Genomic DNA, 124,688 nt, shown 5'->3' with positions numbered 1-124,688 from the left:
AGAGAACTCAATCATTCTAAAATCACACAGATGGCTTATCTTCGCCTGTTGTTTGCCCTTTGTGGGATCCTTGCACTGACCCAAGCTGTAAGTCAATTGTTCTGATGACACAACTGTTTGTCATAGATTTGTGTTTTAGCTCTCAAAATTGAAACATTGTTCTCTTCTCGTACGTCTTTCTTTTAGAGGCAAAGTGAGAGTGGTACGTATGTAGCTGGGATTAAATTGGAAATATACAGTATCTAACATGTCAACACAAAGAATTGATACTTATCCATTATGTTTCAGAAAAAAACTGCAATTGTCCTAAAGGCTGGACTCTGTTGGACAAGTACTGTTACATCTACCAGCACGATCCCAGGAGTTTTTCAGACGCTGAGGTATGGAAACCTTTCACACAATTACTGTTATGAGAACCCCTGTTAGAGTAGTAGCTATTTTCCTCCAGTCCAACTTATGAGCCTTTTCGATTCAGTTACAGATAACACTTTAAATATTTTTTTTTTCTCCCCACTTTTAGAGCGTTTGCAATGTTATTGGTGGGAATCTGGTCTCCATCAACAGTCGCAAGGAAAACGCAATCGTTGTTGAGCTGATTCGGGAGGGTGCTGGTTCAGTGGTAGACACATGGATTGGACTTCATGATGCAATTGAGGTAAATAAATAAAAAAGAAGATCAGTACAAAGGTTCTGAATTATTCAAGTCACTTTTGATCATGAGAAAAGTTTTTCCTACAGTCTCAATCTTGTCACAGACCTAAAGAAAAAAAAGTATGCCTTATCTCCTATAGTGTACTTTGTATAAAAAATTCTTCATCATGGTAATTGGAACAGGTCAGGTAGGTCTACCGAAAAGTGATGTGTTGATTCATTTTGGATCCATAAAGTAGAAAAAAAAATATACTTATTTTTCTAGTGGAAGTTGGGCCTTTAATTTATATTGGCTTTTTTGTCTTCATTATTTTTATTATATATATCATTATGACATAGGTTAAATGATCACAGCAAAGTCTAAAAAAAAAAGATTCCAAATCACTCAAAAGTCTTCAATCTTGATCAAACTTTTTCCTCAAGTATTTCACATTGCTAATGCAGGCATTCAGTTCACGTAAACACATTTTGGCTTTGTTTTACAGGAGGACGATTTCATATGGACCGATGGTGAAGTTGTTAATTTCAGACACTTTAGCAGTGGCCAACCTGACAACGACGGTGGAAATGAAGATTGTGTTGAGATTGAAGCAGATGGTTCGTAAAAAAACAACAACAAAAATATGATTTAATTAAATGTCTTTTCATATTGTATATGCATTGCATTTTCCGTGACAGTAACATTCCTTTTGTGTTTTTCTTGCAGACGAGATGTGGGACGATGATGAATGCACAGATTTAAATCCATTTGTGTGCATCAGAGCTGTGAACAAGAAAGCATGTCACTAAACGGCCATCCCCCAATCTTATCCCCACTATACTATCATGATGGCATAGTCTTTAACCACATTAGCTTTAAAAATATCTCTGATCCATTTGAATTATGGGGTTAGAGTACTTGATTGCTGTCACTTGCTAAACTAATTTTAATGGGAATCCTTGCAATAAATTGCAAATCTTTCAAGCACAAAACTGTTTCTGTATGACTGATTTTCTTGTATTTATGTTACATTTCACAACGTAAGAACAGTAAAAACAGGTTGCGCAGTTTGTAAATGTGTTGTTATGGTACTTAAGAGCCTTTTTACAGTTTTTTCTAAAATGCTAAACTATATTTCACAAATAAATAGATCTGGGTAGTAACAAAATTGGTAGCGAGGGGACTCTCTAAGCATGAAACAAGCGAAAGCGCTTTGTCGATCTCTGTGACCTTTGAACTCATGATCCCAAAATGTAATCACCTCCGTTAAATTTCAAAAACATCCTGCAAGTTTCATAAGAATCCTTGAAAATTTGAGTTATTTTTTCACCACAAACATGCAGATATACGGGACAGAATACATAATGTCCGCATCTGTAGGACTCACCTACAAGCAGAAGAAGAGAGGACAAGAAAATCCGTTGCTGGAAAGAAGTTGAATGGCAGCACATGAAATGTTAAAAATAAAATGTTAGAAAGAAAAAAATACAATTACAGATTAGTTGTTAAAAAAGGTCACTTATTTAAAACACCAGACAATTCTCAAGGTGCATTCACACCTGTCCTGTTTGGTCCATAGAAAACCTAAAAGGTAAAAAGGGTTCGACATGGATCCAATAAGAGAAGGAATTTCTTCTAGATACTTTTCAATTTTCCAAATGTCCCGAAAATGCTTGTTGTCGCATGAAGAATATCGATATTAGCAAAAATGATGCAAGGTGGAGCTCCATGATTGTTTACTTCCATATTTTACATTGTTACCCCATCCAGAGAGTTATGTCTAACTACTAATCATTAAATGATGTTTGCACATGTGTAGGTTTGTTTTCAAATGTCCAGTCATTTGCAAAAATTGTAAAATGAAAAGGAACCGTACCAAAAAAGTACCAAAATATATTAGAAAGCAAACGAGGTGTGAAGACTCCCTCATTTTTGCTGGCTTTATAATTAACTCACATGTATGCTTTTGTATACAACCCCTTCAAGTGTGGGGTTTAATTTACACATTTCAAAAGGGAATCTCAAATACTTAACAAAACTTTTTGTCCAGATCAAAGTCATTTGGTCCCCAGATCATAGGATATGTTTGCGACAACACACGTGAAACTTCATCTATGCTGACAGACCAATACATACAGTGGTAAATACTACATATAAGGGCATGGGGTGGGCAAACTATTCCACAAAGGGCTGCAGTGGGTGCAGGTTTTCATTCCAACCCATAAGAGCAAACCTTTCCACCAATCTGGTATGTTAGAAGTACAATCAGTGGATTGCAGTCAGGTGCTTCTTGTTTCATCAGAAACCTCTTTGGTTAAACGGTCTGTATTGGATCGGTTGGAACGAAAAATCTTGCACCCACAGCGGCCCTCGAGGACCGGTTTGCCCACCCCTGTATTAGTACATTGACGCATTCACATCTTGTGGCTCAGGTAGGTATGGAGACCTTTGTGAAAGAATGGAACAACCCAGATGATTGTCATTTTTGGATAATTGGATAATTGTCTGGGTGTGAAGTTGGAGACAAGCCATTGTGCACATAATACATTTCCTTCTCAACCCAAAGCAGGACTTTCAGCATTTATCAATCAATGAGTATGATTTGGGTTAATTTGGTCGAATTGACTCTTTGTATGAAGCCCATGCACATTTCACCTCCATTGTGTAAAACAATAGTGTTTAATTCACCAGGAAATACGAGTGGACCGGTACAAACACACATGGGAAAGATGAAAAATGTAAAACCTTACACATGAAGGCCAGAACCTTTGTTCCTATTAATTTTAACTTTAACGTCCAATTGTCATACCTGTCAACCTCTGCCGATAACTGCCCTTATAAATGATTATGATTCCCCTTACAAACCCCCAAAAAACCTTACAAACACCGTACGACTCGTACGGTGTTTGTAAGGTTTTTTGGGGGTTTGTAAGGGGAATCATAATCATTTATAAGGGCAGTTATCGGCAGAGGTTGACAGGTATGAATTGTCCACCGCCACCCCCCAATGACTCAGATAATATTCCTGCCATGAGACCTGGGAACACAATAAAGAATTTAAACAATAAAGCTCCACACCTTAGTTTAACATGCAATGGAAACATCTTCACTTACATATTTTCTACAGGTGCAGTACACTGTCGTCATGAGAAAAGATTGAGAGAAGCAAAATCTAATCATATCATAATCCCAACTCACAGGAGGAAAATTGTTTAGAGTAAACTGAGTGTGCGCATTCACCCGCATTAAGACCACAATGATATGCGATATGTAAAATCCTACCACAAACCTTCTTCATTAGCTGACAAGGCCATAGACTTGTAGCCACATTAAGTCAGGGGTGTCCAAACTATTCCACAAAGGGCCATGGTGGGTGCCGGTTTTTCTTCCAACTGAGCCATCTCAGACAGTTTAACCAATGAGGTTTCTTTTGAAACCAGCAGCACCTGACAGCAATTACCTTAGACTTGAAGAGATGCAAACATGCAAACTCCACACAAGTGGACCGACCTGGATTTGAACCCAGGACCTGAGAGCTGTGAGGCCGATGTGCCAACCACTCAAGCCGCCGGGCTGCTTTTAAGACACCGGTTTGGTGAAAATTGATCCTCTTCTTCGGTTGGAATGGAATTGGACACCCGTGGATGAGGTGGTAACCCTAATCCATCAACAGAAGAAGAAAGAACAATTATATTCTAACACGTATAATATATTATATGAACTAGAGAACAGAGACTCCCATGTAATAAACATGTGTTCCACAAGCTTGTGGAAAATTCCCAGTGCATTACAACGTTCTGCGAGCAATCAGTTACAATGAAAGAACCCAAAAGGGGTGCCAAATGCGGTCTTTTGCTTATCACAAATATTTGAGTGGCAACTTGAGAAGCCTTCAGCCTGTTTAATATGGCTTTAGTATCAAATGGTGGGTTAAGAATCGTGATTCAGACTTTTTTTGACATTCTTCCAGGCCTCCCACTGTCCTTTTAAAAAATATTTTACAATATATTTCCAAATGTCCAATGTGTATTCTAAAATAGCGCTATTTTTTCAAATTAATTAATTAATGGCAGAATCATTGTTGCCTTTTGGTCAGGATCCGGTAGATGGCATGAGTCCTCTTCATCATAGCCTTCAGTCTGTAATTGCATACCAAATGACATTTTACACAATGTAAGGTTTGGCATAGGGCCTGAGAATGGCCTGAAATGCGTGAGACACACACTTAATGCATTGCTGTTTCGAGAAGCCTTCAATATGAAATGATGAAGGGATTATTTTCCAAAAAATATTCATTCAGTTTGCGAACCGCTTATCCTTGTCCAATGTTCCCTCTAAGCTGCGCGCGTGCGCAATTGCGCACTACTCTCGTCTTCTTCGCGCAGCAGCAATCATATAGCGTGCAGTAAATAAAATCCAAACTTTTTTTTGTTTTTGTTTTTAACCCCTTTCCCCATGATGGCGCCGTTTACGCGGCAGCCAGTGGCAGTAGCTCTGTCCACTCTTATGTTTTTCGTGTTTTACAGCCCTTCTATCAAGCGGTGAAATCGGGTGAGAACTGTCTAAATCTACTGTGTGCGTGCATGCGTGCGTGCGTGCGTGTGTCTCTAGTATGTGTGATCGTTTGGCTTCAACCTACACAATGGACTATAAATGTAAATTAGCCCTCGGCTACAATCATACATATGTTCATTAACATGAATATAAATATGTTCATTATTATGTTCTATCCCTTATTAAATAAATCAAAGCAATATCATGGAAAAATATTGCATATAAATAGAAACTTGACTATCTCAAGTGACACATTCAGCAGAAAAGTCATTTGAATGAGAATGAGAAGTGAGAAGGAGAGATGTGTAAAATAAGGTCAAATTGAAGTCGGATTTGTGCATATTCTAATGGCATTTATGAAGATGTTTTATTCATAGATATTTTTTTCATTCATTTTCTGAACCGCTTTATCCACTTAATCACTCGCGGGGGGTGCTGGAGCCTATCCCCGCTGACTTTGGGCCAGGGGCGGGGGACACCCTGTATCGGTGGCCAGCCAATCGCAGGGCACAATGAGACGGACAGTCATGCACACTCAGACCCATACCTAGGGGCAATTTTAGTGTCCAATCAGCCTACAATGCATCTTTTTGGGATGTGGGAGGAAAACGGAGTACTCAGAGAAAACCCACGCAGGCCCAGGGAGAATATGCAAATTCAACACAGGTGGACCGGCCTGGATTTGAACCCAGGACCCCAGAGCTGTGAGGCCGACGCGCGAACCACTCATCCGCCGGGCCGCCCATTCATAGATATTAATCATTACATTTTATTATTACTAAATCATTTATGTGTAGTAGACATGCACCTGCTTATGGCAGGTGTGATACTGGTGCGTGGCCATAGCGAGCAATGATGATGTTGCTCACACTGGTACTCAGTGTGCTCAGGGAGGTTGTCTTTCTGCCCAGACAAACAAAAAAATAGAGGGAACATTGCAGTTGTGGGGGGTGCTGGGGCCTATCTCAGCCAAGCCACAGACACAACCATTCACGCTCACACTCATACCTAGGGGCAATTTGGAGTGTTTAACCAGTCTGTCATGAGATGTGGGAGGAAACCAAAGTACCCGGAGAAAACCCACGCAAGCTCAGGGAGAACATGCAAACTCCACACAGGGAGGACCCACTTGGGATCGATCATAACTGTGAGGCCGATGCGCTAACCACAGGTGTAACAAGCTTAATAAAATAAAATATAAAAAAAAGAAGAAGAAAAAAGACGCTACATAAATCAATTATTCCATGTAAGATGTTTTTTATTAGTTTTGTCTGCTGGTTTTTTTCTTTTTCTTTTTTTTTACTGCTGCCAATTAGTAAATGAGAGATTTGTTAGCATGCTCTATGAATAATATTTTGACATGATGGCGGGAGTGAAGCTCAGTAGCCACATTCAGCATCTCTGGCACAAACAAATCTGTTGACGATACCACAGTGTGCATTGTCCCAGAGAAGATCTGAAAAAGAAACACAAATACAAAATCAATAATGACAACGAAAACCCTCAACAATTCAATGGGCATATATATTTTCCATTACTCATGATCCACCCCACCAAATTAGCAGTAGAAGATTCAGACAGATCAAAGAAGATAAAAGAAATAATAATATAAGTTTCCCCACCCAAAATACAAGAATATTTACCACTGAAATCAATTTCAAAGCAAGTGCCGCGATGAGAGTCATAATTGAAGGCAGTAAAATCGACAATTGAGCCATCAGTCCAGCAGGGGGTTTTGTACTGTAAGTCAAAGATCATATTTTTTATTCATTTAGTTACATTAAAAGGCAAGTGCATTCATGAACAGTCTATATTGGTCTATAGATACAATTACGTATTATACTTTTGGTCCCAAACCACAACACAATGGGTGTGAAATTAAAATGTAAATGTTTTCTTAGCTGAACACTCTGGTTTAATGTTGGCATAATTACATTTAAATCAGAGGAATGACTGGGACAAGATGAAATCATAGCCCACATTTCACATGATCACTTCCAGTTTGTCCCAAGCAATAAAACTTACAGAGCAATTTTGATATTTTTTGTTTAAACATTTCAGACATTTGAATGAAAAATATTCATTTAAAAAAATGTATATCTAAAAGATTGATGTTAAACTTAGCAGAATACAGATTTCATGTGTCGATTCAGATTAATTGTAATACTCCTATGAATTATAAGTGCTTGTTTATGTATGTGATTCTCACATTTTGAATCTTTTTTTTTAAATGTATTGGTTGCAAATCCTTTTTCACTCATTTGCAACCTAAATTCTGAAATAACCAGACTTTGAATTCCGACACCCACATGACCCGAACGTATCATCACTTATTGCTCACTCTTGGCGCAGTTTACCATTAGTTTTGTCTTTACCAAGTCAAATGCGTGCGGAAATGTATTTAGGGTTGGAAATTGACTTGGATTTCTGGTTAAATAAATACATAAAAACTTTCCTTTGCACAGTGCTTCTAATAACCAGCAGCACTGCAAAGTGGGTTCTGAAGCATATGTACTATCTATTGTTTGTTTGAATTGTCAAGTAGTTAGGATGAGATGTTGTTTTAAGAACAACGGTGTGCTTTACCTCTATTGCCTCATTTAGTCCAAGCCAAACGTCATCACGAGAGCCTGAGTTTTCCCGAATTAATGCAATAACTAGCGAATATTCCAATTCACTGTGGACTGAGGCCAGATTCCCACCAAGAATTTGGCAGATGTGCTACAAGAACAAAAGAGAAAGAAAAAAAGGTGGTAAAAATGAGGAAGCATTCATTCATCTTCAGGGGAGTTTAGTTTTTACGATTGGGGGGGGAGCAGGAGACAAATAAATCAAACTCAAATTCTACTGTCGTGGTCACCCCTAATTGAGATTCATCCATCATCATAAAAAAACAGTTATAGTAATCAACAAACTGCTTTCAAAAGCATGTCTAGCACTTAAACACAATAACTGTGTAAATATTTTCCATACTTCTGCATCTGCAAACTGCATTTTCTTGTCTTGGTAGAGGAAACAGCGATCATTCAATTGAGTCCAACCTTTTGGACAGCAATTTTCTGCAACGCAATGAGTGTTTTAGAAGTAAAAGAGAAATAAAACTCACTCTGACCGAACAAAGAATTTTGTTGTTGTTGTTTTGAGTATTGGGATACCAACCATGCGCACACTTTGCTGGTTTAGAATACTGTGAAGAAGGAAAACATGATATGAACAGATTGCAGAAATGTTCCACACACAAAAATAGCAAAGAGAAAACTTTTTTTTTTTAATTCTACAGGTGAGATTCACTTACGGCTCCAGTCAAAAATCCAAGAATTCCACAAAGGATGAAAAACGAGCGGAGAGCGACTGCCATCTGCACAGAAACAGAACATGCGGTCAATATCAGATTTACAGTCATGTTCCAATGTATGCATGGAAAAGGGAAGGAATATAGGTAGTTGAGTTTAAAAAGCAGAATTTCAACTTTACCTTTAATGTTCTCTAGGGCCTGAAGTCAGAGATAAAGCCAAGCAAATGAAGTCTGGTCCTTTTATAGCTAAGATCAGGAACGTAGACTCTGGCAGTCACACAGTCTGGGAAAAAATAATAATACAAAAATAAAGGTATATAATACACATCAATTAATGGGAAGGGCGTTAGAAACATGTTCCTTTTGTTTCTAAAAGGTGAAAGCAATGTCTTAATTTGGAAAGGTCAGGTCACACCTATAATAATTACAAAAAAAATTAGGCATTAGTCCCTAATAAGCATTACTTCAATTATCGTTGTATTTCTTTTATGTTCTAAATGTCAGTTTCTGTGGCTTGTTTCACTGAAATGGGCCACGCATTCATCCATTCATTTTCTGAACCTCATTTATCCTCAGAAGGGTCAGAGGGGGTGCTGAAGCCTATCCCAGCCAACTACAGGTATCAGGCAGGGGACACCCTGAATTGGTGGCCAGCCAATCACAGGGCACGAGGAGATAAACCACCATTCATGCACACACTCAAATGTAGGGGCAATTTAGAGAGTCCAACCATCTTATCATGCAAGTTTTTAGAATGTGGGAGGAAACCGGAGTACCTAGAAAAACCCACGCAGGCCCAGGGAGAGCATGTAAACTCCACAGAGGTGGACCGACCTGGATTTGAACCCAAGACCCCAGAGCTGTGAGGCTGACGCGTGGGCTAATTTCTATTTGCTCCTTAAGCTTGTGCAAAGTTCACGGTGCATTACAGAGTTCAGAGAGCAAATCAGTTACATTCAAAGAACCCAAAAGGGGTGCCCAATGCTTGTCAGAACTACGTACTTAAGTGGCAACTTGACACACCTTCAGCCTGTAATGCGTGTTGTGTATCGAATGGTGGGTTAAAAATCGTGATGCAAATCAAATTCAGATTTTTTTTCATTCCAAATTCCACTGTCGAGTTCACCCCTAATTGAGATGCATCCATCATCATAAAAAATCAATCGTTTTCGTAATCAACAAACACATGAATATCTGCGTTCAAAAGCATGTCCATAGCACTTCATCACAGCCTTCAGCCTGCAATTGCGTACCGACATGGATTTGAACACAGCTCCCTAGTAAGGCCGACACGCTAACCACAGTGACCGGATGTTTTGGTCGCCGGACTTTTGGTCGCCGCACTTTTGGTCGCTGGACGTTTGGTCGCAGTCTTTTGGTCGCCCGGACCGCGACAACGGGCGACCAAAAGACCGGCGACCAAAAGACCGACGACCAAAAGACCGACGACCAAAAGACCCGCGACAAAACAAGGTAAAACAACACGGTCTACGCATCAATAAAAGCCAACAATGGCCATGAGCAGTTTCACTGAGCCGACGTGTGAGTGTATAAGAGTTTGTATGTTTCATGCGTTGTCCCTTTAAGAAGCTACGTCAGTCAGGGTCTTAACAAGTTCTCCAACAAAAAACAATAAAAGTCCGGGAAATTTGGAGCTTTTCTTTAGCCTAATAATTACTAGGGCATTAATTATGACTAAATAATAATTCACAGTTTGTATTTAGGGAATTTGAGCAACAATTTTAAATGGTAATTATCAATAACCTTCCGGGCAACCAAACGTCCGGCGACCAAAAGTCCGGGGGCCAAACGTCTGAGTTCCGCTAACCACACATTGTCAAACATAATTAGAATTTGCAATAATAGAGGTGTCTTTTCATCTCAGATTCTAGAACTGAGAAAATGGCTTTTCTCTCTTTAAGTCACTTCTGATTTCAGGGGTAGCCTAAATCTATCAACATCCTCTGTAGGGCTAAATTCCCAATGTCAAAGAAATAAACAAAATCTCGTTTGGAACAAATTGGTCTCCAAATCTTTGAAATGAAATGAATTGCATGCCATATGCCAGTCAAAAATGCTTTATTGTATTTCTGGTAATTTGTTATAATGCTTTGCTAAATTATCTGAATAAGAGCAATAAGTATCATAATATCTGGAGGAAAATACTACTGGTGACACTCAATATCAAGGTCTTTGTCTGCAGACTGTTCGAGACCACGTTTTAGAGGTGTTGGTCTTCTCATGGCCTCAGCTCATGTTGGTTTTGGTCTTACAGGGTCTGGACTCATTAAGGTCCCAGTATTATTCTCGAAAAGTGTAGTCTTGAGCTACCAATCTGGCATCCCAGGTTAGTCTTTAGCACAATTGTAATTAAAAATATCCTCAGGAATCGATTAATACAGAGGTTTGATCTTTGATGAGAAATGATGAAGCTTTGCAGGTCATTGTTACAGATGATTTGATATTTGAAGTACTGCTCAGTGGCATCACTGTTGAGCATCTCTGGCACAAAAAAATCTGTTTCTCACATTGCAGCCCTCACGGTACCACAAACCATCTGGAAAGAAACACAAACCTGCATCACAACATGGAAAACCTTCTACTCATCGACCTAGTATTTAATTTCCACCATTAATAATGATCCTATCTACCAATTTAGCAGTAACACATTTGTTTCAAACATGGCGATAGATAGTTTTTCTCTTTAAAAGATATATTTACCACTGAAGTTAACCATAATGCAAGCTCCATTGGTGTCGGTTTCTACGAAGGGGTTGAAATCAACGCGTGAGCCATCAGTCCACAAGAAAGTGTAATACTGGAAAATACACAAGAACATGTTTCGTCGAGTCAAACCAAGAAAACAAAATGCATGTTTTTATGTTTCTCATAACATCATATCATATTGTATGTAGCATGACATTCAAATTTTCGCGGTAGGGTAGTACATTCGGAGTGTCACGAAAACGTCTTGTTTGGTGCTGCTCAGATACTAGTTAGGACTTTTATGACATTACAAAATAATTTTCACTTCTCTAAATATACACTCCAGCCTGTCCATGATGTGTGAGAGCTAACCACAGCGAACAATTTCCAAATTGCTTCAAATCATTGTAATGTCTCTATATAATTTTTTTTGTTAACTGCTAAACGTAGGTGATTCATTCAAGAGTTTGGACAGTTTGAAGAATCAGCAAGTGCCTCACCTCTATGGCCTCGTGGAGTCCAAGCCAAATATCCCTAGTAGATTGAGAGGCTGCCTTAGCCAATTCCAGAACTACGGAATACTCCAAAGCACTGTGGACCGAGGCCAGGTTCCCACCAAGAATCCGGCAGACATTCTGTACAAGGAAACAACAAGCACAGTTACAAAACCGAGGAAAGAAGGTAATGCTACCCAATCACAAAAACAATCCTTCAAAACAAATTGCATATGGCTGTTAAAATTATACTTAAGGAACCAACAGATACTGTCAAAATATTGCTTGTAAAAGAAGCAAACTGATTTCACGCTTTTTCATTATGTCTGTGTGAAGGTTTTACATACGTCTGCATCCACAAACGGCAGGCTGGCATCTTGGTAGATGAAACAGCGAGAACCCAACTGAGTCCACCCTTGAGGGCAGCCAGATCCACAATTTTTGTCCTCTAAAGAAAACAAGATATGAAACTTAAATCTGGTGGGACATGCCAACGGAACACAGAATTGAGTTTGTTTCCTAAAAAGATTTCATTTCGACGCAGCTAAAAACCTTTGAAGTGCTGTTTTCTCACGGCAAACTGTCAAGAAGAAATGCGTGTTAAAAAAAATGGACTGCAGAAAGTCAAAATAAATGGAGACAAGAAAATATCAAACACCAGTTAAAAATGCGGCAATATTTCTACTTACCACTCCGGTCAACAGTGCACTGATGCCGCAAAGGAGGAACAACGAGTGAAGAGTAAAGGCCATCTGCCCAATGGATAAAAAAAACAATTTTAAAATAACAGGGAATCTAATTGAAAGGGACGAAAACAGCCTGCATGAAGTGCAGTTTTTCAACCAACATAACCTGGTAAATCAGCTTACCTTGACGGTCACGATGCTTGATGCTAATGATGATGCCAATCAATCAGACAGCAACCCTTATATACTATGCAAGACTGGCCCATCTATGACATTTAGCCTTTAAAAATGTCTTTATTTGAGTATTTTAAGAAATATTCAACAAAAAAGATAGGGGTGATGGCCAAAAGGATGTGTCCTGCTGGTCTTTCAATCATTCCTGTTCCACACCCTGAGATCTTTGTGTTGACCGCGGTGCTCTGTGCCAGAACACACCCATATACGTATTTCCTCGAACCGAATAGAACATACTATTTTTAATTGTCTTCACATCAACCTAAAAATATCTCATCAAAGTGTCTCTCCAAACAACAAACTTCAAAGGACAACAAATAAATAATGGAGTTGTTTTCTTCCAGTTTTGGCAATGCCACTGTGAACCGGCATGGGTGTTTCCCTTTTTGCGACCTCACTATATTGCAGATTTTTAATTCTTGCATAGATAATATCATAATGTCTATTGATTCGATAGCATAGAGAAGCAAAATAAAATGTTTTGCAAAAATTGGAGGTACACGGTCGATTGGTCTTTTGGTCGCCGGTCTTTTGGTCGCCCGGAAGGTTATTGATAATTACCATTTAAATCGTTGCTCAAATTCCCTAAATACAAACTGCGAATTACTATTTAGTCACACTTAATGCCCTAGTAATTATTAGGCTAAAGAAAAGCTCCAAATTTCCCGGACTTTTATTGTTTTTTGTTGGAGAACTTGTTAAGACCCTGACTGACGTAGCTTCTTAAAGGGACAATGCATTTACATACAAACTCTTATACACTCACACGTCGGCTGAGTGAAACTGCTCATGGTCATTGTTGGCTTTTATTGATGCGTAGACCGTGTTGTTTTACCTTGTTTTGTCGCTGGTCTTTTGGTCGTCAGTCTTTTGGTCGCCGGTCTTTTGGTCGCCCGTTGTCGCGGTCCGGGCGACCAAACGACTGCGACCAAAAGACCGGCGACCAAAAGACCGGCGACCAAAAGACCGGCGACCAATCGACCGCAGACGAAATTGGATGGCTTAACAAACTAATTTAGAACATTTTAAAAGGTACAGTATGTTTGCAGGAAGAGCTGTTTTAGCCTTTGAAATAAGGAAACTATTACCCGAAGACCACATTTCGTCCAACACCCGGTTTTACAAAGGAATTATAATCACATACCTGTCAACCTCTGCCAATAACTGCCCTTATAAATGATTATGATTCCCCTTACAAACCCCCAAAAAAACGTATATCTACGCATGCGCATGTCATCCTTTATCGATATTGCCGTACGCACCGCTAAAAAAATACATACGATTGAGGACAATTTTTGCTGGTATACCGTGACAATAGTAACGATCGATGACAGTAGCGTCGTTGGCTACCAGCCTACGAGACTATCTGGATTTTAGCCAAAATGGTCTAGTTGAGATCGGTTTTCATAAATATTGGCATTTTTTTTTTTTTTAAATTTTCCCCGTACAAAAGTCGGTGTACGGCGTACATGATTTGAAATGGTAAAAAAACATATAAAATACGTATAAAACGTACAAGTTGACAGGTATGTAATCATATAATTCTTTTTTATTTAATTTAAAACTATTTTAAAAAACACATAATTTCCTTTTTTTAAATGTGTAGTAGTGAAGATCAAATCGATATTTTCCGGGAGTGTTCGCCCGAAACGGGGAAAGACATTTTATCAATGTCAGTATTGTATTTTAGCCCATCAAATTTTAGTATCCGAAATTGCCTATTATCCCCATGACATTACACGTGTCTGCACATGAGTCACAAAATTTCAATTTCTGGGAATAGCACAAAAAAAGCATGGTTCATTATTCTACGGCACGAGGAGATATTTTAAACTGGGTGTTTATGTAATTTGGTGGACACGAGCAGTTGCTTTGAGCTGCTGTGAATTTTTAACCTAGGAAACAAATGACAATGACCCCTGCCACCTCTTTTGAAAGTTGTTTTCCTTGTCTGATCTGCTTGACAACAGAAAACCCAAGCGAGCGTCAGTGCTAATTGTTGGCAACTAAAATATGGGTGTGAATCTCCTGTACAATATACATCTCATCTCATTTTCTGAACCGCTTTATCCTCATTAGGGTCGTGGGGGGTGCAGGAGCCAATCCCAGCTGTTTCTGGGCCAAGGGGACACCCTGAATCAGTGGCCAGCCTATCGCAGGGCACAAGAAGACGGACACACATCCATAGGTAGGGGCAATTTAGAGTGTCCAATCAGCCGACCATGCATGTTTTTGGAATGTGGGAGGAAACCGGAGTACCCGTAGGAAACACACGCAGGCTAAGGTTATAAGGAGAACATGCAAACTCCACACAGATGGACAGGACCTGGATTTGAACCCAGGACCCCAGAGCTGTGAGGCCGACGCGCTAATCAGTCGCTCCACCGGACCGCCCACAACATACATGCATATTACTATTAATCTTACCGTCTATTCATCTTTTTACAGTTGATCTGAGATTAATATTTTTAATACTAGTATTATATTACTACAGTCGCACTCACTGGATATTATTTGGACCCTGAGTCTGTCAATAAAGATACCATGCTAGCATCAGGGAGACTTGGTGCCACTATGCCCTGGGGTCGTCAACCCAAAATGTTGAAAGAGCCATATTGGACAAAAAAAAAGTCTAGAGCCATAAAAAAAATTAGACGGCTTATAATGAAGACACCGCATTCTGTAGGTATCTATATTCGCCTCTGCATATTCTCTACCTCGGTCACAGTCTGCAGAAGTTCCCCATCTTGCGGAAGACTTCCTGTGTGTGGTTCGTTTTTGTCCAACTTTACAACGTCTTTTTGAGTCTGTATCCGTTTTAGCTACCGCAACCAAGATGGCGCCGTTTAAGTGGCAGCCGGCGGCGGTAGCTCCGTCCACTCTTCCTCGTTTTGTGTTTTTGCTGCTTTTCTATCTTAATGATTTGATTTGGTGATTCTTATTGATCCCATTTACTTTGATTTGCTTTGTACTTTGTGCTTTTGCTTTGTTGTTCTGTCGAATCACCCTCTGCTACTGTCACAATGAAATTTCCCGAATACAGGATGAATAAAGTTATCCAATCCAAGCCAATCCAATAACGTGCCCCTTCGCCATATGTGAACGGTTTTCCACGTTTTATTGTTTCCCGGGTTGCAACAAAAGTTGCAGCAGCAGTGGAGTTTGGAGATGTATTCCACTGCGAAAAACATTTTTCGTGCTCCTCTAATTTATCCACAAGTAATGCAATCACCCATTTTCTCTCTTTCCCAACTAGGTACTCGGCTGCAAATGTAGCACGCCTTACCGGCTTGCCTTGCCTTTCCACATGACTATTTTTGTTATTTAACGACTTCTCGTTACAAAGTGAACATTCAGGCAATCCTTCCACATTGGCAAAGAATGCAAATAATTGGGTCCAAGAAACATTACAACCTCTGTTTTCCTCCATTCTTTTTCTCTTTTCCCCTTGGGATCCATGGCCCAACACACAATCACAATCGTTGCAGGCTATGATGCAAATCGTTGTTGACAGAAATGTTGAAATGTAATATTGGTTCTACACATTCTTACAGCATTGCAAAGCATTAAGAATGTTTGTGTCATGTATGTGTTCCTTCCTACAAAAAACATATTTAAAAAATATATGTATTTCTCTCTCCCATTTTCCATTTTCAAACCTTTTTGAAAAAGCTCCATGGAAATATACGTGTGTATATATATATAAATATATATATATATATATATATATATATATATATATATATATATATATATATATATATATATATATATACTATATATATATTTTATTTTTTTTTAAACATTGAATTTTGACAAATTAAAACGAACTAGCTTTGGCCCACTCAGTTGGACTGTTTGAGGGATACAGTGGTTGGGGAGTGAATAGGTTACAACCTATGAACAAAGCTAATGCTCTTTTCATGTTTAACTTTTATTTGGGGTAATGATGGACACACCTTTACCCTGGGCTCTTTTTTCCTCCAGCCCTTTTGTCCCTTTCTTAAAGAAGCACTGAAAGGTTAAGACATTTTCATATTAAAAGTATTAACTGTCGTATTGGCAGCAACATTAAGACATTCATTAATCAGAAGCTTAGCCGTTGATTGACTGCTATCTGACTCACGGTCAGGATTTCAGACCAGAACATTCATGTTCTGCAATATAATCTACTGCCTGTGTCGATTTCGTTAAGTTGCCCTGTCTGAAATCCCTTCTGATAAGTGTAGAGATCATATGAGAAAGGCAGTCAACGTTCAAACCTTGTTATTAGTTTTAACACTGCAAATGCTCCCTTTAATTGGTGAAAATAGAATCATCTGTGTATTTTTTTCCTCTAGATAGCAGAAGGTACATGACCGAAGAAAATGGTAAATAATTCAGGGTGAGTCACATTATTTCAGTGAACCTTTGACTTTTTTAGCATATTCATTTTATTGTATTGCGTGTTTTAAAAAAAGTTTGATTCATTGCATTGATTAACATTTATTTTATCAACAGGAATCAATAAATAGAAATGAAATTATTTTGGTTAAAGACTGGAGTTGTGTAAAGCAATCAAGATCAAAGTCCTGAGTGATTCTCAAGAAAACATATTTAAGGTCTCATTCTAAAACAGTCTTGGTATTGTTATAATCTTGGTGTTGTCACCATAAGATAAATTGAGGGCTTCTCAGTTGCAGCATTCTCCAATATCTCTGGCACAAACAAATCTGTTTTTGTCTTGGCAGCTGTCATTGTCCCAAAGCCCATCTAGAAGAAAACACAAAGTAATGTGAAAACAATGAAAATCTCTACTAACCTAGTAATTTCCCTCATTGTTATTAATACTACCTTCAAAATCATCAGTAGAACATTTATTCATTCATTCATTTTCTGAACCGGTTTATCCTTAGTAGGGTCGCTGGGGGTGCTGGAGCCTATCCTAGCTGACTTCGGGTCAGAGGCGGGGGGCACCCTGAATAGATGTCCAGGGGGCCACGAGGAGACGGACAACCATTCATGCTCATACTCATACTTAACAGCAAGTTACAGTGTCCAATCAGCCTACCATGCATGTTTTTGGGATGTGGGAAGAAATCAGAGTACCTGGAGAAAGCCCCCACAGGCCCGGGGACAACATGCAAACTCCACACAGGTGGACCGACCTGGATTTGAACCCAGGACCCTAGAGCTGTGAGGCCGACGTGCTAACCACTCAATCCACCGGGCCGCCATCAGTAGAACATTTAGGTCAAATATAGTATTCATGTTTATTTACCGTTGATTTCAATCTCAATGCAATCTCCAGAATTGATATTAGTATTGAAGGCCAGGAAATCAGTAGGTGAGCCGTCAGTCCAGAACGAGGTATATTCCTGGAACACAAAAAAAACTTATAATTGGTCACGAAGCAACACTGTCAAATTTTCATAAAAGTCGGCCGTCTTCTGTATCATAAAATTCTCTTCTGCCTCCCCGCAAAAAAAACACACCTTCGTGAAATTAAAACACACTTTTGTGAAATTAAAACACAATTTCAAACACCCAGATCAAGGTTGTTGTATTTTTTACATTTTCTGTCAGCATTAATATTGTACAAAAATGTATGTGAATATTATTTTTAATGGTTAGAGGGAGGCAGTTCTTTTAAAAAGATTTGTGGTTAGTATTTTTAAGAATTGGTAAGTGGTTCACCTCTATGCTGTCGTGGAGTCCTATCCAAATATCGTCCATGGTGTTGTTAGTTGCTCCCTTAATAATATGGGAAACTACGGAAAATTCCAAAGGACTGTGGATAGAGACCAAATTACCGCCAATAGCCTGGCAGACTTTCTACAAGAGGAAAAGAAAAATCCAGTTATATAACTGAGGAAAACAGTAATGCAACACAAAATACAAAGATAATATATTTTTAGTCTAAAAAAATGCTTTTAGATGTGTGCAAAACATTTAGCCAATAAACAGATACTGTAGTATAACTGGTTGTAAAAGTAGCTATAACTTATTTTGCGTCCCTTCACAATGACGGTGTGAAGGCTTTCCGTACTTCTGCATCTGCAAATTCCCTACGTTCATCTTGGTAGATGAAACAGCGATGGTCCAACCGAATCCAGCCTTTAGGACAGCAGTTGCCTCCTACACGATTGTTGTTTTGGAAAGAAATAGATAGAGACATCACACTTAAATCGGGTCTGAAATTGAAATTAAGATTTCTTTTTGACGAGTCCATTGAGAGCGAGAGCTACCAACCTTTCTCTTGAAGATTTCTCCGAGAGAACTGTGAAGAAAAAAGAATGTTGATATTATAAGGCAGAAAATTATACAAATGAGGCCAGATTAAATCTAATGGAATCGTGAAAATGATTGAAGATGAGATTTATACTTACAACTCCGGTCAACAGTCCATTGATGCTGCAAAGGAGGAATAGCGAGCGAAGAGCAAATGCCATCTTGTGTAACGACACCAAAAAAATACGATTAAAAAGCACCGTTACAGTCACTTAAAAGAAAACTGTTAAAACAATACGCATTGAATTCAGCTTTTGAAGCAATGTGTCCAAATGTGTCATATTACCTCTGCTGTTCTGATGGTTGATGTTGAGGATAATGACGATCAATCAGACGGCAACCCTTATATACTGTAAATCAGCCTCTCGTCTTAGAATTATTCAGCAACAAAAACGATGGTGGTGCGTAAACACATTTGTCCTCTTGGTCACTTCAGTCCCACACCCTGAGGCTGTTTTTAGTTTTTCTTTTCAATAGGCAAAACACACCCACCTGCAAGCCGACTGAAAGGATGAGATAAATAAAGACTAACAGTATTTTTTTAGCAAGTGTCCTCATCCTGTCATGAATGGGTTCAGAGCTCTGGTTTCCGATCAGGGCAAAATGTAAGGCAGTGGCTGCTTAGAAACCGGTAACTGGTCAAATAGTCCCAGGGGCTATTTAGCCGGTAACCTATTATTTAACGTCGAGTGAATAGGGGATTTTCTAAACCATTCAACCAATCTTATTGAAATTTGATGTGTTATTGCCAATTGATAGATTTTAACATTAGATGAATAGGGATTTAATGACTATTATTTAGGCAGTGGCTCCGTAGCCGTAGTTTCTTACTATTTACCCCACACAGAATTCTTACCAGCCAAATAGCCATATGGGGCCATATAGGCTATTTGACCGGTTACCGGCTAAATAGCCCCTGGGACTATTTGACCGGTTACCGGCTAAGGAGCCACTGCCAAAATGTAACAAGCAACGCTGTGCGTAGTGAAACATGTGTTCGAGAGGTAGCGTGCCATGCTTTTGGTTTGTCAGTAGACCCTGAGCAGATAATAAAAAATAAAATAAAATGAAAGTTTACACTGTGTCACGTTTGGGAGGGCATTTTTTTCCGAGCTTGTATTTTTAATAGTATATTGAATTGTATTATATTATGAAATTGCAACTATATATATATATATATATATATATATATATATATATATATATATATATATATATATATATATATATATATATATATATATATATATATATATATATATATATATATATATATATATATATATATATATATATATATATATATGAAAATACATTTCAGAATTTTAACAGAAACAAAGAAAAAATACATTAAAGTAATAATAATAAAAGTGATTGGAGAACAACAGGCTAAACAGATATTTGTTCAGTTTTTTTCAGATAACTATAGTCTAAAAAAACGTGGTCACAGAGTGCGTGTAAAAGTGTGATTTATAGTCTGGAAAATACTTTTGTTATTGACCAAATTCTTTTTTTCTAGCATTTTTTGAAAAGACATTCTTGTACAATTTGATTTTCAGATTTTTCTTCTCGTTTTATCTCTCACAGTTGAGGTACACACAAGATGAAAATTACAGGCCTCTCTCTCATTTTAAGTGGAATAATTTAAACTATGTGGCAGTGGCTTACCAAATACTTATTTACCCTTTTGTAAGTTCATTGACCTAATTACCTTCCTGGTTAAGTATTCGATAGAGTTCTAAAATAAATTTTAAAAATTTCTCTCAGAAAAGCTGAATACACTGAGGATTTGAGCCCAAGATTTAAATCTGTCTTTTGGCCTTTCTACGTCACGTTGCAACACGCATCATGTTGAAACCAGTTTTAGCAGGAAGATGAGAACAGGTGAGGACAAAAATAGTTTGACAACACTTGGTTGATTAGGGTTACTGATGATTGATTAACAATAATGATAAATACCTTCCAACACAGAAGTGAGAAAAGCGCCCAAGTTGAAAAAGTGACAAGAGATTTAATTAAAACTACAATATCAAACAGCGCGGACCGGTCGCGCGAGTGGTTAACGCGTTGGCCTCACAGCTCTGAGGTCCTGGGTTCAAGTCCAGGTCGGTCCACCTGTGTGGAGTTTACATGTTCTCCCCGGGCCTGCGTGGGTTTCCTCTAGGTACTCCGCACGTACAAATAAATTGACTTTCGAAAACTACATACAAGTTGAAAGAATAATGCTATACCACAAAGTTCAACTTAACATTCGAACAAAGCTGAGTAGAATACTTCGAAAGGTCAGTTACGTGTTATATACACACAACACTAAAATCCTGATGTGAATGAATTTGATCAATTTTACTCTACACTGAAAAAATTCACAAAAGCGGGAATGTTCATTTCATGTTTTAATCAAAAAACATTATCATCGTTGAAAAACACAAAACAAAAAAAAGGAATAAAAAGTGCTGACACTACATTGCGGTTTAAAGGAAAACTAACAACACAAATTAATGCGAGATTATTAGAGGAATAGAGCAATATATTTGAACAGTTATTCTTCAGTGTGTATGTATGTGTGTTAGAACATAGTGAAAATAAAATGCGTTTCTTCTGTCTCACACAAATACACACACCTTATACTTCTATTATTTTCATGTTAGCAGAGGCCACGTCACAGATGCCAGGTGTTGCAGTGTCATACGGCAGAGCAGCACCTGTTCTGAAAAAGCTGCTCCACCACAGACGAGTCTGCCAATGTGGATATGTCGCCAAAGTCCCGCTCGCCGCTGGCAATCTTGCGCAATACACGCCGCATGATCTTGCCTAAGGGGAAAAAAAAGTCTATTTTCTTGTGTGTGACTATGACACAAAAATGATCTAGAATGTTGGCTATTCTTGTAAACATAGCCTATTTACAATGTAGCTCTTTTACAAGCAGACATCCATGCAAAAATATCCAGATGTTCTTACCCACATACGAGGACATTAAAGAGCGAGCCTTAAATATACAGATTTCTTTCCCAACTTCATTAACGTAGCAGCATCACTAATGCCTATTTTAAATTAGGACTCGCGTCAAAACAACAAGAAAATCTACTAAGAAAGAGAAACAGAGATCTACTCATTAGTTTAGATCCCACTCCAATTGTATAGTACCCGCCCCATCAGGATTGTGCAAAAAAAAAAATCAAATAATATTCAAGCTCCCTATTATCACTTTTGTAAATTGCAGTTTTTTTTACATTAGATCCTGCTCGATTTGCAGGAAACTTTTATGACTTGGAAAGTTACAGGACTTCGACATATTTCTGACCTGATCTGGTTTTAGGGAGCGCTGGAGCATCCTGTATGAAGTCAGGAGTGGCAATGGCACCGATTTTCTCACGCACTAAGAACAATAACAACAGAAGAAACACCTTCATAATTGAGCAAACCAAGTAATAAAAATTATTTTCATCCCCCAAAAAAGACTTTCCAACCTAGGGATTTTTATTTTAGCTACATATTTCGTCTAGTGAGAAAAAAAAGAATGATATATATCATAAAAATACATGTTTACTAAAAAGTATGTACGTATGTGGCAGCAGGCACGATAGCGCTGATGATAGTTTGACCATAAAGGGGCCCTAAAGACTAAGGAGTTTGGAATGCTCTGTAGAAAAACAGTGTGTAATTCAAGTCATTAGTTAAATTTACATTCAAAGTTTGGTTTGATAATTTTGCACCTCCACCTAATTGCTGCAGGTCCTTTTGAATGGTGTCACCTGGCTTTTGATCCATTGGAGAACAAAAAAGAAGCCTACGCCTACTGTCATTTGACCGTAATTGGATGCCTGAAAGACTCACTCTGCGTTAGTGACTAAACGATGTAGTGGGCAGAAATTTTTAAATTTTCATTCTTCCAATTATGTGCACCTACGTATATAATAATAATAATAGGACATAGGTCGTCGTCATTATCAACAACACAAAAAAGCCTACTTGTCATCACACCCAGAAACTGCGTGTGACGAAATTGGTGGTGCTTCTCCATAAGCTGCGTTTACTCGGCAAAAATGTATATATAGAGTTTAATCCAAATTAACGTCAGAGCACTTCCATTTCAGATCCTATTAAACCATATTGTCCTAAAAAAACGAAACAGCTTCATTCCTACCACATCCAGCTCTGCTTTCTCTGTTGTATTCAGTGCCAGTGTCTCCAATCTAAACTTTAAGGCTAACCTCACTACTGTTTTATAAACTGTGCCCCTAGATTCAAGCAAAGCCCCTTCTTTTACAAGACACATCAGACATCTTCTTACACCCATCTAGCCTGCTTGGATATTAGTGTTCACCTCCTTAATACACAAGTATTTAAAGTATACTCGAACTTAAATTTTCTTCTCCATGTTACCTCATAAGTACTAGAATTTCACTTCATATAACGTCTGCCGGCAACAAAATAGCAGCCTCAAAAATTTTGAGCTAAGAAACTAAAGCAAAAAAAGAAAAATAATCTGCAGTGTTTTACTAAAACCACCTTGTTTTTTGAGTTGAGCTTCCAGTGTGCGATTGAAAGCGACTCCATCTCGCAGCGTTACAAAACAGTAGAGACTTTCTCCTTTGACGGGATGAGGCCGACCCACCACAGCGGCCTCAGCAACAGATTCATGCCCCACCAATGCAGACTCTACCTCAGCTGTGCTCAGCAAGTGACCTACAAAGATTTAAGACAAACCAGAATCATATTGACTACTCTATCAAATAAAAGAGAACTCTTTTTTTAGAATGGGTGTGTTGTGGGGAAAGCATTAGTTGGTAATTTTCCAGTCCTTATTGTAAATCCAGGATGCACATAAAGTTCAGCTTGCAATATTTCAGTAATTAAATGTCATAACAAATGTCATTGAGAAAAAAAATTGGATGATTGTGATTTATTTTGCCCAAGACATCCACATGTTGCTCATACCTGAGACATTGAGCATATCGTCTATCCTCCCAGTAATCCAGTAGTACCCATCCTTGTCTCTTCGGCACCCTGCACACAGGTGATAAAAACATTTACCTCATCAGGATAGGCGCTGACTGTAGAGCTCCTTCGCATGTTCCTTCATCTCACCATCTCCAGTCACATAGTATCCCGGGAACTTCTTGAAGTAGGTGCTTTCAAACCTGGCGTGGTTACTGTACACCGTCCTCATCACACCAGGCCACGGCTGCTTGAACACCTGTTTGGAGTGACCAGCCAGAAATGCCTTCATTCCTTTTTTTCCCTGAGCCTGACAAAGACGCAAATTGCATCCCTTCCTACCAGGTAACCTTCACTCTCGCCCTCCAACTCCTCACCCGACTCATTCAGGATGGCTGGGACGACCCCAAAGAAGGGAAATGTCTGAAAAAGACGAGTTTATTAGTGCACAGCACCACGTAGAACTTTCATTAAACACTTTGGATAAGTGTTAGGGTGTATAGTTGTGTGCTTGTAATTTTTTTTATATATATAATAGCATTTTTAATTTTTGGCTTAGGGCCAAAATTATTGGTTTCTTATTCCCCCCATAAGCAATGTTCCCTCTAATTTTTTGTTTGTCTGGGCAGAAAGACAACCTCCGCACATCGAGTACTGGTGTGAGCAACATCATCATTGCTCGCTATGGGCACACACCAGTATCACACCTGCCATAAGCAGGTGTATGTCTACTACACATAAATGATTTAGTAATAATAAAATGTAATGATTAATATCTATGAATGGGCGGCCCGGCGGATGAGTGGTTCGCGCGTCGACCTCACAGCTAAAAAAAAAATAATAATTAAAAAAAAAGGGATTTTATTTGGTACGCTCCATATGATTTGCTGTGCGCAGAGAAGACGAGAGTAGTGCGCAATTGCGCACACGTGCACCTTAGAGGGAACATTGCCCATAAGTATTGTTTTTAGGGAGAAAAAAAATGCACTAAATCTTCAGAACAAATACTGGTAATTACCCCGCCAGCACGCCTGCTTAGTAGGAGCGTCTACTGTATGGATCTATAAAGCTGCGTACTGCAGTATAATTTCCAATAGTGTTAAGGAACTGTTACATTTATTTTTACTTACAGCTGAGCCTGGTTTCATGGGTGTGGCTGCCGGTAAAGGCGTCATCACATGTCCGCCCTGGAGGACACAAAGAATTGTGATTGAGACATGCGCAGGAGGGGGCACAGCCACGCAGAGCAAACTCACCGTCTCCGTCTGCCAAAAGGTGTCCACAATGGGACATCGGCTGCCTCCCACAACCGTAAAGTACCATTGCCAAGCCTCAGGATTGATGGGCTCTCCGACCGTTCCTAAAACCTTTAAAGAATCTCGCTTGTACCTGTGCGCGCACACAAACACGAGTCAAACTGAAGTTGTAAATGGATGACATGGGGTTTGACCAAAAAAAAAAAAGGTTTGCAGTTGCTCACTTGTGCACTGGCTCACTGCCGTACTTCATAAGCAATCTGATGGCAGTGGGGGCTGTATAGAACTTGCTCACGTGGTACTTGTCTACAATCTCCCACATTCTGCTCACATCTGGGTATGTAGGAAGACCCTCAAACTGAAAATCACACACAAAGGTTGGTTCACACCTAAGTTAATTGTGCATATTTGCCACTTTGCTGTACCAGTGTATAACATTATATATATATATATATATATATATATATATATATATATATATATATATATATATATATATATATATATATATATATAATGCATGCATGTACATGTATGTGTATGTATGTGTATGTATATATATATTTATATGTATTTCAGCAACACGCTTATTTATTTATATATTTATTTATTAAATTACCTATTACCTATCTATTTATGTCTAAAATGCCTTTCCTATTTCTGCATCCTCACCCCCTTGCTACTGTGACAACGAAATTTCCCGAATACGGGATGAATAAAGTTATCCAATCCAATCCAATATAATATAATATCTATATCTATGTCTCTATCTATATCTGGTCTCCAGTAGTAGTTGCCAATGCAACACCAACACTTTTACATTTGGTATAATCAATTTTATTGTGGCAATCCTACATAGAAATGTTATTGCCAATATATTTCATTTTGTGGACATTGCCTCCATTCCGGCAGTAGTACCTCTATCAAAATATGTCAGCTACGTCATTTGACAATTTCGTCCATTGTATGAACGGCAAATGACAAAGTATCTCCTGCCTCCTAGTGGAAGAGCATTTCATTGTTCTGTCGCCTCAACTACCACAAACAGACATATTTATTCTTATTTATAATTCTGTTGTTTTGTTTTTTGTTTTTTTAATCCTTGTACAGTGACCCACTCCTGGTGTCCCAGAAGGCACCTTGGAATAAAATGCATTACTATTTATTAAATAAATACCCCCTGTTGTCAGAATAGCTACCACAAGAAAACAAAAGTGCACCTCAAAACTGTGTACTCACCAAGACACTGGTGGCACCGTTAGCCAGTGGCCCATAAGTAATGTACGAGTGACCAGTGATCCAGCCGATGTCAGCCGTGCACCAGTAGATGTCGTCGGGGCGGTGGTCAAACACCAACTTAAATGTGGCGGCAGTGTAGAGCATATACCCACTGATAGTGTGGAGGACACCCTTAAGAGGACCATGACATGAATGTGAATAATCCACTTTTACAGAACTTTTTTTAACGTTAAGACTCAAATGAGCTACATGGGATGAGGAACGTCAACTAAAACGTGACATATAGACTCACATTCACACACTAGGACTCGTCTTATTTTACCTTGGGCTTGCCTGTTGAGCCACTGGTATAGAGAATGAAGAGCGGATCTTCAGATGTGCACCACTCTGGTTCACATTCATCTGACACTTCACGCATCAGAGTATGCCAACACTTGTCCACTTTTGGGTTCCACGGGACCTTAAGAAGAGTGTAGGAAATACAATGTTAGAAATACCTTACAATAAAACCATCATTAATCTCTCAGAATAACACACAAACTTAAAGTTAGTCAGATGAATAAGCCTCCAAACTGGCAGGAAATGGATCGTCAGCAACAGCTAAAGAAAATGAAAGTTATCATGCTTACTGGTGTCTGTGTAAGGGGGTCTAAAAACGTACATTTTAAAATAGACAATAAGATAGTTAAAGCACCAATATTGTTGGAAATGGCAGTGTTTTATGTTATGATACATTATCAATACCCAAATTTAAATCTAGTTAGTAAAAGAATATTCTGAAGGTTTAAAAAGATCAGTCACCATCCTCTAAAACAATTTGCATTAAAAATGTGTTTTCCCCTCCTCTCTTTCAAACAAACGGTCTTAAATAGGGAAAATGTGAATATTTTCTTGGCCAGTCAATTTCAACAATACATCCCTGATATTTATACTTGAATTACAAGTGGCTATTAGGTTGTAAAAAATATTAGTTTGACGGACTATAAGTACAAAAAGGTAGAATAGTAACAGCAGGTTGTAGTTTAAGAAGTATGCCGAGTGATCGATCGTCAGCACTAAGAATCAAAAAGTTAAGCAGACAAAAGATTTAAAAAAAAACCGCTCGAAAACATCATGCTGACAAGAACAAAAGAAGACATGTGAGTTTATGTGCAATGACTGATGACAAAAAGAGAAAAAAGTGTTAGATTTTTTTTAAAATCAGCAAACATCTGAGATGCAGATTTTCTCTTAGGGCTTGCTAGTTGACTCTGATCAATATAATTTTACTTATTAATAAAACATTGGGGATGGCACTTAGAAATGTTAAATGCAAACAATATTTTGATTTTTTTTTTTAGGTGAGCAAGCAGAAATTCTCATGTTATCAGATGTTTGCACTTATCTATCACACATTTAACATACTGCTTTTTGGGTTAGAAACAACACAAAGCTTTGTAATCCATTGCTTATGCTTGTATATTATGTTTGTATTTTAAGTCAAAAAAGGTTGGAATTCATTCAAACCGAAGTATTTTTGACCTAAAATTTCACAACTTATAACCCTTATGATGGGTCATATTGGAGAACCCTTAAACATCATCAGGAGTCATACCACTTGCAATAATTTCAGTTTTGGGGCATGTCAATGTTTTTAGACATGATTGTTTTTACCCATTAGCAGTATTTTATGTAGCTTGGTTGTGATGGGGAGGGGCAACAAAGACAAAGTGGCAGGGTTTTGAGCGAAGCAAAGACGTGTACCTGCGGAACAGGACGAGTTTTTCTTACTCTGCCTGTTTCTGTCTCCTGCTGGAAGGAAGGGACACAGCAAGCAGGGGATGATCATGAAGCGGATGAATTATTTTTAAAACGAACAGGGAAACAGTAACACAATATCACCACACAAAACTTGTCCAAAGAAGTCCAAAGGCTGTCAGGTGTTAAAAGCCTGATTGATAAAATATTTGAAGAGTCACGATCACAGTGTCCAGCACATTTACTTATTAACAAAGGTAGCACTTTCTAAACATATGACTATTGAACCAAAACAAATGGAAATAAATGATGCCAACTGAAAAACATTAGAAGCATTGTTAAGTGAGTTGGCTAAGCATTCAGAACAATAACCCTCCCAAGCCTAACTTGAGCTTTCCAAGTTTGTGTAATTGCCTAGAAGACAAATAAATCTCTAACATAACATAAAAAAAATGGATTCTCCAGTATAACTATTGAAGGAATAGATATTTGAAATAGGTCATCACCTGGAGGTCAGGACATGGTCTTTTGGCGGGAGGAGACTTGAGGGAAGTCTCATGTGCTTCTTTGGATAAGTGTTTCAATACGATGCAGCACTCAAGTGCGAATCCTCTGGATGTAGAAAAGACTGCATTATTTCCTTTTATTTTATTATCTGTAATGGTTGTTGTTAAATGAATAAGACAGGCCTTCAATGAATGGAAGTTTTTGCTGTGCAACAAAGTCTGTGTTTTTCTTATCAGAACTTAAAACAGCAAAAAAATATTGGTGTTTAAAACAACAGATTGTCATGATTTATTATGGGTGTGTGTAGGTGTGTGCGCGTGTGCGTGTGCACTGTGTGCGTGTGCGTGTGCACTGTGTGCGTGTGCACTGTGTGCGTGTGCACTGTGTGCGTGTGCACTGTGTGCGTGTGCACTGTGTGCGTGTGCACTGTGTGCGTGTGCACTGTGTGCGTGTGCACTGTGTGGGTGTGCACTGTGTGCGTGTGCACTGTGTGCGTGTGCACTGTGTGCGTGTGCGCGCGCGTGTGTGGGTAGTACTTGTCTCTGCATTTCTGTAAAGCTTCATCCGCTAAAAGTTTCAGGTTGATGAGCTTATCCCCTCGGTAGAAGCCATCTAAAGGAGTACACAAAATAAGACCGATTTAAGTATTTCTTTCCAAAGGCCATCGACAAGGCATGCAAACTCACCGGCAGTTATAAGAAGTGAACACTGAGAGTCCACAATCCTGTCACACAGCGACTCCGCAGAGAAACCTGCAAACTATAAGAGGCCGTTTGAAAAATATTGCCTTTTCAGGCCCCGCCACCCGTGCTTGCCCCTCCCTCTTAACGTACCACAATAGAGTGAATGGCCCCGATGCGAGCGCAGGCCAACATAGCCACCACCAGTTCCACCACCATGGGCATGTAAATGGCTACGCGATCACCCTTCTTCACACCTTTCAAACACAGATGCAAAAAATAAACTATGAAAGTAACTTAATAGAGATGGGTTTCATAAAAAGTTGCAGCTTTGATCATACCCTGTGACTTCAGAACATTCGCAAAGCGGCAGACACTGATCAGCAGCTCTCTGTACGTCACTGTCAACTCATCGCCTGGCTCGTTGCCTTCCCTGAGAGGAAATTCATGGCAAAAGGGGGTGCATTAGGTGTTAATTTCACCGATAGTGAGATTTCATATCACATACGTAAGAACAAAACAGGTTTTGAAAAATGTAGGGCAGTCACATATTTTTGCATGCAAGTCGAGTCTGAGTAACCTGATTTCGACGGTCTGCCAATACCGAGGCCCGATTCAATATCTTGTAAATGTGTTAAAGGTGTTAAAGGGGGAAAAATAAGCACATCCAAATGTGTTTTTCCACAATTTTAATAAAGCTATTCAACAATAATGCCATACAAGATGGTTATGAGTGGGAAAAAAATTGTAAATCACTTATGCAACCCAAAATAAGGTTGAAATACTTGATTCCCATTAATAAAGATGGAGGGTTCAATGCCCAGCAAGGTGCCCATCTTGATGTGTGGAGCTTGCATGGATTTTCTCCGGGTACGTAATGGCCAATCATCTGCAGAGAATGTGTTGATGGCTAGATTGAGAGTGTCATACTGACCAGTAAAAGGCCACTTTGTCGCCCAGTTTCCTGTCGTGTACGTTGCGATCAAGCACATTATAGCAGATGTTCGTGGATGCACCCTCCATGCACTTGATGAAGATATCTCCTTTGGTCACATCAAAGTTGTAGTCCAGGAAGCGGCCCGTGTGTTTACTCTTCCAGAAGAACTCCTTGGCCATGTCCCCCCAGAACTCTGCAGGCCAACAAGACAAAACGTTACATGTGAACAGAATGAATGTCCCCCGGGCCAATTGCCAGTGTTTTCCATGGCACAATTATTAGCCCATAATATTCTTGCATGAATGTATGATTCTATTTCTCTCTCCGTTTCTAGTTCCCCCTCCATGACCGTCTTCGGTGTCTAAAACTGCTGTCTAATTACCATAAAGCAGGGGTCAGGAACCTTTTTGACTAAAGAGCCATAAACAATTCATATTTTAAAATATTATTCTGTGAGAGCCATACTCAGAATTCAAAAGTATAAATATATGAAAATGTGTGATTTTTTAGTCATTTCAACACTTTTAAAGTAAGAAAAAGTATCTGAATTCTTTTGACAACATTTTTACGCTGTTGCTAATCAATGAGAGTATGTATGCAGAAGAGTCTAAACGCTTGTGGTAATGTCAACACCACTTCCCTATTTTACCTCACAGGTTAGCGGAGAGCCAGAACCACCAATTAAAAGAGCCACATATGGCTCCCGAGCCATAGGTTCCCTACCCCTGCCATAAAGGAATGGCAAGATTATGAGGTCCAGACTGACCTGAAGTCGTTTTTCTCCCCATTTTTTTCTTTTGCTTCAATGGTCAACTTCTTTTCTTGCATGTCATTTTATTTTTTTGTGGCTTTTGCAATGTATTTTTTTTGTCAAGGCAAAAACACAAATAAATTTTCCCATTGCAGGCATTTTGTAATTGACTAGCAGCCAATCCAGGGTGTCCCGCACCTGGTGCCCGTAGTTAGGTGGGATGGGCTCCAGCACCCCCAGGACCCTTTTGAGGACAAGCGGTTTAGAAAGTGAATGAATGTTTGAAGAAAAGGACAATTTCGGATAAACCATCTAAATAAGGGAGGGCACCACTCGGTTTAATTTTTCACATAACATTCAAAGAACGTGCATTTTTATTGCAAAGTTAAACTTTGCAATGGAATTCATGTTCGCCTTTTCTATTAATGTATTATTAATTTTTGTAGGCGATTATAAGATTGTGATAAATAGCAATCTTAGTCGCAGTCTTATCCCAAAGGGCTTCAAGACATGATTAATCAATTACACACAATCGATCGTTAGCGAGCCATTGGTGGGCAAATGCACCAGGCTTACTTACTGTCAGGATTCTGGATGGACTGCATGTACATTTCTTTATATTTCTCAAATGTGGGGACATGCGCCCCGCTCCGCATCTCCTCAGCTCCGTGAAAGACGTCGTCCTCGGGCGCTTTGTCGGGAATCATCTTCAAATTATGGATGCTATCCAAAAAAAATATCCACAGGAGTCGCTAAGCTAATGATAGCGCTGATAAAAGCAAACGACTGATAGGAAGCTGAGGTCCCGTATTTTGATCACCAAGTTGAATAAGTCTGTTTTTAAATTCACAGAGAAATTGCAAGAAAGCTACGGGTTCCTGGAGGAAGGAGTAGTGACCGAGTCCTTGAGGGTACCTTGCTCGTTGCAAAGTCCACGTCCCCCCCGCCTCCTCTTTGACAAGCACAATGAGCGCCAGCGACCTCCGTTTACCCACTGCCAGCAGCCAATCAGAGACGTGGTGCGTTCGCGAAAACACAGAAATCACAATATCTACTAGCTCATATAAACAGCTGGATGAGCAATGGGCGCTTTGTGTCAGTGCAATTCGATAAACATAGCATTATATGTAGTCAATGGATCGTGCACTTTGAAATAGCTCCTAGTATATTGCTCAACCTTTTCAAACGACTGGGTTTTTTCGTAAACGCCAGAAATACAGTAAACTAACTATATAGCTAAAAATAATCTTTTCAACGTGATTCGGAGCTACGTTAAAATGTACTTAAAAAGTATTTAAGGGGGGCGGGGATCCTCTTAAATTCGCTACAAAAGAACCCGCCGGAGTCAATTGCTTTAAGATGGACGCTGGTTGAGAACGTCGATGACTCCGACGTTTTGCATCTAGTTCTGTATATCTTATATCTATGGTGCGAGCCTTAAACCAATCTGTCACATGGGATGTTTACTGACTAGAATCTGAGAGCAGTCAATGCATCTACTTTACATTTCCTGCTCTTGTTCCATCACGGTGCTGATACAATTTTTAAAGTCTAGGAGACCCCTGACAACTTTAGATGTCAAAAGTTGTTCTGTCTTCAAATGCTACATGTCTCCACCCTTTTGTTGTCATGGAAACAGTCACTGTACATTTAAGCAAAATCCAAATAAGTTAAGAGTCCACTAGGCAAGCTTGCTGTAGCACTATACATACAAGAAAACCAAAACACAGAATTAGACAATGATTTGAAAACAATCTATTTATTCATGAGAAGGCAAAAAAGGAATGCAGGCACAGTTTGATTGTGTGCAACATTCACTTTGTTAAAAGGCCATAAAAACAGGAGACTGCTGCAAGGTCAAGGATTTGGCAGGACCATCAAATCTTGAAATTTCCAGCGACCAAACACCAGAGTCATTGGGAAGGCGTCCAAAGGATCATTTTAAATGACACAAATGTCTTCACACACAAAAGTACACACATTACAAAGACCAAACAACATTGAACCTGGTTGAACTCATAACAACCAATAATTTCGCACCATCCGTTTATGACTATTGATTACAAGTGAAGACCAAATTGATACTCACCTGAATGGACCAGTGCTTCCCACAGAATTTAATTTGAGTAAATACTACCCCTAGCGGAACATATGGCATCACCGATCTTGGGCGATCACTCGCTCAGACATTTCATTCTGTACAACAAATTTCGATCACAAACATGAAACAATAATGCAGTTTTTCAAAAGTGCAATGCCGTGAAGAACAAATAACAGAAATTAATGAAAAACATAGTGGTGGTCAGTAAATGTTACTTTTATAGTCAAAGCATAGCGGAAAAAAATATGGAATCATAACATTGAGGGGGAAAAAAAAAATGGAAAAACAAATTGTCTGAGTGAGTGCTCGCCAAAATCTGGTGATTCCAAATTTTTTGCCAGGGGGAAAAAATTAAAATGAAAAAAATGGCAACTTCTCGTTTAATGAGTGGCTTCTTTTGGAATAATTGTGACAAGTTGGAAATGTCAAAATGAGAGAGATAGAGGCACAATGTCTGCAGTTGTGTGACTTAACAAACAAATCTGGGACCTGTTTTTTTGCCATCAATTGAAAGTCTGGACTTCAGAAGACGTTACTGAGAATGGATTGTAAAACATGTACAGTACATGCAAGTACATGTACCGTATAATTTTCTTACACATAAGAAACCTCCCATCGTACAAAAATGATTTATTGATAGAGGAGTCGGGAGTCCGGCGGCTGCGGCGAAAACTCACTCATCTGACTCGAGTGAGGATGTCGAAGAGCAGTAATAACGGTGGTCCATCGATGCTAAAACTCCTCAGGCTCTTCCACATCAGGGATCTCAAAGCCCTCCTGGAGAAACCCAAAGAGATCATTATATGTAAAGTTTTGACCAATGAACTAATAGAGATGCACTGTTTAAGCTGACAAGTCATTAGATATAGGATGAAGTCAAACTTCTTGTGCTGGCCTTAATGATATTTTCATAATTTGCTTCAGGCCAATAGAAATGGCCTATTTGTTGACACACCTGCTTTAGGAGGTTGTCATTTGTGTATTTTTTTTTTACTTCTTACATATAAATACTTACATCAACTGCATAGAGGATTTTAACAATCTTCTGCAGGGCAGGATCGCCCTGGCCTTCATTCTCCAAGCAAATTAGCTCAATGTTCCGCAACTTTCCAAAGTAAAAGTCTCTCTCTTTCTCTATGTCCTGAACGGCACACCTCAGATCATCCATCTGTGGACAGACACAAAACCACAATTATTCACACAATAACCACACAACTGTGCCAAAGATCCATTTTTTCCCCATTACTTCTGAAAGGACCTCTGCCCCGTCCTTGTTTCCGGTGGCACTCGCCAACTTCCTGTTCGCAATTGGCACCACCTTGGGGGCGACTGTTGCAACCGGTGGCTTCCCAGGAGCTGATGCGAAAGCAGATAATATATAAAGTGTAGGTCATAATCAAGTACACCTTTGGAAAGTAAAATTGTACTCATGTCAATTACAAGAATATTTTTTGCAATTTTATAACCTACTTCTATACGATTGTTTGACTTACACAGTTAAGTCATTGATAAAACAGACATAAAATTAGGTTTTATTTAAAAAAAAATAAAAGGGTTGGTGCAAAAGTCAATCTACCACTAACATAAGGTGATATGTCTAGTATTTTTTAATGACCTCTGACTTTTAATGATGTTTGCAAGTCTTTGAGCGACCCAATGAAATATTTGTGGGATATTGCAACATCTTTTTCCATTCTTCACGTATAACCTGTTTTAATGTGTTGATGTTGGAAGGAATGTAACGCTCCACTATTCAAAATTCCCCAAAGATGCTCTGCCGGGTTCAGATCAGGAAACATATTTGGCCACTAAATGACTAACCCTGTTCTTAAGAAACGCTACTGTGGCCTTGGCTGTGTGCCTTGGGTTATTGTCATGCAGACAACTGAATGACAAACAAGGGGAGAGTGATACAAGCATCTTTTTTGAATTACAACACTTTTACGGGGATGTATTCATTTCTGCCTGGTGATCTTGACAGATTTCTTCAAACTATTTCTTTTTTGAAAATGCAAGTGAGCTAATCTGTCTCCAAATCACTGTCCGTGTTTGCAGAATTATTTTGCGATGTTTGCGGTTCGTAATATTTTTTCTGAAAGGAAATCAAAAAGTTTTCTGACAATCACAATTATGATGCCCACTGTAGATGGACGGCCGGTGCTGACCTCGACTGAAGGCCTTCTTTGGAGGCTTATTTAATACAGACGTGCCGGCGTTCGGTGCCGTCTCCTGGCCCTGTCTGGCCTCCACCGGGTCGTACTCCCGCTCGTTGTAGTTGGCATCAAAAAACTTCTTGAACCATTGCACAAACTCAAAGTTGTCTTGAAACTTCCCCTTTACCAACTTGTCCACTGGAATGATCTGAAAGAGGAACCTGGTTAATATACAAGGTTTTTGCAGGCATTTAGCAAATGCTTCACAGAATAAGAAACCAAAGAAAAGTTTTTATGTATTATTCAAAGGGATTTCTTGAAATCGATATGGCGGTTTGGCCTATTGGAAAGCGTCACCCACTTTGTCGATGCACATCTTTTTAAAGGCAGACTGGAGTAGCTTGAAGTTGTGAATGTGCTCGTGCTCCAGCTTGGCGCCAAATTTCACTCTTTTCAAAATCAAACAGCCCGGGAACAACAGATCCATGAATTGACAGTAGGCAGCCCCTACACACAAAAATACAAGAAGAAAAAATTGTCAGCTGGCTCAAATTCAAATGGGTTCAGAACATCTTCAGCGTATGGTTGGAAATTATAAGAGAACTTTGTATCAATGCGAGTTGGTGCCTTATGGGTCGTCTGGAGTATATTTATTGAATTTATTTGAGATATTTCACTGAACAACTTAAATTCTGTTTTATTGGACCGGCAAGTCAGCACTTCGACTTTTTTTGTAGACCTACAATCTGCCCTGCACAAAACAGCCTGAGTGCTCGCCAGATAGTGCAAAGGGGAGTTCGCTTGTCCAGAATGCACACTTGCTGGCAAATACTGTTTGTGGGGCCTGGAGACCTTTGCATGAGTTCTTTTTGTTTTTGTTTTGTTTTTTAAGGAGGTAAGTGGTCAGAGAGAGATTGCACTTTTCCTGAGATCATCATAATATTTTGTATCGGCTGTGTATTTTAGGGGAAAGGTTTCTTCAGACCAAACAACGAAAATACAAATTTTGAGGTCCAGATTTTTGGCCTGCATTTAAGTCTTAAACCTCAACAAATTGTCCAGGAAAAACAGCTCAGTGCTGAAGATATTCATCTTATCTTAACTCAGGTGGCATGAGACTATATTCTTCAACCTAAAAAAGTTGCTTGCTTCAATGTATTTCTCTTGAAACCCAAAACTGTTTTTAGGTGGGCTAACTCAGTTTCAACTGGCTCATTAAACTAAATTATGGCGGAAACATTCATGCCATCCAATCACAACATAAGGGATCTTCAACTCGTACTACAAACATCTTAGAAAAGGCTTACCCGAACACAACAGCTCGATCTTCGTAAGGTTCATTTTTAAGGAGTCATTGATCCACACGAGCATGTCATGCCGACTCAAGTTGTCACTCGTCACCGAGGTAGAGTGGACATTCACAGCCATCGTCTGTCCAAAAAGATGCTCCCTGCAAGGCACGGAGAAAAGGAGCACCGTTCACTAAATATAGATCAAGAAATACAGCTCATAATAAAACTATTGGTGCTTGGACATCCATTACACAGCGCACAAACACGCAACACATTTTAGAAGAAAGCTAGTTGTAGAGACATAAAAATACACTGGTAGGGTGGCTTTGATGGTTACTTAGGTAAAGTAAGTGACCAATGACCTGACAGGAGACTTGAATATAAGTGTAACAATACAATTCATTGGTCGAGCTACTGTTGGTTGTCATGAAGATAAAGGACAACACTTTTTAGTTTATCTGTTTTTGTCTTCACATTTCTTATTGCACTAAATGTTCCATATTATATATAAAATAGTTAAAGAAAAAAGTAGTTTAATGATGTTGCTGATGAATACTGTTTTCCATGTGCCAAAATCACTCAAATATGCACCCGACAAATTCAGGTTTGAGTTAAGTATTTCCAAAAAAGGAAGTGGAAAAAAAAGTTAAAAAAATACAAAATGGTGACAGTTATCGAGCCCGCCTACTTTCCTAATGAGGTGTCCCATTATTCCCAGGGAGTTAGTTGGCCACCCTAACATACACTGACAGAAAATTTGACGACCGCGTGAGTCATAGTCTCGGAATAAAGCTTCACAGACGTACAGACACTTCCAAATTATGGTGTGAGGGCTGTCAAAGTGCTACTACCTAGTTACCTAAATTTCAACTACCTAGTGGGAAGCAAATTGACATGGGGTCCAGCGTGTTTTCTTAACGAATAAATCAGTTAATACCTATTGAGGGATGATTTTATGATAAGTGGAATCCTGTTTTAAATGCGGAAAATGACATCAGTTCAGAAACAAAAGACATGCATTACGTCATTCCCAGACCCAGCGCATTCATAAATTACAGACATAACAGACCAAGAGCCGCGCCTTGACCCAACAGGGCCGCGGTTGCTAACCGGTTAGCCGGACAATGCAAGACGAGACAGACCCCCCTCGTCCCAAGACGCCGTTTCCCACCGCCTAAAATGCAGCAGCGACTAAACCATTCTTTCGACGAACACACAATATTACAATTTATCTAAATTTGACTCAAGTATTACTCATTGAGTAAGCGTGTAGATAGGGGGACACTTCGTTTCTAATTTTTAAACAGGGATGAAAATAGAAGCCATTTTTTCCTTTTTTTACTGACACACACGGCAGGCAGCGGATTAATCAACGACGATGAAGAACACACCTCAACGTCCAAAGATTTTAGTCGTTTTGTTGTGCTAGTGTGCGGTCTAAAAAGTCCACCGGTAGCGGAAGGAAAAATTGTTGCGTGATTCTTCTTCTTCTTTTTCTTCTTCTTCTTTTAAGTCTTCTTCATCTTCTTCTTCGATTTCCGGGAGACCAAAATCCGGTGTGGCATATCACTGCCTGATCCTGGTGACACTTGGTATTACACTGTGTTTATTGAACGTTTGGAGAAAGTATATACGTATACGCGCGTACAGATAAAATTGCACCCCGGGTAAAATAAAAGTAAAATAATAAAATTTAAAATAATAATAATTTTAACTTTAAAAATAAAGAGGCAGAAAGAGTAGGAAAAACTCAAAAGGCTTCAAAGATGAGATATTGTTAGAATATCATTCCTTTCAGGCACTAGGTCACTAGAGTGGGCAGCCTAGTAGGTTGCCACTCTTAAACCTTTTAAAAGCAAGTGACTATTTTTTTGATAATTATGATTTTATTTTTTTACACTTAAGCCCTTCAAACCTTTATAGAGCAACTGACTATTTTTGGTCATCAATGCCTAATATAATGTAATATATACCCCATAGACTTTACAGCTGTTTAAATTCATTCTTTCATTCATTTTTGGTTGCGGGGGGTGCTGGAGCTTGTCCGAGCTAACTATGGGCAGCAGGCGGGGGAGACCCTCAATCAGTGGCCAGCCAATCGCAGACTGTTTTTAAATTTAGGTACTAAGTGGCAAATACTGCAGGCCTTCAATTCTGTACTGAGAAAGAAGGTACGAAAGTAGGGGTGATATATGCCAACGCCTGTGTTCAAACCTCAATATTTCCAGCAGATTTACTGCTCCATACGAAATGTATAAAGAGATGCCTAAAACGAAACGCAACGAATATGTATTATTTCAAAGGTTCCACTTTCTCCCCTGCATTCTAGTATTTGCAAAACAAGCAGTGTTCAATAAATGAATACAGAATTGTGTTGATGGTATTTCCCATTGTTGAGACTTGGATGAAGATGTTTTAAAAACATTGATGCGGTAACCCAGTTTTTTTACAAAGAATTTTATGTACTGGTCCTCATGTGTATATAAATATACTGTATATTTCTGTATAAAAAACATTTTTCCCTGAGTTAAAAGATTAAAAATCACACAAAAAGCTGTTATGCTGTTCTGATAGGCCTACTGTATATTCAAGTTACTATTGAGAAATAAAAAGTATTTAAAAAGACTTTACAGACTAAAAACAGTGTTGTTCCTTTAGAAAAAAATTAAATTTATGAATCTAGCAGCTAAATCTTTTTTAGCAGTGATGGTGCACCTACAAGAGGCGTGACCGGACGTTTGGTCGCCGGAATTTTGGTCGCCGGACTTTTGGTCGCCAGACTTTTGGTCGCCGGACTTTTGGTCACCGGACGTTTGGTCGCGGACGTTTGGTCGCCCGGACCCAAACAACGGGCGACCAAAAGTCTGGCGACCAAAAGTCCGGCGACAAAACAAGGTAAAACAACACGGTCTACGCATCAATAAAAGCCAACAATGGCCCTGAGCAGTTTCACTGAGCGGATGTGTGAGTGTATAAGAGTTTGTATGTACATGAGTTGTCCCCTTAGGAAGGGACGTCAGTCAGGGTCTTAACAAGTTCTCCAACAAAACACAATAAAAGTACGGGAAATTTGGAGCTTTTCTTTAGCCTAATAATTAATAGGGCATTAAGTATGACTAAATAATAATTCCCAGTTTGTATTTAGGGAATTTGAGCAACAATTTTAAATGGTAATTATCAATAACCTTCCGGGCGACCAAACGTCCGGCGACCAAACGGCCGAGTACCCTACAGAGGAACGTTTCCGGCGGCAGCCGGGCTTTGCGTGGTTAGCTCCTCGCAGGCAAAATAGTCCTTGAGAGGGGCAAAGAGGTGACGGATGACGGGAACGCTCCACGACTTGCCCAAAACCTTCTGCCTCTGCTGTCGGTTCATGTTCCTCACGTCCGTGTAATGTTTGGGAAAGCCAAATATCCTGATGAGGTAAAGTGAGAGAAAACTTTACTGAAAATATACATGATCTCATGAGAATAAAGCTCAATAAAACTTGACTTACAAGTGTTTTTTAATTCAATAAATTGTTAAAATTGTTGGGACTAAAATTGATAGAAGGAAGTGATAAATTCCCATGTCACGGCTATTTTGAGAGAAAGTTATATTTTTACTGGAAAGATGGCCATTAATGAATTTATTTACATTATACCATAGATTTTTTTAAAACCTGAGGACAGACTAGTATACCTTTTTATTATCCGTTGGAGCTGTGCAGTTATTTTGTTTGTACTATCCATTTTTGTATTTTGTGCTTCTTGATCAATAACAATAAAGGAATTGTGATTCATAATTTTCTAGCAAAAAAAGTCAAATTCATTCTGATAGGTTAAGAAAACACATCTGATCTTTTTTTTTTACTTTTCAAGTTCCGTGATCCAAAGGATGTCGTCTTTTCCGTGATGGAGGACTGGAAGTAGCGAGACATCTTTTCCCTGCTTCAGTGAGTTTGGGTTTGTGGTTATGGTTCTCACTTTGGTGACCTAGAAGGGAACACAAAAACAACACCTATGTTAAATGTAAAGCTCAGCTTACCAGTGACTTGTCAAACATTAGTTAAATTGCCTGATGGTTTTATTACATGTATTTTTTTAGACATGCATGTGTGACCTGGAAATATATCAGTTCTTTAAATCATCAAAAGTAAAGTGGAAAATTGACTAGACGGCTTCATTTTTGCAAAAGTTGCTTGGATTTGAAGCTTATAATTTAAGACTGTCAAGGTTGTATTTTTTGCACATACAGAATTGACACTTCCTTTGTACCGCCACCTCTGCCATGTGCCACCCCCTACACAATGGGTTGGACAGACTATTTTTTTACTCTTTTAACATGATGCACAAGACATTGAAAAGCCAAAAGGTTTGCATAGCAAACACCACAGCTTGTGAAGGTACTAACCCTGGCTTCTCTGCCGAGCTCCAAACAGTCCTGTAGACACAACTTGTCATTGTTGGAAGCTGCGATGGGCCTAGGGTACAAAGCTTCATTAAAATGCAATCAAATTTTTTGAAAATGAAATGTCATATTTAAAATGTAATGGCACCCTTCCCAGGCTAACAGACTTTCACATCCCTTCTTATTTCACGTTTCAAGATGAAAGGTGTTTTTCTTTCCAAGAAAAGAGTTTAAGAATATGTTGCCCCTGCCCTATCACGAGTGTCATGCAAGTCACCTGCTCATTCCAGGGATGTTCCCCCAGAAGTAACGCGCTCGGTGGGCGGGGCTCACTTTGACGGCGTCCACCAGCACTGGGTTGCACTGGCAATTAAAAGAATACAAGTAAGGCAACATAGGAGCAAAAGAATGGATGAGTGGTAAGAAGAGGCACCTCGAGGAAGCGACATATGTTCACTCTGTCGTGGATGTTCATGAACACAACATTTTCAAACAGCCAGAAGAATGGGCGGTGGTCTTCCTCTTTGGGTTTTAGCAGCTGCAGAATACGGTAGTAGTCGAAGAAGAGCCTCCCTGAACCCTCTGAGGAAGGAAGGGCTACAGTTAAGACCTCAATGACCTTATTCCTCTGGAGAACAAACAATGGGTCACAATGGCCAATAAATCACAGACCGTAGAGTCCTTTTCTAATGGGATTAACAATGGACAGGTCGTTGCAGGGGCTTCCACCAATAAGCAGGTCAAAAGGACCCCACGCCTCCACCTAGAAAGCACAAATATATATAATTTAGATATAATTGATTTTACTATATTATTCATGTGTACGATCGTTGATTGGCAGTATAAGTAGTAATTGCCAAAACCGTGGACTATTCTTTTTATTCACATTCACTTCTGGATAAAGTATATGGTAGATTTTATGCGGTTTATGTAGCATGGTGGATTAGTCTGTCATGTCTATAGGTTGGCATATGATAAACAATTTCCATAAAGAGGCATGTAAGCATGCAAGCTCGAGTGTATGGCTGTGTGTGCATACACGTGTGTGCTCGTACAAGTTCCTTGGTGATGCAGCGGGTGTCACCAACATGGATTATCTTCCCATCGTGATTGATGACCCCTACCGAGATGGAATCCTCACAAATCTCAGAAGCGATGTACCTTTGAATCTTAAAGCCAAGTTCCTTCAATACATGGTATCCTGCGACAGAGCGACCCGTTGTTAGGCAAGTCACGAAGCTAAACACAGTGGATGTTGCCACACGTTCGTTCACTGACCTGTTGCAATGCCGTCAAAAAGTGAGAGAACTCGGATAGGTTTTCGTAAATTAGTGGGGATGGATGGGTAAACACGATGAGGTTCCTAAAGGGGAAGACCAGAAATGAAGACAACCCATGAGGGGATAAGCAGTATGGAAAATAAGACTCTATAATAGGCGACAAAAAGAGCTACAAATGATGTTCGGTGATGACTCACAAACTCCATGTCACGGTTGTTGGCAAAAAACTGCTGTACGCGAATGCTCCAGTCCTCTCTGGGAATGAGGGCGTGGTGGGCTTGGTGGTCTTGACAAAGGTAGCAGATCCACGGGTCCTGATGCTTGAGCAAGTTGAAAGTCCCGTGTCCTGCCAGGATGTTGAGACAGTCGTTGCAGTAGGATCTTGGAAGAGGAGATAAAAGTGGTTAGGTGAATAATCTGGAATAGCATTGAAGGAGGATCTTGACACGGACCTGCAGCAGCCGCCATTTCCGCATAGGATGACCTCTAGGCCGTAACAGCAGATGGTGCAGTAGGACTGGTAGCCGTCCTCATCATAGCGATACAAAGTCTCCGCGAAGTTGTTCTGCAGCAAAGCCAGGTGGACTTTGATCATTTCATTTATGATACGACACAGATTCAGGTTCTGAGTTTTAGGGATCAAATCTATGTTCAAGCGATCCTGTTCCGAGCGTAAGGTAAATAAAGTGTCGAAATTGTAGGTGCGGTAGGTGTGAAATCCAAGTCATAGTAATCTAAGTGTACTCTGACATTGGGTCATGACCAATCCTATTTGTCTACAATATACATATTGTATGTGCCCTGTAATTAGTGGTCTTTAGAAAATTGATGGGAGAATTGACTTAAGTATTTTTTAACCGCCCGTTCCCTCTTGTTTTTTCCGTCCACGATTTGGCAATTAGTCTAGTAATTATTTCTTACTTTGCATTTCAAGCAGAGCCCTCCTTTGAAGAGAGGGTGAAAAATCTCCACGTTGTCACTCCCGCAACACAAACAGAAATCTGCAGAGTAATGACAAACATCTTACTACCAGCGCAAATGTTCACATCTGATATCACCTTCTTCACTGCTGAAATTACAACGTGTGCGTGTAAAATGCAAAGAGGATTTCATTAAAGATTTTTCTTGATGGGACACAAACCTTCAATGTCCAGGTTGCACTTCATAATCCTCTCAATGGTCTTTTCTGCACATAACATAGAGCATATTTAGGATTTAACACACTAGCACAGACAGCCAATTAATTAGTAATGTACTATTATTTTTGGACACCAAGGATTACCTAACAATAAACCCCACCCACCAAATTATACAACTCCCCAGTCATACGCACTCTTATGTTTATATATAAGTTGCTATAGACTGTAAACTGCAGGTTTTCAAATTTTCTGATTTATGTGATTGACAATAGGTTTCAAACGCGGGAAATAAGTGGAGGCATTTTGTCTGAAAATTATGGGGACAGATTTATAGGATAAAAATCAATGTGAAAGCTATTTTTAATACTGTACTGTGACACCTTTCTAAAAAAAATAGCACTTGTTTTAGCACGGCTGTATGTACAAATAACAATATTTGGGTATAATCAGTACTGTGAATGAAAAATAACTTGCCTCGGTATGCCTGGTCAGGCTGTGTGTAGGTGACACTGCACGAGGTGGCTTTATAGTACACCCGGGATATAGACTTTCTCTTTTGCACCTCAGGTGTTTGGTTGCCATCTGATACAAGGCCGCATGAAGCACTCTCTCTTTTGCACCTCCTCCGCCAACCTTTGCTTTTCTCATAGTTGTATTTCTCCTCTTTTTCCAAATATGCCTCTTCAGTTTTGATTTTTTTCTTAGGGCATTGTGTCTTGCGTTTCCGTTTGGGGGTGGTTTGCGGGGTCTGGGACCGTTCGCCCGAAGAGACGCGAATCGCTTTCTTGATAAGTTTCTTCTTTTTCGTTCTGATGTCTGATGAGGCCCCACCTTCATGAGAAGCAACATGATATCACTGCTTAAAACTAACTAGCCCATTGACAATGTAAAAGTAGATTGTCGTTTCCGTGCAGAACAGTGGACGAGCCCTACGAGCACGTATGACTCACAGTTTTGAGGTCTGCGGCTCGAATCTTGGCTTGAGCCTCCTTGTTTATAGTTTGTGTCCTTGGCAGTCCGGTTTCCTGCCACATTCCAAAAGATGTAATACATTCATACATTGAAGATTCAACAGTGTATCTTAGTTGGGTTTTAGGGCATTACAGTGACCAGTTAGTATCGTCTACTTCACAATTTGTACAAAAATGTGAACCATTGCTGGTCTACTGTAATGTATATGTGCCTTTTTAAGCTTGGTATAGTATATGAAGGCATCTTTATGTCCATAGTAAATTGTTCTACAGTATAACTGTCGTACCATTTCTACAAGACACGGCACTTGAGCTTTTGACATCATTTGCATCATCATCACTGTCCAGGATATAAATGATTTCGTCCACAGATTCTTTTTGTGATATTACCTCTGCAACAAAGACAAAAAAGTTAAGTAACAAACATGACATTGAAGTGATAAGTTGATATAGTATTTTAGGTTAATTTTAAACACATTGTTAGATTTAATAGTGTGTACACCTTTAATAATCTTTGCAGTGTTCATTTTGGGGTTGCGTTTGCAGTTATCGGACAAAAAATGTTTAGTTATTTTTAGTTATTAGTTTATTCTTGAAAGAAAAAAGCAGACTCTGTAACCAAGTATATATTGTGTATGTCCAATTTATCTTATAACTAAAACTACAATAAATATGGATATACGAGGTCTTACCTTTTAATTGGAGACCATTCCCAATACGAAACTGTTTTACCTCTTCTGTGATATCAATTATATCTGCGCATAAAAATACAAACAGACAAAACATCCATAGTTAGTCATTTGATTCTTACCACAATGCAACCGTGTCACAACTGAACATAAACAAAGACATTATGAAAATGTTAGAATATAAAAAAAAAGAACATACATTTGTAATATGTCATTTCATCTTGAAAAATGTTTACTATGACCAGACTAAAATCATAATTCAGATTCTAAAAAAAAAAATCTTGTTGGCCTATATGATTTTCCCAGAGAAAAAATAATATTGCGATATTGGGTGCAGGTGATTTGTTTCCGTGTGCCTCAGTTTTGACAGAAATATTCTTATAGATTAACAAATGTCCATTCTAACATATACGATAAACACATAATTCAAAATGTCGAGTAACAAAAACAGAATATTGACCTTTGCCCAAGTGTTTTCTTTTATTTATTTATGTATCTTTTCCTGGTACTGTAGTTATTTGTTCACGCACAAGTGTATCTTTGACACATCTATGAATGGTATGAAGATTAATTAATAAGTCCCACCAGATGAATGGTCAGTGTCAGCAGAGGAGTCGGAATCACACATGGGCCATGTAGACCCTAGAGGTTCTTTTTGTTGATTCTTGTGCAGCAGTTTGTGTGCTGGAGACACCGTTCTAGATGTTTCTTCATCTTGACTGTTTGATAGACCCCAGGCATCGATGAAAACCTTCGAAATGGAGTGAGAAGGGGGAAAAAATCAAATACATTTCCAAAATGAGTTCATCCTGTCAATCCTCATTCTTTTTTTTCTTTTTCTTTTTTTACAGTTTATCCTGTTAGAGGTCACCACACTCTGGTGAAACCAAACTCACCAGTTCTCTGGTTTATTGACTACAAAGTATTTCACAATTTCCTTTATCTTTGCCTCATTGGCCTTAATACCACTACAGGAAGGCAGATGATTTTTTTTTTAAAAAGCGTATAAAAGTGGTGTTTATGACAGCATGCAATAGAGAAATATAGGGGCAGCATTATTTTTTTTACTGGAAGTGCCAACTGTGACATTTGGCCTATGCCTTGGTTAAGATGTGACAGAAAGAAACAGAACAAAATGCCCATAAAGACTAAAAAGGACAAGAGACTTTTCCACTAGGACAAATAAATTAGATAACTTATTGGCACCATCGTGATTTTTCAGCTACTGGAAGCCTGCTTATTTTTCGGGGATCTTGTGAGGTTATTAAACGAATGAGATAAAACCTATGATTTGAATCCAGCAGCTCATTTTATCTTATTTTTTCCAACATTCACACACCTATCTACATATGACATGAATTTAATAAACAATCTAAATGTGTTAATGCATGGCCGTTCAAACAATCAGGAAAACATGAAAAATATTAAAATTGTATTGCTTTAGCCACCATCTTGCAACTCATTATTACAAGACTGGTTGGGTCCACTAAAGTGATGGGGAACACAGGACATTTTTATAATGTAATCTTATAATTTTAGAATGTGAACCATTGTTGTATATACTACGGGTGACTCCATTTACGCATTAATACATCAGTATATTGTAGAATCAGTAACAGTAGCTTGTCAGCACGACCGAAGCTACGCCATTGACACAATTCGCAATGCATCGTAGGACAATTTGGAAGCGACGAAATCTCTATTCGGGTTTTAAAACCATGTTTACAAAACAAGGACTTAAAATGAATTATAGATTCATATATGAAGTAAAGGAACGAAAAAAACGTTGTCCTTGTTTATCGAGTACAACATAAGAAAGCGCTGGTAAACAGGTAAAACACGTTCTGCTCGGAAGTGGGTAAAGGTGACGACCGGAAGTGGTGATCTTCCGACCAATCACATTTGCGCGGGTAGCACTGCAACCACTTGAATCAATAGCATTGACGCTTCTTCAGTAAACCGATCCACGGTCAGATTTAATTCTCATTTGCACCAATTGAGAAGTACTTCACCGGAACCAGGATCAGATGACGACGTATATTGACCACGCCGTAAGGCAACACGGCGAAAAGCATGATTTCCAGAAAACCGAGTAAACCCTTGTAACAACAAGCTTATAAACACGCAATTCCCACGGCAAACGATGATAACAAACCAATCAGACGCATAGGAAAGGCACGCATCACGTATACAACTGAAATGAAATGTAAATAATCGCTTGAGACAATGTGATTTTCAACGAGTGTCTTTTGCAGATCAAGTAAAAACTGTAAAGTAATGAAAATAATCGCTTACAGTTTATTAAATGCAAGCGCGCTCATCAATGTTAACACTCATCTTCGAAATAAAGACCAGCGGTTGCACAGCAAAAAACAAACGAAAAACCCCAACTAGAAACGAGGTATTATTGTGATCAATTGACTTAAACATTTTAAATTTACATGTTTTGTAGTGTGCAACATACAACGAAGCTGGTGACAACATCGAGTTATAAGACTGGATAGAAATTGACACTTGATGGAGAAAATCCGTTTGGACGTGCTTACCATGGCTGCTTCCCTCGGCGTGACCTGGACATTTAAACCAGCACAAAGCTGAGGGGCTGGGGGGCCTCGGGGCCCCCAACCCCCGCCCCCTCCGTTCCCCAAACAATAAACCCATCCTCGACCCCAGTATGGTCGTAAAAACTTCAGATTGCGCCACTCACGCCGTATCCCCAAAAATTCCTACGGGGATTTGAGCAATTTTAATAAATTGCACAACCATTTGGACCAGAATTTTGTCCAAAAGTCGATATAGTTAAGAAAAACCTCGCGAAAATAATACTTACTAGCAGCGGATAGCTTCTACGTGGCAAGATCCATGTTTACGTACTACAAAATTGCAAGAAAATAACATTTTGGAATTAGTTTTTAATTGAATTGGGCACAAGAAGATTTTTATCGGAAGCGATTTTCCTATGGAAATGAACAAACAGTTTTTTCCAAAACGAAAATCACACAAACACGTTTCCGTTGTCTCAACTCATCTCATTTTCTGAACCGCTTTATCCTCATTAGGGTCTCCGGGGGAGTTGGAGCCAATCCCACCTGTCTTCGGGGCAGAGACACCCTGAATCGGTGGCCAGCCGATCGCAGGGCACAAGAAGACAGACAACCATGCACCCTCACACACATAGCTAGGGTCAATTTAGAGCGTCCAATCAGCCTACCATGCATGTTTTTGGAATGTGGAAGGAAACTGGAGTGCCTGGAGAAAACCCACACAGGCCCGGGGACAACATGCAAACTCCACACAGGTGGACCGACCAAGACTTGAACCCAGGACCCCACAGCTGTGAGACCGACGCACTAACCATTCGCGTCAGCGGGTCCCCCTGTTTCCTTTGTTTTGGACCGAATTTAACTGTATTATTTAAAAGCCCACAGATCAGGGTGGAACTGGGAAAGATGTTTCACTCAAGCATGTTTGAATTAAACTCATCTAATTTTGCTCTGTAAAAATGAATAAAAACTTGTGCGTTTAGGGTTCATTATGATTAGTCAAAATTGAGATAGAAAAGACAGGTTTAGAACAAAGTATGAAGCATTTTGTGCATGGCATTATTGTCAAATATGTGTTAATATAGTAACATTGTGCAACCCCAAAAGGCTGTGCAGAAAGCAGTACAGGGTGGAATATTAAAATCAACTCATCTATTCATGCAAAAAACTAGCTTTTATTAAGTACAAACACACACAAAATATCAAAACTTGTTTAACATCTTACAATGAAGTTCTAGAAATGCACAAATCTTTTCAGTTCTGATTCTTTTACATGAAACAATCCAAAAATCTAAATGCTATGATACCTCTATGGATTAAAATGCTCTAAAATTGGTGTCAGTTTTTAAGAAACCCACAAAGAAAGAGCAGATTAGAACACACAAGAGGTACATCAATGAAAGAAACATGTAAACACTTCTCTTATGGTCCCCTGATGGCATGAGAAAACAGAGCACAAGACCGCTAAACGTGTTTTCATTGCAAAAATAGTTCTACAGTTCCCGTGATTAAACACAATAGAAAACCAGTATTTCTTTGAGGTAATGCACATTAAGTTTTGGTGACAGCAACAAATAAAACAAACTTTCAGTGATGACACTTGGAAATAAGACAGCAGTAATAAAAGTAACAAAAGTTTAAGCACACATTTAGATGATTAGTGCTTGTTGGTGCAAAATAGGTAAACAGTCGTTGGCTTCAAAATACTTAGAAGTTTAGGACTTCCAGAAAAGTATAGGGAGAAAACAAAATGAGACCCTTGGAGATTGCTATTTTGTTTGCGTTGGCTTATTTCAAGTATTTTTTTAATCACACCTGGAGCTTTTGGGGATATGCATTAACTGTTAAACGTGATAATCATGCCCCCCTCCCCCAAACATTCAACCATTAACTCTTCCACGGTCGTAAAAACTGTCAACTTAACTAAGAAACTACAACAAAAGAATAGCAAAAAGAGCACCCATAAATGATAATGAAATGATAACTAGCCTCAAATTCGCTACCTTCCGAATGAAATCAGTGTCTCCTACAAAGCTGTCGCAATTTCTTCCTTCCATATTTTTACCATCTATAAAACATGAAACAACAACAAACGTCAAACCATAAGGGACGACACCAAGTAGTATCGCCATAAAAAACAATTTCCTTGAGTAGGGTGAAACCTATTTCCTGATAATTGTCAGCAGCTGCTTTATGAGGATACATTGAGTAAATAAATCTAGGGTGACGTGTTTCATGTATATTTGGGTGTGTGATTCTTTTTCTGACGTCAGAATAATTGTTCAGGGGCTGGTTACAAGTGTTGTCTGTCCTAGTAATTGACGCTTTCTAATGGCTGATTGTGACAATGATACAGTATTTGGTGATAGTGTATTCACGGATAACAGTTTGCGTCATTACAGTGCAATTTCTTTTTCTTTTTCTTGATACGAGGTTGCTTGTTTAATGGTTGCGGCCTTGATTTGATGGCAAGGTATAAGTGAAGGTGGTGCCCATTTTCTGGTCATACATGTGGCCTTAAAGAGGGTGAGATCTGGCAACTAATCGCAGGCAAAGAAATCTTTGAGGGGTGCAAAAAGATGCCTTATGACAGGAACGCTCCAGGACCGGCCTAGAAGTCTCTGCCGAGCACCTCTTCCCATGTTGGACACATCTGTGTAGTGGACTGGGAAGCCAAAGATCCTGAAAAAGTTTTTGTTACAGTTAGAAATGTAAATGGTGGTTCCCAGCATTTATCACAAAACTAGAATTAAGATGCAATCATCAGACAGCAGATTGGCAGGACTGGTTGATACACGACCATTTAACAGTATGTTTACCTCTCAAGTTCAGTGCACCACAAGATGTCTTCTTTTCCGTTCATCAAGACTGGAAAATGTTGGTCTTTCCCCTGTTTAATGGAGTTGGAACGAGTTGTGATAGTGCGCACCTTTCCAAACTAAAAAATCATATTTTTTTGTTAGCAAATTATGTTTTTAAAGTGTCACAATATTTCTAAATTCCAACATTCATTCAATTCAGTCACCTTTGCAACTCTTCCGTGTTCCAGACAGTCTTGAAGTTCAAGCCTGTCCATTCCAGAGGCACATAGAGGTCTAGAATGATAAAAGGTCCTGAAGACACTTGTACCGTAATTATAGGGCTATAAACCGCACCCCAAAAAATTGACACAACTAAATAGTAATCCTCACTGGACTAAAAGCTGCAGACATCCCCACTGTATTATTGGAAATTTAAAAGACAGGGTGGTAGCAGCCTACAGTCCAAAATTGTTTAAATATGTACTGTATATTGTTAAAAAATATCATTGCAACCATTGTACCATAGGGGAATGTTTGGAACCTTGTTCCTACCTGTTCATACCGGGGAGATTTCCCCAAAAGTACCGCGCTCGGTGGGCTGCAGAGACTTCGATGGCATCAATCATCACAGGGTTACACTGGAATAAATGCAAACATTCCATTTTTAATAACAAGCACCTTCAGATGCCCTGACTGAAAAACATTGATAAATGTTACCTTGTTTTAAGGACAGTGTTATCAGTGGTGACTGGTAGTTTTACGACGATTTACAACGGGTAATTATCAGGTACACTCCACTACTAGGTTTATTACGGGTAGTTATTAGGTAATTATTAGGTGAGATCTGTTTACTATGAAGGAATGGTGTTCATTTGCTGGTGATAAGTGGCGTGTATATATGCAGGCAATCAAGTATTGGCCTTTATTTGTTGGGTCCTCGATGTAGCCAAAGGAAAAGCTTGTTAATTTGTGTGAAAAGATTGGTGTGTTAAGGTTGATAAGAAAATTGAATTTAAAAAAAACTGGAGTGGGAGTCATTTTGACTGGAAGCGGAAATCATTTTAATGTCATTTACTTTTTCTACTCAAGCCTGGCATTGGGATGGAGGAGAAATTATTCTGTTCAGATTCATGCTCTAGTACTCAGCAGATGGTCACCAAGACTCTCACCTCCAGATATCGTGAAATGTCCCTCTTGTCGTTTACCCCCATGGCCACAACGTTCTCGAACATCCAGAAAAATGGACGATTCTCTCCTTCTTTGGGTTTTGCCTCGCTGAGTAGACGGTAAAATTCGAAGAACAGCCTCCCTGTGCCTTCTGAAGCAAAAAAGAGAGAGCGAGAACCTCGATAACTCTCGATATCATATTGACATTACATTTCAGTTGTATGTAAACCATTGGTCAAAACATGAGTCCCACTCATCTGAATGGTGAAGTGCAAAACTTGATTATGGGGGTAGATGTACATGCACATGTACTATGTTTAATTGTGTTGATGTGTTATGTTTAATAACTTGTCATGACTTACCAAAGAGGCCTTTCCTGGCTGGGTTGACAATAGACAGGTCATTACAAGGACTTCCTCCTATAACTAGATCAAATGGGCCCCACTCCTGAATCTAAGAGTGTAGGAATAGTTTAAAGTATAACACACACTCTGGTATATTAGAAAAACTATTGTTCACATTTCGGCCCTTACATTTTTCCTTGTGATGTTACGCACATCGTGGACATATTGAATCTTTCCTTCATGTCGGACCACACCAACAGAGATAGAATCCTCGCACACCTCGGATGCCACATACTGGTCCACCTTAAATCCCAGCTCTCTTAGGACCAGGTAGCCTACAAGCACAACCGCATAACTGATGACCCGTAAAGATAATCCTGTTACATCAGAAAAGTTCAGTATCACATTGAATGCGTAAAAATTGACCATTTTTCAATTTCAACTTAAAATGTGATCAGGGTAACTATTCAAGAGGATGCAGTACATTTAACATTTTAATGTGATAAGTCGGACTTTTTAATGTCGTGTTCAAAATATTAAAGGATTTACATCCGGCAAACAATTGCAGCCTTTTTAAAAACTGTCCAAATTGTTCAATGCAAATGTTTAATTTTGGTCCACAATTGTGCATGAGCACACATTTTTTTTAAAGTCCTCCTGTCTCTCACTAACCTGTGGCGATGCCATCAAACAATGAGAGCACTCGGACTGGTCGCCTTTGCTCTGCTGGGATTGCCGGGTAAATCTTTGGGGTTTCCTGGAGGGACAGTCGGCAAATACATGATTAATTCTGCTCTGCTTCTTGTTTCATCTTAAATACTACTGAAATGTATAACAATAATGGGTGCATTGTCAATTATATGTCTAAATAACAATGTTCATGTCATTTCTATTTGTTTCACAGAATTTTTACATATTGAACCACTCTCCAAACAGAGAGTCTCGGGGAATGGAAATAGTATGATATAAGCAAAACTATAAGGAAATTTAACTTACAAACTCCTGTCCATTGTCATTGGCAAAGAACTCCTGCAGTTTGACACTCCAGTCATGACGGCGCTTGAGAACGCCGTTTGTAAGCAGAGGCTGGCACATGTAGCAGCGCCAAGGATCCAGAAAGCGTGCGTTGTTCGATGCTCCATGGCACACAAGGATGTCCAGACAGTCCACACAGAAACACCTGTTGGGTACACACATTATTTTAACATGTATAGATAGTTGTATTTTACGCACAATTGCAATGTGGTTGAGATGTAGCATTAATAATAATAATAATCGGACATAGGCTTTGTCATCATCATTGACTCGACAAAAGCTTAATTGTCATCATACCCAGAAACTGCGTATGACGAAATTGGTAAACAAATAAAAACTGAATACAATGATTCGCAAATCATGCTTAATCTATATCTAATTGTATACATGACCAAGACAAAATATTTAATGTTCAAATGGATTTACTTTAGTTTTCATCAAATAATCGTGACTTAAGAAATCTTCCAATTGATTACTTATTGCTTAGCCTGTTTCCTTTATCTTGAAATGTCAAAGTGCTGGGCAAATAACCTATGTGGTTGTTAAAAGATACACGATTCTCCCACAGAATTGGTGTGCGTTGCAGTGTGGATAATTCCGTGATTTCGAGAATAGTCAGAACTCTGCCTCTATATTCCGACACTTAATTCATCTAAATCAGTCAGGATGTTAGAGTGGTGCGGGTAGAGTGCCTTAATGTCTGTGGCATACCTGCAGCAGTTGGCGTTTCCGCACAGCAGAACCTCACGGCCACCGCAGCAGACAGTGCAGTAGGACTGGTAGCCGTCATCGTCATACATGTAGGAAGTCTCCAAGTATACATCCTGTGTGGAAGTTGACTGTTATGTAAGGTCCGTCAGTTAGGTAGCTTGCAGTTGTTGATGACCAACTTTTTATTGGTATCTTTTGCCATTGTGTGTGAAACACTGCGCAATATGTACATTACATTACTTTGCTACATTAACTTTGCAAGTTAGCATTTGTTTTTTACCAACTTTTTTGGGCCTGACTTTAGGAATTTGGAAAAAGTAGGTGTTACATACAAGTCCCACTATGCTGTTAATCTGGCACTCTGACTAATTCATGTTTTGATTTGGTCACTGTTACATTGTTACCTTGCATGTCTGGCATAGGCCTCCTTCAAAAAGTGGGTGGAAAGTCGCTGCCCCCATCTTGCCACATGAGAGACAGAACTCTGACACACAAAGACACAATCCCTATATGAGAGCACCTGACAATATAGTGCAGAAAGTGTGCGTAGTTAAGAAAAGTGTTTACCTTCTATACTTCTGTTATTAATCAGGACTTCATTGACCATTTGTTCTGGAAGAACGCACAAACATGATAATGAGACCGTTAAGTGTGCTGATGCGCAATCAAAAACTCTGGGGATGTTATCAACGAATAGGAGTCCATTTGACCTAGGCTTAACATTTGGTGATAAGGTAGCTGAACTCATGTAAAAGCTCCCATTTGCGATGGAGCAAAAAATGGATTCAAATCCCATTGACACAATTGGATATCTTTTGGGTACCCATGAGTACCTATGATGTTAAAAAAGTCTTATCAAGCGATTGTTTTGCTGTAGCGACCCCTGAGAGGTTAAGCTGTAAGGGATAGGTGAACAGGTAGAAAACCTACCTCTACTATATGATTCCTCAGGGCCAACCTTGTTCTTGCTTAAACTCAATCTGGGCTGCTTGGCACTTGGTGTATACTCTGGCAGCGACACTTCCAGGGCTTGTAGTTCAAGCAATGCACTTTCTACACATGTGCACACACATACACAACAGCAGACAGAGTCAAGCCACCAGCATACATGGAGTGGCGGTGCAAAATTGGCATCTGCTCACCGGTACCACCTTTGGGTTTGAGGCCCTCTTGGCCTTTGGGTAGGAAGCCTCCTTGTGCCCAGTCCAGCATGGGCTTGACTTGCTCATCGGGGTTGTCTGACTCACAGGGAGGGAACTCCTTTTCTGCCCGGATGCTGGCCATCTGGACCATGAGGATAAAAGATAGCACAAATGATTATGAAATCTCAAAACTTGCTGCTCAGCTTTATGAATAGAATGTATGCTGATTTAGCTGCCCAGCATCCATTTGATCTTATATTGCAAAATATTATACAATGGAAGCTTGAGATAATTTCTAACTCTTATTAAAATATCAGTGGTGATACAGTGAACGTTTTTAGAATGTGGGTGGAATTTGGAGGTACCTGGAAATCACATCACACTTACAAAGGAACACTCCTGGAATAAGAAATAAAGTTTACCTCCAAAACTTGGAAGATGGCCCTGCGATATGATGCCAGTTTGGTGTAGGACGCTTGATTGAAAAACTTATCAAATGACGTAATGGAATCCATCTTGTCAGCGGAAACCTGTGAGGATGGTAATGGTTGATCAGCTGATGTAAGGGCCAATGCAGGCTGTGATTGTTTAGTCCGGTTTCGCACCTCCGAAAACTTCCCGTCTCCGAACCACTGTAGCCACCTCATTCCGTGGCTGGCCTGCCGCCTTCCGGTAGCCCGCCAGGTCACCACCATTCCAGGCCACCAGGAAAAGCCCTTGATCTTCCCCCACACCAGCTCACCCACGCTGAAGCCTTTATTGTCCTGTAGACACCCAGATGTAGAGTATTGTATACAAACATAATGCCCCTGTCATCTGTTGTCTTCCGACTTATAGCAAAAATGGTTTTTAGGAGGCATCTGTCGGTCACGCAAATTGTCCCCTACGTTGTATTCGGCAAGGGCTTCACAACTGGACGTGGTGGTGCCACTGCTTCGAGCCGAGTCTTTGGAATCGTGCTCCAGCAGCTCCAGACACGACGACTCCGGAACCACATTGCGTGAGACTGCCAGAGTAGCTGCACCATCCTGATGAGGAAGACAGGATCTGACATAAATTTTGTGCATCCTGACGATGACATTATTGTGTTCTTTGTTCATTGCATGACTAATAAGGGGCTTTCTGGTCTATTTGTATAATTACCATGGTGACCACAGGCTCATGTTTGGGTGTCTGTCTGCGAGGTTTTGCATGAGGCTTCAGACTGGCCTGGAAAATGTTCCGGGAGCGCGGCCGTGGCCTCAAAGCCAGCTGAGACTTGTCCTGAACACAGACGCACATACAGGACAAACAAGAAGTGTTATCTTTTGTGTTTGTTAATGCTATCGTGCTATCAGTTTACACCCATACTTTACTATACGGGTCCCAGGGCCCGTCCTGGCCCCCAGGCCGCTTCCTGGTCCTGGCTCTTTCTTCCAGACACAAGTTACCATCTGCAAAGATAATAAAGTAGAAGTCAAAGCATATACAAACAAAATGTTCCTATTGACACGTATAAATTATGATAATTGATTCAACCTAACCACCCATTTTCTCCTGCTTATCCGAGGTTGGGTCCCAGTAGCATCAATGGAGAAGGCCAGATTTGAACTTAGCTTTTGCATATAAACTACATAATGCATAAAGTAAGCAACACCAAATGACTAAATAAATTCAAGAGTGGCTGGGATTTAACAATTTTATGGAACAATTTAAAAATAGTACAAAGAAAATAAAATCTATATGAATAAACATCATTCGGTGGAGTATAAAACTCCCTTGAAAGTGATTTACCTCGAGGTGATGCGGCATCTCCATTTTGCTTAGGGCTGAAGGGCGATGGTGGCTCGGCCGCTGCCAGTGGGCTGCTCTCATTCGTCAGCTCTACTCCACTGTCATTCTGTGACAGGCTTTCGGGCAGTGGTGGGCTCACCTCCACCTAGTGAATGTGGCACAAGCGGAAGTGAATGAACCACAGCAAGAACTAATTAGCGACTTTTTACGTAACAATTTAGAGGTTTTGAGCATGTTTGAATAGAAATACATCTCCAACAATCCAGGCTCGCCTGGTGTGAAATCCACATTCTCAAGCGAAATGTTACGTTGGCATTTTAACTATTTCACGTCACCATATGAATTGTATTATAACATAAATAAATAAAAACATGTTTTAGCTTGAGCAGTAGCACATTGAGGAAGAGCTGCGATTCAGGAATGTGAGTTGAGGAATCTGAGCAGAACCATTTTGTTTGGCTTAATATGTGATAGCACATTTGATTGTCAAATGGTTGAGTGCTATACTGAATCTTTGGTGTGAAAAGGGGCAGAGGACACATTCTTGAGGAACACCGCAGAAAATATTTCAGCAGATAGTTGTGAATCTGACATGAATGCTTGGACAACCTCCAAATGGCACAGATATGAGATTGCAATCTTGAAATGTGATAGCACCTCTCATAATAAGAACTATATACATCTACACCAACCTATAGTCTGACACATAAGTTTTTTCATTGCACACAAAAATTTACCTGTGCTATTGACATTCATTCGCACTGCCTTATTCTCTCTTCCTCTGTAATTCAACTAGCTGGAGGCATATTACAATCAGGTGGTAAGATAAAGTTTTCTTTTTTTTCCTTGTAGTATAGTGTTAGGAATAGCCTGTCTGTACCCTGAGGCAGGTGTTATAAATGTGAGCACATGCTCATTCGTTGGGGTTTTCAAAACAAAAGCAAGACTTTTGTATTGCGAGGAAGTTGCTGATGCTTGTAGTGGTTCATTCGCCTGACTTCTGAGCAAGCAGCGTAGGATCAATTCCCACTCAGTAGCACTGGGACTCTGAGTGCAAGTAGTTGTCTGTGTCCATGTTTAACCTGCAACTGACTGGCGACCAGTTTCGGGCATAGTCTGCCTTTCACCTGAAGTGAGCTGGGATTGGCTCCGCCAATAATGACGTGTTGGAAAAGGATGGATGGGAATTTTTATTGCGTGCGCAAAATAAAGTGGTACCTCGAGATATGATCGTAATCCGTTCCGAGACTGAGATCGTATGTCGAGCTTTTCGTAACTGGAGCGAACGTTTCCCATTGAAATGAATTGAAACCAAATTAATTCGTTCCAAACCTCTGAAAAAACACCAAAAACAGGATATTGGATTGGAAAAAATGTTTAATTTCTTCTAATTCGCCATATAATGACAAAGTAATAAATAACGAGTGGTTTAATAATAATAAAATGTGTTTAATAGATGTAAAATTAGACGCATTTCGCGGAGGGGAGAGACAACGACACACACGGAGGCGGAGGGGGGGCTGTTCTTTGGACTTTATCAACGGAACTCGTAAACGAACAAACAAATTTAAATTAACTTGGATAAATATATACAGACACACTCAAACATACGTTTAATGTAACTTTACACAAAACTGAATTCTAGTTTTGTCTTAATCTTTTGTTACCTTCGTTTTCCGGGTTAGCGGTTTGCCACGCCTCCACCCTCACATTCGCTATCGATGGACTGTTTGCTGTTGTATTGCCTTCAAAATATTCAGAAAATGATGCACACATATGTCCTCACAATAGGATAATGCACGACCACTTGCCAACGAGAAATAGTTTTTAAAGAACAATTGCGGGAGCTCCTTTCCTTAGAAAGAATAACAGGAAATGCAATAGCTGAGCTTACCCACGTGTTGATTGTGAGTAATGAAGTTTTATTCTGAGAAAGGGTGCCATTGCCTATGGGTGTTGCGTGCACGAGTATACTTCATTACCCAGAAAGCCCTCTTTTTGCCCGCGCATGCGCGTTGTGGGTTTCCTGGTCAAAACTCGTCTGAATAAATCGTTCAGTCCTCGTAGATATAGTAGTTTACACGAAAGAGATGCGGCAAAAAAAGACAGTGCGCTACAATGATAAACAGCCTCTCATGCCATGGCCTCCTGGTTTGGTCGCGTCTCGAAATTTTAATTGTATCGCGAGCGAATTATTCGATCGAAATTTTCGTCGTACCACGAGCATGTTGTATGACGAACATGTTGTATCACGAGGTACCACTGTAAATACATAATATTCTCAGAAATACCCAGCAGCCCACATGTGGCACAAGGACTTGACAACCTAAACTCTAGTACAACTTTTGCACAAGAACTAAATTCACGCTGGATGTCCAACCTTTGAATGAAAACTTGCAGGTCCATTACCAGAGGCTAAATGGCAGGATCTCCAAAAATCATCATGAATCAACAGATCAACATAATATATTTATATATTTGGTATTGTATTTACCATTTTCGGGGTTGTTGAAAATAGAAAAGAAATAGGAGCAGATGGTGAAAGAAAGGAAGATAACCCCCTCCCTCAGTTTCCCCTCCAGACTTCAGTGATTTATGAGAGAGAGAAAGAGGAACAAGCCTTAACGGCCAGCACTACATCTCATTGTGGGGAGCTTTTCTGGTAAGGGATTCCTGGGGAGCTCAGGAGAGTTCAATTTCGCACGCATAAAAAGAGATGGCTTTTCGTGGACTTTTACTTTTTACACTACCAGAAAGAACAGTCTCATTCGAGGCTGTTGGCAAATTTGTAAATCAGCAATATAATGACAATATATGATATTGATTCTTTGGACAATGGTACGATATTGGAAATGGTTCAATTCAAGGGCCTACGCTCAATTTATCACAATATTGATATTATGTGTACATACACGTTCAACACAATTATTTACATTTCACCTTAGTAAAAAAAATGTTTTTAATGTTTTGTGGCCATAATGTTGAGGTGTTTGAATGACACCATTATTAAAAAAAAAAAAACGAACGGAGATCAATGTTCCCTCTATTTTTTTGTTTGTCTGGGCAGAAAGACAACCTCCCTGAGCACACTAAGTACCGGTGTGAACAACATCATCATTGCTCGCTATGGGCACACACCAGTCAGTATCACACCTGCCATAAGCAGGTGTATGTCTACTACACATAAATGATTTAGTAATAATAAAATGTAATGATTAATATCTATGAATGGGCGGCCCAGCGGATGAGTGGTTCGCGCGTCGGCCTCACAGCAAAAAAAAGGGATTTTATTATGTGCGCTCCATATGATTTGCTGTGCGCAGAGAAGACAAGAGTTGTGCGCAATTGCGCACGCGCACAGCTTAGAGGAAACATTGATGGAGATGTTGATCAGTGTTTTGATTTAGTATTTTATCAAATTATTTCATTTAGCTGTATTCTTAATTGGTACACATGCCTCAGTATTGTTAGCATGCTTCATCATGTGTATCCTGGTATAAACTTCTACATATTTAAAAAAAAAAGTTGTTTTGCCCCAATGTTATGCAAACTTAATGACAAGCTATTCTTTCATTCATTCTCCATAGTGTAGTATTCCGTTTATTATGCACATAAATAATCCCGCATAAAAGGCAGTTTGGTCTCACCATGGAGGGCATGGTTTTGTTTGTCTCCATGGCAACAGCAGTGTACTGATCTGAAGGCATCGCTGTGGCTGATGGTGATGATCCCTTCACAAACCTGTCAATAGATTAGTCAAACAATTACCAAATAGATAATCAAAATATTTGAATCCTGATTGAATTCACTGAAGGTATTATCTATACGTAGGACATGAATTTGTTTCTGTGTTTATTTTAATAACATGGTGGACACAGGAATTAAAAAATGCCAAGAGTTCACTGCTGCTTCATTTTATTTTATCTTAAAATAAATGGAAAGAAACACACAAATCACAAGTCCAGAAGGAATTGCCTTTTTTTATGATGTTTATTGGTGATAATTGTTCTAAAATGTCAGGTTACATTTGAAGCTGTGGTGTGTCCACTATCTTATGGTAAAAGTGACCCAATACCTTGAGGAAACTACAAAAAACAAGTTCTGACATGCTGAAAGGAACCGGCAACACACAAAAAAAGGATATGCAGTGTGTACTCGCCACATTCTTCTTTGCATTGTTTGAGGATTAATTACGTTCAGCTTGCATGCACATGAGTAGTATACGTCAACACGTGACTTTGTGTGAATGTGCAGGCAAGCCAGCAGGCCTTAGGTAGCAATCATCTTATGCCTGGAGACATGGTGTCATGGCTATGAAATGCTTTAATCACATTATTATTATTATGGTGACCAGAATAATCTGATTCATGAGTGCAGGAATCCCCACATATTTTTCATTCACCAATTCTTTTTCTTTTAACCCGGCACGGCAAGCGACAACCAAAGGCAATACGCTTTGCGTGTGCGTTGTAGCTTGTCTGTGATTGGCTAGGGAATCAATGTCATTTTTATTGAAACTATACAGAGGATTTTTTTGTGGAAAATATCGGAGATACTGTTTTAAACCGTGCTTTACAAAAAAAGTAACTACCCGGGATCCACCCCATCTTAAAAATTAGGATGGTTAAACACAGGTAGAATGCAAATGTTTTTTTATCCCATTGTTCTTTTTATTTTCATCCAGAAAACATGGGGAGACGTATGGTTGCCCACCACTAAAAATCTTTGTATTTAGTGGGTCCAATCAGCCTACCCTGCATGTATTTGGAATGTGGGAGGAAACCGGAGTACCTGGAGAAAACCCACACATGTCCGGGGAGAACATGCAAACTCCATACAGGTGGACCGACCTGGATTTGAAACCAGGACCCCACAGCTGTGAGGCCAACGTGCTAACCACTCGCACCACTGGGCCGCCCCTCAGGTAACCTACAATATATAATCTGTAGAGTAATATCAGTGGTATGGGATTATATGGCATAGTTCAGTAAGGATCTTTTCAAAATTGAAAGAAAAAAAACAACCACAAAGAATACAGTGCAACACAATATCCGTGCAGGTGAGATTTGTATCTAAATCTTTAGCACTGTGAGACATGCATCTAAAGCTGAAACAATGTGCGGTTTCCTTTCCTTGCTTTTGAATTCAGAATATGCTGGTGAGCTCCTATACGGTATTTGTTGTGTTTTGGTGCTGATTTTGCAAGTACAGGTTCAAAACCAGCACCAAAACACAACAAATTCCACATAGGTGCTCACATGATGGATTCAATGTCAGTGTTATCCTACATTAATTTACTTTTAAAACTTTTTTTGCTTCCTCTAAAGAAAAGCAACGGAGGCGACAACAATGTATCGGAGTCTGAAGGGAGAATGGAGGACAAAACCAGTGGGGCCCATTTAAGGGTAGGGGGAATTAAAGGTAGGGGGTCCACATCAAAGTTGCTGGAGATTATGGAGGTGATTGTTCACTTCCTAAATGTGTGTGTGTGTGTTTCGAGGAGGGGGCTCTGGATCTCGCTCGGGGTCACATTCCTTGTCAGTCATGTACTTTTGGATCACTTTATGCTCGGTCAACTCCACAAAATGGTAGACATTCTTAAAGCGGGTGTGTCACGTGACTGCCAAACAAAATTTACTTCCTGCATCTGTGACACATGGAAGTGAAGCCCCACCATTATTTTCATCAATGGCAGTGCTGCTTGTGCAAATATATATTCTAAACCAGTGTTTCTCAAAATTCTACATCAAGTCAAACCCCCGAAAAAATTAAAAACTATATCTACTTTGCTATCTATGTAAAACCATAATTTAATAATAATCTGTTGCTTAACCAATCAACAAATCAATCTAGATCTTTGTAAAGTTGAGATAAAATATATTTGGACAAAGGTACAATATTTGCTGGTATTACTGACACGATTCAATCTGACGTATCTCTCCAAAATAATGTATTTTGGCTAGAAACAATAACTTATCCACATTTTATGCAGAAAGTTTCCTCCGAAGTCTAGTCTCCAAAACTAGGCATCCACTCGAAAAGATAGCCAGGGCTTTGGCTCTGCTAGATCGTGCTAGTAATACCTTTCATGGGAAAATTGCATAAAATATACCTGAAACGGTATACAAGTGAACCGAACATGTAAAACTGAAACAGCTCAGTGGATCCACTTGAGCTGTTGCACCCCTAATTGTTGCACAGTAGTAAACAGTTGCAGTTTGCGGTTATAGTGCCACCTGTTGCTGTGGCATGCACTTGAGAGGCCCCGCCATGTTTCTTGAAGGATAATGCAGAGCAAAATTTATGGGTTGCCAACATGAGATGATTTATTTGTTCATAAAAACACATTTGGACATGGACAATGTGCTGTAATCTGGGGAAAAAAGATATCGTTTGCTTTTTCATTTTTGGGTTTTGTCTTTCACGGTACAAAACAAACACTTTTTCCTATATAAAGAATTTGAATTACCTTGACACTCTACAAATATATATGAATATATATTCTCCGGGTATTCTCGTTTCCTCTCAAAACCCCAAATCATTCAGGGTAGGGTGGTTTAGCACTCTAAATTCCCCCTTATGTATGAGTACAATTAAGAATTGTTGCCCGCCTGCCTGTGCCCTGTGATTGGCTGGCCACCAATTCAGGGTGTCCCCTGCCTGGTGCCCGAAGTTAGCTGGGGTAGGCTCCAGCACCCCACGCGAGACTTGTGAGGATAAGCAGTTCAAAAAATGAATGGATGAATGAATGAATCGATAGCTAAAAAATAATTTCAGATAATGTGACAGTGAGTGTTCCTTCATGGAGATAGTTTTTTAAGTGCATATCTGAGGTCAAAGACTCCAAACATATCACTAAATGAATGCTTTCACATCATAGAGTTGGGCACCAAAATGACATTACATACTAAAATCAGTGCACAAAAAACAATGTGGAACAATGTGAAATAAGTGTGGCTCCTTGAGTTTTAAAGTTCACCCACTCCTGTTATAATGTGCACAAACAGCGCGAAAAGGCGAAAACGAGGTAAAGTATCATTTTCTACTTATCTTTTCATGTTAACATTGAATAACTGACTTACCGAATATGAGAAAAGAAATTAAGCGCAACGAAGTGAAAGCAGAAAACTTTCTCCGCGCACGCGTGTCCAATAAGGCTTGCATGTATGTACCATGCCCCAATGTTGTAAGCAGTAAACTACATGACATTAGTCAAGCTGCAAGTATATGATTAGAAAAAGACGGGAAATAACTCACAAAAGCTTCCAGGAGATAAATAGCTTTGCTTTTTTCCCGCGGTGCAAGTCTTTCCTGAAGTTGAGTCTGGCACTGAGTGTTTGTCGCGCACAAGTTTATCACGCAGCGAGAACGTGCTGCCGCAGATCTGTGCTCGCCCTCTTCGAATGCCACCCCCCTTAACTCCATCTCGGTCGCCTCCTATGTTGGGGGCGGGGCGTGCTTCTTGTTGGAGAGGTTAATCCACAGGTGAACCTCTGGCCTCAGGTTACTCCAGGTGTGGCCCAATTTGTGTGCGAACTAAGTATACCACCATTGAAGATGAGGTTAAAATAAAGTTGTCTGCAATTTTTATTCATTCATTTGCTCATCTTGAAGCCACCTGATGGTGTGGAGACTCACTCGCCTGACTTCGGAGCGGGCAGGCGCAGGCTTGATTCCCGCAGTTGGCGGGGTACACGGTCGATTGGTCGCCGGTCTTTTGGTCGCCCAGAAGGTTATTGATAATTACCATTTAAACCGTTGCTCAAATTCCCTAAATACAAACTGTGAATTATTATTTAGTCATACTTAATGCCCTATTAATTATTAGGCTAAAGAAAAGCTCAAAATTTCCCGTACTTTTATTGTTTTTTGTTGGAGAATTTGTTAAGACCCTGACTGACGTAGCTTCTTAAAGGGACAACTCATGTACATACAAACTCTTATACACACGTCGGCTCAGTGAAACTGTTCAGGCCCATTGTTGGCTTTTATTGATGCGTAGACCGTGTTGTTTTACCTTGTTTTGTCGCCGGTCTTTTGGTCGTCGGTCTTTTGGTCGCCGGTCTTTTGGTCGCCCGTTGTCGTGATCCAGGCGCCCAAAAGACCGTGACCAAAAGACCATGACCAAAAGACGGCGACCAAAAGACCGGCGACTAATCGACCGCACACGGGTGGCAGTATGGTTGTGAGTGCCAATGGTCGTCTGTCCATCGGTGTGCCTGACGGCTGACTGGCAACCAGTCTAGGGTGTAGTCTGCCTTTTGCGTGCAGTCGCCTGGGATAGGCTCCAGTGACCCTTTCGAGGATGTGCGGTATAGAAGATGAATGAATAAATTATTCATCTTGTGTCTTGCAATATCCTGATAAGGTTTGCTTGAGTGCCAGAGGGGGTGGGGGTGTTGGAGCCTATCACAGCTAACTACGGGCAACAGGTGGGGGACACCCTGAATTGGTGGCCAGCCAATCGTCGGGTACAAGGAGACAGACAACCATTGGCGCTCAAAATCATACCTAAGGTCAATATAACGCGTTCAACCAGCCTACTATGCATGTTTTGGGGATCTGGTTCATCACCAGTCTGAGATCAACATTTTAATCTGGACTTCCTCTGTGCATTTTCTTCCCGTGCCTGTGTGGATTTTCTTCGGGTACTCCAGTTTTCTCCAACATTAAAAACATGCTTGGTAGACCGATTGACCACGTCAAATTGACACCAAATTAAATTGTGGTTGGTTATTTGTGTCCCTGTACGATTCAATTGGCTGACATCCAATTCAGGGTGAATACTCCACGTATACTTAATTTGCTGGGATGGACTCCCCTACCTCCATCACACTGAATGAATTAAAACAGTCTTAACGAGAGGAAAACACAATTCAAATATTCATTAATAAATACAAGACTCGAACGTCATGTTGATTTCTTGTGTTTTGGTACTGGTTTTGCTGGTTCATGAAATCGGCATAAGATCAATTTCTTAACATGATGATTTTTGATGAATTGATTGCGGAATTATAGTTCAGATTTAGTCAGTAAAAGACAGCCTTCTGTTGGTTAGGAATTTGCTTTCAAATTCTCTATTCCAAAAACAATATTTTTTTCACATTTCTGCCAAATTATGAATTCCAAAATTGTCATTCAGCTTTATATATTTTTGCTCTCCAAAACCCCATTTGCCACATCCAAAAAGACGTCGCAATTGACGTCCTATTCAAAGCGGAAGCTTTGCCTACGTCTGCGTGCGTAACAATCCACCCGGAAGTGGACTAATAAAAGTCAGTCTTTTTCGGGGTTTGGGCAAAGTTTAAAAAGAAAACCTGAATTAAAATGTTGCAGCTTCACTTCACTAAAGATGCTTTACCACACTCTATCAGCGGCGACTTCAACAACCTTAATAAATTCACCGAGGAGGTAAAGCGCGACATGCTAGCGGAGATCTTTCACCTTTACACAAACAAAGCTAGCGGAGAACGTCAAATCATTTGACATACGGGGGAGTAGCGCAGACTACGCCGGCGAAACTGCATTTAGTGCATGCAAAGACATTGAGGCTGTGTTTTTGTGCGCCTCAAAGAGGCAGTGATGAAGTTTTATACACGAAACAGAACTCATCTCTTAATATGTATAATAAACTGGGAAAAACCTCACACCATTAGTGAATGGCAAACAATACGGCACAATGGCAAATAAGCAGAAATCATTTGACGTTCTCCAAACTCTTGTCAAGCATGAAACAATTTTAATTTTTAAATTATTTTTTTGTTTTAAATTTTCAGCAATTTATTCGTCTGGTGGAAATCCTTTTCCAGTTTTTGCTCGAGCCAAAAGCGGTAAGCACAAAAATGCTTAGTCAAATATGCCTCTTATGAAATGCTCTAATGTGTATGAAATATTTTCTGTACTAAGTGTCACACTAAATAGCAGCATATTTTATGATTATTCAGACATACTAATATACTATAGTCAAGTCTGTGAATAACATACAGGATTTGATGAACTAACCCAATCACTGCCATTTGGATGGGCAATGAATTATTAATATTATAATACAAAATATTGAGCATTGTTCTAGCACTAAACAGTTTCACGAAGACCTAGGAAGTTGCAATTAGAGACACAAGATTAACCCAATGATGACGAATCATAGTAGACATCTATTACAATGATACTATTACTAATATACTGAATCATTGTACGTATGTGTCGGTCTGTGTTTATTGTAGGTAGAGAAATTGATGCAGCAGCTGAGTGATTTTGCAGATGAAAATAGGATGAGTGCAGGCCCACTAAAGAACCTGATGAAGAGCGTCATTCTCGTGCCGCAGGGTAATTTTGAGACACACACTCCAAACATGAAAAGAGTAGGACCAGTTTCAACCTGGGAATTCAAACATGAATTTTATCCAACCATCCTATAAACTATGTCATACTGTTTTAGGTCTGTGGCAAACAGGTGTAAACAAATCCTTATTATGGGTTACAATAGGAAATGTTTATTTTTCAGGTGCAATTAAGAAAAATTTAACTTCTGTGCAACTGAAAGAAGATTTGCAGAGCTTAGGTATGGTTTATAATGTATATAGCATATTTTCCTATCAGGTTGCAAGTCAAATTGACCAGTTATAAATTCCATTCCATATGTTATTCAAATCCTTGTCTTTGCCTTTACAGGGCTTCACGAGGACAAGGCGGCTCACTTTTCTCAACAGGTCCTGCTCTTTCTCTTGTTGAATTGCCAGTCCTTTCCCAACTTACCCTTGTGCTACCTTGCAGTGGGAAGAGCATCGTGCGACACTTTGTAGACTGGCTGTGAGGCAAATATTGACCGTCAACAGACTGGTGGACATGGAATGGAAGTTTGGTGGTGAGATGAATCAGAATATAGTTATCATATTGATGTGAATATTGCCATTATTTTTGCGTTCTTTGGTTGTTATGGCTACATAACATGCATTGATATTTTTATGTTTTGTAGTCCACTGGACTGAAAAGTTGTAATAGTAATTTTCTGTTTGTCCAAACAGAATCCTACCAAGCTGCCATTACCATTTTACTGCTTTGAGTATTGAAAAATAAAGTCTGTTTTTGGCACCAGTAACTTGAGCTGTCAACTGCACTGCCTCCAGTTGCATGACATAAATACTACATCATATTCAAGCAGACTCGTTTAAACGGAGATCCAAATCGAGATCTGCTAGATTATAAGTGAAATATGTAACGGGGTGTTTTCTGTTCTTTCAGTCAGAGCGTCTCTGTGTAAATGGGCCCTTAGTGGCAGGGCCCCTTGGTCTATTAAGTCACAAAGTATTAGCATAATGGTAATCTGTTGTTAAAATACACTTGTTTATCTTTCAACAACATGCTTTGTTTTACCAGTGGAGGTATTAAAATGCTCATTGACATGCTAACAGAGTGCATCTCTACGTGTCTCCACGCAAATCATCATGTTGTCTGCAAGCTGGGCCTTTAATTTAAAATCCCTAATGAGCTAATAAATTGACAATAATTCTAGTTCAACATTAAGTGTTGGCATTTAAGGGGAAAATAAAATCGTTTAGTTGACAATTAGTAAATTCAATATTGTTTTGAATTACTCGGCACAACCAAAAGGAAGCTTAAGTACACACAAAATAGTTGGCCTCTTTAACTTTTTGGTTTGTTCTAAAAATGTTGTTTCAAATAAAGACGTGTGTGTTTTAACCTCTGACTTTTAGTGACTGTTGGCACGAGTGAGATCCACAAGATGAGCAACATCTTTCTCCAGGTAAGCCCTCCACACCAGCGGGCTCAAACTTTCTTTGCTCAATATCTACTTTTTGACAATCTAACCTTCAGCCAGCTACCTTTTTTCCCCCGGGCCTTGGAACTTGCAATGTTTTATTTTACTGTTAGCATTTTGAGCAAAAAAAAAACAAAGTACTTTGATCCCTCGTATCAACGTTAAATGGTTTGTCTGTCTTCATTGGTTGCAGCTCAAATTGGTCGTCCAGAAGGGAAATTCGACAGAAAACCTCTACATGGGTGAGAATTTATGTTAAAAGACTGTCATTTTTCGAGGCTAACAGATTTTTTTTCTACAAATTTAAAATCTCATATTTATTGTATGGAGTTTTTTCAACTACACATTGGATGTTCACTTTATTACAGTATGCAATATATAATTTTACAAAAATATACACTGTAATAACAAATGTTAGTAATATAACATTACTTACAAATCGTTTATAATAAACCTGCCTGAATATTGTTGTGGCCTTTTCATAATCACATTGGGGTCAATGCATTCTCTCAAGTAGTTAAGATAAGTATATTGTATTCCAAATGGTTTTAAGTGACATTTCATCTCTTTGTATTTTTCAGAATTGTCTCTTCCCCAGTTTTACAACTTCCTGCACGAAATGGAGAGAGCCAAGGCCAGCATGGATGCTATTAGTTGAGCGTGTTATTGCATGTGGGTTGAGTAAACTTTCAATTTTTGTATGTTCATCCATCTATAGTGTATACAAAGTTATTCAAAAATAATTTGCCGTTTGTTTCTGAGTAATTTGCAAGTATGATTCTCACAATCATTTTATAGGAATTCCTCCTACGTGTAGCATCAGCATAGCATGATTCATCAAAAGGTCCTTAAAATAAGCTAACTCTTTGCCTTCCTTTGACAATGATAGAAGTCCAAATTTTTTAAGCTGGGACAGTTGGGTATATATGCTCATCTTTCTGTGCCCTGGCAACGCTAGATGTTCAATCTATTTAGACTGGGAGTTGCAATTGTTTGCTGACATCCTCTCCATTCACAATTGGGTGTCTATTGCAAGAGAATAGCCCTCTATTTGTTTGGAAACAAATTCAGGTTTGTACAAACCACCACACACAGTAGATTCTCAAAATAAAGTTGCATCCAAAATAAAATGAGTGACTCTATTTGGGGGGGAAAACAGTATACACATTTACACGTCTATACATGTACAGTGTCCCTCAAGCGAGTGGCTGTAGTGGAGGATTTATACGACATCATCTACGTCATGCAGAGCTCATACAAGTCGGAAAAGCTCCTTGGTACATCGGTCAAAAGCAGACCTACCAAGCTGCAAGTTTGCTTTCTTTTTTTGGTTACAGTAAAAAAATATTTAAAAAATGTTGAAATCAAGTGACCTAAACTAACCACATTGGCTTTAAATTAGGAAGTGGTGACTCCGCCATATTGTAAACTTCAAAACAAATGACTGTGCCCTATACTATATATAGTACGTGCATATACGTACGTATTTACTGTACAATCACCTTTCTGTTGGGATAGTTTCAAAACATGCCACAAGAGGGCACCCTACGGTGGCATGTTTGCAGGCCAAAGGCTTTAAATCTCATTATAGTAGTACTTGTACGTATAATGACAATAAAAGCATTCAATTAAATTAGTTCTCAGGCACACAAAACACTGCTCACCTCTTATAAATTGGCATGAAAATGTTTATAAATGCTTTAAAACAGAAGCCCAAAGGGAACATATACATGGTTAAAAATACAAACTCTTCCTCTTGTGGGTGTAGCACTTTATACTGAACTCTTTGTACCCTTTTAATTAGAAGATACATTAGTGCATATCGACGCATCTCAAAACACAAAAAGCAATTCTTATTTTTCATTGATGTAATTGTTAATCGATGGTGGAAATGTAATATTTATGAAATTCAGTTTTGAGTTGCGTCCAAACAATTTTGCACAGCAGATTGATTCTTACCTATAAAACAATACCTCTGTTTGATTTTATGGATTACTGGCCTCATCCTTACTAACTGGGTTTCTGAGATTCATAGGCTTCACTGATTCAACAACACCATCCGCTCTATGAAAAACACAAAGATGACAGAGCTGCTGACACTTTCCTCTGACAGACACACGGAGGTGACACAAAGATAATTAATTAGACTTCCCTTCTCTGGTTATGCCTCGATGTTTAACCCTTCATCCATTTTCTATACAGCCGACAGTATTCTCTTTAGTACCTGGGGGTGAGCTAGCGCCTAATCCAGATGACTTTTGGAAAAATGCACCTAAATTTGGTCAATCCGAGCAAATTCACCAAGGCCACCTTATGGATAATTGAACCCCAACTTTGAAAAATATGAGCCCAACCTGCTAACCACCATGTTGCAAAACCTTCAACTTTTAAAGATCTTTTCAGATATTTTTATTTTACATGGACTTACTGTACAATACTTGAGGGGATGTATTATTTGATTTGGATTTGCGTCATTACTCTTATTGATGTGGATGTTTTCGTTACTTTGACGCAGATAGCGAAGACGTACGATTTACCACCCAGACATGCATTGACATGTTTCCTGGTGACTGTCAGAAGAGGATACACTCCGGTCTACATTGTTTTGAAGGTATATGCAGCCATACACTACTTATAGATGATACAAAAATGGGATGCAAATTAGATTCATTTTACTGTAATTGAGAGATTATAGTAATCATACATCTTAAACTGTATGGTTGATATTCTTCATAGTCAAATTCTGACCTTTTATGCACAATGAGCTAAAGAAGTAGAACCTTTCAATTAGTGGATAGATTTTTTTAATGCTTTGTCTCCCGTCTGCTTTCAAAACAATTCCTCCTTCCATCAAAGTGACCCTCCCCCAAATGGTGCACAGCCAGCCCCTCATTAACCATGCCACCTAATTGACAGCTTCACATAAAGAAATATGGCCAGGAAGCTTGCCAAACCCTGGGAGGGAATGGGAAGGTTTAAGCCACACAGATGGGACGACCACATGATTTCGCATCAATGTACAGGCACATAAATATGACAGAACTGTGTGTATGTGTGTGTGTGTGTATGTTTAGCCCAGCAGGGAAGCAAGGCAATTACGAAGCTTAGACTCACACGTGTGCAAGCACAGACACACGCAGTGTTACGATGATATGACTTGTGCTAAAGTTCAGCTGTGAATTATTAAATGCAATTAGTCAGTATGGAACAGACATTACATTACGTGTTTGTGTGTGAGCCAACTGTTCTCTGTCTGTTTGTCTGTATACTAAAAGTCAACTTCTTTGTACTTTTCCCACTGTTTTTCAAGATTGTTTACACACCTTGTCTGAAAGTATGCGTCATGTTTTCAGAGCGCATAAACACAAATCCAAAAACAAACCCACCAACCAGGTGAGGATTGTGTTAGAGATAATTCAGGTATACATTGACTAACTTGGGGCATACACTAAAAAAATATTTGATCAAATATTTATTTGTGAAGACAAGATATGAAAATGTTGATAGCAAGACCCTCTCACTCAATATGAAATCTGACAGTAATATAGAGAATACGTATATAGATTTTTGAGCAGTGCACCATTTCTCATAACATTAGTTATCGGTTGTCCAAGGCGTCACTTTTTTTTAATCATTGTGTGTATCTGTGAGGATTCTATTATTTCTTGAGGCCACAAAGAAACAAAAATAATCCTTTTATCTGTTTGGAAATACTTTTTAATTTAAAAAAAATAATTGTCTTCTTTATGATTGAAAAAAACACTTTTTTCCCCACGTGCTATCGCTTTATTTTCCCAAAAGCGTATTAAATTCTATCACTTTTTTTAATCATTGTGTGTATCTGTGAGGATTCTATTATTTCTTGAGGCCACGAAGAAACAACGAATTTCCTTTTATCAGTTTGGAAATACTTTTTAATTAAAAAAAATAATAGTCTTCTTTATGATTGAAAAAAAAACACTTTTTTCCCACATACTATCACTTTATTTTCCCAAATGCATATTAAATTCTATCACTTTCGAACTGAACCAAATCCTAATCCTAATCAATTACTACTCCTTTGAATAGATTGTTCTTGTATTGAACAACTGAGCTGTTAGCATTATTTTGCCAATAAAAGAAAGCATAGTATCACACTTCGATAATCATTTTGAATATTTGTAGTAATGAAAAAGGGTATGTGTGTGTGTAAGGGCATCTTTGTAATTATTATTGTAGCCATGGAAACCATGCCAGCAAGGTCCATAATATTACTTGCTGTCACTTATCTGTCAGTGCGTGTGTTTATGGAGATAATGGTCAATGTAACAGACTGCTTCCAATTAAGTCATACCTCCGAGAGTCAGCTTAATTAACGAGATACACACACATTGTTTGCATGAGCACACCTGCGACACACTCCAACACACACACCCCACTACAGTATTTACAGAGACATATGCAGACATATTTGTTACATTAAGGCTATATATTATATATGTATGTATGTTTTTTTACAGGCAGCGCACACGTCAAACTTGCATTTTCATAAATTCTGTACACAGTATTCCAAGGGTGTCAAACTCAGGTTGGTTCGCGGGCCGCATTAACGTCAACGCCATTTCATGTGAGCTGGACCATTTTAGATGTAATATCTAGAAAAATAAATTTGATTAAAACTGGATCAAAAGCCTTATATAGTCTGTTTTTATAGATCTAAAGCAATGTTTATTTGAGCTTTAATTTTCTTAGCAATGGAAAATGTCTTTTTATCATGTTTTTTATTTCAAATGGAAACAAAATATTTTTTTAAAGTGGAAAACGAAAAATATTTGTATATTAATTTTTAGATTTTACAAAATGCGTTTTGAACTAAAACACAAAAGAAAAAAATGGATTAAAAAAATTGCAATGATTGTTTTTAAAAAAGGGGAAAATCAGGAAATGTAATGTACATCTATAATCATTTGAATTTGATCCTAAAACAGAAAGTCGGCACTCATGATTTACTTTCTCGGGCCGCACAAAATGATGCAGCGGGCCAGATTTGGCCCCCGGGCCGGCACTTTGACACCTGTGCAGTATTCGGAACATTTCAATACAACAGAATAATCATGACATTGAATAGTGATTATGTAGCCTATGAATAACATCTAATTTTCTAAACCGCCTTATCCTCATTAGGATCGCAGGGGGTGCTGGAGCCATTCCCAGCTGTCTCTGATGGACACCATGAATCGGTGGCCAGCCGACCGCAGGGCACAAAGAGATGGACAACCATGCACACTCACACCCATACCTAGGGGCAATTAAGAGTGTCCAAACAGCCTACCATGCATGTTTTTGGGGGAATTTGGGAGGAAATTGGAGTACCCGGGGGAAACCCATGCAGGCCCAGGGAGCACATGCAAACTCCACACAGGTATGAATAAAATCCCCTATATATATATATATATATATATATATATATATATATATATATATATATATATATATATATATATATATATATATATATATATATATATATATATATATATATACATATATATATATATATATATATATATATATATAAAGTAAATGCAAACGCTTACAAAACAACATGATTGCAGAAGCAACATTTGGGGTGTGCATACAGCTTTGTCCATTCGTGCACATCTTTAACCTAAGCAATTTTTTTTTCATCTCCCCCTATATCTGTACCCTCATCCCAATTTAATAAGGGGAGGAAATGAGCTGCTTCCTTTGTGTACGTGTGAGTGTGTGTGTGCGCTCACTCCCTTGTTACTCATGCCGTGCATAATTGGACTTGAGTTTGTCTGTCTCCTTGACCTTGATGTATTTAATAAAGGGACAATACTTATGAATAAAAATATACATATTTAAATAAGACCGAAGAGCAATGGACCTAGCACTGACCTCTGGGGTACGCCAAGACTGTTATTCCTTGAAGTAGATTTTGTATTTTGTATCCTGACACACTGCGATCTCAGCGAGAAAGGCCGAGTACACCTTAGACTGGTCGTCAGTCACTTGCAGGGCACACAGAGAGACAAACAACCATTCACACTCACAATCATACCACCACCAGCGGGAACCGAGTCCGCATCGGCAGACACACGATTCAGAGTGCTCAACCCGACTACTCTGCATCTTTTGGCAATCTGGTGGTGTGATTGTGGGTCGTGAATGGTCATTGAACTTTTTATTGGGAATAAAATCATTATTTTCTGAGCATCAAGTGAAACTAGATTATTTCCCTCTACAATGGATGGAATTTCACCACCTCACTAAGGTTCTGAAAGTGTAGCGATTTGATAATTGATTTGTCACGCGGTGCAATGCCCTGCACTTCCTTACCAAACCAACAGGTAGCGGCGTTGCTCTGCAAAGAGTGGAACAAGCGCAAATTCATGTACGTAATGATACTCAAACTGATATTATACATTCATTAATATTGATCGAATTAAGTATATTATCCAGTTTGAACTAACACTTTCTTCATGTGTTTGACTTGAACTGGTATTTCAAGTACAATTTCATGTACAAGACATAATGATACACCAACTTGCATCTCCTCATCTCATTTTCTGAACCGCTTTATCATCATTAGGGTCGTGGGGGGTGCTGGAGCCTATCCCAGCTGACTCCTAGAGGTGGGGGACATCCTGAATCGGTGGCCAGCCGATCGCAGGTCACAAGGAGACGGGCAACCATGCACACACACCCATACCTATGGGCAATTTAGAGTGTCCAATCAGCTTGCCACGCATGTTTTTGGAATGTGGAAGGAAACCGGAGTACCCGGAGGAAACCCACGCAGGCCCGGGGAGAACATGCAAACTCCACACAGGTGGACCGACATGGATTTGAACCCAGGACCCCAGAGCTGTGAGACTGACGGGCGGGCAAACTATTCCACAAAGGCCGCAGTGGGTGTGGGTTTTCATGCCAACCCATTAAGTGGACACCTTTTCACCAATCTGGTGTCCTACAAGTGCAATCAGTGGATTGCAGTCAGGTGCTTTTTGTTTTTGGCAGAAATCTCATTGGTTAAATTTTCTGCGCTGGATCGGTTGGAACAAAAACCTGCACCCACAGCGGCCCTTGAGGGCCGGTTTTCCCACCCCTGCGCTAATCACTCTCACCACTTGGCCACCCCCAACTTACATTATTTATTGTTTTTAAGTATACTGTACAGGGAATGTTTTAACTTACAAGTTTTACTAATTTTGACTTTTGAATCTTAGAAATGTAATTAATTCCAGAAATTAGTAAGAAAGCAAAACATTGGTGCAATTATTTGAAAAGTAAAAACACAATCATGATTTGGAAAAACCTGCTTATTTCAAATAGATTCATGTCCTTCTCTAATATACTATTCAAAAGGGGCATCGTTCTCTCTCAGTCTCCCAGTCGCTCAACCACGATGACGCAACATTCGTGACCACGCCCCCTCTCGCGACAGCCAGGCCGAGTCTTGGGGGGGTCGTGCGCGCGCGCCGCTGCATCCTCCCTCGCGCAGCAGCCACGTTCGCGGCCAGATCCGAGGCACAACAACAACAATCATGCAGAATAGCAATTATTAACGCAACATTGGAGGAACTAAAGAGCCACGATCGAGAAAAAACCAGTCGTCTTTCATCTTTCTTCTCAAAACGGAGTAAAAAGGTAAACACGACTCTCTGTCATCCTTTCCATCCTTATCGTCAGCTGTCATGTTGCGTTCACTTGTTTGTGCTTCGATCACGCAGTGACTTTTTTGTTGTTGTTTTTTTTGCGACCCTGGTGCGCGCAGAACGGACAACATCCCAACTGATGGTCACTGCGGCTCCTTGTGCGCCATCACTGCTGCACATTGTTCTGGGCGTGCGTGTGTATCTGTGCGTGTGCGTGTGCGTGTGCGTGTGCGTGTGTTTGCGTGTGTGTGTGTGTGTGTGTGTGCGTGCGTGCGTGCGTGGGCGCCTGGTGCACATTGACCCCATCCACAAGCACGTGGCCTAGGACAATTGTCAATTGACTCAACTAATATATATTTTTTAGACCTACAGTCCTGTATTGTTTGAGCATTATAAAAAATGGCCTTTATCTATAAGCAATTAAGCAACATAAATAATTGTTTTTTTACACACATTATACACTGTTGTCTATCCATCCGCCCATTCACCCCGAGCCATTTTGATAGACAGGCGTGAAATTTCGTGGTCTATAAAAGCAGGAAGCGCTAAAAATCTTCAAAACTCATGCCGCAAATTGAACAGGAAGTTTGTCATATTAAGTTTAAAACATTCTGGGCAGATTCCAGAACTTTTACTGTCCAACTCCTGAGTAAAAATGTTCCCCAATATTGCCCCAATCGTAAGTGGGCGATGCTAAATTGCCAAGCCTTCTTGACTGTTTTGTCCAATGTCCGACCAAGCATTCCGTCAACAAAAAATAGATGCGTTCTTTGCTGCTCAAAGCTGGAATTATTCATGATTTCTTCTTCCTTTTTTCTTCAGTTGAGTCAGTGAGCAAGGAGAAGTTGCAAAGGAGGCTTTGTTTTTGTGTCGTGGGTTGGTTGGCCTCTTTGAGATAAGAAGCATAAAGTTCAGGGTTCAGGGATTTAATGGAGCCTTTGGCTATGTTGCATGGGTTCATCAGTGCCTTAAAAGGAAATTCAACACATTTGTCAAAACTTAAACAAGAAAAACATTTGCAATCTCTGATTTTCTTCATCTGAAGCTCTTCATTTTTATGTATAAAATTCCTTGGACTTTGCAACATCTTGCTTTCAGGAAGAGTCATGTTTATGGGTTTTCGCACTCAATAGTTTAAATGAGAGAATGTGATCTTTCGGCCTTATGCTACCTGATATACTTTGCAAAGATAGGCAAAACAGTAGCAAGTACAAATCCACAGTACAAGTGACAAGTAGCTAGCTAATAACTGGGTCATTCCATGCGAGACTAAACAATGACGTAAATATTTCTTTTATAGTCTAAAGGCCTGTCAAGACACTGCTCATGCTGTCTTTGTTGTTAAGTATTTTAGACGACTATCTTTTTTTAACATTCCTTCATTATTGTGTAGAAATACCGATTAAATTAGGTATTTCCTAAGTACAGCCATCGATTCCTGGAGACTGATTTTTTCATTTTTTGTATCAGGGCTGTTTAATTTAGTGCACCCTCAATGATACCTGTAGGTTAGGAGTTAGCCTTTTTCATCACAGCCTTCAGCCTGTAGTAGCACACTAATGCATGTTAGTATGGGTGTCTTGATCAAACCAATGTGAATGAATGTGTGTGTGAGCGAGGAGCTGCACTGGTTGGCCAGTATAATTTAATGCTTGGGTGATGAAATGATGCTCCATGAGTGATAATCTGACTGTGGGTTTCTGTGTATGAGACCACAAGGTCCATAATACTAGATTGTAGTATTATATTAGCATTAACTTTTCACAAATCATCCATAGTTACTCCTTGCATTTGTTGCGAATGTTGAATATCTAACTTTAAGATGTCATTGTGTCCACTCCTAAAACACAGCTGTATTTATTTGGATATATGTGCTTAAATTTTTTAGGCAGGTCAAAATTGCTCTCTTACCACTGTATATGTTAAAAACAACTCCTGACATTGGGAATTGTCCTCAGATGAATCCCAGTGAAACAATTTACCTGTCTGTGAGTAATATTTATTAAACATTATTTGCGACTGGGGCTTGCCAAGATGCCATGTAGAAATATTTTAAACTTTGCCCCCAAAATGTAAGGTCTTAAAATTTAGTAAGACAACGGCATCTCTGTTTGTTCTGAATTGAATGTGCAGCACTCGTGTGCAGAGTCCAACCCTCCAAGGCTCTTTTCATCTCCCCCATTCAACAGCAACACTCTTGAAAATTAAACATTAACTCTTTTATATGCAGCACACAAAGTCATCATGTACAGTATGTCAATGCCGTTTAAATCATGGTAAAATATGTCAGAATGTTTAAGGGCTCTTGGGTGCATGATGTGGGATGAAAATAAAATTTCTTGGTTTCTTTTTTCCCTCCACAAACATCTGATTTTCAATTAGAATGTATAGCTTGGAGTTGTGTACCTCTTGATGTATATGCAACATTGACAGTTTAATGATGAATGTTCACTTTGTTTTTGTTGTACAGCAATTAGTATGCAGTCTAACCTCAAAAGCCATAAGTGACTCGGACCACTTTTGGTTTCTGAGAGACCCCCAGTGGTTCTGCTATATTACCCCTTTTCACACTTCAACGTTCCAGTGTGATGTGTGGCTTGACTTCCAAGCTGATTTTTATACAATCGGTAAAAATTAAGAACAACTGGTGCATTTATAGGGGATGTAATGGGACCACAAATTGTACTAGTTTTGTTTCCATTTTCTTTGCAGAACAAATAATGAATAATAATAATAATAATAATAATAATAATAATAATAATAATAAGACGTTGTGATAACCGTGTTTGGTTTTGTCCACCTGTATGCCTTTTTACAATGGAAGATTTTGGCTAGGCAAAAGCGTAGTTTCATATAGAGGTAAGCGACCTGTATCCTCAACAGCGGAATGACAAATTACAAGTCCGTAACTTACACTTATTAGGTCTTTGCCGATTAAACGTAGCTTATGGAGAAGCACCATCAATTTCGTCACACGCAGTTTCTGCGTGTGATGACAAGTAGGCTTTTGTGTTGTGATAATGACGACAGGGCCTATGTCCGATTATTATTATTATTATTATTATTATTCCCTCTGTGAAATGGACAATAAAGGATATCACCTAATAAGGCAACACTGTATTGTGCGAAGAATCATGATGATCAGTAAATAGGACAGGCCAGCACAAGTGAGCCAGAGAGCGCTACACCCTGTGAGGCGGGGTCGTGAAAATTAGCAAATAGGATGTGACAGGACGGGCGGGTGCAACTGAAAGCAAAAAAGCAACACAGCCAAGTTGCAAAGTCTCTAACGATAGGACCATAGGTAGGACAGGTGGTCTTAGGCATTGTGAGATAACGATGCAACAAGTGGGAAATGTGGCTCTTTGCATAGAATGCTGCAGCATCAAATCTGCTGTAGATTTAGCTGGTCATTTTTTTCTGACTTCTTCACAATCCTGCCTTCATCTAGATCTATCTTTTTTTATCCAAAGGCAAAATAAACAAATACAAAAAGACGAATATATACGTCTTTGATGGTCAGTTTGGAAAAATCCAGTAAAAATGGCATCAGCAGTACTTAATGCCATTTAAAAAAAAAGAAAAAAAAAAGAGCAGCCTTTAAGACAGCCCAGGGGTTACAAAAAGAAAGAGCCATTTGAAGTGCTACATATTCGGTGTATGTTATACGACATGTAACAAATAAGACCAAATAGGGCAGGGATCGTGAGCCAGGAAGTGAAGGGACTACCCGTGCAGTTTTACATCCCTTAAAGAATTCAAATGGAAAGTAGCCATGGTTTTCAGATGGCTATCAGCTAGTTTTGACTATGTGAATCTAGTGTGGAAGTGAGATTTGTCAGGTGTAATCCAGTCCTGTGCTGGAAGGCCAGGAGCTTAATGGTCCTCAGGCAGATTTGTGACTGACTGGATTAAGGCAGGCTCAGCATTTTGACCATTCGGCTAATCTCTGACATGCACGACGAAGCGACAACCCTTGGGTCAGTGTGTGTATGTGTGACACCAAACAGTGTTTTATGGAGGCTCCGCTGTTGATTCAAGCTCCTTTGCCCGCCACTCCTTGACGGCCAAGTCAATCATTAGCAGAAGCTGTGTGCACAGAGAACACTTTTGAGGATGGAACGTGCCCCAAAAGTTGCACTTTTGAGCCGTAAAGAATATTGGCCAAAAGTCGCCACCGTATGTAACGTCATCATGTCAGCATGCCTCTCTAAAACTACATATCTTTAGCCACGCCTCATTGTTCTTGTCCTTTCCCAATGTATACGTACTGTATATACATGTAGTACATGCTGTATATTTTCAATTATAAGTAGCCCCCCCCACACTTTAAATGGTCTCTCTCTCTCTCTCTCTCTCTCTCTCTCTCTCTCTCTATATATATATATATATATATATATATATATATATATATATATATATATATATATATATATGGACAAGGTGAAACATTTATATTAACATTATTATTACTTTTATTATTATTTTTGATTATTTTTGTTTGTTTTCTGAATAAAAAGGGACTGTATCATGATTGTATCATATTGAAATTATATTACATGTTTACTCTATATATAAACATTATTTGGTATATTGTATTTGTTTCTACTTCTTTGTTCACAATATGTATGTGTATGTAAAGTTCACTCAATGGCGCAAAAAATTAGAGGACTGCTGAACTATAGAATTCTTGGAGTACTGCCGATTTTTTTGAAGGAAGTACTAAATATGCATTTATTCATAAGACTACAGTTTCTCGATTACATTTTATTGGATGTATTTCATACGTAATTAAAAAAAGACATCTGCCTTAAAAGTGTAAATGTGTCGGAGCATTTGACACGTCTAAACTTCTACAAATTCGCCAATAATTTCATATAAAAATAGGAAATCTACCTTATCTTTCCTGGATTTCCTTGACATTCACAAGATTAAATAAAGTACATTGTCTCCAGGATTTCCAGGCAGCCTGGAAATTTGCTGAATCATAGCCATTTTGTTAATGCATTGGGTGTGTCCAAAGAGGTTCTGGGTGGATGGAGAGTGCTTTGGTAAAGGAGCATAAGAAAGGGGATAGGAATATGACCAATAGAGAATAGCACTGAATCATGTTGGATGTAATAGTGGGTTGCCAAGGAAACATGGCAACACCATGACAAAGGAGGTTGTGCATGTGTGCGTATGTGTGTGCCTGTGTGTATGGGGAAGATAGGAGGCCTGGATGCTTAAGAGTTGTCAGGATGAGAGGATGCAGGCATGGGGGAAGGGGTAGGGAGGTAAAAGGGGGGTGGGGTGGGTTGAGAGCACTGATTTTGATGCCAGCTTTAGGGTCCACCAGCTCTGCACCATGGTAACAAAGAGAGACCCTCCACATTCCCCCACAATATCAAAAGCTTTATTGTTATTTTTTAATCATCTATCAGTTTATTCATGAACTAAAAAAGCACTGACTCACAATTAATAGCCTTATCACCATGTATGGTGTTACTTATTGTACAAGTGGATCAAAAGCAATATCATTGTTTTATTGTTGCGTGGACTACAGTCTCAATTCAATCCCCTGTTGATATCATGCTGTATTGTATGATCACGCAAGTTATTGTAACTGGATTAAACATCAAGCGTGGTATATTATTGCTGCATATTATCACTGCAAGTGACTTAAGTATAGGTTAAATGCTGTGTTGTGTCATGATTGTTTTTTTATTTTGAATTTGATATGCTCTATTATTACAGTAGATAACAGTCATTGCTATTATCTTATTATTACTGTAGAGTAACAATAACATCACGGGAGGATGTTTTGGATATTTTGCCCTGCCTTAGTGGGCACGTTCTGTTGAGTAGATGAGGGACTGGACAAAGATCCTTCCGTTTGTCCACAAGCTAACTTGATTAGCTTAGCAGTGCCATCCGGCTGCTGCGCAGCTTTGACAAACAGGAACACAATCGTACTGTAGTGTGTGAGTGTGTGCACCCAGAGGCTGAGCCCTCCCTTTAATTGCTGTAGGGAGCAAATTGATGCTTACTTGGTCAATTGTCTGAAATGCGTTGTGAATCCCTTTTGTGGGCCAACTCCAGCTCAGCAGAAGACAAAGCGCCAATTAGAATTTTAATGATACAACAATGATAGGACTATTACTCTTGTTATAAGAAAGGCACCAAGGCTCACGAGTGCTCGTTTATGATTCTGATGCATTTGAAGTTCAATAAACCACATGCAAAGGACACATCGGAGCTTTTTTTCTTTCATTCATTTTCCAAACTGCTTATCCACACAAGGGTAGCGGGGGGTGCTGCAGCCTATCGCAGCCAACTATGGGCACCAGGTAGGGGACACCTATATTCGGTGGCCAGCCAATCACAGACTCATCGCATCTATTCTGTAGAAATAAAAATTGTAAAACAACTGAAAAGTAAAAAGCAGATTCCCATGATGTAGCAAGGTTTTTATAGATAGTCTAGTAGGTTCCAGACTGTGCATGTGTAGATTTTACAACTGATTGGTACCAGTCACTGTTTTTGTGTGCATCCGTCTAGGATGACGCATCAGTGAGCGGTGAGGACGAGGCCGACATGAGCGAGCCCTCGTGGCTGGCAGCCGACCCGGGAGCGACGTCGCAGCTAGCACATGCGGGCAGAGCAGAGACCATGCGACACAGTCCAAACATTGGCGGCAACAGGGAGGATGACGGTAGGAGTCAGAGTTCCTGTCGTTTCTCTCTCTCTTTTTCCCCCTTCATTTTTAAGATTAAGGTGCAGTTAATTCGGGTATAAAAGTTAGCTGCCTAAACATTTTTATACCATAGAGAATAAATAACTATCCTTCTTGTGGGGGGACTTTAGAAATGTTTGTAAATATTTAATGAGCTCATTTGTCAATATTTGTCAACAACTATCCAGATATTCAATATTAATGACTGGTCACATTATCAATGACTCACATAAGCAATGAAAAGCGATATCTTCTCAACATCTTTTCCACATACTTTCTCTGCTCAGATTGTTCCATTATTTCAATACAGAATGTTAACGTTGCCCCAAGTGTGAACTTAGTTCAGCAAGAGTGAATGGATTGACTGTACATGCGTTTTGCTCTTTCTTTGACTTCTATCAAAAGTCACTTTCAAAGCTGCAATGTAGGATGTCATACTATGTCACACACATGCGCACACACTTACACACATGCTCCCTCTTCAGTTTTGAACATCTTCTCTATACACTTATAGTTGAGTGCATTTTCGAATGTTATTAGTGATGAGTTGGAAGGCTGAGTGGAGAAGCTCTTAAAGAATGATTGACAGCTTGCCACCCACCAGTTAGAAAAAAGAAGAGTGCTTGGGGAAATAACATCTCTGTACCTGTCATATACTGTTTGGGGAAATATCTAGCACACCAGCGGAATTTTAGGATGAGGCAATTTCAAAATAACCTTTACAATATCAATGTAACAACAACAGTCTATTGTAAAACATAGCAAAACTATAATTAATATTTAGACCCCAAAATGTTTAAAATAATAAGAATAAAAACACAAAACAATACTAAATGTCTGCATACTAAAATACATACACAAGCACTAGTTTGCTATAACAGGCTGATGGCTGCCCTCTAATGGCTCACTTGCAACCTACCGGCAACAATAAGTCTGCACTGCGGTGCTAAATCCAACTATAGAGTGCAATCATCACTAAACAGACTTGTGGCATGGCATGAGAACTAATTTGCACCAGATTTCATTTGGCAAAGTTTTGCATCACTTGCATTGCAGTTTTTTCCCAAGATATGTTTTCCGTGTGGATTCGTCATTCTTCGGCTCCAAATTGATGTCTATATGATACCCAGACCTTCTGATGTGCAGATGTTTAATGTGGACTAATCCGGATGATGACTTGCATTACCATACTAGTGATTCTAACAAGGAATTGGAGCAGAGGCGATCACTGGACTGCAGGATTGTGGATCGGCTAATCCTAGGGTATCACAGACAAGTAGTAGCATCTCATGCTGACCAGATACGGTGGTGCCCTGAGATTTGAATTTAATTAATTTCAAACACTGGTGTCTGAAATAATTATTCTTATTTAACAGGCAGGGCTAAAGATAATATATGTATACAGTATATAATGTGTATATATAAAGTATATTAGGGGTGTAACGGTACACTAAAATTTTCAGATACGCTCAGTTCTTTGAATTGTTTGGTTTAGTTAATTTTTGGTACAACAAGGGCAGGAAAAAAAAGAGTCATCATTTGATTATAGCAACATAGTTGTGGTCCGACTTCGTGGTTAGCGCGTCGGCCTCGAGGTTCTGGGGTCGAGGGTTCAATCCGAGGTGGGTCCTCACTGTGTTGGGTTTGCATGTCCTTCCTAGGATAGCGTAAGTTTTCTCTGGGTACTCCGCTTTCCTCAAAAACATGCTGGGTAGGCTGGTTGAACACTCTAAGATGCCCCTAGGTATACGTCTCCTTGTGCCCTGCGAGTGGCTGGCCACCAATTCAAGGTGTCCCCTGCCTGGTGCCCATAGTTAACTGGGATCGGCTTCAGCACCCCCCACAACCCCTTGTGAGGATGAGCTGTTCAAAAAAGGAATGCATAAATGAGTTGTGGTCTGAAACTAGTAGTTTGAACTGTGAAGTTTTGGCCATCCCTGGTTCACTAACATAAAACTGTTGCAAATTTCACTACTACGCATCATTAGCAAAACATTTGCCAAATGTATTTGGACGTGTGTGATCCTCTCTCCGCCAGTATGATGACATCAAGCCGATATTCTGTGAAAAATGTTTCCTCTCCTTCATCCCAGTGTATATGTGGGTCCGTGCTGCATTGCACAAAAGCGGGACAGCAGCCAGCATGTGACCTCCTTCCCCTGCGACCGCCACATAGCAGCGGGATGGAAAAAAGAATGAGGATGAAGAGGGTCAGGAAGAAGGGCAGAGCTCGTAAAGTCCATTAAATAAGAAGAGGAGGCAGGATGGCTTTCTGGGTTTTCATGGGGGTGCTGGGTATTCACAAGCATTTGGATGGAATCATTGTCAAATTACTCTGCACTTCAGCACATTTCCCCCTCATTTTTTAAATAAGCAATATTTAATCAATTGAAAATAATTTGAGGACTGTGTTAGGAAGAATTCTTACTCTTAAAATAGCCCGACATGAACATTAAATAAGATTCAATTCAATTTGTGTCACAAGTCTTCTAATAATGCTGCTGTCGACTACTTTGACTTGGTTTGCTCATCTGAGGAACACTCAAAAATTCCACTAATATTGGTTTGGACTAAAGTTTCAGAATGTAAAGATAAATTTTAATATGTTTTAAATAGGATTGAACTCGCTAGCGTGTTCATGTTTAAGTTTCATGTGTTCATTACTTTAAATATGTGTAAACCAGGCATAACATCTTTACATCAGCTTTAAATATGATCACATTCTTCAAACTCCTTTAACAGTCATTCTTCTTTGAAGTAGGTAAACCATAAATCTTCACACTTTGTATGCATAAGCATGTTGACTGAAACACACTCATTCAGATTATACGCTGAATTCCTATCATTAGTTATGTGAGTACCTTTGCACTGTGGACATTTTATGGCGCATTGATCCACAGTACTGCAGTTATTTGTCCTGTAGGAACTCCACATTGTGTAATGTGCTATTCTATACCAGGATGTACTCTGTAACCTCCACATCGTTGTCAAGGAAACCTCTCCTCCCATCTCTTGTGAGACGCGCACACACATCCACCCATTCTATAAGTGATAATGTATACTCAGTCTGAGTTTTTTTCTCTCCGAGGTCATCCCTTTGAGTGGAAAATCTAGATCCGCTGAAAGAACGTCTTTCTTATCAAAAAGGGAAAAAACAAGAATATTCATTCCTTTTATATCGCCATCTATTACTCACAGTATCATCAACATTTAATGGATAGAACATTTTGAAGCCTGAGAAAGGAAAGCACTATAGCAGATTGATAAGTGTAAAGACGCCAAAAACTTTTTTGACCTGGAAGTCTTTAGAGGAGGTTATCAAGTGTAGAAGGTTTACGTTATCTACAAACATACATGTGTACATGTTCTTGTCGAGAAACTGTATTCACTACTATGTAGTAAGTAGGAAAGTATGCACTGTGAAAGTTGACGGGAAGTGTTCAGTGATTGATTGATCAAGCCTGAGGAGTCAGTGGAGTTGTTGTTTTCAAGGTCCAAAGATGTGTGGGTAGATACAATATTCGTGTGTGTGTTTGTGTGTGGGAGTTGTGTGGCGAGGCAAGGTCGAGGGAGAGAGCAGCTCGACAGTCTGGGTCTTTGTCTTTTTTGCTTACTGTGTATTGTATGTGTGTGTCTGTGTGTGTGCCTGTGCGTGTGCGTACGTGTGTGTGTGTGTGTGTGTGTGTGTGTGTGTGTAGGCATCATTTTGATTTTAACTATTAAAGTCAGGGATGAGAGAGTTGTAAACTGCACACTAGAGTACATGTGAAACTGTACCGGGCACTCAGAGTGGAGTGATCCTGACCAAACCGAGTCGATGTCACTCAGTCTGGTTTCTTATAAAGTGCCATCTTCCTGCATTGTGATGCATGGTTGAACAAAGGAGACATCAGTCACTTTCATGGTCTTATAGTCAACGAAAATGAACTAGAATTGAGATTGAATTTAAAAAAAAAAGATGTAACATGGAGATTTTAATTACAGTGAAAAGGTCTTTTGTTTTAGTCTTTGTCAATATATCCCATTCATAAAATTATAAGGTGACTTTCAACGTTTTCAGGTTTGAACACTCATTTGGGAATTGTTCGTAGTTATATTGTGTTGGTCCATGGCTCCTGCCAGTTGCTATCACGCTATGATATTGAGCCTCGTGTCACTGACTTCAGTCAGTAATGTTTCTCTAACTAATGTCTGGTGTGTCTAATCATTTTGGTTCAAATCCAAGTCCAAATCACTTCTGTTAGTTGCTCTCATGACCAATCAATAAAAGTCTGTCCAATACAATATAGTTTGCATATGACAGTTGCACATAAAAGCAATTGAACTGAAGTAAAGTGGAATTTTTTCAAGGGTCCACAAAAGCCACAACTCTGAAAGCCCACTTGAGAAGTTTGCGGAAAATAATTAAATGGCCACAATTTTGGATGACGAATGATAACGTACGTAGCTTGGATGTAATCTCCATTGCTGACTTGCTGTCACACCAAAGCTTACATGTTTCAGTTTGTGAAACCATTAAAACCATGTGACTAAATTGTTTTTGCTATGTTGCAAAGTTTTACACCTGTGGTACTAAAATGTTTTGCCATGCTGTTTCTGCTGCCGTATACTGTTGTCATATTGCCGGAAGACTTCAATGTTTTCCTTGCGTGCTGGCGCCAGCATTCTTGTGTTTGCTACAGATCACAGAAAAACTGTCATTATTGCCAAAATATTGCTCATACTTTGTTGTGTTATTGCCAACTTTGCGGTGTATCGCTTGACGGCAATTGAATTCCTGACACATTTCTACAATGCGCCGGTTGTCAGAATCTTACTGAAATCCTGCTGCTGTTTTTTTTGCGTAGTTGTTGTGACCTTTATTTAACTTCTGACATTAAATGTTGTTGATCACAATTAATCTCAGTTGCATGGTGGGAGTTGATTCTAAATCACCCCAGTGGATTTTGGTCATTATAAGTAAAGTTCTAGGTGAGTGCTTTTGGCACAGATGCTGATTAAAAAAAAGGTGGCCCAGCGGGGGAGTGGTTAGCGCTTCGGCCTCACAGTTCTGGGGTCCAGGGTTAGATCCCAGGTGGGTCCTCACTGTGTGGAGTTTGCATGCTCTCCCGGGGCTTGCGTGGGTTTTCTCCGAGTACTCCGGTTTCCTCCCATACCCCAAAAACCTGCAGGGTAGGCTGGTTTAACCATCTTAATTGCCCGTAGGTATGCGTGTCATCGTGAATGGTTGTCTGTATCCTTGTGCCCTGCAATTGGCTGGCCACCGGTTCAGGGTGTCCCCTGCCTGGTGTTTGTAGTTAGCTGGGATAGGCTCCAGTCGCCCCTCGCCAGAAAATGAATCAATGCTGATAAGACATTGAATTTACATGTAAACGACAGCACTATTAATTTCAGTGGTTTTATTGCAAAAATACAGCGATAGCATATACTACTTTTATCTATCAATGAAATCATTAATTAATTTTGTTTGAAAATCGTATAGCAGATGGTACCTTATCCGAAGGTGTTACGTAAAAGCACACATATCCACAATACAGTCATACATAAACGCACACTCAGTGTGCTTGTGAAGTAGGTCATAAGGGCAGTGTCGAACATCACTTCTGCAAGCATCTTAGCACTCCCACAAATAGGATACACACACACACACACACACACACACACACACACTCATACACAGCGTAAGAATTTTTGGCACTAACGTTCAAGAAATGGTGTTGGGGATGGGTGTTTGTGTGTGCCTTGTGTATGTGTGACAGCAAGGGTTGCATTCATGACATGAGTGGCACTTGATGGTGTGTAGCTATAGATGGCTCATTTATATTAAAATAAATATTTTGTAGATTATTTAACCTGATGTCAATCTTGTCTTTTTTTTATTTGAGACCATGCATGACCTACCTGCAGTTGATTGCCAAATTGCCGCAATGTCATAGAGATAATGTTTCACATAATGATGCATGCTGTTTTCATGGCGTCATGCTGTTGTTTTGTTTTCACTTTATAAGATTGTCTTGGGAGTCCCCGTCTTGTAATGTCTTGTCGTACCATCTTGTCATGGTTTTGTATTGTCAAAGTGATGCAGCATATTGTGGGTTGTCATTGTGATTTGTGATTGTGGTGTCATGTTCTGGTGTTTATGCAGCTTGTCTTATCATGTATTCATGTTGCCAAATTGTTTCACCTCGGGAAAGCCCAAATAACATGAATCACAAGCCCTAATAACATAAAACACAATCCCTAATAACATAAAACACAATCCCTAATAACATAAAACACAATCCCTAATAACATAAAACACTTTGTTATACATGCAAAAGATAATGTTTTTGGCTGATCGGGCTGTAATTTAACGGTACAGCTAGATGACGATGTAAATAGGGAAGCTACAATTGTGCCAGGCATAAAGCCAGAGACAGCGCGTTGGCTTCTTACATAGTATTAGTTGCGGGACAGAAAAAAAAATCCTGGCAGCTCTGACAAATAAAAATGGTTTCTTGTTATACCTCTGAGATTCAGCACTTAATTATTGCCACCCTGTGCACTTTTTTAACCTTATCTCAAGGTCTGTATCTTTGTGGATTTCTTTTAATTCACGACATTTACATACATAGACTCCATCTCAGGTCAATGACAAATTGCCTAGAAAAAAAAATACATACAATTTAATGGTCACATATCAATATCTTGGTGCACTTAACCAAACAGTGGACAATGAACCGATAATGCAGGTTCTTGCAATGTGGGAGGAATATCTCATTTTACCATTAAAAAAACATGACTTTTGTATGATATGTTAACAGTGATAGACAGTGAGCATAGCATCTTTGTCAGTTATGTACCATCCCGCACCTTGGCACTATTGACTATGAGTGTGGCTGAGGGACGAGTAGAGAGCTGGTGAGGGTGGGCGGGGGATTCCGTTGTCATGGCGATGCCAGGCAGGCAAGGCGGCCGAAGAGGGATGGCGGCGCCTCCCAGGGTGTGGCACGGTGGAGCCACCGAGCGCCTGCCGGCAGCTCGTGCTGCTTCTTAGCGAGATAATCCATTGTAATCCCGCGCTGACGTTGGGGGCGGGGCAGGTTGCTGCAGCATCTTCCCGGTACTCATTTCCTGGGATGTGCTGAGGTAGAGGCACTGAGAAGAGGGGGTGCAGTGAAGGAATTAGCATCTGTTAACACTCTCACCCCCTCAAGGGGGGGCCGAGGGGTAGGGGGAAGCCTCAAATGAAGCATGATGGACGGATGACCCAATCAAGCATCCCCCCACATCATCCACGCACATATTCCTCTATACTTCACATCTTCTCTTTCTTTCTCCTTTTCATTCCCCTCATTATTTCTGCTTCCACCCCTCTGTCATTTTGCACCTTGTATTCATGCCCCCATCCCTCTGTTGCTCCATTCTCCTCTCCTTCCATCATTCATCCCTCTAATTTCTTCTTAGCTTTATCCCTCCATCATTTCTCCCTGCATTCATCCTACTATTTTATACTTTCACTTCCCCCTTTACTGAATCCCACCATTCCTTCCTCTACATCTCTTTCTTTGCATCCATCCTTCCCCCTACATCTCTCCATTCTTCTCTCCCCTTTTCCTACTTTTATCCTTACAGTTCCCCCTCATTTTTCTGTACTACTTCTCTTCATATCCCCATCCTTGCATTCATTCCTTTACACCCTTCCCCTCACCACTTCCTCCACAATTTGCCCTTCTCACCCCCAGAATTCCATCTATAAAATGTGAGCAGTACCCTTTTAATGTGGTGCTGCCTTCAGGGCCACTGGGTTGACGGGGCAGGGTGAATGCTAATATTTTGAGAAATGTATTGTCTGTCATTTCAAGTTCAAGGATCTGGGGCTTGCAGATGTTCACATCTGGAGGTCACTGTGACGTCCGTCCGTGTGATGGCATGATGCTAGCGTGCTCAGAGGGCGAGGTCATATGATGCACTCGCCATTCAATCACACAAGGCATCCTATTCACTAATACGCATGCACATATAGACAACACAACACACATGCCACATTGTGCCGCTGTGAGGCCAAAACTCCAGTTGTGAATCACTGGCTGTGTGCAGGCCTCTATGTCGTGGGGTTTTCCAGACAGAAAAAAAGGTTTCATCATGTGGTAATGATGTATGGAGCATGTAGAAAATTCCCCCCCTATTTGCAGTTTATTATTCACTCATTTTCATTTTCTTTTGTGGATTCTACAAATATTTATTGACTGAAAAAAATCACCTGTATTTGTCTTTTTCCCCATTTTGCCACAAGATGCTTCTAAAGCCCTGTTTGAAGAGTTTTGAAATTAGAACAGTGATTGTGGCAAGGAATTATGGTAAATGATGCATCCTGACTAAGAGTACAGTATAGTAGCAGAAAGAAGACTTGTTGAGAGACCATGCTTATTATTGACTGTTGTGACACCTTTGTGTGTGTGTGGCATGGGTGTGCCAGCAGAAGCCAGGACCATGTCATGTGATTGATGAAGTGTGTATCGTAAAAGAAGATTTGTGTTGGTCGCCTTGCGCGTTAATGGTGGAACATCATATGTACATGTGAAGGCCATTGAAAACACTGCAACCTCACCTTTTATCATATTGGGAAACAGTCATCGGTTAAAAATTAGGGTAGATGTAATAATAATAAATTGTTAAAATGAATAATTATTATTTTTGGAGGTATTTCTCACAACGTTAAGCCTTCTTTTTGCCAGTCTTTCTAGGTTACATCAATTGCATCTCCTTATATTGGGAAAATGTATTATATATGTCTTTAGTAACAACGTTTTGTGTCACATTTTGTCATCCTCACTGAGGACTCACTTGAAAAACAGCATGGCAAGTGTTCTTGGGATGAAGTTTTATGCATGCACCGGCGACACCACCTGGTCATGGCTTGTCACATCCTCACATCCGGCGTTAGAGTTCCTTTGTCCTAAGTGTCAAGTGTGTACCTGCACCATGTGACTATAAGGAAGTTGATGAGAGAGCCACAGGGTTTGGGGGTGGCAGACTGTTTGCTGTCCCCATTCATTCCTCATCTTTTAAACTAATTAAATTCTAATAATCATTTTAAAAATAAACATATTCCTACATATAAAGACTCACAGGTATATGAAACCACCCGTGAGAAACAGAGAGCACATTAGAGCAATCACTTATAGTAGAGTCAAGCTTTTAATGGAAATTAAATAAAAATAATAGAGTCCAATTTGTGTTTCAGTTTGTCTGAATTCCCACAAGATACAAAACAGTCAGGAGAGAGGCAATCACGAAGCTGGGTGATTAATGCCTTTAACTGATGTCATCGTTGCCATCCTTTTCTGAACCGCTTACATTACCATACTTGGTTGGTTTAAAAACAAACTCACCAGTGTTTCAACATGTACATACACATAGATAGATAGATAGATATAGACACACACACACACACACACACACACACACACACACACACACACACACACACACACACACACACACACGTACACAGTATATGGTAGTATGAAAAACCTAAGCCTTCCAGACAATTTTCATTCTTTTTTATATCATATTTTAAAACGCATTCTCTGTTGGATTGGACTAACAGATAATTTGTAAAATGCATGTAATGTATATATGCATATATATTGATGTATATGCACATATATACTAGTATATATACATATATACTCACACACTTATATATCCTGTAAATACACACATACTGTATACATATATACATATCCACACCGACATAGTACAGTACACATTAAGTATACATATGTACTGCGTACTGTGTATGTAAATGTACATATTTCTCCACCCTTCCCCCATCATCATCCCGTAACCTCCTCCCCCCTCAGCCGTGACACCTCTCCCTTCAAAGCCACCCCCCACCCCCACATGACCTCTTTCTCTTGCTTGCCCAGCCCAGCAGTCCTCGGTATCCATATCTATTCCTCCTTCCTGCATCCCTTCGTTGTGCTTCTTTGCATTACCATTTCAAGTCAAAATTATGCATCATTCTATACCTGTTACATGTTGAACATATTTACATGCTATAAAGAGACAAAATAAAAAGCGTGAAAAGACAAGCATCAGCACAGCACAGGGATAAATAGCAGTACTACATTTTGAAATTAAGCAGAGGGAGTTCATATTTTAATTCTAGTATTTTTCTCAAATTTTTGTTGTTTAATACATTGCTGCAATTTTTTGTTTTTCCACGTGCTTACATCACTAAAATTAAATCAACTAATTAATTCAGGTTTAAGTCAAATATTAGTCATACAAAAATCACTTCTCACATTCAAACAAAGAACTAAAGGGTGAGAGTTATTGGGCCAGCCATCTCTACCATTGATTTTTTTTTTCAGGGAGTTGGCAACCCTAGTCGTACTTTTATAGTTGTAAAAGTACTGTCCATCTTTTATTGTCACACATTCCCTTTTTAGCCATCATGCCACTCATTTTTTCTATCACTCAACTGTCATCTGATGTTATCCATCAATCTGTCCTGTCCTTCAACAGTCTACTTTTCACATCCGTCATCCCTTCATCCTTCTCTTTCTACCATCCATCTACATCCCATTCATCCACCACGAAGGCTTTACAATTGTCCATTAAAGTGCATTATGATGGTGGCAAGAAAAGGAACAGGTTGTGGAATGACAATGTACTAGATGCTGTTGTGTAATTGATGTAAATGTACATGTGTGTATAAATGTATGTATGATGAATGTTAATGTCCTGCGACCCTCGTGAGTAAAAGCAGTGCAGATGATGAATAAATACACAGTAGGCCTATATACACCACTATATTGCCAAAAGTATTCGCTCACATACCGTTTAAACAATTCATAGTCCATAGTGTTGAAAATAACATTTATCCAGGTTCTGCAGCAGCAATAGTGTCAACTCTTTTTTTAATGCTTTGCACATGACCATCCATTCAAAAGCACATGTTTTAGGTGAAATACTGATTTCAATAAGAAGACCTGAAAGGAAGAAATTATATTGGTCAAACCTGACTGAAAACATGACCAGAAATGCTATTCCTCTTCTTTCTTTCCAGACGATTCATCGTCCGAGAGCGGCAGCGGTCTTCCCACCCTCACCCCTCCATCTTCCTCTGCCGCCGCCATCGTCAGGGAAGCTGAGGTTGTCAACGGGAATGGTGGCCCCCTCCCGCTAGACTTCAGCACGCCCACATCTTCATCCTCTGAAGACCATCAACCCATGAACCTGAGTGACCCATGCCCCCAGAGACCGCCCCCGGGAGCCACTCACCTTCCCGTCACCGTGTCGGCGGCAGCGGCAGCCCTGCTCGGCGCCTTGCATCCCAATGTACCCGAGGAGCTGCGCAGGAAGTACCCGCTGGCCGCCAAACCTCCCCTGGCTCCTCATCCCGCGTTGCCCGTACCACACGCTTACACGCATGGAGGGGAACTGCGACTGGACCGTGACTATGGCAGCAAGGTAAACAACTATAAAGTGTTTTCCAACTTTGGTTAACCCAAGTCAAATATTTTACTTTACAACATTTTCACGGTACCTAACAAAATATCTTGAAATAAAATAGATCAAAACTTATGTTAACCCAGAAGCTACTAGATATAACTGTAACCCTCCATCATTTTAGCGCTTTCAGCAAAAAATGCAATATGATTTTTTTATGCGTAGATTTGACTTGAATACTGATTCAACATCTTATTACTAATATTTTGGCGTGTGTGTGTGCGGATGCCAAGTCTCCTGTGTACAGCTCCGGTGGCAGTTACGACAGCATTAAAATGGAAACGAGTGCCGAGGACCTGAGCGCCAGTCGTCTCGGCGGCCCCGTTGCCCCCGATGATGACGACGATGAGCATGACGAGCACGACGACAGCGACAAGATCAATGACACGGAGGGCGTCGACCCAGAGAGATTGAAGGCGTTCAATGTCAGTGGGTGCGGCTACATGATGGTGGTTTATCCAACAACATTGCCATGTGCCGTTCCATCCTCCAGATGTTCGTGCGCCTGTTTGTGGACGAGAACCTTGACAGGATGGTCCCCATCTCCAAGCAGCCCAAAGAGAAGATCCAGGCCATCATTGAGTCCTGCAGCAGACAATTTCCGGAATTCCAAGAACGGGCCCGCAAGCGGATTCGCACCTACCTCAAATCCTGCCGACGCATGAAGAAAAACGGCATGGAGGTACGCCATCTGTCTTAGTACTAGAGACTGTATATTACATGCTGTTTTCCATACCCCCACCGTACAATGGCACTGAACACAACTGATTGCACCCACTGGGCAATGTATACATGCGTTCTTGATGTGCCAAGAACTGCAGATGCCAGCTGCACATAAGCCTGCCATATCTGCTGTTACTCAGCAATTATAGTCTTTCTAATGCATCCCAAAATATTCCTTAAAAAGTCAGTCATAATGGTGAAAAAACTAGAAAAGCAACATTTAATGATTAATGTGCCCATACAGGGAAAAAAAATAACGGACACACTACAGTACAATACAATCAAACAATGGGAGGATCTAAAGTCCTTTGTTTGTACTGATTTTGTAGTATAACCATAGTATATCTCAAAACCATATGTCATTATACCTGTTCAATGTTATCATTAAAATGATGCCTGATGGTGTAGTGGTTCACTCGCCTGACTTTGGTGCGGGCAGGCACGGGCTGAATTCCCTGGAAGCAGTATAATTGTGAGTACGAGTGGTCATTTCTGTGTGACCTATGGCTGACTGGGGACCGATCTGGGGTGTAGTCTGCCTTACACCCAAAGTCAGCTGGGACAGGCTTCGGCAATGCGAGTGCAAGAAGAATAAATGGTCCTAGATAAGATTTGTTGCCATCTTGTGGCGAAAAGCAATACTTTCTGTTCGTTTCCACCCACAGACACGGCCCACTCCACCTCACCTCACCTCCGCCATGGCAGAGAACATCCTGGCTGCTGCTTGCGAGAGCGAATCGCGCAACGCTGCCAAGAGGATGCGCCTGGATGCCTATCACGTGAGTCACCACTATTATGCAAACATTTTCATCAGAGGGTTCCAAGTCTACACTAGACTATTCCATAATGTTTGTAAACCATAGTTGCAACACTAGATGGTATAAAAGTATCGTAAAAAGGTCCATCAAAAATGGAGTCTCAGTTTTCGAACACAACTTTTTATTCAGACAAAATTCGTATGGCACAGTGACAGAGCAAATTAGGGTGAGGGAATGACCTATAGATTAACAAAAAGGAACCATAATTAAATATCCTCCCTGCCATTTTAGGATGAGCAGATCTCGCTGGACAAACCCTCCAGCGGCACACCAAGGGAGCCAGCATCGCTCGTATCCTCCGCCTTCTCACTGGCCGCATCCACCTTCTCCAACCAAGAACCGCAGGTCTACATCAATGGCGCCGGCCTCAGCTACGGTTACCGTGGATACCTGGGCCTGAGCGGCACCGTGCAGCATCCCGTTACCCTGACGACCGCCGCACAGAGCAACGGTGAGGAGCATAGCTAGTTCATACAAAAACGGTCAGTGGGGCGATAATTGATAAAATTGAGTCAGTTGAGAATCATATGGGAAAAAAACATTTCACCATTTTTTTTTTAATTTGGGGAATAGGTTTCAGATTTTTTCTTGATAGTGTAGTGGTTCACTCGCTTGATTCCCTGGTGGCGGTATGATTGTGATTGCGAATGGTTGTCTGTCTATCTGTGTGCCCTGTGGCTGAATGGCGACCAGTCGAGGGTGTAGTCCGCCTTTCGCCCGAAGTCAGCTGGCATCGCCTCTAGCAACCCTTGTGACAGATGCACGGTACGAATAATTATATGCCTAAATGCCGACTTGTTCTTATTCCTCACCAGGCCCCACAGACCTCAGCATGAAGTCGCTCTCATCCGCGAACATAGCCACCGCCAACCACTGTCTGGGTGGGCGGGGCAGCAGCAGCGGCGCCTCGGCGCAACTCAGCCAACCCGAGATCGCGGCCGTGCGTCAGCTGATCGCCGGGTACCGGGAGTCGGCCGCCTTCCTCCTGCGCTCTGCCGACGAGTTGGAGAGCCTCATCCTGCAGCAGAACTGAAAAGCAAATGCACGCATCCCTGGGAGATGTGCGAAATCTTCGGCTAGCACTTGTAGCTCGAGGAGGTTATCCCGTTCCTATCACAATCAGCGCGAGCCTCCGAGGAAAAGCGATTTGGCCTCATGCCCTCCCTACACACACCTGGTACTGAGACTCTCTAGGACACGCCGGCTTGTACATAGAAGCACTTTTCCCCGCTCCCCTTCCTGCTATTTCATATGCACCTCAGACGCCTGTTGACCAGAGCAGGAAATACCTCAATCATCCACTTCCTGCCCCGCTGCTGTAAATACTCAGCTAAGGATGAGAAGGATGACGCTGTGTGTGTGTGTACTATTTGCTAATGACTGCTCCTTTATTACCTCCCACTCTAACGTGGTCGTGGCAGTTCTTCGGACCTCCTCCGTCGCTTCTCGGTGGACCTAGGGCTCCTGCTCCTTTTCGCTGGCGCTCCCCAGAGGAACCCCAGGGCATTTGGATTGCTGCTGAAAACGAGAGGCGGCGCCACTGCCGTCGACACACGCGAGACCTCACAAACAAGCAACGATAAGGGACCACCAAAAGCTTTCTTGTGTTACATGTCACTTTTTGGGAGGTTTCGCCGACTCGTCAACAAGTCGCAATGTGTACGTAGTTGGCTGTGAGACTATTTGTCTGCTTCGGCCAAAGAACAGCCTCCATTTGTTGCTAGGAGGACGTTGGCGTTAACACTGTATCCTTTTATTTAAAAAAAAAGCAAGGATTAAGTCCAATTTAAATGTTTTTATATGGCACAGCTAGTCAATAATTTGACTATGTTATTGGATGTCGCTTTTGGCTTTTGTCTAATATGTGAGACTCAATTAGCTTGGTCTGGATCAGTCAAATAGCAGCCTCAATTTGTCACGAGCAGAGTTAGCATAGATTCAATTTGAATTCTTTAATTTCAGAAACAGCAAATATTGAAATCATAGATTAACTTTGTATACACATTGTACAACTACTGGGGTCAGGAAGTTGAGCACATCAGTTCATGTCACTTATGTCTCGCTAATGTCTTTAGTCTCGAGTATGTGATCTAATTAACATGGTCTGGTTCAGTTAATTTGTAGTCTGGAGTTATTTGGTTATTTCCGCTTAAAATCTGGATTGTTTTATTTGAAAAACACATTCATTGAATCTGACATTGATGTTCCTATCTCCGTTTACATCAAATATCCCACATGGAAGGCATTGAACATATGCAGCATTTAGTTTTATTAATACAAACTAGATATGCTAAAATAACAAATAACTGAATAAAACCGGTGCCAAGTGATAATTGGAGTTCACGATCAAGCCTTTTTTTTAAAATGAAAACAATCCATGTTGTCTTTTCTTCTTGGGCTAACATTAATATTGTGTGCACTTATCAAGTTCGCATCTAATTTAGTAAGAATCTCAGTACAATTATTTAAATTTTCTGGCATATTCGCTGACTGTTTAACATATCTGCCTCACAGTTCTGAGACCAAGGTTCCTAGTGTGCTCTCCCGTGTGAAGTTTGCATGTCCTCCCTACGCCCATGTGGGTTTTCTGTGGATGGTCTCAGTTCCAACTTCCCAAAACCATCCATATTTGCTCAGATTAACCCTCTTGGCGTGTGAGTGTGAAATGTTGTTTGCGCAGATGTGCCCTAGATTGACTGGCAACTAGTTCAAGGTATACTCTGCCTCCTGCCTATAGTCAGCTATGATAGGCTTCAGCACCCCTGTGATACGATTGAGGATAAGCGGTACATGTAATGGACAAACGAATGATCTACATTGTGTTGAGGAGAAACAAGATAAAATTGTAGTCTTTCATTAAAACCAGCACCAGTGGTCGTTACATTTCACTCATTACTTTACTGGTTTCATACAACAAGCTTGATAATGCAAAGTTAACCTAACTCACACTAACAAATCAGCAAATGAAGGTCCTGACTTTGCTAATTGGTGACTCTCGCTTATTATTGTTTTTTAACTATTCATTTTTTTAAAAGTTTTTTTGTTTTAAAGAGATACAACATTTTTTTTTTAAAAAAACAACCTCGAACTAAGCTACACACTGATGGAGTTTTAAAAGAGGACTTGTTTCCGACCGAATTCGCAAATTTGTGTTGGAAAGAGGGCAGGTGGTGCAAATCGCACTGGTTTATATTGTTCTTGTTTTCTTTTTTACGCAATGCAGCTGATAATCACAATGTTCAAACAAAGTTAGCCAGTGTCAAATTGCGAGGGCTGAGCAATTGCGAGAGCTATGTGGAACATTCCCGATTTGAACTGTGAAAAATGATTTTTGTTGGAGTTTTATTTTGTTGACAAATATGCAAAAAAAGAAAAAAAAGAAAACCTAGAATGAGAAGAGGTTTGTTTTTTGGGGAGCAATGATGTCATGTGATTCGTGTGTCAATGTTTTACAATCACGTTCTAAACCAGGTGTAGGGAAAGTACGCGTATGGCTGGGGGCCACATATGGACTGCTTTTATTTAATCCGGCTCACCAAGCATTTTACCCGATTATTTATTTACAAGTTTGCTTTCATTTATTTGTCTATTATTTATACAAGTAGCTAATTCAATAATGGCTCATATATTATATTGCAAATAATCAAATAAAAGTATACATTCATAAAATAAACAACCACACTTAATACATTGAAAAAAATAGCAAATGATTCATTATATTATAATAAAACCAACTGATTCCTATGAATGTGTTTTTTATGATGTTTTTCACAAACATTTTAATTGTTTTAAATTTGATCTTTTAACTCGATCTTTGTTTGTAAACTATAATGTGGCCCTTGAGCACTAATGTTAGCCCACCCCTGTGCAAAGCATTTATGTTAGTCCAGTAAATAGAACCAGAGCATATTTCAATTGAGAACATTTTGAACACATCTCCCTCTGCTACGGCAGACCGAAAAACAAACAACAAAAACTAGCAAAGGACAATATTAAAAAAAAAATACCGGTAAACTCCGCCTCCAGACGAGAGCTTGTGAAATCACCATTGTAATTTTTTAATGTGTTTTTATGCTTTTGTACAATGTCTGACAGCGTTTCCTGCAAGTACACGTTCCAAAATGTTTCCCGGCCGCCATCATACATTCAAGTGCATTCCTCGACGAGAAACAACACCTTTATTTATCATTTACCAGTATAGTTTATTTCATCAAATAAGTCAGTGTTGGACTTAATGATGGACATGGTGTTGGGTGAGCGATCACAAACTTTGAGAACAAATGCCAGCACTTGGTGGTTGAAATTATGACTTCATAATTTTGCTGCGGGACAATGGACTCATGGTTAGCACGTCTATAAGTCGAATGGTCTCGAGTTCACATCTTGTGTGCATGGTCTCCTGTCCTGTGTGACTTTTCTCTGGTTATTCCGGCTTTTACCCATATTCCAAAAACAAGCATGCGACTGTAGGTTCATTGAAGATTCAAAATTGTCCATACAATACTTGGGTGAGTATATATGAGTGGCGACCAGTCCACGGTATACCCCATACCTCTCACCCCTCAGTCCTATTTGGCAAAATAGAATTTTAAATTGCCTATTGGTGTGAATGTACGTGTACTAAATGCCTGTCTACTATATACTTGCTATAACCTTGGGTTGACCCCAGCGCACTCCTGACCCTGAATGAGGGTCAACTACTTATTACTGACTGTGCTTTGCAAATTAGCGTTGATGTTTTGTTTAGATTTTTATCCTGTGAATTGGATTGTGATCTGGATTGCTTGTTTGCTCAGCCTCGTTTCACTCAGTGGAAGTGTGATGTTTACATGTACAGAACTTCAACTTTCTGCGCTGTTGTTCCCTTATTTTCCTCTAATCCTTATTTGCCTTCCTCCACTTGCACCTAGGGAAACCGTATGACCCAACATGAAAGTAACCATATTCAGTTTGAGAAAAATCTAAAAGTCCTTTTAACATGGACCATTTTTTGAAACTTTTTTCCCCAGAAAATTACCACTAAGCCATGTATGATGAAAAGATGCTAAACCGCCCAATAGCATTTCACATGGGTGAATTATCGATGCCGACTTCTTTTTAACAATTTAACAGAAGTCGCTGAAGGCATTGTAATTGTGAGTGAGTTAACTCAGTCCCGGCCATTGAAGGCGGTAGACAAGGAGGGCTGGCGGTGAATGGGCATCAACATATGGGCAGAGCCATGTTGGGCCAAAACATCACCAGCCAGACTGAAAATGTTGTTGAAACTACCTAGCGAGCCTAGTTTGTTAAATACTGAGGTAAGCGTGCAGATTCCTTTCTTGAAAATGGGTCTGCCCGCTGTTTTTTTGGGCTGGACAAAAAGTAGATTGCCAAAATCATAGGTCACCGAGTGGGTATCTAATGTTGATTCTGGATTAAAAGAAGCACCATATGCTGGTGAGCAACTACTGTGTGCCGGGTTTGTTGTATTTTGGCACCCGTTTTGCTGGTGAAGTTGCAAAATCAGCACAAACACAACACATCCAGCATGGTCAGCATATGCTTTTTCTTGCTTTTTTTAAGCAAGCATTCTCCATATTTGACAAGGGTGCTAACAAGTTGTGGGTTGTATCAGGGATTCCAACTGCTTGGCCATACTAATAATATGAATAATAATAGTATGTGTCTTGTGTTGCGTTGATGCTAACAAGATCATCTAAATGTGCCCCTATTACGCATCACTTGAAGAAACAAAACTAGGCTTGAACTGGAAACCATAAAGCATCTCGGTACCATTTTGGATTTTTTTGTTGGGGTGGGCTTAGTTGTGTACATACACACATACACTAATCGATGTGAAAGAATGAAAAAGCCATTGAGACCCGCTTTGGGGGTCTATTAAGTATGTATAGCGAGCGAGAAGGCTGCAAATGACACGTCAACCTCAGGAAACAAAAACAACACGTTTTGTACAAACTCATTTGCTGCCCTCTTTGATACCATTTTCTATTTATTGTCTTTCTTATTCCATACAACAGTGGACCTATTGTGTTCATAGATGTAAATGAGACTTTTTGTTGTGTTTTGTCAAAGAGAACATATCATGGCAACAATCTAATGGTGACATTGTTTTTTCATGTGCTGTCACTGCGGACATTTTGATTTTTCTTTGGACCTCCCGAGATGTACAAGACAAAGCTAAATATACTAATCATAATAAAAAACTGTGTGCTAACCAGCTTAGCTCTTGTGTCTTTCAAAATACAAAATAGCGAAAACTACACCAAGTTTCTTTGCTGTTGGCACTGGTAAAACAAGGGCCATGGAAAACAATACAATGACTATGTGCATGTACCTTCTGTGTCTATTTGCCAAAGTACTTTAAAGTAATTAAAAAATAAAATGTATGGGCTGATAGAGCATATCCATGGTTGTGGTGCAGTAAAAGTACATACTTAGGGGCAGTGCCAGAGCCCCTCACACTCATACCTAGGGGCAATTTAGAGTGTTCAACCAGCCTTCCCTGCATGTTTTGGGGATGTGGGAGAAAACTCACACAAGCTCGGTAAGAACATGCCAACTCCACACAGTGACTACAGACCTGGGATCGAACCCACGACCCCAGAACGGTAAGGCCGATGTGCCAACCAGAAGAAATAATAGTTGAAAAAAAATACACTACTATATGCAGTATTATTCAGGAATGGGCGACCCATTGAGTGAGTGGTTAGCGTGTTGGCCCCACAGGTCTGGGATTGAGGGTTCGATCCCAAGATCGGACCTTCAACATGTTTTTGGTTGGAATAAAAGTCCACGCCCACTGTAGAACTCCATGATGCAGTCTCTGATGTTGTGGAATTGTTTGGAGCCCACTGCTATGAAGGGTGAAAGGTCTTACATATCCAAAATTGTGTTTGTAATACCAAGAATAGTCACTCAAAGGTCTTGAGTGTCAACTTTTGATAACTGTCAAGTAGTGTAGTATAGTGAGTGTCCAAAGGGCTGATTGAAATTCGCATCTCAAGGCAGCTCTGTTGTGCAATCCGAGTTTGGGGCACCCGGAAGGACGTGTGACGTCAGGGCAAAAATGGCAATCGCTCAACCGCTTCGTTTGTAAGAGTGCGCGGCACCACGTCGCATCCTTAACGTGAACATACGATGGGCGGCTTGGACGAACGTGCCAGAAGCAGATGCCGCCCGATCCGATGTCCTCCTCAGGTTCGGCTTCCGCATTCCCGGGGCGGCTGCGGACCGCGTGCATGAGCTCAACCAGGCAAAAAACCGGTCGGTCCGGCTTATCTGGAGCCCGCCGCCGCCGCTCTCCCGGAACAATGCTTCGCTCCGGCCTCGCGGCAGAGGAGCACCGCGGGGCGGCTGCTTCTGTGCCGCTGGTGGGCTGCCGTGGATGCGGTGGATCCCGTTCCGCGCTCGGGGCAAGAAGCTTGTGAGATCCGCTGGTCATGGAGGGCTGCTGCCGTTCCTGCATGCCATGTTTCAAGCGCCTGTGGGACTACATCTGGCCGGACTTCCGCTACCCGAGCGTGAACAATCTTGTGATCGCCAACCCGGGCGCGCAGGTCGCCGAGATCCGGACGGTGTCGGGCGACATCCGCGTTCCGTCGCCCAAGAAGAAGCCGGTCCAACTCTATGCCGCGCTCTTCGACTTCGAGGCGCGCAGCGACGACGAGCTGACGGTGCGAGAGGGGGACAAACTTTCGGTTCTGGAACAGCGAGGCCGCTACGTGCTGGCCAAGAAACTGACCGGCACGCCCGACTCAGGACTCATCCCGGCCAACTATGTGGCGCTTCTGCAGGACGAGTTCGCCAAGCACAAGTGAGTGCGTCGATGGCTGTTTTCGGGTCCCTTTTAACGGCATCAAATTCGACTTGTATAATGACAGTGAAGGCATTCAATTCACTTCAGAAGCGCACCTTGATGGGAATTCGGGTCGGTTCTCAAAAGCTCTACATGATAGGACAAAAAGTAACATTTTACCTCTGGGAGAAACAAAAAGGATATTTATGGCTGAATTTAATATTTTGTTTATTGTAGCGACAAGCAACTGACAACTTATTGTTGGTCCCAAAATGACTAAAGCAAATATTATTTCGACCTTTTATATACCAAACATGAATTATCTCATCTCATTTTCTGAACCACTTTATCCTCATTAGGGTTGTGGGGGGTGCTGGAGCCTATCCCAGCTGACTCCGGGCTAGAGGCAGAGGCCACCTGAATTGGTGGCCAGCCGATCGCAGGGCACAAGCAGACAAACAATCATTCACGCTCACACCCATACATGAATTATGTATTTTTTTCATTATTATTGTTACTTTTCAAATGTATTGAGGGGTCTCTCCCTTGATCTTTAATATATATATATGTGTGTGTGTGTATATATATGTATATATATATATATATATGTATATATATATATATATATATATATATATATATATATATATATATATATATATATATATATATATATATATATATATATTCTAGCCTTCAGATCTTAAATGTTTGGATGGTGTTCCTAAATATTTACCTTTACATACACTAATTCCTCTGAGGTGCAAACTTGAGTCAAGTATGGTGACAGGAAGAAACTGTCCTTGAATCTGTTTGTATGGCACCAAGGGTCATTTACTGGAAACAAATTTACTGGAAACAAATTAGCAAATACCTCTACAATTAACTGGTTTTTGCACAAAGCTTATTAAACTATCATTGCTTAAGGCTGCGTTTGGAGAATAGCAAACACACCAATCATGCAGGGATTCCCACGTTCAATCAATGGTGTTGTGAAAACAAAAAAACAAAAAAATCATAAGCTGAAAAAAACAAAACAAAAAATGTTTGAAAAACTGGTATTTCCTATTGTGTAGCAGGAAGTCCTTTAAAAAAATAATAACAAGCAATATCTTTATTTAATAATTTAATAATAATATTTGCATAATATTTGAGTACATTCCTAAACTAACAGAAACATGCTTCAATCAAGTTTGGTGAAATTACATTTCCCTTGGGAAATTCTCTTTATTTCGCCGATTATGCAGTTTTTGAGTAACAATTGCAGTTGCATACACAAATGTCCCGTGGTGTAATTGGCTGCGGTTATCAACAATTCAAACACACAAATATGATATTATTTATAGTTGTGAGTTTCAATGAAACCTGAGCGACACGCCTGTGCTGGTCACCACTCACAAATGAATTGCAGGCAGAAATAAACGAACATACGGGCTCCATGTTAAACTGAGCCAACCAGTTTCGTGTTTACGTGCTTCTTTTGTTTATGTAAAGGTGGCTGAATCTCATTTTTTTATCTGCAACTTCTGTTTGTATGTAAACTCGTATCAACAGAGACCTCATCAAGAAATATGACGATGAAATGAGACATTGGTTGCAAAGTGGGGTACACGGTCACTACTAAAAGGGGTGTGTCCTGTGTTTAGGTGGTACTATGGCAACATCAACCGCATCAAAGCTGAGAAGCTCCTGCTGGCTCCTCAAAACAAAGATGGCTGCTTCCTGGCACGAATTAGTGAGAGTCACAGTAATGAGTACACTATCTCAGGTGTGTTGATGCAACACTGTTTGTATTCTCTATTTTATTTTCTTTCACAGCGTATTTTTCCCCAGGGGAATCGACTATAATTTTTATCATATGTGATGACGTTTTCCCCTCATATGATGAAGGCAAATTTGTTCTTGTGTTTATACCTATTTTGAAAGAAAAGAAGTGTTTTGTTAAAGGTATTCCAAATTTCAAAACACACTTAATGTTAGGAAATGGGACTTAGGTTTTTAGACAGAATTCGCAAATGTATATTATTTATTTATTTATGTGTTTTGTGGTGGTCAAATGGGAACTCTTGGACTCTTTTTTTTAATTTTATGATTACGATTATGATAAAACGTAATACTTTGATCAGCAAATCATTTATTTTGAATAAAATAAATGGATTTCAATGGGAAAAAAAACCACAACAAAATAAATCCTTTTTTTGTTTTGGTTTGCCCTTTTATTTTTCTCTTCCAGCCCGCGCTGAAGGGAAGGTGCTTCACTTCCGGATCCAGCGTTCTGTCATTGGGGCCTATTTTATATCTGACAAGATCTCCTTTGGCACGCTGGGCGAGTTGGTCTCATACTACCAGAAGAACCCTCGAAGTCTGGGTGTGGTGCTGGCGGAACCTTGTGCTCAGCAGGTAAAGCTTCATGCAGCTAATTATTAAAGCATTATAGTACACATTTGGAACAGCTGTTAGAAGTTGACCGTGTTTATTCTTCCGAGATTGGCGTTTTTTTTTAAACAGTGATAGTTTTTCAGTAATATTTAAAAAACAAACAGACACAATCTTTTCTAAGAATTCAACCAATTTCTTATACACTTAATTACTGTGATGTAAATTCTATTCAAATATCAAATCTTTTCTAACCCCCAAAACTTGTACTTTGTCACTTTGAAAAAGCTAAAAATATTATTTAATTGCTCAAGTAAGCTTGACCTTTTATTATCATTATTGTTGTTTAATTTAAAAAAAAAACATGATTTCCCCAAAATACAATCAAAACATTCATCTCGAAAAATACAAATTCCTCCTTTTGTATCCAAGTTTTATTTCCTTGAAAAAAAAGTGGCTTCATGATTTCAAAATGATTCATTATCACATTATTGTTTTCCTCTTGTCACTGTGTCCTCTATTTCACATTGTAAAATGAGACCACAATGATTGTGATCATCATAATTCAAATAAAATTTATCCATTGAGCATATATAGGTCAAAAGGATAGTAACCCTCGCTTCAATAAATGGGCACGGATAAAAATTGCCTTATTATTTTTATTCATCCAAACATTTCAATTAATGCTAACAAGCACGTACAGTAACATTTTTGACTATGGATATATTTGTATATATTCTTAGTGTGCCTGACGTGTCATTTAAGAGTTGATCATTTCATTCAGTGTATTTTTTCTGTTGACATTTTGTTGACCTGACAAATGTATATTTGTTGCACCCCAAAAATAAAAAAAATCAACACCAATAATTGTCCGGCCTTTTTTTTTTCGTCAGTGGATTTGTGGAAACAAATGCATTGTCTTCTTCTCTGGTCTTCCTCCTCTTCAGTTAGGCTACTCAAACATTCAAGAGTTAGCCAGAGAAGGGCCAGGAAGGAACCCGCTTGTGATAGTTCCGACCCGCGCGCGCCCACCCATAAATGCACACAAACACAAGCGTCATGTGGTGAGGGCTCATGTTTGTGCTCTATGCAGCGGGAGCTCTACGACATGGAACCCTGGGAAAGGCCACGCGAGGATTTCAGGTTGCACCGAAAGTTGGGTGAAGGCCACTTTGGAGAAGTGTGGGAGGCACTGTGGACTACCGAGAACAAGCGAGTGGCCATCAAGATGCTCAAACAAGGTACACCATCATCAACATCGCCGGTGTACGATGAATTTGTTTCCACGGAGACCACTTGATTGTAGCTCACACATTGCTTCAAGTGTCCCCCTTTTGTGTTACAATTCACCTCCCATTTTTTTACCGGCAGACATAAAAAATCAACTTGCCCGTCTGTCGATTATATTTTTCTAATGGATTGTTACGGCTGTACATATAAAAATGGAAAACACGTAATGAAAACTTTCTGACAGTTCAGAAAAATGACTTGTTCTAATTCTATTTGGCTGTGTTTTGATTTGATTTGAACAACAAAGAGCATAAGGAGAGCATACATTGCACGTAAAATGAATGAAAGCATTTTCACAATATGACCGCGTTTTTTCAGGAACCCTAGTAAAAAATGGGGGAATACTATGAAAAGAAATTCTGCAGTATTCCCCCATTTTTCCCGTTTTTTTGGTGGAACACTGACAAAAAAACAGTGAAAATTTTTATAAATTGAAAGCACTACTCTTTTTGCCTTTTCCCCACAACCTTAAAAAATACATCAAAATCATTTTTTTGACTTCCTTCTCATTCCCTTTACTGTGATCGACAATGTCATAGTTGTGAAACATATCCCCCCTTGCAATAAAATGCAAAATTAATTCACCATGAAGGTAATAATACATGTCTTTTCATGCCGATTGTCAGAGGACACCAAGCAGGACGAGTTCGTAAAGGAGGTTCAGGCACTGAAAAGCCTCCACCATCCCAAACTAATCCAGCTGCTAGCCATGTGCTCCCGTGGAGAACCCGTCTACATTGTGACTGAGCTAATGAGCAAAGGAAGCCTCAAGTCTTACCTGGCCTGTGAGTACACCTCCAGATAATACTAACATTCTTTTATAGAATAATTCGTTGGTCTAACGAGGTGTCGTTGGTTTAACGAGATGATAAAACAAATACAGCCCATGTGCATAGCTGTCAATTTGATGGTAAATAAACGGTAGAAGTGAAATAAAATAATGGATGGACTCTTAGGACCAGTTGACCACTGCAATGAACGGTGTTTGGGTGTCTTGTGTGTAGCCGTTGAAGGCCAGGTGTTGACCTCAGCACACCTCATCTACATGGGCAGTCAGGTGGCCGAGGGGATGGCCTACCTGGAAGACAGGAGCATTGTCCACAGAGACTTGGCGGCCAGAAACATCCTGGTGGGAGAGGACCTGATCTGTAAGGTGGCAGACTTTGGTCTGGCGCGCATCATCAAGGTGCGTGCAAGTGTAAATCTGAGCAAAAGTTTTTGATGTCAACTTTGACCGATTGGTAAAACGCTCTCCGCCAACCTCCCGCTATTTAGGACAGCGTTTACACGGCCAGTCGCACCACCAAGATTCCCGTGAGGTGGACGGCACCCGAGGCGGCCATTCACCAGAAGTTCTCCGTCAAGTCGGACGTGTGGTCCTTTGGCGTTCTCCTCTACGAGATGATGTCGCGAGGGAAAATGCCTTACGAAGGTAATGTTGCAGCCTCTATTGCGTTGTTGTGGAATGAATACAAAAAATGTTGTCGCACAACATCTGGAGACATTTGATGGAATTCTCACATTCTGATGAACTTTTAGGCAAAAACAACAAGCAGGTGTTGAGCCTGCTGACGTCAGGCGCTCGCCTGGCATGTCCGAGCAGATGTCCTCACAACATCTATCGCATCATGATGGACTGCTGGGCCACCGAGCCTTCCAAGAGACCATCTTTCCACGCTTTGCACAGCCAGCTGGACTCTATTTACGCTCGTATCTACTTCAAGACCATCGAGGTGTGACCGCGTGGCGGCGGCACGGAGGACGACGCGGTCAGCGCAGAGGCTGACAAGAACAGTCTGTCGTGAAAGGAGTCGGATGGAATTTCCAACTCTTCTCAATGCTGACTGGAGGCTAGAAAGAGACACAATGTGCAATAATCATCTGTTACTGACTTTTTGCCCAAATGTGAAGGAACATTGACGATTGCCTGACTGGGTCGGAATTTCCTTTTAATTAAGAACAAATATATTTATTTGGTGGTCTTTATTTTGTTTTTGTTTTTTTAACTTTCACTCATCTGTTCAGTTCGGAAATCAAAGTTCGCCAAAGTATAGAAACATTTTCCCTAGAGTTAGAGTTTTGCCTACTGGTGCCCATGAATACATCTCAGGTTAGTTAACCACGATCACAGATTTTTAGCTGAGCACAAGTATTATTTTGAACCAAGTTTCCAGAAGCCTCTAAAAGTGACGCCATGTTTACACAAACACGTTATTACGGATTGGTATTTCTTAACAGAGTTGCATGTGATCCAATGCCAGACAGCAATGTAACTTTTGCTTGTTAAATTTTTTCAGATCTGAGCCATAAAAAAATGAACAAATGGAGTGATGTCTAATAACAAACAAATAAAGTTTTTAAAGGCTTGTAATTTGACTTAGTTTAACCTGCCTTTTTTGTACAGAAGTCTTGAATTACATGAAGGATTGGTAATGACTGATTTGTAAAATATATACTACTGTATTATATACAGTATTTATATTTTATCTTTAGTTAAGGAGGCTAAAATGTTGTAATTTAAAGTCAGACAGATCTACTTTTATGGTAATCTTTTATGTTTAGAGTTCATATTTGATGAATTTCACTTTTAGTGGATTTCTGTCGGCACTTTGTTCTCAGCTACTTTGAGATTCTATCAGAGGAGGAAAATACAACAACATGTTTTTAGGATTCAAACTTTACTTTTGATTAGCTAGAAATAGGTGGTCCCCCCCCCCAAATTGAAAAAAATAGACCTAACTAAAATAAAGTCGTGTTCAAGCCTTCTGGATGATGCAGAATTATCTATACACCAAGATTATATATAATACAATAACTTTATCTGTCTTCTCCAGTAAAACCCAACAATCCATCAGATTATTGTGGTGCTCGAAATAAAACAAAACTGTTTTCACATACTTTAAAATCTCTCATCACATCAGGCCTACAGACAATTGCCTGTGACCTAAATTCAGTGAAACAAAAGACTAAGCCACAATGATTTGCATTCCATCAAATGTAATAAGTTTGAAGAAAAAAATGGAGACCTCCATTCAAAACCACACATTTATGATTCATTAAAATAAGTAAAGGCAATAAAAAAAATCATACGAGCATTGGCTAACACCATCATCAGGCAATAAAAAGTTCCTCAATGCAATTCCTTTTAAGGTACAGCAATTCTGAGATTTTGGTGAATTCTGGCAACCGATCAACAGTCTTGATATTCCAAGCTTTTTCCCACTGAGACTGAAAAATCATTTTCCCTTGGTGACCTTTATCTTTTGACCGTGTCCATTGATATGGTACGTGTCCTCTATTTCATGACCTAAATTCTGTCCCATGATGGCCAATTGTGTCCCTGGACTGTGCCAGTCTTCATTCATGTCCTCTATTGCCTTTTCTCCCACAATGCCCAATTTCCCCCGGCTGTGTATATTTGAACTGTATAGTTTTCTGTACCTTTTGTAGGACAACTGCATGCTCTTGGTGTGTTGCTGGAGTTCCCGAGCAACATTCCCAGAATTCCAGCGGCGTCACTACCGGTCCAACAGGTGCAGTGAACCAGTACTTTTTTTTAATAGTAGGCAAGAATGGACGAATGTCTTCGCAGCGCATGTCCTGCTCTGTGGCAGAGGCTCTATGGGGACAAAAGTGCAGAGGTGGATGGCAAGGCAGCGTCGGACCCAAAGCCGCTGGCCGACCAGGAGGAGAGTGCAAGCACGTATGAAGCCATGTGGGACTTTCATGGCCGGAACTCAGATGAGTTGACATTCCAGAAGGGAGACCTGTTCAAGGTACAAAACCGCAGTGAGGACTGGTGGGTTGTAGACAGGCTGGATGAGAGCGGAAACCCACTTGACAGTGGCGTTGTGCCTGCAAACTACCTGAAGAAATCTGACATGAGTACGGAGGTGGAACCGTAAGTTGACAATAGAACAACACATTCTTGTTCTTAGATAACATAATCATCCTTTTTAATGATGCTCTCCTTTGTCCCACTCTGACTCCTTTCAAATGCAACTCGCATATCTTTTAATAATAATAATAATAATAATCAGACATAGGCCCTGTCTTCATTATCAACAACACAAAAAGCCTACGTGTCATCACACCCAGAAACTGCGTGTGACGAAATTGGTGGTGCTTCTCCATAAGCTGCGTTTACTCGGCAAAAGACCTAAATAAGTGATAGTTCCGGACTTGTAATTTGGCATTCTGCTGTTATGGATACAGGTCGCTTACCTCTCACTGTCTTTCACTTACCTTCAGTCAGCTAGTAGGAGGCAGATCACCACCCATACATCTTTTCATATTACCGCAGAAGGGAATGTGTGTTATGTTACACACATTTGGAGAAATATCTGGTGCCTGACACAATTTGTGGGGGGGATTGCAGATTTTCCTCTAAAACCAACTCTACTGTGTTGTGTGTCAGATGGAATTTTGGGACTATGAACCGCTTAGAAGCCCAAAGCCATCTCATGGCACCAGGAAATGGACCAGGAGCTTTCCTCATCCGTTCCAGTGAGAACCATGTGGGATACGTCCTCTCAGGCAAGAACACGTTTGGCCGAGAAGGGCAAAACCGATAGCAGCCATGTCATCCGCTTGCTTGTATGTGTTCACAGTGCGTTCCAGCTGTCGGGTTAAACACTTCAGAATCACACAGACTGTTGACGATCTCTTCGAACTAGACGGCTTGCAGCAGTTTATGACATTGAACCAATTGGTGGCGCACTACTGCAACAACCGCCTCCGTCTCAGCAACGAGGACACGCTGGGCGAACCTTGCCGGCCGGTATGTCTTGCTGCTGAAACTCATGTCTATCCGGTACTGTTATTGTCCATCTTCATTTTCAGAAGAAACATTCGAGAATGTTTACACTTTGTTCGTAGTTAATGAGATGAACTACAAATGGTTGCTGCTGTATGCTGACTGCCATGTTAATGATTTTGGAATGTTTGCTTCATTATGAACACAGCCACAACCCAGTATAATTGTACAAGGGAAGGGTGTACTCTTTTGTACACACAAAACAAATCCACTCTTCTTCCAATTTTGTAAAGGGTATAGCCCTGAACATTCAGTTTTTCATACATCTAAAACAATGTTTATTTTAGCTTTTTTAATATATTTTTAGATTTTACAAAATGATTTTTGAACTAAAAAAATGATTAAAAAATTACAATTGTTGATTTAAAAGGGGGGAAATCAGGAAATTTAATATACATCTATACTCTTCATTTTAATTTGATCCTAAAACAGAAAGTCGGCACTCATGATTTACTTTCCCGGGCCACACAAAATGATGCGGCGGGCCAGATTTGGCCCCCGGGCCGCCACTTTGACACGTTGTATAGACGAACAGTAACTGTGGGGAGTGTTTGTGTTTTTTTTATATGAACCGAATTATTCAAAACAAGTGTGTTAAACATACATTAAAAACAGACTGAACATGTTTTTTAAAATTAATTTTATGTTTTTTTGCGTTCTATTTGAGTGTACAAAAATAATTTCTTAAAAAGCAAATTGACACTTTATATATTATATGTTTGATATACTCTAATCAAATTAAACAAAATTACACACAGATTGTTTCAAAGCAAAAAAACAGTCCAAAACATTTCATTTTCACATTTTTTCAACTCACATTTTTTGTTTTATGCTTCAAAATTGTGCCATGCCCCCCTGTGTGTGTGTGTGTGTGTGTGTGTGTGTGTGTGTGTGTGTGTGTGCACATCTGTGTGCTGACATATATTTTAAAACTATTTAAATCTTTACTGTTGTCTAGCCAAGTCCTTTCATTCAGTTGCATTTACCTTTGTCAAATGTTCGTACGTGTCAATTCTTAGAAAAAAAAATTGTCAGAAGATCAGTTCCCAGATGATTTGTGGGTATTACCCAAAGAAGAATTCACCTTAGAGGACAAGTTGGGAAGTGGCTATTTTGCGGACGTCTACCGAGGATACTGGAAGTCGGGCATTCGTGTGGCCATCAAGATCATTAAGAACGGTATTGATGCTCCCCGTGTGTCTGCATGCAGCTCTGTGTGATGACCGCTCCTTTTTGTCTGTCTTCAGACTCGGAGGTGGACCACACGGAGTTCCAGAGGGAGGTGCAGATCCTCAAAAGTATCCATCACCGTCACCTCATCACGCTGTACGCCGTGTGCACAGCCTCTGTGCCGTATTACATCATCACAGAGTTCATGGAGAAAGGAAGTCTGCTGGACCTGCTCAGAAGTAAATATTGTTGCATAATGAAACTTGCAATGTTCAAATTGGGGAAGTTAGGCACTTTTTACTTGTTGGAGAAGCTTCGGCTTTAATCCAACTGAGTTGAGTTCTACACTTCAACATCTCCAAAAGAAAGAGTAGATTCCTTTCAGCGCAATGTTCAAATTCTAAAATATAAAAAAATAAATGCTTGAAATAATGTTTTCAAGAGTGACTTTCTGAAATTGCTGGTATTTAAGCAAGATCGATAAACGATGCACACAAAATGATTTGACAGGGCATATCTATCCCTTGCATTCACTCCTGTTTTCTTTGAATTGACCTTGAGGTCCCGAGGGCAAGCAGCAGGATATGACCTCACTGTCAGACATGGCCGGCCAGGTGGCTGATGGGATGTCATACCTGGAAGAGCACAATTTCATCCACAGAGACTTGGCAGCACGGAATGTTCTGGTGGGAGAAGATTACATTTGCAAGGTGGCCGATTTTGGGCTGACTCAAGTCATTAAGGTACCCACGTTGTTATGACCCTTGTAAAATATCTGTCAGGGCACAGTCGTCAAAAGCAACTCCAGTAAGGGCAAAGTGGGTGCAGGATTTCTTTCTAAGAGAAAAAGCACAGGCAGTTTAACCAATGTCTCCTTTGATGATTGATTAGAAAACCTATTTGGAATTAGTTATGACACCGGTGTATTGGGGAAGGGGCACCAATTGCAACCTGACTAGAATTATTATTTATTTTTTATGTTAAAAAACAAAGTGATGTGTGTTTTTTGAGGAGCATATTAAGATGTGCTCGTGAAAATTCATGAATTGCTAAAGCGTGTCATTTTTTGCCAGCGCAGGAGCCCATCTGCTTTGCATATCAGAAAGCCATACCGCGCAAATGGAGCGCACCAGAGGCCATCAACCACAGGAAGTTCTCCATCAAGTCAGACGTGTGGTCTTTTGGGGTCCTACTCTACGAGATGATCACCTATGGAGACGAGCCCTACTCAGGCAAGTTTTGGACCATCTGAGCTCTCTCATTTCGGCTTTGCACAATGGAATTGCCAAGAATTATGTTTTTTTTTTCAGGTCTAAGTGGGGAGAAAGCAGACGAGATGGTCAGCAACGGCTACAGGATGCCAGCGCCCCCGTCTTGTCCACCCTTCCTCTACGAAATCATGTGCAAATGCTGGAATGCTGATCCCAACCTACGGCCCAATTTCTGGGAGCTGAAGGAGCAAATGTACAGAATCTATGAGGTAGATGCTAATGACTTAATGTCTTGACAGGATAAGGGTGTATTCAACTCCTGTTTTATGTAGTGCTTGCCCTCGATGTAAATGAGCGATAGCCGTGCGAAGCATCTCAGGATTGGTGGCAAGCCAAGGGCGAGGCACATAAAGAACTGAAAGCGTTTACATTCGTTCACAATGTTGTTAAGTGTGTGAGTGAGAGAATGTAAGAGAGAGAGTAAGAAGAGAGAGAGAGAGACGTTCCAGAAAATGTATAATTTTGTTTGCACTCACTATGTACTCAGGGGATCAAAATCCAATTATATTTATCTATTTTCGTGCGTGATGTATTTGAAACTATTTGAATAATCATTTTAATTTGACACTTACTTGAAGTTATATTGCAATTAATTGGGTATCTATTTACCTTTTAACTCCTTGAAGCATTTTTTTTTCAACTCACAACTACCTCACATTTAATATGTGATTGATGATTCCGTTGTTTTGCATTTCGGAGAATGCTGAGCGATTATGTGCGCGACACCCGAGTGTATTCAACACATCTACACACTCTAACAAGCATGTACAGACACACACACTCATCACCGGGGCAACAGTGGCAGTGAAACTCTCTGAATGTAATTAAGCACAGTTTACTCATCCAAACAGCAAACACACTTATCTCTGTTACCATGGAAACATCCACACAAGGAATGTACAACTACCATTATCTATAGTAAGATGAATAACACCATTTCTAGGCACCTCACAAATATAGAGATTATGTAGTTTTATTGTAAGAAAATATCTGGCTCGGGATATAGTACATCAATTTAACAATACTCCATAATCTTTAAGTTTGTTTGATATTGGAATATAGAGCATTTGAAAGATCATTAAACATTTCTCCAACACAAAAGAGATAAATTGTACCTCATGTCATTTCTTTGACCCCCCCAAAAAATCTTAATAGTATTTTAATTTTACCAGAGGATCATTGGAAAATAAGAATGAACTTGTTCACGCCATATATATTTTTCATTTTATATTTGCACTTGATTATTGACATTGAGTTGTTTACGTCCATGCTGCTCCGTCTTGAAACTTTTGGCACAATTTATCATTCTGTCCTCCAATTTATTGCTGGAGATCTAGAGATGTGTTCCGGACCAATCACGGTCTTCTTTACAATAAAGTTGGAAGGCCTTTCTGAACTGGTTTGAGGTTTTTTAATTATAAAGTTTGTCTTGGTTATTTACCATTTTTTATTTTATTTTAATTTACTTAGAAACAGGATTATCTTTTTTTATTTCAATGGTTTTTGAACTCACGTTTCAATGTTTTGTTGTCCGTATTATTGGTGAGACATGACGAGATTGTATGGGAAGTCTCCTCAAAAGTATACATTTCTGTTTTTTATGTGTTTTGTCATTGGAAAAGAGAGCTTGCTTTTAATTGACCTTCCTGAATTCAATTCATTTCCAACACCACTTGTCTTTGTCATGGACGCGGGGTGCTGGATCCCATCCCAGCTGATTTTGGATGAAAATTTTTCCGATCACACCCTAAAGTTACTCAAATCCAGATCGCTCATATGTGGATGATTCTGTTTGCTGTTTTGATATGGATATCAGTACAATAAGAAAGAAAACAAAATGAAATCAATTTATATTGTTGCTGCGGGTTGTAGAAGGGCTTTATTTAAAGAAGGCATACACATACAAGAACAATGTGCATTTGTCTCTTAAGGGGAATGGGGGTATTAAACGGGGATGCTTTTTCATGTGCTTAGCCGTGAGCACACATCGTTTTCTTTGATCGGTCAGCTTTGTTAATTAACGAGTTGGATGAAAAGGTCTATGTCCCGGTTGGCGGCGCCACCGTGGAAGGCCGCGGGACTCGTGACGTCCAAGCAACAGTTGCCTAGCACGCAGAGGTCAAACACAAACCCAGAGGAACCCTAGGTATGTCAGGATGGATGGAGAATAATGGGGGAATCAGATGTTGGGGTTATGCTATAGGAAACGTTTTGGTAAGGAAGTTATAACGGATGGGTGGCGAGAGGACAGGTGCTGAGTAAAGGGAGTGTAGGGAGGCTCACAGGTGGAACAGTTGGGGGCAAAAACTCAGTTCTGGGAGCAGTATTTCCAGAAGCACACTGTTGAAGAAATTGAAAAAAAAATGTGAAGCAACAACCTCTTTTTTTAGCTTCTGAATGATTTTTACTTTTGTTGTGAATACATTATTGTGATGGTCCTAGATTAACGGACAATTAAGGACACTACCAGCATCTTCATTTATCAATTATGCAGCTCATCTTTAAGAGGGTTGCAAGGGTGCTGTATTTGCACGTAGCTATTTATTGGCTAGAGGTGGTCTGGTTGCATCTCCCAGCAACCAAAACTATTACTATACATTAATAATTGGTTGTTTTCTTTTTTGACCACAGGATAATCTGAATGAGACTTCACTTTAGTTATTGTGACTCCTACATTGATTTCACAAATGTTTAAACATGTGCTCTTATCACTCATGACAGGTGAAGACTTTGATAAATCTGATAGGCAAAGTTTAACAAGCTTGACTTTTACCTCTTTTGTTGGTCTTTTTGGACTGTGGCGGAAGCGACTTCCGGAGGCTCCGCCCAGTAAAGCTGGGGACAAGGACGCCGGCGCTCGCGCCAGATGCCGTGCTACCAGCAGCTGTTGGGTGGGTGGTAGTGGATGTCACTCCAGCCTCATCATAAAAGACAAAAAAGAAGGTTCTTACTTAAAATGACCCTGTCAGTTCTCCATCAAGGCCAATCAATATCAATTTCAACCTGGCATATTAGCTCAACTAGATAAAAATGACTCAGTTTTGAGTGAATTCACACAGAGATTCATACACCCTACAGAAAAATAATGTTTTCTTTGTTGTTGTTGTTTTTTATACTCCTGTCAACATCACAAACAGAGCCAAATTAAATACCCATGAGCGCATTGAAAAAAAAGTGTGCCAAAACTGGTGAGAGGTCTCCTGAAAAATTAGTTTCCATTTTTCCAATTTTTGACAGAGACTCTGGCTCTGAATTCCAAATTCTTCAGACGTGCTCCAGCAAATTTTGGCAAATTACCATCACCCAGCTATCTCTTATTATATCTTTTATCAACTCCATGAGTTGGCCGTTGGCAATGAAAATGACAGCACTTAGAAAACATAGGAAAATTATCCACATTGCAGACTTTTGCCCAAGTTGATGTGTGTGAGTGAAATAATGTCAATGTACATACATATAGCCTAATTGTAACGATTCCTTATAATTGAGTTTCACATGTATATTTCATAATTACAACAATACATCATAAATACACACCTACACAGAGAGCAATTCATAAAAATAAGATAATATAAAACTTTATGGATATGATTCCTGTGGTCAGAGTAGCTAATTAATTAGCTAATTAATTGGTTGAGTGATTTCCCCAAAACTGTAAAAGGCTCCTGCGAAGATCAGTTGTGAGTGGTCACCTTTGACCCCTAACTGGTCATGTGGCTTAGAAAATGGATGAATATATTGAAATGGACTTACCATTTTATTTTTTCGTCCCGAATTTCTGGCACCAGCTGAAAAGGACACAAATTCAAATAGTTATTTTTGGATAGCGCCATGCAGCAATTTCATAGCTACTCGAGTGCCTCTAGCTCCATGACTGGGTTAAATGTAAATTAATAACTACACCACAAATCACTTAACATGGTGTGTCAGATTTTTTGTTATATCCTATTTCTTACTGTGACCATTCAGACAGATCCTTTCTATACTGCTTTGTTATATAAATGAGCTATCCTTCCACTTCACTTGCAGTTCTCCTGAAATTTCACTATGTTTTCGACATCTTTGTCATTTATTCCTGATTTCCAATCTGTTGGACCAGTTTGTTTAGAGACCTTGGGTGTCCAAACCAGTCCTCAGGGGCCGCAGTGGGTGCAGCTTCTCATTTCAACTGAAGAAGAAACATTTTCACCAATATGGTGTCTTAAAAGCGGAATCAGTTGATTGTCACCAGGTGCTGCTGGTTTCAGAAGAAATGTCATTGGTTAAAGTACCCGTGTTGGATAAGTTGGAACAAAAACCTGCACCCACCGCGGCCCTTTGTGGAATAGTTTGGACACCCTTTATTTAGACTGTATCACCATTCCAAAAAAATATGCCCCATATATGAAAGTGGCTTGTATCGAAGTTGTTACCGCGTCGGACTCACACTTTTAGGGTCGAGAGTTCGATCCCAGGTCGGTCCTCACTGTATGGAGTTTGCATATTCTCCCTGGGCTTGCGTGGGTTTTCTCTGGGTACGTTTTCCTCCCACGTACCAAAAACATGCAGGGTTGGCTGATTGAACACTCTAAATTGCCCCTAGGTATGAGTGTGACCGTGATTGGTTGTCCTTTGCCTCCTTGTGCCCTGTGATTGGCTGGCCACCAATTCAGGGTGTTCCCCACCTGGTGCCCTTAGTTGGCTGAATAGGCTCCCGCACCCCCCGTGGCCCTTTGAGGATAAGCGGTCCAGAAAATGAATGAATGAATCTGAATTGGGTCATTTCAGGATATAGTAGAAAGATAGCCTTATATATTTGAAAGTAATTCTCAATTTTAAAGAACTATCCCAGGACGCATTTCATCACACCTGACACCCCCCCCCCCCCCCCCACCCCCCTTTGTACTACTGAATGGATTCTTCCATGGACTCTCTGCAGCAGTGTCATAGGAGCCATTGTGATATCATTCTTCAAATCTAGCCAGCTGTGCCTGTTTACGTAACTACCAAAACCCTCGGAGTCTGACACAACTACCCAGCGAGTGGAAGAAAACTGCTATTTTGGACCTGCACTGGACACAAAAATACAGCCCATCATATTAGGATATTCACCTCTTGGCAAGAAAGTGATCCTTGCTCTGAGCGTGCTGTTGAACGTCCGATGCATCTCCTCCAATACCGACATCATCTTGAGCATCTGGACCCGCTTGTCTGAGCTCTCGGTCTCAGGATGGTATTTCATGCCAGCAGTTAATGTCCTAGGGGTGCTTCTGGCTCCTCTTCTTGTGCCTTCTACTCCAGATGCTTTGCCATTCAGATGCCACTTGGAGAAAAAGTCATGCTGTCCCAGGGCTGATGGCTTTGGGGGAACAGCTGATGGATGAAGAAGACTAGAAAGAAGGCTGGGAGATTTCATCATACCTAGAAAAATTGAAATGGAATCTGTCAGTATACAAACTCCTTGAGTTATCTGCAAAACTGCTGTGTTAACAAATGCCAATTTATCTCGTTTTCCCTCCATTTTACTATTGTCACTTTAAAATATGTTTCTTCCTCATTTCTGATGAAATAAAAAAATGCCCCCCACAAATTAATGTATGTAGTAATAGATTTTTTCCTTTTCATTGTGCATTATTTGGCTGGTGCCACAAAATAAAAGTTAGTTTAAAATAAGTTTAGAATAAAACTTACCTTTCTCAGTGGGTGCTGTCCGGACCTGATTTGGGACGCTCAGCATTATCATGGGAATGAAGAGCAATTGTGCGGCTCTATATACCATCTTGGATGTCATTGATTTGAAAAGGCCGAGAAATTACAAAAAAAGAGGTTCTTTTTGGTTCTTTGGTTTTGTCTTATTTTGAAGACGGTCCATTGGTCATTACCATTTTGTGTGTTTCAAATGTGGTTATTCCAAAATGTGGAAAAGGAAACTTCTAAAAATAAAAAATACAAAAAATAAAACTATATGCACCAAACCAGATGTTCGTTGTCTACTTTTGCGATAAATTTAAATAAATTTCCTGCAGCACGAATAAATCTTCGTTGTCCTTATTATTGCGGCTTCATGTTCCAGGGATGCACCTCTTAAAGAAGAAGGCTTGTCAAGGGTTCTCGGCGGTTCTCGTTTCCCTGCTCCTCTTCGAAAACCTTGCCTTTTTAAAAATCCCTGTTGGGACAACCAAGCGGTAAATCTTCGCCCACCAATCGGACTACATTGCTCCGCCTCTAGCTTCTCAATAGATTGGTGACATTTGGGGACTCTGGCAGCGAGCTTTGAGATTCAATATCGTTTTGTAAATGTGTGGTTAGGCTTTAATGTGTGTGAATGTGTGTGTGTGTGTGTCTTAGGCAGTTGAAGCAGTGATAAGTTAGTTCTTAATATGTTTGCTCAGGACCACAGTAACAGAAAGGCCCTCTGACGCATGAGGACACACACGCATACGTAGACAACACACGCACGCGGGCGCACACACAGCAAATACAAATACAGTGAATTCCAACTTTTTAAGCGCTACCTGTATACAAATGCACATTATCCAGGGTTCACTTTGACCTCGGATGAAAGGGCCCCCCACTCTCTTGCCAATCCCCCCATCACACAAACACACACATAGACGTAGGCTGTAAAAAACCAAGTGTGATGCACATTAGAAGAAAAGTCTAAAAGACACAAAAGATAGGAAAGGGTGAGTCTTTGTGCTGATTAATGCCACAGATCGGAATTTGACGCAAGTGACCATGGTGCTTCCCAAAATAAGCATTGGCCCGAATTTAAAAAAGAAAAAATAGAAATGATTTTGATGAATTGAACGTACGTATGCGTGTATGCGCGCGGGTGTCCACATACGTCAGTTGCTGGGGGAAGAGAATTTTGCTTGTGAACATCCACTCATTCATTCTTTGCACTCTGTAAAGAAAGCGGAGGGAGAATGGGGGGTTGTGTCAACAGGAAGTGAACAAATAGTTTTTAAAAAATGCTAGCAAATAAAAACAGGGCCAACAGTGAATTGAATGTGAAGAAAATTTTATTGAAAAGGCAGTGCACACAAATTGTATTTTTTTATTTGATGTGGTGATTAAAAAACAAAGCATTTTCAGTCATTATCGAGCGACCTTTTCTTTGTTTAGGGTCACTTCTTGATCCATATTATATGTTAGAAACTAACAGTGTTTATCACCGCCCAATACAATTCAATTTTGAATGTCAATGTCATCACTTATGTTTTATTGCTCTCAAACAAAATTCTAAAAATGACATTTTATGCGTGCTTTACTGAATTTTAGGATTGCAGAGGTGTACAGTGGAGAGACATTTTTGAATATACGGTAAACATACTAAACCTACATTTTCCATAAGGCCTGCATTATTTAGGATTACTGCTTGACTAACGCACCAGTTGCAATGTTTTGTGTGTTTTAAATGTGGAGTTTGAATACTTTCCCATTATTTATCAACTATGCAAGCTTTGATAATGTTTAACTCAATATACAATGCATGCCTAAATTAGTTTAAGGACCAGTCCACCAAATATGATTACCCCCCACACACACACGCACACATGCACATCCCACTAATACCGCCACACACAAACACACCACGAGAGGGTAGTCTTGTTCTTTTTAAAACCAGACCGTACAGACCAAACAAACCAAGTAGAACCACTCTAGTTGATGTAATTTTCTTAGTTTATAGACAAATTAAATTTCTTTAGAATGCGTCATGCTTTAAGAAATTAATTCATTTTAATTCCAAAGAAAAATAAATGGATAAATGACAATTAAAAACCTTTGCAATTTCTGGAACTGTAACTCTAAAGCAAATTTTACTTGAGTAGAAAAATTGTTGACATTTATATATTTCCTTTAAAATAAACAAATAATGGTTGATAAGACTATGAAGCACACTTTGAACAAATAGGAATACGTTGCATAGATCTATATCATATAAAAGGACAGAGAAATAAGATAAAAAAAACATGACTAAAATTATTTGTACTTTGTTGCTTTGATATGTTTAATGTATGGGGTTGTTTGATTTTGAAGAACATGAATTTGTAATGTGATTGCCTCTAAGAAAGGTTCTGCTTTGTTCAAGTTAAACTTCCTTAAGCGACACTTGAGTTCCTTCGGTTTACTTTCTAGTCCTATTGCATTCCATTCTTATGTCCAAATCAATGAGTAGAATAGATCACCGATAGTCAAATTGTGATGAGTGTACAACCAGTGGTAAGAAAATCCCCCATGTGAAACAATTAATCAAATATTCAAACTGCCTTAAAACTCTTTTTATGTGTGCACTTCAGTTTGACTTAACTTTTAAGGTACAATCTCCCAAAAACATTCATTTAATCAGGTACAATTTCTTTCTATTTACATGTTTCACAAATGAATTGAAAATACATTTTACATTTGGTTTATTTTAGCATATTTAGCACAATCCTATTAAATTTAACCTCAGCTTCAACTGAACAGATCTGCCTTTTAATCATACTTTATTTAATTGTTGGTCCTGAGTATTTCTCAAAGTGCTGCAAAAAGTTGGAGAACCACTGGATTAGATAGAACAAGAAAAGAGAGGGGTGTCTGTGATAAGACTCAAAGGATGGCAGGCCGAGCGATGGCGAGGAAGAGGAGAGCACCCATGGGAGGCAGAAAAACGGAAGGTCACACATGACGTGTGCGCGTGTGAGAGCGAGCAAAAGAATGAGAGTGAGCGGGTGAGTGATTTGTTTTCAGTGAAAGGTGAGGCCACTTAGCCACGGCGTGGAGCTACCACGGAATCTATTACAGCGTGTCAAAGGAAACTCGAGAAGGGCACGGCCCGCATCTGTATGTGTGTGTGCGTGCGGGTGTGTAAAAAAAGACTGCATCTTTCTTGTTTGATGTGGCTCTGTCTTTATGGTGGATTTGGAGTTTTTCCATGCATTTAATTATACTATTAATGGATAAAAATAGATGTATGTCACTATGCATTGGAGATTGTTAGCGGTTGTGTGCTTAACAGACCATGAGGACATGCAGGGAAACTCAGTAGTTTGATCGTTTTTGTGGAACTCCCATGCGGAACAGTGTATGATTTTCATCTCAGCTCCTCCGGAGAACTTTCTCGACAAAGTCCACAGGCACCTTCCCACTCATTTCTCCTCTTCTTGTCAGCAGCAATGCTGCGTGCAGTCTTGTTGGCTTTTGACTGCAAATTGCATCCCAAATCAGCACAACGTGGCTTTTTCAATTCGCTAGTACAGAGCACAGCCATTCTACCCAAAGCAATCGAATGGAGTCATCCCCACCAAAGTGTATTGGCCACATAAAACATGACTTCCTCAGTAGGTCAAAATACTATGTACCAAATGGTATCCATTCATTCTTTTTCCGTAGCGCTTATTCTCAAAAGGGTTGCTGGGGGTGGTGAAGCCTATCCCAGCCAACTATGGGCAGCAGACAGGGGACAAACTGAATAGTTGCCAGTTATTCGCAGAGCATAAGGAGACGGGCAACCATTCACGCTCGCACTCATACCTAGGGTCAATTTAGAGTGTTTAACCAGCCTGTACTGCACCTTTTGGGGATATAGGGGGAAAGCTGGAGAAAACCCATGCAAGCCCAGGCAGAACATGCAAACTCCGCACAGAAACATCCGAACATGGGATTGAACCCTCGATCCCGGCCCACCCTATTAAATATTGTAATGTGGCCACACCCGGATGAAATTGTTTTTAACTATATATGGCAGTAGTCAATCAATCCTTAAGTTTATCTTGGTGAAACGCTGAAAATATAATTGAGGAAAAAGCAGGATACCTAAATAATGAAAAGTATATAATTGCACTTGGCAACCATGGTGGACAGAACGGGCAATCATGGAAGCCCCTAAGACTTACTCAACGAACCCCTGGGGGTATGGTCAAACCCCGGTTCAGTGCTTTAAAATATAGTAAACTGTTGTTGTATTGCTGTCACTAGACAGGGATGACAATTAGTCACTTGGTGGTAATTTGGTATTGATTGTTTGAGAGGCGAGCTAAGCCTTTGTGATAAATGTGGTCCAACAAGAAAATTCCAGGGGGTGACAGGGAGGAGCAGAAGAAAGAGGAGGAGGTGACGTTGCGAGATGGATGTGAAAAGAAGTGAGCAGACTGACAGTCAGGGGAATCATTGATCCCCCTCAATGCGCCCTCCATCCAATCCTTCTTTCCATTGGCAGAAGGCAGATAGTGTTTAGGTGGCCTGTATTGGATTTATGAGTTAATGGTCTGACCAGGATGAGACAGATGGAGAAATAAGGAAAAAGGCAAAAGACAGAAGAGGAGGAAAGATGGAAGGAAAGAATGAACATCAACCTTAA

At 39.9% G+C, this 124,688-nt stretch overlaps 13 protein-coding genes across 23 annotated transcripts in view; 5 read left to right on the top strand and 8 right to left on the bottom strand.

The window, feature by feature from the left end:
* LOC144083390 (galactose-specific lectin nattectin-like) overlaps nt 1-1,623 on the top strand; it is a 1,706-nt gene extending 83 nt beyond the window's left edge. The window contains exons 1-6 of the mRNA XM_077611206.1: nt 1-87; nt 187-202; nt 289-380; nt 521-655; nt 1,137-1,248; nt 1,358-1,623. The exon at nt 1-87 is cut by the window's left edge and continues 83 nt beyond it. Coding sequence (XP_077467332.1) covers nt 31-87; nt 187-202; nt 289-380; nt 521-655; nt 1,137-1,248; nt 1,358-1,440 — 495 coding nt within the window. The 5' untranslated portion in view covers nt 1-30 and the 3' untranslated portion in view covers nt 1,441-1,623. The remainder of the gene's footprint in view (nt 88-186; nt 203-288; nt 381-520; nt 656-1,136; nt 1,249-1,357) is intronic.
* A 4,834-nt stretch (nt 1,624-6,457) lies between these two features.
* On the bottom strand, nt 6,458-8,664 carry LOC144085008 (galactose-specific lectin nattectin-like). The gene is made up of 7 exons (XM_077613941.1): nt 8,660-8,664; nt 8,481-8,543; nt 8,345-8,372; nt 8,159-8,244; nt 7,772-7,906; nt 6,829-6,925; nt 6,458-6,641 (listed from the first exon to the last, which is right to left on the bottom strand). The coding sequence occupies exons 2-7, from the start codon at nt 8,541-8,543 to the stop codon at nt 6,565-6,567; spliced, it is 486 nt and encodes a 161-aa protein (XP_077470067.1). The 5' UTR covers nt 8,660-8,664; the 3' UTR covers nt 6,458-6,564.
* A 2,340-nt stretch (nt 8,665-11,004) lies between these two features.
* Nucleotides 11,005-12,432, bottom strand: LOC144078772 (galactose-specific lectin nattectin-like). The gene is made up of 5 exons (XM_077607116.1): nt 12,370-12,432; nt 12,233-12,260; nt 12,028-12,128; nt 11,687-11,821; nt 11,005-11,037 (listed from the first exon to the last, which is right to left on the bottom strand). Exons 1-5 carry the CDS (start codon nt 12,430-12,432, stop codon nt 11,005-11,007), a joined length of 360 nt encoding a protein of 119 aa, XP_077463242.1.
* A 4,772-nt stretch (nt 12,433-17,204) lies between these two features.
* LOC144078722 (galactose-specific lectin nattectin-like) lies at nt 17,205-19,031 on the bottom strand. The gene is made up of 6 exons (XM_077607038.1): nt 18,969-19,031; nt 18,832-18,859; nt 18,629-18,717; nt 18,277-18,414; nt 17,861-17,957; nt 17,205-17,352 (listed from the first exon to the last, which is right to left on the bottom strand). Exons 1-6 carry the CDS (start codon nt 19,029-19,031, stop codon nt 17,273-17,275), a joined length of 495 nt encoding a protein of 164 aa, XP_077463164.1. The 3' UTR covers nt 17,205-17,272.
* Nucleotides 19,032-21,250: 2,219 nt separating this feature from the next.
* On the bottom strand, nt 21,251-31,885 carry acss2 (acyl-CoA synthetase short chain family member 2). 3 transcript variants are annotated; one of them, XM_077608517.1, is made up of 19 exons: nt 31,496-31,885; nt 30,162-30,357; nt 29,569-29,660; nt 29,381-29,484; nt 29,234-29,306; nt 29,084-29,159; nt 28,547-28,652; nt 28,047-28,094; nt 26,626-26,763; nt 26,304-26,474; nt 25,289-25,422; nt 25,065-25,197; nt 24,939-24,995; nt 24,151-24,231; nt 23,959-24,067; nt 23,809-23,877; nt 23,380-23,556; nt 22,172-22,246; nt 21,251-21,681 (listed from the first exon to the last, which is right to left on the bottom strand). In XM_077608517.1, exons 1-19 carry the CDS (start codon nt 31,620-31,622, stop codon nt 21,554-21,556), a joined length of 2,094 nt encoding a protein of 697 aa, XP_077464643.1. In that variant the 5' UTR covers nt 31,623-31,885; the 3' UTR covers nt 21,251-21,553. The 3 variants fall into 3 exon arrangements, with proteins under 3 accessions (XP_077464643.1, XP_077464650.1, XP_077464657.1); XM_077608524.1 differs by having other exon boundaries at nt 28,047-28,091; XM_077608531.1 differs by lacking the exon at nt 28,047-28,094.
* Nucleotides 31,886-32,658: 773 nt separating this feature from the next.
* Nucleotides 32,659-38,016, bottom strand: LOC144081923 (microtubule-associated protein RP/EB family member 1-like). 3 transcript variants are annotated; one of them, XM_077608506.1, is made up of 9 exons: nt 37,853-38,016; nt 36,477-36,619; nt 35,531-35,676; nt 35,182-35,377; nt 34,263-34,372; nt 34,032-34,184; nt 33,749-33,793; nt 33,694-33,715; nt 32,659-32,873 (listed from the first exon to the last, which is right to left on the bottom strand). In XM_077608506.1, exons 2-7 carry the CDS (start codon nt 36,595-36,597, stop codon nt 33,749-33,751), a joined length of 771 nt encoding a protein of 256 aa, XP_077464632.1. In that variant the 5' UTR covers nt 36,598-36,619; nt 37,853-38,016; the 3' UTR covers nt 32,659-32,873; nt 33,694-33,715. The 3 variants fall into 3 exon arrangements, with proteins under 3 accessions (XP_077464632.1, XP_077464623.1, XP_077464612.1); XM_077608497.1 differs by having other exon boundaries at nt 32,659-33,715; XM_077608486.1 differs by having other exon boundaries at nt 32,659-33,793.
* Nucleotides 38,017-38,830: 814 nt separating this feature from the next.
* LOC144081909 (DNA (cytosine-5)-methyltransferase 3C-like) lies at nt 38,831-46,802 on the bottom strand. The gene is made up of 17 exons (XM_077608478.1): nt 45,515-46,802; nt 44,933-44,995; nt 44,528-44,632; nt 44,220-44,294; nt 43,744-44,100; nt 43,272-43,316; nt 43,052-43,131; nt 42,583-42,695; nt 42,328-42,511; nt 42,129-42,213; nt 41,906-42,051; nt 41,523-41,613; nt 41,284-41,432; nt 41,128-41,213; nt 40,854-40,923; nt 40,314-40,435; nt 38,831-39,876 (listed from the first exon to the last, which is right to left on the bottom strand). Exons 1-17 carry the CDS (start codon nt 45,555-45,557, stop codon nt 39,690-39,692), a joined length of 2,001 nt encoding a protein of 666 aa, XP_077464604.1. The 5' UTR covers nt 45,558-46,802; the 3' UTR covers nt 38,831-39,689.
* A 1,825-nt stretch (nt 46,803-48,627) lies between these two features.
* dnmt3bb.1 (DNA (cytosine-5-)-methyltransferase 3 beta, duplicate b.1) lies at nt 48,628-63,837 on the bottom strand. Of its 3 annotated transcripts, none has more exons than XM_077608475.1 (22): nt 63,703-63,837; nt 60,093-60,186; nt 56,446-56,590; nt 56,023-56,105; nt 55,816-55,935; nt 55,560-55,700; nt 55,278-55,436; nt 55,095-55,202; nt 54,673-54,814; nt 54,461-54,583; nt 54,098-54,142; nt 53,935-54,014; nt 53,531-53,643; nt 52,781-52,964; nt 52,457-52,541; nt 51,974-52,119; nt 51,803-51,893; nt 51,443-51,591; nt 50,826-50,911; nt 50,498-50,567; nt 50,292-50,410; nt 48,628-50,154 (listed from the first exon to the last, which is right to left on the bottom strand). In XM_077608475.1, exons 2-22 carry the CDS (start codon nt 60,150-60,152, stop codon nt 50,013-50,015), a joined length of 2,391 nt encoding a protein of 796 aa, XP_077464601.1. In that variant the 5' UTR covers nt 60,153-60,186; nt 63,703-63,837; the 3' UTR covers nt 48,628-50,012. The 3 variants fall into 3 exon arrangements, with proteins under 3 accessions (XP_077464601.1, XP_077464603.1, XP_077464602.1); XM_077608477.1 differs by having other exon boundaries at nt 50,292-50,362; XM_077608476.1 differs by having other exon boundaries at nt 54,682-54,814.
* Nucleotides 63,838-65,696: 1,859 nt separating this feature from the next.
* On the top strand, nt 65,697-72,785 carry commd7 (COMM domain containing 7). Of its 3 annotated transcripts, XR_013303062.1 has the most exons (11): nt 65,697-65,856; nt 66,222-66,275; nt 66,669-66,771; nt 66,950-67,006; nt 67,117-67,154; nt 67,219-67,309; nt 68,160-68,209; nt 68,418-68,466; nt 68,806-68,896; nt 70,740-70,835; nt 71,081-72,785. XR_013303062.1 is itself a non-coding variant. In XM_077608474.1 (10 exons), the coding sequence occupies exons 1-9, from the start codon at nt 65,773-65,775 to the stop codon at nt 68,880-68,882; spliced, it is 603 nt and encodes a 200-aa protein (XP_077464600.1). In that variant the 5' UTR covers nt 65,697-65,772; the 3' UTR covers nt 68,883-68,896; nt 70,740-72,785. The 3 variants fall into 3 exon arrangements, 2 of the variants coding, with proteins under 2 accessions (XP_077464600.1, XP_077464599.1); XM_077608474.1 differs by having other exon boundaries at nt 70,740-72,785; XM_077608473.1 differs by lacking the exons at nt 70,740-70,835; nt 71,081-72,785 and having other exon boundaries at nt 68,806-68,967.
* A 739-nt stretch (nt 72,786-73,524) lies between these two features.
* On the top strand, nt 73,525-101,879 carry LOC144081793 (nucleolar protein 4-like). The gene is made up of 9 exons (XM_077608469.1): nt 73,525-73,625; nt 75,615-75,877; nt 82,426-82,579; nt 93,660-94,063; nt 94,336-94,527; nt 94,596-94,784; nt 95,491-95,604; nt 95,875-96,094; nt 96,459-101,879. Exons 1-9 carry the CDS (start codon nt 73,541-73,543, stop codon nt 96,674-96,676), a joined length of 1,839 nt encoding a protein of 612 aa, XP_077464595.1. The 5' UTR covers nt 73,525-73,540; the 3' UTR covers nt 96,677-101,879.
* An 811-nt stretch (nt 101,880-102,690) lies between these two features.
* On the top strand, nt 102,691-109,483 carry srms (src-related kinase lacking C-terminal regulatory tyrosine and N-terminal myristylation sites). The gene is made up of 8 exons (XM_077608471.1): nt 102,691-103,459; nt 105,088-105,209; nt 105,675-105,841; nt 106,911-107,058; nt 107,734-107,892; nt 108,112-108,293; nt 108,383-108,539; nt 108,647-109,483. The coding sequence occupies exons 1-8, from the start codon at nt 103,086-103,088 to the stop codon at nt 108,844-108,846; spliced, it is 1,509 nt and encodes a 502-aa protein (XP_077464597.1). The 5' UTR covers nt 102,691-103,085; the 3' UTR covers nt 108,847-109,483.
* A 1,196-nt stretch (nt 109,484-110,679) lies between these two features.
* On the top strand, nt 110,680-114,661 carry ptk6b (PTK6 protein tyrosine kinase 6b). Its single transcript, XM_077608472.1, has 8 exons — nt 110,680-111,008; nt 111,525-111,643; nt 111,718-111,887; nt 112,943-113,102; nt 113,171-113,332; nt 113,655-113,836; nt 114,172-114,325; nt 114,404-114,661. The coding sequence occupies exons 1-8, from the start codon at nt 110,680-110,682 to the stop codon at nt 114,598-114,600; spliced, it is 1,473 nt and encodes a 490-aa protein (XP_077464598.1). The 3' UTR covers nt 114,601-114,661.
* A 1,576-nt stretch (nt 114,662-116,237) lies between these two features.
* On the bottom strand, nt 116,238-120,451 carry urp2 (urotensin II-related peptide). 3 transcript variants are annotated; one of them, XM_077613062.1, is made up of 6 exons: nt 120,035-120,451; nt 119,456-119,764; nt 118,118-118,152; nt 117,138-117,282; nt 116,648-116,704; nt 116,238-116,506 (listed from the first exon to the last, which is right to left on the bottom strand). In XM_077613062.1, the coding sequence occupies exons 1-5, from the start codon at nt 120,132-120,134 to the stop codon at nt 116,673-116,675; spliced, it is 621 nt and encodes a 206-aa protein (XP_077469188.1). In that variant the 5' UTR covers nt 120,135-120,451; the 3' UTR covers nt 116,238-116,506; nt 116,648-116,672. The 3 variants fall into 3 exon arrangements, 2 of the variants coding, with proteins under 2 accessions (XP_077469188.1, XP_077469181.1); XM_077613055.1 differs by having other exon boundaries at nt 116,238-116,704; XR_013303843.1 differs by lacking the exons at nt 119,456-119,764; nt 120,035-120,451 and adding an exon at nt 118,477-118,526 and having other exon boundaries at nt 116,238-116,704.
* Between the last annotated feature and the right edge of the window lie 4,237 nt (nt 120,452-124,688).

The sequence above is a fragment of the Stigmatopora argus genome, chromosome 1 (genome assembly GCF_051989625.1).
Source record: "Stigmatopora argus isolate UIUO_Sarg chromosome 1, RoL_Sarg_1.0, whole genome shotgun sequence".
NCBI lineage: Eukaryota > Metazoa > Chordata > Actinopteri > Syngnathiformes > Syngnathidae > Stigmatopora > Stigmatopora argus.
This window is presented reverse-complemented; position numbering and strand designations above follow the sequence as displayed.

Coding starts and splice junctions, on each gene's coding strand:
- LOC144085008 (XM_077613941.1), bottom strand. CDS start 8,543: ATGGCAGTCGCTCTCCGCTCGTTTTTCATCCTTTGTGGAATTCTTGGA. Junction 8,373..8,480: donor TTGGATTTTTGACTGGAGCC/GTAAGTGAATCT, acceptor CCTTCTTCACAG/TATTCTAAACCAGCAAAGTG. Junction 6,642..6,828: donor CTTTGAAATTGATTTCAGTG/GTAAATATTCTT, acceptor TTTCTTTTTCAG/ATCTTCTCTGGGACAATGCA.
- LOC144078772 (XM_077607116.1), bottom strand. CDS start 12,432: ATGGCCTTTACTCTTCACTCGTTGTTCCTCCTTTGCGGCATCAGTGCA. Junction 12,261..12,369: donor GTGCACTGTTGACCGGAGTG/GTAAGTAGAAAT, acceptor TCTTCTTGACAG/TTTGCCGTGAGAAAACAGCA. Junction 11,038..11,686: donor GACTCCACGAGGCCATAGAG/GTGAGGCACTTG, acceptor GTTTCTTTCCAG/ATGGTTTGTGGTACCGTGAG.
- LOC144078722 (XM_077607038.1), bottom strand. CDS start 19,031: ATGGCATTTGCTCTTCGCTCGCTATTCCTCCTTTGCAGCATCAATGGA. Junction 18,860..18,968: donor ATGGACTGTTGACCGGAGTT/GTAAGTATAAAT, acceptor TTTTCTTCACAG/TTCTCTCGGAGAAATCTTCA. Junction 18,415..18,628: donor GGGAATTTGCAGATGCAGAA/GTACGGAAAGCC, acceptor TTCCTCTTGTAG/AAAGTCTGCCAGGCTATTGG.
- acss2 (XM_077608517.1), bottom strand. CDS start 31,622: ATGATTCCCGACAAAGCGCCCGAGGACGACGTCTTTCACGGAGCTGAG. Junction 30,358..31,495: donor GTCCATCCAGAATCCTGACA/GTAAGTAAGCCT, acceptor GTTGGCCTGCAG/AGTTCTGGGGGGACATGGCC. Junction 29,160..29,233: donor TTCACTTCTTATAACTGCCG/GTGAGTTTGCAT, acceptor GTACTCCTTTAG/ATGGCTTCTACCGAGGGGAT.
- LOC144081923 (XM_077608486.1), bottom strand. CDS start 36,597: ATGGCTGTGAATGTCCACTCTACCTCGGTGACGAGTGACAACTTGAGT. Junction 35,378..35,530: donor AAAAGATGTGCATCGACAAA/GTGGGTGACGCT, acceptor TTCCTCTTTCAG/ATCATTCCAGTGGACAAGTT. Junction 33,794..34,031: donor AAATCCTCTATGCAGTTGAT/GTAAGTATTTAT, acceptor GGGTTTCTCCAG/GAGGGCTTTGAGATCCCTGA.
- LOC144081909 (XM_077608478.1), bottom strand. CDS start 45,557: ATGTGTGATTCCGACTCCTCTGCTGACACTGACCATTCATCTG. Junction 44,295..44,527: donor TGCCGTGTCTTGTAGAAATG/GTACGACAGTTA, acceptor GGAATGTGGCAG/GAAACCGGACTGCCAAGGAC. Junction 42,214..42,327: donor ACAACCGTGACATGGAGTTT/GTGAGTCATCAC, acceptor CTTCCCCTTTAG/GAACCTCATCGTGTTTACCC.
- dnmt3bb.1 (XM_077608475.1), bottom strand. CDS start 60,152: ATGCCTTCAGATCAGTACACTGCTGTTGCCATGGAGACAAACAAAACC. Junction 52,120..52,456: donor GTTTGATGGCATCGCCACAG/GTTAGTGAGAGA, acceptor TTGTGCTTGTAG/GCTACCTGGTCCTAAGAGAG. Junction 51,592..51,802: donor AGCCAGGAAAGGCCTCTTTG/GTAAGTCATGAC, acceptor TTTTTGCTTCAG/AAGGCACAGGGAGGCTGTTC.
- commd7 (XM_077608474.1), top strand. CDS start 65,773: ATGTTGCAGCTTCACTTCACTAAAGATGCTTTACCACACTCTATCAGC. Junction 67,007..67,116: donor AGAAGATTTGCAGAGCTTAG/GTATGGTTTATA, acceptor TTGCCTTTACAG/GGCTTCACGAGGACAAGGCG. Junction 67,155..67,218: donor CGGCTCACTTTTCTCAACAG/GTCCTGCTCTTT, acceptor GCTACCTTGCAG/TGGGAAGAGCATCGTGCGAC.
- LOC144081793 (XM_077608469.1), top strand. CDS start 73,541: ATGTTTTTGGGGGAATTTGGGAGGAAATTGGAGTACCCGGGGGAAACC. Junction 73,626..75,614: donor CACATGCAAACTCCACACAG/GTATGAATAAAA, acceptor GTTCTCTCTCAG/TCTCCCAGTCGCTCAACCAC. Junction 75,878..82,425: donor TCTCAAAACGGAGTAAAAAG/GTAAACACGACT, acceptor GCATCCGTCTAG/GATGACGCATCAGTGAGCGG.
- srms (XM_077608471.1), top strand. CDS start 103,086: ATGGAGGGCTGCTGCCGTTCCTGCATGCCATGTTTCAAGCGCCTGTGG. Junction 105,210..105,674: donor TAATGAGTACACTATCTCAG/GTGTGTTGATGC, acceptor TTTCTCTTCCAG/CCCGCGCTGAAGGGAAGGTG. Junction 108,540..108,646: donor AGGGAAAATGCCTTACGAAG/GTAATGTTGCAG, acceptor ATGAACTTTTAG/GCAAAAACAACAAGCAGGTG.
- ptk6b (XM_077608472.1), top strand. CDS start 110,680: ATGGACGAATGTCTTCGCAGCGCATGTCCTGCTCTGTGGCAGAGGCTC. Junction 111,009..111,524: donor ATGAGTACGGAGGTGGAACC/GTAAGTTGACAA, acceptor GTTGTGTGTCAG/ATGGAATTTTGGGACTATGA. Junction 111,644..111,717: donor TGTGGGATACGTCCTCTCAG/GCAAGAACACGT, acceptor ATGTGTTCACAG/TGCGTTCCAGCTGTCGGGTT.
- urp2 (XM_077613055.1), bottom strand. CDS start 120,134: ATGACATCCAAGATGGTATATAGAGCCGCACAATTGCTCTTCATTCCC. Junction 118,153..119,455: donor GATCACTTTCTTGCCAAGAG/GTGAATATCCTA, acceptor TGTCCTTTTCAG/CTGGTGCCAGAAATTCGGGA. Junction 117,283..118,117: donor CGGGACGAAAAAATAAAATG/GTAAGTCCATTT, acceptor TTTTATGATGAG/GCTGGAGTGACATCCACTAC.